Raw genomic sequence first — 138,864 nt, 5'->3', positions numbered from 1 at the left:
CTTCACATGCTGAGTTGCTGACTTGGATGTGGATATAAGATGAACCACATGGGACATGGGATGTCCTATTGAACCAGGCCGGAAATTGCAGATTAGATATCTTAAATCCTTGAAAGGTACAACGAATTGGGCCCGATTGGTGGGTTTGGTGAAAAATTAATCTCGTTTCAAATGCATGGGACCAACGGTTTACCATCAATTTAGATCAAACCATGGTATACAGCATTAAATTATTCCTGATGGGAACATCTCCTACGCGTACGCGTTTAATAGTAAATACTAAATTATTCTTGTCAGACCAGTTTGAACAAATTGGAACACAAGCTATCGCCCGAGTTCACATAGGGGCCCATAAACGTCCCACATCATATCTCAACCGTGTATTGAGAACATCTTCCAATGATGTGCATGTGAGATATAGATGTGAATTCTTATCATGCATGTTTTTGGTAAAATGGGCAGATCGTCCACTGTGTTGGTCATGGCTTCCGACGGGACGATCACCCTGTGGGTGGCATCTTGTTAGATACTTTTGTTGGAATATAGTTTTTTTGGGCCCAAGAAGTTAAATAGGGCCCAACAAGAAATAAAATCGAAAGAGATTGGTGGGCCCTTTAAGAGGAGAGATTTTTTTAGGTGGGATCCAGTGTTGGCTTATTAGTCCAAAGAGATACTAGTGGGGTCTAATAGAAGGGCTAATTAAAGGAAGTGATTTAATCACTTGATTTCCAAGTGCACCGGTTTTATACAAAGATCAAATTAGAAAGAAAATCACAAATTGGAACTTTTCACTAAATGACAGATTGACAAAATTTTAATTATGATTTGTTAGATCCCATTTAAAAGGCAACTAGAATTTGATATGGGATTCGATATGAGTTTAATTGACCGAATATGGAAGGAACTAATGGCTGGTTAATGGACTGAATTCTTCATGGGCCAGCCTACTTTGCCAAGTGTCACTTGGCTCTAAACAATTTGATCACCAATCTTAATGGGCCCGTATCATTTACACCAGCTAATTGAATTCAAATTCATGGCCGGATCTATCCATTATAAATAGATGGGGAAAGGACAACAAGCCTCCTCCCTTCGGCTGTTCCCATTCGGCTCCCCCCCTTCAACTACCGAATTCGTCTCCGACCGCTTTCGTTGCTTTTGAAAAAGAAAGAGAAGAAAAGGGCTGCATTAAGATTAAGAAAGATAGAATAAATACTCCAATTTTTCAATTATTGAAGCACCGAAATTGCTATAATTTCGTACCACATCAATCGGGAAAATTTTGATCTTCAAATTCCCGTGATCCAAAAAGCTTCTGTCAATTCTATAAGCAAGGATATTGCTTTCAGTTGTTCACGTTCTAATCATCGATTGACATGAATAAATTTTCGTTCACACAAGATTGGGCGTTACTTGCTTCTCATAATTGCAAGTTCCAGTCGTGGTTTTTGGATATTGTCCAAGACAAGAGAATCAGAGGATTTCCTTTGCAAAACAAAAAGATTTTGTATCCCACTTACATTTCTGCAAAAAATAAATAAATAAATAAATTTCTTTGAATTTGTCTGCATTTTTTTATGCCCCAAATTTAGCACGAAATTTGTGTCGACAACCCTATATTGTCCAATTGCTGGACCTAGTTGTCTAGCTTGTTCAGGACCAGCTCGAGCTGGTTGATCATGACTAACTTTTGAACATTATGAATGATGTATTGCTTGTCAGCAATTTCATAAACACTAGTTGATTAAGTTAAATTTGTTTTCTTAGGAGAAAGTCTTGAAGATGTTTTCCATAGACGGCACTAATTATTGTTGTCAAATACGGAGCTGAGGGCAACAACATAATTTCTCGTGTCTGAAGCCGACAGGTCCAACCTGCTGAGACAAAGAAGATATCAGAGGCCCTAGGAGTTATCCTAGGGGCGAAGACTCTGACGATCAAGTTAGTCAAGGACTGTGAGGGATCAAACCAAGCAAGTTAGGAGAGCTTAAGTTTATGTGTCTTTACCTCATTGTGGGAGCCCCTTTTATAGCCAGAGTTGCCTTAGAATTGTAGCAGTTGGGAGTGGTTGATAGTAGTTAATGATGGACGGCCAAGATGCATCCAACCGACGCCATGTGTCAAGATCTGCAAGTTTGCCAGATATTCCTACATCACTAGGTAATGAAGACAAGATTAGAAGATTGGTTCCTCTTATAGTATGGAAAATCATAAAGCCCATTTACATTCCAAAGGAGGATAAAGAGGACAATATTATTTGGAATCTATGCCCAAGTGGTGTTTTCTCAATCAAAACGGCATACTCCAAGTGTTGTTCAGTTTCTAATTCTTCCTATAGGTGAAATTCAAATGTTTGGAAACTTAAATGTCCCCAAAAAGTCAAAACCTTTCTTTGTCTCATTCTTTGCTAAGAAAGAAAGGGATTGATATAGATGGAGCATGTAGTCACTGTGAGGAGGATGAGAGTGTTGAGCATGTTTTCAAAAGTTGTGGCTTGGCTACTCAAACCTGGATCAGCTTTGTTGATAAATATATAGGGCCAAAAGAGAATGATGCCACTCTTAGGTTAAGTTTGGTTTGAAGTAAAATGCATGGAAAGGAAGGGAAAGTTAAGAAAACATTTACAAACCTTGTATATTCCTGTCTTTTCCTTCCTTTCCCTACCTTTTCCTTCAAATCAAACATGGCCTAAAAGATTAGTGGTCGAGAATTTGTGAGGAATGTAAGGGAAATGAAAGCTATGAGAAGGGAAAAAATTGCCCTAGTCCTATGGTTCTTGTGGAAGAGTAGAAATCACAAAGTTTTTAACAATGTGACATTTCCTCCTCCAACTATTATTGATAAGGCCATACAAACTTTAGAGGAGTTTAGGTTGCTTTCCTATACTGAAGACAACATGTTGACCAATAAAGTTTGGCGGCCTATTCAATGGGTGCCCCTTAGGGAAGGGAAGGAGAGATTAAAATCAACTTTGATGCTTTTATTGCAAGTATTGCAAGGAATCACCTTGCAAGTATAGCCTACAATCTGGTAACTTGGCTGAAGCATGGGCCGTTTGGGAAGCCTACAATCTGGCTTTAAATTTTAGTGGTTGCCTTGTTATCATTGAGGGGGACTCAATCTTGGTTATCCTTTGCTTACAACAGGTTATCGACCCTCCGTGGAAACCGAAGAGCATCATCAACGATTGTTTACAGATCAAGAGACTGTACAAGGTGGAAGTGAACTACCAGCATTCTTACCGTGAGGCCAACCAAGCTGCTAACTAGTTAGCTTGAGAACCGCAAAATGTCAGAGATACTCATCTCCCTTTCAACCCAAGAGCTGATGATTTTCAGGGACGTGCTACCCCGTCTTGCGTAACCCCAAAATGCAACACCACTGTACTAAATACCTCCTAAATGGAAGAAAATTGATCAAATCATTGACTCAATTATCAAGTAAGGACGTGGTTTTTATAACCATGAGTGCTTAGATTCAAACCTTTACATTCTCAAATTTTTTTTAGGATTTATTTCAAGACAAGTTTGATTTCAATGCTGGTTCTCCGAGTAAGTTTGGGTAGGGGTAAACCCCCTGACCCTAAAACCAACTTGGATGAGGGGCCAATTCCAACAATCTGGCACCAAACCCTACTCGGTACTAGATTGGATAGAGTCATTTCCATTTGGTTCCTACTAGAACCCATTAATTTTTGCCCACCTCCATGTTCCACTCTCATTCCTCTACAATGACAAAAACAACAAAACAGAGCACATCCTTGAAAAAAAAAAGGGACCGAAGATTGCCCAATTTAAGTTATACATCAAAACAAATGAATCAATCCGTACCACTTATTGTCTTCGCAATATAGTTTTCATTCGACCAAACCAACAAAGTCTAGGTGTTTTTCTTCTTTGAAAATGAATGATACCCAATGTTTTCAATCCACCGTTGACATAATTGGTTGAATCATTCAAACTATCATCCGGCCAAGATTCTAAGTCCAATTTTAGTAAAACCTAGACTAATTAAAAACCATTCAATCCAAACAGTTAGACCGTTGTCATTCAACCCAATGACTGAATCACAGGTTATAGATTAAATGAATATGCAAACTTAGGAAAACCATAGCTTTGCACTCTAATATTCAATTGATCTATACAGCGTCCCTAACGCCTTGCCCTGCTTAAAAGGCCCTTTAAGGCACATGGCCAAACCGATGCAAGTTTCACATTGTTACCAATTGTAACAAAAGAGCGAATTTCCATGACAAGGTTAACTTATGCTAGAATCATGGGTGCATTAACGCCCCGTCCCATCAACAATTCAGTGTCAGTGTCACATCCAAAACAGCAGCAATAAGAAAACTTGGTTAGGTCAAATATATGGTAAGTTCTTTGATTTTATACATTATGCAAGAGGTGCTCCAATTTTGAGTCAGACAGGTGAGAAAGAAGGTAACCCAAATAATGACAGAATCAGGAACCTACTTAAAAAATACACTTCTTTTTTGCACCTCCAAGTAACTTCCTAAACACGAATACTGCAAAAACGATGGCACAAAGCAGCAACTCAGCCAACATGATTTACACCAAGCTACAAACTCAACAAAACAACAGTTCAACCAAAATAAAAAGAGAGAAGAGGACAAAACTATAGAGCTCGTCCGGTTTAGGCCTAAACAAACAGTCTCAAGGCTATTGATCTTCTGCACGAGCGAGCATGCACTTCATGTCACATTTTCTTGTCAGGTGAGTCTAAGTCAGGGTCACGAAGAGTTCCAAAAAACCAATCCATCCATATTGTGTAATGGCCATAGTTATGTCGATATGTTGTATGGTGAATTGTGTGGTAGCCAGCACCCATGACAGGCCATAAGTTGCCGTGGATGCAGTCATGTATGTTTGCCGTCCATACAGCCTCCAAGAACAAGAGAATGATGTGAGTTGTGAAATGGGTTGGCACAAGAAAGAATGCTATTACATGTGGTACTGCCTGCAGTATCCCATCCAGTGGATGAAATGCCAAACCTGAAAAAGAAACAGAGAGCTGATTCTGACATAATGCGAGGATTATGGCTAGCTTATACTAGAAGAGAACTTTGAAATCTATACTTTCTTGTGATTTTATTCCCAGTCTACTGGTATTAATTTGTATTAAGTTTCAAACATAAACTTCTCATTTCATAAAGTGCATAAGCAAGAATGGTTAAACCATATGATAATTATAATAATGAAAGACCTACTAGCATTATATCTTGCAGAACTTGAATTTCCACTTTCAAGGAAGCGGCTTATACACCCTAGAGAAATGATATCCATTACAGCATATGTAAGATTTTGATGGGACTAAATTCAAATCTGCAAGTCTAAGAAAACCATGCATTCAGTTTCATCATTTTTACTGGATTTGTAAAATGGTTGGCTTACAGCATCCATGATCAATCATAGGGCCTAGGGCCAACAGATGATAAATGGTAATCTTGAAATCCTACTTCCATGTTTTAGAAAAGGTAGATAGATATCTTACAATATCAAATATCATTTAATTGTTCGGATCTTTAGCCATATGCACAGGCTAGAATTTGCATTGAGAATTTTAGTTCCATAGGCTCAGAACAGCATTATAAATGAAGAAAAGTCAACTTTCACATAAACAGACAACCAGCATATAAGGCAGAACAAAAGAGTGGAAATTGAATGAACGAGAAAGTTGGAACTTACCTGCAAATGGAGAGAGTGTGTTCTGCTTATTGTAGATGTGATGTGTTGCATGAAGATATTTGTATAATGGTTTTATGTCATGCAACTCTCTATGTGCCCAGTAAATCCCAAATTCGACAATGGCTAAATAAACCGCCAAATACAGAAGGTAGAGAGGCCAGCCAATATCACTTATTCTAGAGAAACACCTTGTCCAGCCATTCTCAACCATGTACTCTGAAAGTGTTGGAAGAAGACAATACCAAGGCATGGCCTTCATTGCAACAACTATTTGCAAAAACATGGCCTTTGTTGAAGGGATGGCATCTGTAACAATAGCATATTAAACAGAACCAAGAATAATGTTAACTTGAAATTAAATTAAAAAAAATATCTATGCTTCTTCAATAATCAATAAAACACAGCATGCTGAAGGGTGATTTAAAGCTTATTGTAATTGAATATATTTACTTTTTAGGTGGAAAATTTTTCACCCAAATAGAACGAAAAACAGTCTCAAGATAAAAATATAATGATACCCACTCACCAATGACATGACATTCTAGAGTGACTCCACTCTAACAGAAATTTTCAATTGACTATATATTACAAGTAAAGCTGAAAAAGAAAAGGAAGTCAAGTACATCAGCAGGGGATTTACAGCATCTCATCCACATGCTATAGATTGGGACCAGTGTGTTAAAAGCGCAAGGTGCAGGGGTCAATTTGCACCTGAGGCGCAAGGTGCAAGGCGAGGAACGCGACTTTTTAAGCAAGGCACAAGATAAAAAAAAAAAAAAGAGCTAAAAAATTAAAAAAAAATGCCAAAAAATTCAAAAAATACAAAATATCAAAAAAAATATTAAACATAATATTAATAAAAATATAAACTTTAATTTTAAAATAAATGTTTTAAAAAACCTATTATCTAATATTAAAATACATAAATATAACATGTAAAGCATATTCACTTGAGAATTTAAAAATAAAATCAAATATATAAAACATTTTCAAGCATATAAAACCCACAATCTCTTTTTTTCTCAATTGCATTACTTGAATTAGCTAATGTGATGTAAAACATATTACATTCCTAATTCTACGAGCTGCCTTTGTACCACGCCCCTCAATTCGAGAACCCCCTATTTGGTAATGTTCTTCATTCATTCATCCTAATAAAATGTATTCTTAAAAAGCAATTAAAACTATAAAATCATTATTTTTTGTGTGAGAACTAAGAATTTAAGACCTAACATGGACTAGTTTGGGCTTGCCTCGAGGGGCGTGGCACGGGGTCCAAGGACAGAGCCCCCGGCCCAACCGCTAGGCACAAAAAAGCAAAAAAGCGTCAAAGTTTCAAAAGGCGCATGCATGGGCTGAGGCGCAAGGTGCACCAGGCATGTGCCTTTTGAAAGGGCTGCGCCTAGGACCTAGGCGAGGTCCCTACCTTGAAATGCACCTCACCTGTGCATCTGAGACACGCCTTTTAAATCACTGATTGGGACAAGGTTCAATTGAGTTGTTCTGAGTATCCACATGCTATAAGTCTTTTTGAGATGATCACTTATAAGCTATCGAAGTCAACAACAAAGAAAAGGCCATAAATAGTAGCATATAGTTCATCAGTATATCAATATTTAATCGGATCAGACACTTGAAACTCAGAAATGCAAGTAGACAATTACATTGATCAGGCTTATTTGGTCAACCATATGATATTTGCTCCAGATGTCTATCGATATGTTAAATCATGGGTTAAACTTCTATGCTGAAGCACTGACATTCCCCCTCATCCATTGACCAAAAGTTGTCACATGCCATCTTGGTACTTCAACCTTAATTTTACCCAATTTAACTATGTCAATATGGGCATGGATTACGAGAAAGATAGCCAAGTCATACTTCATAAAGGACAAGTCCCAAGGCCCCATTATGGTAGATGTTAGTGCCCTTTTAGAAATATGCACAGCCACATGAAGATACCTAACGGAGAAAAGGCAAGTAAGTTGTGGCACATCAAAATAGGAAGGAAAGATGCACGCTAGATCAGGTGTTGTAAAAAACCCTGGACCCAATTCTCTCAACTTGCTGTAGTTTGCCCTCTTAAAATGAAACATCGAGGCATATATACAAGAAAGTCTAAAAAGAATGTTAAAGAAAGTAAAACCAAAAAAGCTACGATACTGCTGTGTTTTACCAGAATTTCTTTATCACTGCACAAGACCAGCAAAATGTTAAAACAGACATCTAGATGAAAGGACAAACAATGTGTATTAACTACTGTTCACAAGCTCCAGGTGAATCCTTCTTGAAAATGACGAGGATATTTATAAAAAGTATTAACCTCCTGCAAGATAAACAGTTTAATAAAGAAGAAGAGTTTCTTATCAGTTTTTGCAAGGAATTACGGCCAACCATGACTTTAGGGTATATACTTATTGTTTAGATCCTAAGGAAGCAAAGGAGATGCAAAGGTCATTCCTCAGAAACTAGTTCTACTGCATTGCCAACGCAAGACACAATGACAATTTCATAGCATTTGATTTATCACCCAATCTATGTCAAGTTATCTAGGCCACAGTCCATACTGCTCCGCTGTTAACTTAACTGCAAATGCCATCCCCAAAGATACCCAGCTATACAATGGAGTAACTTCTTCAGTATAAACAGGACTAAGAAAACATTAAAACATGTATTTTGTCACTAGTGTTGCATGGGCACATACACAGGAATCAGAACCTGACATGTGTGCAAGAGTCTGACTTGGCAAAACCAAAAGAAAAACAGAAAAAGGCTCACACATTTACATCTATAGAAAAAGCATAAACTATTAAAATATCCCATACTTGCATGGACATGTACATAGGAATCAGAATCTGACTTGGCAAAACAGAAAAGCAACATCTTACACTTATGAATCAATAGACAGCATAAACTATTAATTTTTTTTGGAATTCTAATATTTTATACCTATGGGAAAAGGTCCACAAGTCTATCTTTGTGATTTAATACCATTTTATGGGAAAGTAGCATCCATTATGTGCATTATCTGTTCTTTTATGTCAAACAAGCAAAGAGAAAAAGGAAAATGTTATGTATGTCACTCAGGAATCCTTTAAGTGTCAGAATCCAACACATGTCTGACATGGACACTTAATCCACAATGATATAGGTATGAGTACCTTGTACACATTCAAAAAGATGGGTTTCAAAGAACAATTAGACATGACCACAGAAGGCATATGTTGAAACCAATACAAATTGTTGTAACATAAAAACAATACAACATTGTTTCAAAAGTGAGGCTCACTTTGTTGGATGCACATACCTAAACCTAAGTGCATCTCACCTAACCTTTTGCTACTTTTTAATGAATTAACCCTGAATATGATGTTTGAATAGTTTATCTATATAGCACTTGAACCTACAACAATAAGCAGTGTTGGCATCTTGGACACAGACATGGAAATCAGAATTCCATGTATGTCAGGGACTCCAGGAGTCCAACTCAGCAAGAAGATTAAACAAGGACTCATAAAATCATCTACAAAATAGAATAAACTATTAAAATACACCATTTTTTTAATTGTAATAGTGCATCTATATAAAGAAGGTCTTAAAGTTTATCTTTGTCACTTAACAATATTGTTAAGAAACACAACATTTATCGTGCACATTAGATGTTCATTTATGTCCAATAATCAAGGAAAGGAAGGACAATGTTATGTTGAAGTGTCCCTAATCCATGCAGTGTCAAAATCGGATGCATGTCTAAAAAGTATTCTTCATTCATTTAGGATAGTCCATCTAACACAGCCTACAAGGCTATAACCTTCATGTTAGTAACATGATATTTTAAACAATTGAAATAACAAGGTCTTATTTTCTTTTACAATTTTGATTTGCATATTTCTATGCATTAAGCTTTTCTTTTATTTTTTTATCGGTGGCACATCATTCTGTTCAGGCATGGACCTCAGCCGCCTCACACTTCAAGCTCTAGGACCCACTAGTTTTTTAATTGGACTTCTCACGTTTTGAACACTGAAATCCTATAACCTTAGTCATCAGCAGCAATTGAGAGGGTAAGAATCCCCCAATCACCAATTCAACAGGCTGGCAAAACTGCATCATTCTGTTCTGGCATGGACCTCAGCCGCCTCACACTTCAAGCTCTAGGACCCACTAGTTCTTTAATTGGACTTCTCACGTTTTGAACACTGAAATCCTATAACCTTAGTCATCAACAGCAATTGAGAGGGTAGGAATCCCCCAATCACCAATTCAACAAGGCTGGCAAAGCTGCATCATCCTATCACATTAGTCCCAAGCAGAAATTCAAAGTCTCCGACTCCACAATAATTGATTTAACCAGGCCAGGCCGGCTGTTGAAAAAGGAGGTACCCGGTACTAGGAATGTGTCCCACAGTCCACGTGGGTATATAAGTTCTGCAGAGGTGTTTAACAGGTTATATGAAGTTTCAAAAGGCACTAAGCAACGAACTTTGAAGTGAACCCAAGGAAAAGCTTCCTGTTGACTTCTTAGAAGCCCGTATTGTGAATCATGAGATCAATACTCACGATGAAGTCAATCTGATGGATAAACTTCAAAAATTAAAAACGAAGAGAAAATAGCACCTATATCATTTGCCATCTTTTCCTTGATGGATGAACTCTAAAAGCGTAACTCTGAAACAGTGACCAAAAAGAAAGAAAAAAGAAAGCGAACAAAAAAAAGCAGGAATCAGAACCATTGATGTCAGACATCTAGAGGACAAATTCGATCAGAACTTAAAATACGGTAGAAGGAAGTAGCCAGCATACGATATATCCATCAATTTAAGGCAAGCAACACAAGATCGAATAAAACAACTAAACGAAAAGATTCAAGGGGGGCTATCATTTCCAAGACAACAAAGATTAGCAGAGACGACTAAGATCCAAGAAAGAAGATCAAAAGAAAAGGGAAGATAAAAATGAAGGGAAAAGAAAAGAAAAGATTATACCTTTAGGAAGATAAACGTTTCGTTTCCAGTAGTAGATGTAGAAACTCCATAAAAATCCAGAAATGAAATAAACGGCGGTCCCTCCAATGTAGTTCCGAATCCATGTCTGGATAAAGTGAGGGAGCGGTTTCCAAAGATTCTCTGGCAAAAGATTTCCGAGCACAATGCGATTGTAAAAGCTGGTTTCGTCCACGAAAAGCTGCAAATAGTCTTCCATTTTATTTTTCAGGAAAAGCGAGCAGATTCAGGCGATTTGGGCCGGGAAAATCGCCGGGATTACGATGGGAGAAAGTTTAGTATAGAGAGAGAGAACTGTGAAGTGGAATGAGGGGGAAGTGAGGAATGGAGAGACTCTAAGGTGAGAGTAATATTTATCAAGTGACATTTTAACTACTAGATCCGGCCCCGCACTATTTATAGACAGGTCGAATCGATAAAGACTGTGCGAATCGGTAACTGTCTTGGCGCTTTTTTTTCGTTCTCATATTTTGAAAGACCAAATTAGCCCCGCTTGTTGCCATAATTTATGATGAGAAAGACTTTCTTGTCTTTGTCGTTGTCTCAGTGTTGGCATCTTGTAGATTTGAAGATGCATGTCTCCAACTGTTGATCCAATGTTAGCCCGATGGTTGTTGGGGCCCACACTTTGTCCACGGACACTAGCTTGTTAATTTTTTATCGGTTACGTAGCGTACTGTATACAATTTGTTCGCAGCAGATCGGAAACAGTTAATAGTGTTTATTAAGTAATCATTAGATTTTGAAAATCGTGAAAAAAAAATATAAAGTTTTATATTGATAAAATGGATGTAGTATTTACACCGATTCTAAATGCAACTTAAAGTGAAAATCAATTTTGATAGAATTTGATTTATACATATCCGGTTCATTCAGTTTGACCCGGGTGTTCATCTTTCAAAAAAAATCAAGAGCAGTTTAGCTATTAAAATTTAAACAAAAACCCTAAAACCCCAATTGATTTTTCATCGAGTTTTACTAGTCCCCCCTAACGCAACAACTGACGACTCCACATGGTTCTAAGTTTTGACAAAACTTTTAGTGAAACATTAAACTGAATATTTTGTCCAAATTTGGACTGAAATTTTGAAATACGTTTTAGTTTGCGTTATAATATATATTTTGAAATGGGAAAACCTATTATACAGAAAAGACATGGTATTAATCAAAATTCTTTTGAAATAATACAAATTTTAGTAGATAAACTTTGATTTATAATGATTTTTAATGGCCACTTAGTATTCAATACTTTGGCAAGATCACATTTCTTTTAATAGCCATCTCAAAAGGTAATTCCATCAAAGAAATGTAGTAATCCAGATGAGTTAGGCGAAGAGGGTCTACCTTCTACCCTCTCATTTGTCTGCCTCTACTTACAAATATAAAGAAGAGAAACCCGTTATCTAATTTTCTTTTTCTTGTATGCAGAAACCTGGGCTGCATTTGGTATAAAGACTTATCTCCTTTTTTTTATTAAAATGTTTTAAAATTTTAATTATAAAAAAAATAAATAAATCCTTAAAATAAGAAATGCTAAATGCAGCATTAATCACATTGACATAGACATAGATCTCTTCGTAAAGGCTCGATTCTATCCCAGGGAAGGGTCCTGCTTTCTAATTAGAACAGCTGACTGAGAACCTAGTGTAACAGATGAGGAATAATGGACAAATGTAGATGACCTACTTTCTAATTAGAGCGGCTGATTTCAGTCAATGTTGTCGGACTTCGACCGGATATAAAAACCCGTTTTGAGTCGACTAGATGTGACGAACGGTCTGGCCATCTGATTTGGTCATTCAACTCTATTAAACCAAAATTGTAAGAAAATAAAATAAAATAATAAAACAATAGTAAATTATTCTAGATTAACTTTTAAAGCTATTATACATGAAAAATAAGGTTTAAGAAAATGAATGCTATATATTTGAGATAAATAACTTTCACCATCCGGTTCAGACGGCCCAAAGGCCAACCATCCGGTCTAATCCAAGACTGACAACAGCGGTTTTGGGTATAAGAAACTTTGGACTAAAGCCCACAGTTTTCGATAAAAATGCAAGTCCAAATTACATATTCATTTTTCTTTTCTTAATCAAATGAACCCGTGATGCTAACTTGCAGTAGAAAGAATCTTAAGCCCATGAAGGGACCACTCACATGGCAACGCAGGCTTCTTGGTTGGACTCAGATACACTTGGCAGTTGGCATCACTTTACTAATGATAAAGCTTATCTGAAATTTGTGGAAAGCAGATGCCATTAGACCCATCACCCGATTCCGGACCTCTTGTTCACGCATATCCATAATATACCACTCTCTCTCTCTGTAAATTGGGAACATCTTCCCCTACATAATGCTATACAGAGGGTGAGATGTTATTCATATATGACTGCGATAAAGATGAACAGAATTCTCCTGGACAAGAGATCCGGACTTTCATCACCCTGTAGAATATGGAGTGTGAATCCTCAATGAGATTTTGGGCTTCTGGAGTTGATGAAAATATCTTAAGCCATAGGCCCATCAAAGATTCACATCTGCGCCCCAAAATCACAAAGCGTATCCCACAGGCGCCCACAGCGGCGCACAGTCCAATCGTGTATTGGAATTTGGAAACATATCCTGATGACAATTTCGAGAAAAATTTCCAATACATAATGAGATACACATGTGGGTTAATTGTGAGGTGCGCTCAGTGAGGCACCAATGTGAACTCGTTCATCAAACCTATAATCTGTTCCACTGAAAGGTTTAAGAGATTCCTAATACAAACAATGGTTCCAATCCAACTAGTGCTCGGATTGACATTACTGGATTTGTATATACAAATTTAGTTATATAAAATCAACATAGATTTAGTTAGTGATGTCAGTTTAGATATTTAATTTGAACCAAGAAGCTGTAGGGTAGTTAAGTCTCATGTGAAGTCATTTTCAGTTGATTTTTTAAGAGTTTATGAAATCTAAATCTGATGACTTTATTTATATCCGAACGTCCAAAATATACAATGGAACTGAATTTGTATTTGTTTGTATTCTTTCCAAACTGAGCCAAAACTTGGATATTACTTACCCAAATAAGTGATACTGATCTTCTAGACAAGTAAGTAATTTTTTCATCTAGGGAAAAATTTACAAAAGGTAATATAACAATATTGCCCATTCTAATAATGACTTTTTATGGATGAAAATGTTATTGTATAATTTAATGGGAATAAAAAAATATGTTAAATGAATTTACCTAGGTAATGCATTCTTGAAAAACAAACACCGGGCCTAAGTCTCATGCTTCTCAAAAAATGCCAACTCCACCTTTCAAATTCATATAATCTTAATAAATAACCACTCTAAGGCTATGTTTGGTTTGAAGAAAAAGGTAGAGAAAGGAAGGAAAAGGTAAGTAGGGAGACCTATACAAGATTTGCAAAGGTTTTCCTATCTTTCCCTTCCTTTCTCTACCTTTTCCTTCAAACTAAACATAGCTTATGTGTTGGCAAATATAGAAATGAGCATTTATTTTATGTTAAAACAATACTCGATTTTGAGAGAATTCCATAGACTCAAAGCCGGGTAAGTAGAACTATATACATACCCGGTAAAAAGTGATCACATAATGACCAATTGGAAGTTTGGCTACTGGAACCAAATCTTGTTTGAATGTGTCCTAATTAGGTTCTAGGAGTGAGAGAGATATACAGATTTGTTAGTTGTTGCAAAGCTTTCCCTATTGGGCTATCAAAAATTTAGGAGACAGTATGGGTTTGGTAGTTATAAAAGTTTACAAAAGCTTAGTCTTTGAGACATTAAGAAAGATTTTAACGGGTAGTGACATGAAAAGTGTATTCTGATGAAGATTGCAACTTGGACTGGTTATAATTCTTTAAGTCAGGTTACAGCCCTAAATTCTTAAGTGGAACGTTGTTATTAATCATCCTCAATCATACTGATTGCCTAAGAAAAGCTCTTCAATTAGGGAGTTCGGATTCAGTCCTCACAGAACTGTTTTCACACTGTCTTCACAATTTTTTATATCTCCACATTCGAAACATCTCCATAGTTGTATATTTATTTTCATGGGGAGATATTTCCAATGCACAGTTGCAAGGGACTGTGTAAATGGTGTGAAAAGGGTGCTTGTGAAGACCAAATCCGACTTTTCAAGTAGGAAGCCAGGTCAACATAAATTTCAGGCCATATTTTATAATTTTTATTTTATTTAAAACACTCAGGAGACTTTTAAACTCTGACAGAAGAGAGAATGAGTTGATATGGACAATTTTGTCTCATTCATATAGATATCTGACCCATATTCAACATGTTTGGAGACCTCAGGCTGCGCTCTCTCTCTCTCTCTCTCTTGTTTACCAAAAATAATAATAAAAAAGAAAAACATTTCTGTGGTCATGAAGAACAATGGATGGTTTGAGAAATAGATGATTGGATGATTTATTAATTTTTAGTTGCTGCCTAGCATAAAAATAAGGGAAAATTATAGTTAGATCCAATTGTACATTTAAAATTAGATTGCAGGTTTGTCCAAAAACCAACAAAACTCTGACAATCGACTATACATTTCAAATTATAAAAGCTCCTGCCATGTTATCAGAAGTTTAAGTGGCTATTGCCAACATGGAACTCTTAAGCCATGTAGGGCACAACAAAAATCCTATACCAAAAATAGGTTTTCAACTTTTCTCCCACTCCTTCTTTTCTCAATCTCCCTCCAACTCTCTCACTCTCACAATCATCTCTTGATCTCCAAGTCTCTTACTCTCATAGTCATTTCTCGATCTCCCATTTTCTCAACTTCGATTGTAGCCAAATCAAGACCTCTCTCTCTCTCTCTCTCTCTCTCTCTCTCTCCTAATTCTCTTCTCGGTTAATCTTTCCTCCCACAACCTCTATCGTTCTCCCTTCATCTCTCTCCTGCTCCCTCTTTCATTCTTTTCTATTTTTCTTACAAATTTATACTGTATTAATCAGACTCTATAAAAGAATATGAGACCAACTTGATATAGTTCTAAAATCATTACAATCAAGTTATAAATTTCTATCAAATTGATGTAAATTTTATAGCCAAGAGATTGGTGTAATGATTTTAGAACCATACCAATTTGGTCCCATATTCTTGTATGTGGTTTGATTAATACTGTATAACTGTGTAAGAAAATAAAAAAGAATGAGATAGCGAGCGAGCACGAGAGAGAGAGAGAGAGAGAGAGTGAGTGAGGGAGAACAATAGAGATTGAGGGAAAAAGAGAGATCAGCCAACAAAGAGAATGAAAGATTGAGGGAGGACAATAGGGAGACAAACACATGCATAAAGAAAATGAGAGGCATTGATAGAAAGAATGTAAATATAGAAACCAAAAACCATTTTTATTTATTTTCAAATGACACAATTGTTGAGTATAGAAAGAGAGAGGAGGGGGATAGAAAATGAAAAAACTTTCTATTTTTAAATCACCCAGCATTAAAAGGCAATTTCAATATAAACGTTTTTGTTGTATCCAACATGGATTAAGAGTCTCATATTGACAATAATCACATCCACATAAGCCTTCGATGACATGATAGAGGCTTTTGTAAATTAAAATATAGAACCGATTATTAGAATTTTATTGATTTTTAGATCAACCTACAAATTAATTTTAAATATAGAGCCAACTCTACTATAATTTCCATAAAAATAAAAAGAAAATGTATGAAACATGATATCATAGGGCTTTAATCAATCAAAATTTTCTCGACATAAATTGTAAACCTTATATTTGTATTTACGCTCTTCCCAGATGTAACTTGATTGGATAAAATTATCCAATATAAAAGAAACCCCTCTCCTCGTAATTTATTTTATTTGTTGTGTATACTCCTCTCTCCTCAATCTCACCCTTCCCTTTTACTTGTCAAAATCGAGGAGGTGACAACACGTAATGCATAAATCATCCCTAAGACACGGACGCCTAGAAGTTATATTCCGTCATTTTATAGTCACGACGGAATAAGCAAAATCCATTGTAGTGGCATGTGAATTCAAGGAAACCAGTCGTGAAGAACAATTATGGGTCAATAAGGAAATGGGGTGGTGGGGCAGTTGGCTAGCGCGTAGGTCTCATAGCTTCTGAGTTATCTGAGGTTGAGAGTTCGAGCCTCTCTCACCCCATTTTCATTTTTCTCTCTTACCCTCTCAGAAAAAACAAAAGAAAAACTAGAAAGACGTTGGTTTCAATTAATAACCTAAATCAGATAAAAGGTTATGACCCTGCTGCACAAATTATGGCCAAAAACTAAAGCTTGAAATTGCCGCATCAGTTCTTTGTGGTTGTCGCCTTTAACTTGTCACTTCAACATCCGAACGCTTTACAGGTGTTTGTGTTATTGCTTGATAAGTGTTGCGCATGGATATAAGGGAGGCGTTTTGTCCTGTTGCCCAGTACTGATGCACATCATATATACTTGCAATCAATTTGGTTGAGGTTAGGAAACCACCACTTTTCTATCTTCATTCCTTGTATCGAAGAACTCTTTTCTTTCTTTATTTCTTTATATGTTTTGGACATCAGCAATTTTCGTTCAAACCAAAGAGACTTAATAAAAGAATAAAGAGAAAATTCCAAATAACACCAGAGAAACCACAGATACAGACACCCTCTCATCAACTGATCACAACTGACCCAAGAGAAAAATCAACAGCTCCATAGTCCCCGTGAGTCTAAAAATTAACAAACTCAATCCGCATGGAGCACACTAACCAGCCAATCTGGTGGTTTAATTAATTGGACAAAACCATTTGCCTTGAACTGTGAAACCTTTCACAGCTTCAAAATTAAAGCAGCAGTTAACTAAGTCATGAGAAGTACAGTGCTCCACCTTCTTAGCCAAAAGGATACTTTCCAAAACAAAAAAAAAAAAATATCCTCCACTTTCTGGGGCGTCTCAGCTGCTGAGCACAAGACTTCATTCATCTGGCTAAAAGGAAAACCAGCTTTGATGATAGGGCCCTGATCTGTTTGGAGGAACCAAATTTGTCTCTAACGATATTTGATTGGGACTCTTTAATCGTACAGTGGATTTGGAGGAACCAAAGTAGAGGATGCTGATCGGAAATTTTCCCTAAATTAAAAATTGGAAACAAAACTAACAACTGTGAATGGTTTGGAAGAGAAACCATGGGAGGTAGCCCGGCACTTGGGACTTGATTGTCGAGCTTGATCAGAAATAGGTTGGTGAATGAACACATGACTATGATGACCCTTTTAACGAGGAGAGAATATTTAATGTTCACGGACCAAAATCTACCTTGTCTCACTCACAATCAACAAATTATTAAATGGATGTCTGTCTCTACGATGTCACTGCGAGGAGTGGAATATTGGAACATGGTGAATACTGAATATGCTCTGGGTTGGGTTCTATCTTTCATTTCCACCATGACAAACCTAATCCTTTCAAAATCCATTGGATTGGAATATTCCCAAAACTGCCCACAACTCTTCCCACTAGATTTCACAATATTCCTCATTACATCACTAGTTATTATATTTTAATTAAAATTGATTGATTTTCCTAATATTTACCATACATTTTTATATATTGTTTAATGTATATTACCATCATCTAAAATTTCTAAATTCACTCAGTCCGAGTTGTTATATTCACATTTTTATTTATAGAATACTGACGAACAATTATATTTTAAGAATTTCGAATAGTTATTATGAAGCAATAAAATTTCGAGAAAAGAAAATAATATATGTCATTTATTAATGTATCATGTCTTTACATTTTGGTTACTCCAAATTTCTCTCACAATCCAACCCATATCCTATTTTGTTCTTGGATATTTATAAATTACCATTAACATTCTCTTATTTATGCTATCATTTAAGATATTTTTTATATTAATTACTTGAATTTTAGATATATCATAATTAAGTTAGGAATTGAAAATTAATAAAAGTAATAATATGATTAAAAATAAATTTAAATACTTGTAGTAGTGAAAATTTTAAATTACAATAACAATTATTATTATTATTATTATTATTATTATTATTATTATTATTATTATTATTATTATTATTATTATTATTATTATTATTATTATTATTATTATTATTATCATTATTAAGTTTTGCATTCCATTTCTATCATAAATAAAAACAATTTTTATTTTAACAATTATTTTAATTTAATATGACGAATATAAAACATTAGAAATGTTCCTAAATGTTTTTGACAAAATTCTATAATTTTCATTTTTTGTGTTCTATCTTTTTTAATATTTATTTTTTAATTATGGCATCATAAGTTTCTTTGAAAAGTTGGACAAGTAACCCACCATTTAAATAAGAAAATAGCTTTTCTTTCAGATCGATTTTAAATTATATACTCCATCTACATTGTATAAATATTTTTTACTTATCACACTTAATTTTTGTTTGACATAATTAATATATAAAAATCTATGATGCCGGAAAAAGACATGGTACCGGAAGAGTTTTGACCAATCAAACACACCCATGAATTTTGATAAATAACATTTGATTGGCTACCACATTTTTTATACCAGTTGATTGGTAAAAAATATATCTTAAATATAAGATTTAATAAGAGAATATAACTTACATATGAGATTCAATAAGATAGATTAGGAAAATAGTTTTATTTCTAATTGGTTTAAAATTTTATATTCCATTCCATCATTACTAAAAATATTTCTTATTTATCATCAGAGTTTTCAATCCGCTACTGACATGACCAATTGAACTGTTTGAATCGTCACTCAACCTTGGTTTTAGATCTAATTCTATTGAGGCTTTCCCTTTCGGTCAAAAACCATCTAACCCAGATGTCCAATTGGAGGTCATAACTTTGCACTCTGATGTCCAATTGGGGTGATCTTTTTTTATTTTAGGTAACTTTTCAAGATCTATACGCCCCAAGGGCATTAGGTGTCTTGCCTTGCTATTTTCACAAGAAAATCCATTTTTTGGCCCCAAATTGCAAATTTTAATATTTTTATAAATTAAAAAATAAAAACTGAATTAAAAAAATAAATAAATGTAACATAACACATATATTATATGTAAAACATAATTATACACTATTTATTGATAATTATACACTATATTATATGTAAAACATAATTATAAATGTAACATAATGCATATGGGACAGTTTGACACATTCGACCTTGATAGTTGAACCAATGACCTGTGACCCGAAGGCAAAAGCAAGTTCGCCTTTGGGTCGATTTTTAAAACATTATTTGTCATACTTATTATTGTTTAATATGTCAAACATATGATGTTAAAAATGTTTCCAATTTTTTAATTTCTATATTTTTTGCATTTTTTATATTTTAAAATTTTGCTATTTAATTGTGGTGACATGGATTGGCCCATTAGACCAAAAATGGTTTAATTTCTTACCACCACCTAGATAAAAATGATATTTTTTTCTAGGTAGATTTTAAAAGTTTAAGTTTTATGTTATTGGAATTATTAATTTATTATGTATGGATTTAATTATAGAATTTAATGATGAGAAAAAAAAAAACAAAAAAACCTTAAATGTATGATCCAATGAAGGTGAATGCAAATTAATACCTTAAATGTAGGATATAGTAAGAGAGAATTGAATGCATTAAGTATCTTCAAATTACCTCTTTTCAACTCATTTAATAGCAATATTAGATTACCTTATTTGCCCTAATTTTTTATCAATAAATTTAAATATAAAAGGGTAAATTTTGTCCTCAAAAAATTCCAAAAATATTCTTGAGGCTATTGGTACCTTTCAAAGTAATATAGATTATTAATTAAATGACAATATTAATAATAATTTTGATCTTAACTTATTATTTCTCTTTTAAAAAAAGTTCCATTCAAAAGACATTAGGTGGAGGCACATGCACACATAAACATATCTCTTCCAATTTATGAATAACAACTTCTACAAGATGTGCTTTTTCTTTTATTCTTTTTTTTTTCATTAAAGGTAGATATAATAAATACTTGAACTATTATTATTATTATTACTATTATGATGATTATTATTATGATCATTATTATTATTATGAAAGTAATGCAAAAATTACTTAAACCTTTTTTTTCTAAGAAACATCGTAAACACCCGTGAGGATAGTGAAGACATCCCTTTTCAGTTTTTAAAGCATTGGTATCATAAAAGTGGTAACCAATCAAGTGGTACATTAGTTATCACTCATCAAAATTTACAAAGGAGTCCAGGTCTGGTCCCAATGAGGTCCATTGCAGCACTACATTGCAAATATATCCTTTGTACTTCATGACAAGATGTTCCTGATGTATAACTATAATGGCTTCTTGAAATGTTGTTGCCAGATGGGAACTCTTCAGGGGTGTTGATTAATTAAAGCTCTTCCCATATCATGTCTTTCCAACATCATAGATTTACTCTTTACTTAGTCTCTTAGTGGCAATGACCCACAAAATGTTTTTTGTAATGTATAGAAACCAATGCGATGTATAGGATGGTGTATTTCAACTTTTTTATATGTAGAATAGTAGAAAAAACTTTTCTTTTCTTTTTTAGTTATTTAGCTTCAAACTTTCCTTTTTATATAGCTTATATATTATGAGAAACACATAAACCAACTGATGGTGGTTCAATTGATACCTTATCTAATTAGTTGCAGTAGTGACCTGGGTCGGGGCAATGGGCTATACCTCCCATTGTGTAGCCCTATAAAACCAAAAAATGTGCTTAGTATGAGATTAATAACCAAGTTAAAGAAAACAATTTCAAAATTGAATTGATGAAGATAACCAAAAATTCACATTAAGTTCTTTCTTACTAAGAGAACAATCCATTAAACAAAATTACATTAAATTAAAAAGAAAAAAAATAAAGGGAAAAACTTGAACCCAAGGAAAGGAACAAAATAGAGGGGAAGGGGAGCAATGATTTGTTTAGATTGGTTCACCACATGTTCTAGTGGGCAAATTTGGGTGTTTAGACATTAATTTGGGTCCAAGCTAAGGTTCATATTTAGGTTGACCCTTAACCTAACCCAAACTATCTAATTTACACCCTACTTAAAAGGGATTAAGAGATATTTCAGAGGAAAATAAGGATTTAATGGGAAGGGGAGATATTACAAACATTTGACTATTAAATTGTGTGTGTGTGAGAGAGAGAGAGAGAGAGTACCCATGAGGTTTTTAATGATTTAATATAAAAATAAATATGCACATACATAAAAAAGGAGAGAAGGAAGTAAATATGAGCTCTATGGTGAGAGGACCCTCACCTCCCCTATTTCCTCTTTCTATTATACTAGTAATTAAGCACATGTGTTGCATGTATGACATTTTTTTTTTCATATTAATTACTTGAATTTTAAATATATCATAGTTAAGATATCAATTGAAAATTAATAAAAGTAACAATATAACTAAAAATAAACTTAAATACTTGCACTAAATGTGTACATGCAAAATTTTAAATTACAATTACTATTACTACGACTAAATTTTGTGTTCCATTTCTGTATTAAATAAAAATAAATTTTATTTGAACAATCATTTTTATTTAATATGATGATTATATAACATTAGAAATGATTTGAAATGTCTTTGACAAAACTCTGTACTTTAATTTTATGTGTTCTATATTTTTTAAAATATTTACTATTCAATAACATCATGAATTTCTTTGAAAAGTTGGATCATTGACCCATCATTTAAATAAGAAAATACCTTTGCTTTTGAATCGTTTTTAAATTATATATTCCATCTACATTATATAAAATATTTTTTACTTATCACACTTTAATTTTTGTTCGATATAATTAATATACAATTTTTTTAAATATTCTTTTGATTACTTGTACTATTTCATTACTTTTTAAATATTTATTATTTAACTATTATGTCATCGATTAATCCATTCGACCTAAACCACTAACCCATGGCCCCCAAAAAAGTTTGATTTCTAGGTTGACATTAAAATTTGTATTACATTTCCATTATTAATAAAATTGTATCTCACGTATAATATTTATTTTTGTTCAATATAATGAATGTATAATATTATAGATGTACCCAATGTTTTATTTTTTCTAAAAATATATAACATTATATCTTTTGTATAACATTTATTTTTGTGATTCTTTGTATTTTATATTTTTTAAAATTTTATTATTTGACTAAGACATCATTTCATTTCAAGGTTGATTTTAATTTTGACATTTCATTTTCATCATTTATAAAAATACTTCTTACATTTCATACTTATTTTTTCATTATAATGAATGTGCAATATTAGTGACATGTCCAATTATTTTTTATTTTTTGTGTTATATGTTTTATTTATTTTATTTTTTATTATTTAATTCTAACATTATTTATTAAACCATTTGATCTCAAATGGTTGAATTGCTTACCCACCATTGAGAGGGAAGAAAAGTGGTTTTGTTTTCAAATTATTTTCCAAGATGTTTATTTTTATATTATTAAAATTATTGTAGTGGATTTAATTAGGTAGAATTTAATAATGAAAGAAATATATCTTAAATATAGGATTTAAAAATAGAATATAGCACAGAAATCAGATTTAATGAGAGATAATAGGAAAATAGTTCTACTTCCAATTGGTTTTAAATTTTACATTCCATTTCTATCATTAATAAAAAACATTTCTTATTTATCATCAAAGTTTTCAACCTATTGTTGACTTGGCCAATTGAACCGTTCAAACCATCACTTGGCCCTGATTCTGGGTTTGGTTCTGTTGAAACTCCCCCTTTTAGTTAAAAACCATCTAACCCGGGTGGTTCAACCATTGCTCCATTCAACTCAATAACTAAGTTATAGGTTGCACACTTAATTATGTGCAAACTTTTAGAAGCCATAACTTTGCACTTCGATGTCTGATTGGGGTTATCCTCTTTTTTTTTTTAATCACTTTTCAAGATCTATATGTCCCAAGGGCATTAGGTGCTTTGCCTTGCTATTTTCGCTAAAAAACCCTTTTTGGCCCCAAATTGAAATTTTAATATTTTTTATAAATAAAACAATTAAAATATGAATTAAAAAATATAAATAAATGTAACATAATACATATATTATATGTCGTAAAACATAATTATACTATTTTTTGATAAAATAGCATTGACGTAGAGTGGTTTGACTCGTTTGACCTTGATTGTCAAATTAGTGACCTGTACCTGTGACCCAAAGGCAAAAGCAAGTCAGCCTCCAGGTCATTTTTAAAACATTGTTTATCATGTTGATTATTGTTTAGTATGTCAAATATATGATGTTAAAAACGTTCCCATTTTTTTATTTTCTATATTTTTTGCATTATATGTATATATATTTATTTATTTTATTATTTAATTGTGGCAGCATAGATTGACCCACTTAAGCCAAATGGTTTAATTTCTTACCACCACCTAGATGAAAACACTATTTTTTCCAGGTAGATATTAAAAATATAAGTTTTTATGTTATTGAAATTATTAATTTATTATATATGGATTTAATTATAGAATTTAATGATGAGAAAAAAAAACCTTAAATATATGATCCAATGAAGATGAATGCAAATTAATACCATAAATGTTGGATTTCATAAGAGAGAATTGAATGCATTGAATATCCTAAAATTACCTCTATTCAACTCATTTAATATCAATAACCAATAACCCTAAATATATTTGCCCTCATTTTTAATCAATAAATTTAAATATAGAGGGGTATGTTTTGTCCTTAAAAAATTCCAAAAATATTCTTGAGGCTTTTTGTACTTTTTAAAGTAGTATAGATATATAGATATCTGACAGCATATATACACAACCTTGATTTGAAGAAACAAACTGGAAGATCAACAAGAATAACAATTAATTGGAAAGGTCGGAAGTATGATAAAATGCCTGCCTACAAACTGCACAACCTGCAGAGATGTCTCTTCTTTCCAAACTCTTGAGGAAGCACATTGGCCTAGATGACCAAATGAGTACTTGAAACTGGCCCATTGTAGAACGAATCTGAACCTAGTCTAAGCATAAATTTAAGCTTAGGAAATAAAAGCCCAACACCTTCCACTTAGTTAGTCCCTAAATTTCAAAATGTATCTACTGAGTGCCTTGAACTTTCAAAATATGTCTAATAGGTCATTGCCATTAATAGTCTATCACTTAATTTGAGAAATGTCAAAATTACTCTTTGATAGAAGAACTATTCGGTGTCTTCTACCTTGAGACTGAACAAAAAATGTCTTCTTTGTAACCCAAGCTGCATATTTACAATTTCAATTAGGCATGCGGGGCAACGAATCCCTTGTTTAGTCAATCAATTAGGCACTCCCAAGAAACTTGGATTAAACTTCTCAAGCTTCAATTGAATGAATATGCCAAAAGAAAAATCATCAGAAATAGAAAGGTGGTTGTTGATGATTGGATTAGCCAAGGGCAACAAAGTAATTTTGCTCCCAAGCTTCAAGGAAGGGGGCCAAAGGCTTCGAAGGTCCCCTACTCTCGAGGCTGAGGTGGGGGATCGGATGGGACCTCGGCTTCAGCCGAGGGGAGTGCCAATATCAGTAGGTGCCATTGAGCTTTGTTCAGCAGAGCGTACCTTGCAGTGGCGTCACCCTTGTTTTGCTTCTACCTCAGACTGATTTTTAATTCATTGATGAGAGGTGAAGTTGTTGGTGCCTCGGCTTCGTCTAGGATTCCTAAGGCAGGGGGGGGGGGGGGGACTCGGCAAAGCCGATCCCGTACTTACCACTTATGCGGTGATGGTTTGGGGCCGTGAGCAGCACGGGATCCGTAGGCTGACACATCAAGGTCGTGTTCGGTGTGGGTCTAGCATGGGGAAAGCCTCCCGTGATGGAAATAGGCATTCTGAGCGAATTGGTTCATGTATCCACCTGGTCCATGCGCCAAAACCAGCAAGTAGCGGTGAACGGACTTGTCGATTCGCTCGACGTCGTTTCCTCTCCTCAAGGTTGGGCATCAGGTGTCAGACGTCGTTTCTTTCCCCGAAGAAAAGCGTCATTTCGTCTCCTTGAGGTTGGACATTAGGTGTCAGATATCGTTTCATCTCCCCGAAGCTAAGTGTCATTTTGTCTCCTGAGGTCAAGTGACGGGTGTCACATCACAAATGGGTAGCGGAGGTGGGAGGCTTGTGGCCGTTGGATTTGGCAAGATTTGAGACGTTCGTTCTCCTATAAATAGAGGCCTTAGCCATGATCTTCCCTATCATTCACTTTCTCTGCATACCACTCCTTCTTCCTTTTTCTCTCCAACTTTTAGGTAATTCTTTGAACTATGTCTTTCTCTGATTTTGGCCCCGAGTGCTATGAACTTCCGAACGGTTCGGAGGGGAGCTATCTTTGGACCCCTGCCCCTCTTTCCTCTTTAGGTCCTCTCGTCGTTGTCCCCCCTCAACAGGAAGTGATGGTGTTGAGGGAAAGGATAGCCTCCACGGGTGCTGAGGGCAGGCCCCGAAGCGATGACTCTCCCCATGAAAGCGTCGCATCAATGACACCGAGGGAGCCTGAGGGGTCCCCCTAAGACGAGGGGGAGGGGGTCCCAGAGCTCATCCTAGGATCGGTGGCTGAGAGCACTGCTCGAAGGGTGACTGCAGCTGATCTCCCGCGCTCGGAGTTTGATAGCTCCCTAGATGTGGACCAAGTCAAGTCCTTAGCCAAGAGGTTCCACATACCTCGGTCATACAAACTTAGGGTTCTTGAGGTCGGTGAGCGGCCGTGGACCCCCGATGAGGGGGGAATTTGTGTACATCAATATTTTTTGGAGTCTGGCCTTAAGTTTCCCCTTCCTCCGTTGATTCCTGAGTTGCTGGAGTGGTATGGCATCACTATCAGTTAACTCATCCCCAACACCCTCAGGACCATAATAGCCATGTTGGTATGGGCTCAACTTAGAGATGTGGTGTAAACCCAAAAAGTGTTTCAGACCATGTTTGTGCTGAGGAAGCATGCTTCCGAGGCCAGCATGTACTACTTTCATCCACGGAGGGGAAAACCTGTCTATAACCCTTTTTTTTTTCACGGCTGGAAGGACAAGTTTTTCTTATGTCTCTTGCCCCAAAGGCTGGACATTTAGGTCGAGGTGAGGGGAGGCCATCATAACAATCGAGAGGTGCCCCCTTCCGCTTCAGGACGAGGAGGCCACTGATGTAGCTCACCTAATCATGCTGAGGACAGTCCAAGCCAAGCCGTTGATGGAGGAGGAGATTCCACTAGTGTTCGCAAGGCTCAGCCCTGCCTCCCTCGGTAAGAGAGGTCCCATAGTTCCTTAACATGTTTTCCTGGCCTTCACCCTACGATTCTAAATTGTTTCCGTTTGCTTGCAGACGTGCCGATGGACGTTAAGAAGCTGCTAATAAAGAGTGCCCGTGCCAAGTAGAAGGACTGAGCGAACCAAAAGACGGGCTCGTAGATGCCATAGAGGCCCACTGATACCATGCTCGCGAGGAATGAGCTAGTGTCTGCCCCTTCCAAGGGGGTAGCTCCGCCACAGGTCCCTACAAATGGGACAATTCAACAAGTCCCTACCAAGGAGACCACTCCAAACATCCCTGCCAAGGGGGCAACTCTGCAAGTCCCTACCAAGGGGACCACTCCACAACTTCCTGCCAAGGGGAAGGGGCCGACTGAGGCCACGAAGAAGCCCGCCGAGGGGGCCGAGGTGGGTAAAAAGTAGCGTGCCGAAGAGGCCTTGAAGGAACAGCCGCCAAAGAAGGCGGGTCACGATGAGCATTTTTCCAGAGACTCAACGACGAAGGGGCCTCCCACTAAGGAGCACCGCATGGTGCCCTCATCCGCCCCCACATCTGCATAAGAGCTCGTCGAGGGGGCCAAGCAATCTTCCAAGGTCTTCATCCCACAGTGGTCAGTTCGCGAGGGGGACTCCATCACTGAGGAAGGGGTTAGCCAGACCCTAGTGAACGGGGCTATTCTCTCGAGAGATTGCTACCGAATGATGCAGAGCTTGCCACAAGCCACCTACGACTAGGGGCTACACCACTTAGCCGAGGTACGTTTTTGTATTCATCATTGTGTTCTTTTGTTCTTTCTTTGTTGTAGCTTTCTCTAATGGTTATCGTTGCAGGCCTATGTCCATTTCGTCGGTCTGAGGGACCAGATGAGCCTAAGCTTGGACCACTTGGACAAGTTCAAGAAGGAGAAAGAGACGCTCTAAAAGATTGCCATCGAAGTCGAGGACAAGCTCGCCAAGTTCAAGAAGGGCCACAAGGACGAGCAGATGCTTTGGCTGAAGGCCAAGGAGAAGCTGAAGGAAATGGAGAAGCACCTCTCCAAGGAGCAAGAGGAAAGGGTTTGCGTTGAGAGCATCATTTCTGAGGCCCAGTGGCAGGTGACCCACATCAAAGGATGAGCTACTAAGGCCGAGAAGCAAGCGGCTGAGGCAGAGAAGAAGGCAACCAAGGCGGTGAGGCAGGCGGCTGAGGCTGAGAAGAAGGTAGCCAATGCAAAGAAGAGGGTAGCCGAAGAGGAGAAGAGGGCCGAGGGGTGGAGAAGCGGGTGGAGGAGGCAGTGGAAGCCTTCAAGAAGTCGCAGGAGTACCAACAGATCCTTGCTGACAATGCGTCTACGTCGTACCTGGACGGGATCGAGGACACCAAGAAAGTCCTTAAGGAGATGATTCTGGATTTCGACATTGAGACAGTGAAGGTTATTCTAGACTCTCCTAAGGAGGCTACTGAGGGTGACAAGGACTCCGCCCGTCCCCCGGCTGGCAACGAGGCCTAGTGGGGTTCTCTTCTTTTTTGTTTATTATTGCTGCTTTTTGATGTAAATGTGCTCGGCCTTAGAGGCTATAAAACTTTTTTGTAAAGGCTCAAAAGTGCAATGAGAAATCAAGCATCTTTTTCAATATTGCATATGTTTTGTTCATTGTGCTCTTTTCCCTTTCTCCTTTCTCTTATTTTTTTTACCGAGAGGTCCTTGCTCCCCCCCCCCCCAAGCGAAAAAGATCACAAGGCACAAAAAATAGCTTGTGTTGGCTTGTCATACACATGCCTTAGGTTGCTAGGAAGGAGAGGTCGAGGTAAAGTCACGTGACCAAAGTGTGGCTCACTTAGCCTAATTCCCTTTAAGTGTCCACTTAGGCAAGGCAAAGGTGGCCAACTGAAATATGGGGGAGAGGCCGAGGCAGAGCTGAAGCTTTCCTGGCTCCCTTCCTCCCGTGGTTGCTTAGGAAAAGCCGAGATGGCTTGTCAAACTATGGGGGAGGGGCCGAGGTAGAGCTGAAGCTCGCCTGGCTCCCGTCTCTCCAAGTGGTTATTTCGACGAAGCCGAGGTGACGCTTTAAGGAGATCGGGGTCTTGGTCCGAGGCAAATCGTCGAGTTAATCGGGGTTGTCGCTTTTAGTTAATCGCGCTAAGTGTAAAAGACAAAGAGGTCATCGGCCGCCGAGGCGAGCAGAGAGGCATGCAAGGCCTCGACCGTCCTAGGGTAATTTGGCGAGGTGTTGGGGTGTTCATTACTAGTAATATACCATGGAGAGGGTCTGGCACAAGTGCATGGTCCTCGAGAGAGGCTATGCACCTCAACCAGTCGCAAAGCCGAGAGGTCTTAGAGACTTAGTGAGAACACACGCTAAGCTTTGAACCGAAGAGGAAGTTTGCTTCATTCATTAATCACTTCATCAAAAAGTTACACTCATCTATAGTACATTCGGAGGTTCTCCGAGTTCGATGTCTGAGGAATGGGTCTTCCATCTACGTGTTCCATGCGAAAGGTGTCGGGGCTGACGACTTGCTTGATCCTGCAGGGGACTTCCCAATTGGGGCCCAACTTTCCTACTCTAGGTTCGGGGACCATCACTTTGTTGAGGACAAGGTCGCCCTCTCAGTAGTGTCTTTCTTTCACCTTCGAGTTATAGTAATGGGCCACTCATTGCTGGTAGGCAGCCACCCTGATCTCTGTCTGCTCCCAAGCTTCTTCTAGCAGATCTAGGTTTGCTTTAAGTGCTTCATTGTTCTCGGATTCGCTGTACGCTTCAATTCGTACAGTAGGTCGGGCCGTAAGGGGTCCCTCATGGTCGTCCGAGGTGTGGTTCAATATGCCCAGAGGACACTGTTTAGCTTATCACCCATAAGCATTTGGCTTGGTCTAGTCTGGTCTTCAGTCCATCCAAGATTGTCCTATTGGTGACCTCGTCTAGGCCATTTGTCTGGGGGTCGCTCAATGAGGTGTACTACTTCTTGATGTTGAGGGAGGCACACCACTCCCGAAACTTGGCATCGTCAAATTGCTTCTCATTGCTGGTGACTAGCATGTGGGGGAGGCCGAAGCGGCAGATTACATTCTTCCAAAAAAGCTCTGAACTATTCGAGATGTAATGGTGGCCAGGGGTTCGGCTTCTACCCACTTAGTGAAGTAGTCCATAGCGACGACGAGGTATTTCCTACCCCCGTTGCTTGAGGAAAGGGGCCGAGGAGGTCCATCCCCCATTTGGCGAAGGGTCAGGGCTGCTAAGATCCGAGAGGGTGGTGGCTAGCTGATGACACAAGTTGGCATGTCTCTAGCATTGATCGCACCTTCGCACTAGCTCAATTGCATCTTTGTGAAGAGTTGGCCAAAAGTACCCCTGCCTTAGTGTCTTTTGGGTTAGGGCTCAACCGCCGAGGTGGTTGCTGCAAATGCCTTCATGAATTTATCGAAGCACGTATTCGCCTTCCTCCTGACGGAGGCATCGAAGGTAGTGCAAGGTGAAGGATCTTCTATACAATTTCCCCTCAAGTAAGGTGTAGTATGCTGCCTAGCATCGGAGTCACCTAGCTTCGTTCCTATCGTCGGGCAATCGTTCGTAGGAAGTTAACGATGAGGTCCATCCAAGACGGTTTGACCTCTATAGAGAGTACTTGGGCTTCTTCTATAGAAGACCGAGGTAGCTTCTCCACGCAGACAGTGCAGCCGATGGCTGCGTCGGAGGTTCTTGCCAACTTAGAGAGGGTGTTGGCTCTTGTTTTCTCAGCTCGCGGGACCTGTTGCAGGGAGAAGTGATGGAAGTGGTGGGTTAGCTCTTAAACTTTGGCGAGGTACTTGGCCATGCTTTGTTCCTTGGGTTTGTACTCACCGTTAACTTGATTCACTACAAGTTGCGAATCACTAAAGAATTTGATTCACTACTAATTGTGAATCGCTAAAGACTTCGATATGCTTGGAACCAAGGTCCCTAGCGAGTTGTAGTCCCTCGGGAAGGGCCTCGTACTTGGTCTCATTGTTGAAGGATGAGAAGACGAATCTTAGTGCGTATTCTATGACAACACTCCTTGGGGTGAGGAGAATGAGGCCCGCTCCACTTTGGCATTGGACAAGCCATTGGCAAAGAGTCTCCATGCGGGATGGGCTTCCTCAACTGGACGCACTTCCTCTACTTCATCTTCGAGGGGTTGGTCGAGGGATCTGCTGAAGGTACATTCTGCTACAAAATCACCTCGTCCTCTGGGTTTATCTTTATTTGGTTGTATCCAGAGAAGGCATCCATGAATCTAAGTAGCTCATACCCTATAGCGGCGTCGACGAGTTGGTCCATCCTCGATAAAGGAAAATTGTCCTTCGAGTAGGCTCGGTTGAGGTCTGTGAAGTAAATACAAATCCACAATTTCCCATTAGCTTTCTTCACCAAAATCACATTTGACAACTACTTAGAGTAATGTACCTCTCGGATGAAACTGGCGTCGAGTAGCTTATCAACTTCCTCTCCTATGGCCTTTCATCGCTCTGGTGCAAAGTTTTTCTTCTTTTGCTGAATTGTCCTAAAGATCGAGTCCACGCTCAGCCTATGAGTAATGACCGAAGGGTCAATTATGGGCACATCAATGGTGGACCAAGCAAAGACGCCGGCATTAGTTCTGAGGAAACTTACCAATTAGGATAGGAATGAAGCTAGGCATGTCAAGGTAGCCTGGAAGGTTCAGCACGTCAAGGCGTCGGAATACCCATAGAGTATCATGAGCGCTCTAAAACTTTACAAGTGGTCATCGGGGTCGGAGCTCCCATTGTACGTCTCCAGCGTGGGAGCCTTGAAGTGTTGAGGAAGAGGCTCCGAAATGATGTCTAGGGTGAAGGCGTCCATTCTTCCCGTCTGACTGCTTTGGTCGGCCAAGGCTTCAACCCGACTCTCGCAAACTTGTCAAAGCTCATCCTTGATGGCCCCGAGCTCAGCTTGTAGCTTCGTAATCTGAGGGTTGGCTAGAGCCTGCGCCCCGCCTTTGCCTTCACGAGCACAGCGGGGTCAGCTCAGACTCTGGAGTGCTCCAAAGTGGGACTATGCGTCTCTCGACAGGCGCAACGGTCGTTCAGGATGTCGCGAAGGTCTAAAAATGGAGGGCGAGAGGCATGGCATTGACCCTTGGCCCTAGAGTGGGTGCTACAACGGTCGAAGCACCCATCTTCGTCCCAGGTGTTGTCCCTCCTGCGACGATGATGTTGCTCAAAGGGTTGGTGGCTGTCTTTGGACACCGTTGGTTCTTCCTCCCTTCTGCTAGGAGGCCTCTTATTCCTCTGAGGTGGCTGAGGGGCCGGCTGCTGCCAGACTCAGAAGGCTCGACCTACCAAGTATTGGCTTGACCAAGGGCTGGCAGTTCAGGTTGTTCGCGCTGACCTTGGTTATCAGACACTCCGGCGGGGAGGTCACCTCGGGGGGGACCTCCTGCCTAGGGGCAGACTTGCTCTATGTGCAGTGTAAGGTATTCTACACAATCAAGGATCGCCTGGAATTGCTCATTCGTAACCAGATTCGGAAGGTTCCTGGCTCTTCATACCATAGTGTTTGAAGCTAGGGAGGTTTTAAGCTTGTAATGTTTAGGGGATCGTCTTAGCAATGGTTCCCACAGAAGGCGCCAATTGTTGATGCTCAGATTAGTCGAGGGAAACAAAGTAATTTTGCTACCAAACTTCAAGGGAGGGGCCGAAGGCTTTGAAGGACCAAAGAGGGAGAGCCAAGGCCGAGGACTACGTCCGAGGAGGTAGGTACCCTCAGATACTGTAGAAGTCAAGGGTTAGTGAGGAGTGTGTTTTGCGAGGGGTCCGAAGGAGGCTTCGGTACGGATCCTACAAGGAGTAAAGTGTTAGAGGCCTCGACTGAGTACCTGAGGCAAAGACTCCGACGATCAAGTTAGTATGCACACAAGGTGAGCTTGAGGTCTAGAATTGAAGGGTCCAGACGAGCTCTCAAATAATGCTTAAATTCTCCAGAGAGGCAATGCTTAGAGATTGCTCCCATTTTCCAATCCCTTTACCTTGTGAGGGGTGCTTCTTATTTATAGTCGGAGCTGCCTAGGAGTAATTAGGCTCGGATGGTCCAGATGTGAGGCATACGAGCGTCTGGCGAGATCTTCTGCCGGGGCCACGCGGCGCCTTAATACTGAGTCCGTCCGGCTTGCACCTGATAACGTTGAGTGTCCTCCTATAAGCTCAGAATGGCACCCTCTGATCTGACATGCATCAGCCCCGTACAGGCCAGCCAAATGCGTCTACATCACTTGTCTTATCTCTGCAAATAAAAACAAGGAACAACAATAAGAGTTGAAGAAGAATAGCAAGAACTACTACAACATTAGAGCATCAAACGTGAGGACAATGTGATTCTTCTCCCCCTCTAGCTGAAAATTACAGCTGGACCCATTGCTTTCACCAACTTCCCAATAATAAAATGCTTAAACTTTCATTGATTACTTAATATATTTTGCTTGATTTCAGAAATCGATTTCTACTTGAAAGGGGAGGGAGTTGTTTGAATTCCTAGGATAGTGACTGAGAAAGAACGGGCATGCCGTGGTTGCGGTGGCAGAGGGGGCGGGACAGGATTTGATACCCAGAAGTGATGCACAGAAAGAGAAGAAAGATGAATCTGGCAACCCAGTGTTGTTGGATTTTGGGGGATGGGCAAGAGATCACGTAGGAGAATTGCGGATGGTGAAATACATGGGTAATGGCAAATGCATGATACTATATAGTGGGACAGTATCATCACCATCATCATAGCAACAACCGGTTTAGTCTCAAGTTAGAAGACAATGATCAATGTCTTTCTTTTTAAGGTAGAAGATAATGAATAGTGTCTTCTTTCAAAATGTAGTTTTGACATTTTAAAAGTTTTAAGTGGCACATGTCATCACGTAATATAGATAATTCACGGACTGTTAATAAAAGAGACCTACTAAACACATTCTAAAAGTTCAGGGGTACTACATAGACACGTTTAAAAGTTTGGGGACTAACTAGACACAACCCCCAAAGTTGAGGGTACTGATCAGGAAATTTCCCAAAAAAGAAAAGAAAATAAATGTCATATACCACAACCTACCAGGTGTGACATAATTTGTATAATATTTGGGCTTGGATCAAGGTTGTACATGACCAAGTCCAAATACGAGTATACAACACAAGGTCTAATCAAGGTTCAAAATTTCATAATGTATCGGACTGTATCGGTCGATACGTATTGTTTCGATACAAGTCCAATACATGAAACAGATAGAAATTATTTGTAGTGTTTCTTTTCGTATGTATCGGTCTATATCAAACTGTTTTGGGTCTATAGCAGCCGATATAGTTTCAAAACAGCCCGATAGAAGTCCCCTTCTCTCTCAATAATTTCATTAAATTATATTTAGGGCTGAATTATCACTCATTAATTTCGTATTTACTCCTATATTTAAGTGCAATTTCTCTCTCATTAATTAGTTGATTACTCCTATAATTAATATGGCTGCATTTGGAAGCGGTGTAAAATCCAATTGGATGTAATTTTACACTGGTTCAGTTTTAGAACTGTTTGGTTGGAGTGTAAAATAAAAACAAATATTGATGTAAACAAGCTTTTTGATAGATTTTTACATCGAGAACCTCTTCTTGTCTCTCCGTTTAAATCTCTCTCTCTCCAAGAACAACTGTTGCGGCAGCCACAATGACCTCAGACATCCGATTGCAACCACGATTATGACTTTAGTCAGTCGGCAACGTCGAGGATTCTAAGAGGGAATCAATAGTGAAAACCCAAACATGTCTTGGACAAGAGAGAAGCTTCTACAACTACATGGCTTGGAGTAGCGGCAAAGAAACTCCAACTTTCGATCCCAAAACTAGAGTTTCAATCTATAAGCCTAAATCTTAGGAAGCTCTTGTCACAGGTGTAGCATATTTCGATCCCAAATTAATTTTCCGTGGGTTTTCTTGTTACCAGATTTTGTCTAGAAATCCTACAAAGCTCTTGTTACCAGACATGGAAACAAGAAGCAGAAACACGCAGCCTACATAATTTTAAATTTGAATTTCAATTTTAGTGTCTAATTGGAATTCTCTTCTCATTAATTTTGTTAACTAATAATTCTCTTTCTCATTAAATTTGTTTTATTAGTATAAAAACCACAACCTTAGCAATAGCAAGATTTGAACCTTAGCCATTAAGTTTTAACAACAAGAGGTTCACCTCTAAGCCATCCCCATTTGCTTTATACAAGTTTATGCATTTTTATTTTTAAGAAAATGTTCTCTTTTTCTTAGTGTATGCTTCTAAATAAATGTTAGAATTAGTTATTAAAATTTATGTATTAATAAATATAAGATAAATTATATTGATTTTTCTAAAGCTAATGTATATCAATATACATTTTAGTTATTTTTTCACATTTTAGTTATTCTATCATTTGTCAATAGTTACTAAGTGTGTCCCAATATCTCGAATTTTATATAGACCATTAAATTACAATTTTTTTTTTACTTTTAAATAACTTATTTATAATAATATGGAACATGTAACTATTGTTATTAATATATATTTTTAGGATTTATTTAAATTTTTTAGCATATTTAATTTATGCATATCTTGATTTTTTATCCATATCCATACATATTCAAAGCATATTCCGATATATCTCTAAAAATTATCTTTTCGATGCATCTTACATTTTCAATACTTTAAACCTTAGATATTATGACAGATTTTTCATAAATCTAGATATCCTAGAACAAAATACGTCCCCGCACCCTACTAATATGATCTATACTGCATATGTCTACTTGTTTTTTTGCAATGTTACATCTCTCTCTAAGCCATGGTATAACGCTCCCAGACCAGGTGTAAGAATTTTGAAACTACAATTAATGTAGGTAATGGTGGCAAGAAGCAAAAATCCATTCCAAAAACTCCGATGCTTGGGTAGGCGATCCAATTTCAGTAGCAGGCTTCGGATCACCAAGCCAAACGGGATTTGCCGGAATTGCTTTTAAACAAGAATAACTAAAGATCGCAACATGCTAAGAAAAATAATGATTGGTGTCTTCATTCTACTCTCCAAGGTTGCATTTCTAGTTCAACCAAAAACAGAACGTTTCTAGTGTTCCGAGAACACAAGAAAAAACGGAAAACTGTTTTCTGCTCGCTGCTGGCACACCAAACACGTTCCTTTGAAACAATATTTTACAAATCGACCCAGAGGCTAAACCGTTTCTGCCTCCGGGTCACGGGTTCAGATCATGCCATGTTATTATATATATATATATTTTAGTAAAAATAATATATAAATATGTTTTAGATATGTATTATTTTATATTTAATTTATGTTTTTTAATTCAGTTTTTAATTTTTTATTATAAAAATATTAAAAGTTGTAATTTGAGGCCAGAAAAAGAGTTTTTTCCATAGTGGGGCAAAACGCCTACGAGTCACATAAATCTTGAAAGGTTACTCAAAATGAAAAAAAAAAAAGATCACACCACTTGAACATCGGAGTGTAAAGTTATGGGTTTTCGAAAGTTTATACGTATTGAGTATATAACCCATGACTCGATTAACGTGTTGAACAAGTCAGCGGTCAAACGATTCTTGACCAAATCAACAATTTTGACCATTTGACAGGTCTTAACTAAATCGAACCCAAAATATTGGTCAGGTGATAGTTGAAACGGTTCAACTGACTGAATCAACAATTGATTGAAAACATTGCTTTTGAATGTCACCAAGCCTTCCAACAAAGAAAAAAAATTAAAAATAAAATGTTATAAAAGAGAAAAGATGGTACATATGCAGCATTTTAGGGAAAGATGTAAGATACAATCCCCATTCCCCGATCAGTGGGTGTTGTCTTGGTTGGTGGACGTACTCATAGCGTTAATTTCACCAATAAACTATTTTTTAATGTTAAAAAAGTTTAAAATGTAAGGACTATGATACAGAGAAGAATCTCGTAGCCCATTTTTTCTATATAATCTGATGAGTGACAATTCATATTTTCTGATGGCCCATAGCCGCAGATTCGTGAACAGTGTCCACGAAGAAGAAAATGACTAAAACAGTGATATATTGTCTTCAACTTTCTTATTGAATGTGTTAATTATCATATAGATATGCATATTCTTTCATCGAAATGGGATTTGTTCCTCACAGGTCTTAATTGCTGCCATACATTAAGAACATCTCCTCATGAATAAAAATATGTAGATGATTTTTATGTACAACTTCGAAAGCTGTGAAATGGGTAAGGGTGTGAGGAGCAAATTCTTTCATCACATCAAATGTGGTTTAATTCATTTAGAAAATCAAATTCTGGATGGATTTATTAATTATTAGATGTTATTTGTTATAATAATTATTTACGTTAGAAATTTTGTTTCTTAGCTTTTCTTCCTGCAACTAACACTTCGGACAACATTTGTTTCAGGAAACAGCATATAAAACAAAATAATATTCAAAATAGAGTTTGAATTCCATCCTCACAAAATTGGTCTTTACAAAATTTAGGTACTTGTATGTTTTTATTCGTAGAGAAATGTAAAAATGTTTCCAATGAGCTTCAAACGCTGTGAATTGGGTGTAAGGATCACTTTTGTGAGAGAAAATCCAAGTTTTCCGAAATCAGGGTTAAAATAAAGAATAAAATAAAAGAAAAAAAAAATACAACAAGCATTCAATTGGCCTCTCGATTGTACAGAAACCTATGTTGATTGCAACAGAAGCGAAATTAAGGAATAAAGGGTAAGAATTTTACCAACAAAATGGATAAGAAGGTAAGGAATATGAAATGATGGAGAGGGTATCGGCGGAAGGAGATCTCACAAAACTGCCCCTCACAATGTCCCACAGCACATCCTCGCTGGCCGCTGTGTATTAGAAACATCTCCCAGTGAGGATATCATCATTTTAAATATTATCATCGGGAGATGTTCCCAATGTATGGTGAGAATATGCTCTATGAAGTTGTGGGGGGCAGTCTAATGCATGAAGTATATTGGAGAGATGGATTGTGCCTTTAACCATTTTTTTATTCTTTATAATGTATAATTCAAGAAGAAAAAAGTATAATTTGTTTATTATTTTATATAAAAAATAATTAATATTGTCTTCCTCAAAGAATTTCTTTAAACGTACTTCAACATTGTAGTTACTACTTATTAATTTCTCTCTCTCTCTCTCTCATACTGTATATGTATTACTGCTTTAGTTATGTGGGAGCTCCAATTAGAGGCCGAAGGCAATTTAGACAAGGGGATGATTATGTTGTCTTTCTTATTGATTGCAACAAGAAACCATAGTTAAATTGTCCAATAAAATACAACTTTATGTTACTACTGTAATACTACCACCACTACTACTGAACTACTCATACTATTATAATTTCTTTTGCTGCTTATAATTTTGTTCAGTCAATTCATATATAAGTATGTTATTTGATTTGTTATTATTTATTTGATTATAACAGTTTGCATGTGCAATGGACATGGATCTTTCCTATAACATAAAGTTCAAATATAAAAATTGCAATCTACTTTCCAGTTTTTAATATAAAATCATTAACAAATTATTGATGAGTAGATATTACAGAAAATTAACTGTAAACTGTTAAACCAACTTATTGGTAGTTGGTTCTTCCAAATTTTTATTAGATTATAAGAATTATTTATCAATACCTTCTTCAAATAAAAAAAGGAATTATTTGTTTATATTGACCAATATTAAATGCATTTGCTTTATATTATTATTAGAACTTGAATAAGGAAATTAGCCTATGACCAATAAAGGGTTGGCTTATGTGGTCGATAGGGACCAATAAATTCTAATTAAATTTATATATTTTTTAATTTAACAAAAATAATACAAACATTATATATAAATAATGTAACTATTAAGGCTGCATTTGAATGTGATGTAAATCAAGAATTGATGTAAAATTTACATCGGTTCGGTTTTGTATACGTTTGGAAAGAGGGTGTAATTATTATCGACGTAAAACTACACTTTGATTCTGTTTTGTGTGTGTTTGGATGGAGTGTAATTTTACGTCGATAATTGATGTAAGGTCTCATCAGTTCTAAAGTTTATTGATGTAAAACTTTATACTCTTCCACCCATCACTATTTTCAAAAAAGCAACGGTCACTTTCTGGTTCAGTGTAAACGTCATCAGTATATTTTTAAACTAATGACATTTTACGCCCATCCCAAACGCAGCCTAAATATCTTTCACATAAAGTCGACTTGATTAATTTATGGGTCTCCAAGTCCCATTTAAAATTGTGCATATTAATTAATTGCAATAGATTTACTACTGACATGTACAATATATTATTAAATTTTGGATGTATTATACATATTAATATATAAGGATTCATGTGTGTATTGCATATAAAATACAATCGGTTCATATTTGGTAAGTTGATTGCATTTTTTTTCTTGTTTGTCAATGCAAATTTTGTGTATTTGATTAACACAAAATACAGATATAAATTATAAAATAAATTTGTAATAAAAAAATATAGGAGATAAAACTCTTTTGATTTTGCTCGATGACATGAACAACCCCTAATTAAAGATTCAATTTAGTGAAGATGAGTTTGGTGTGTTTCTTATGCTTGTCAAGTATTGATATATGTTTCCTCGACTTTTGGTGCTTTTGAAGAGTTGATATAGATTTGCTTCACGCTTGATCAGCTGTAAGGAATACTTCTCTAAGATGGACTTTTTGCAGTAGCTTGATTTTCCTAGGAGAGTTTGAATACAAGTATAAAGTAGAGAACTAATAAATTTAATTCCTTCTTTCTTCTCTCTTGATGTTGAAGTAACATTGAAATTTGCAAGAGCTTATAGTTGCTTTGCAATTCTTAGATGTTGGTGTGAGTGATTAAGAGCTTCTCAAATATGTAAGTATGAAAAGAGGGAGAGCCTCTTCTATCTAGGCAAGGTTAGCTATTTATAGCCTAGTATCAGGTCACCCTTTTTGCTAATTAACTCAGTATAAGTGGGGTGTTAGGTAAGGATAAATCCAATACATGCATCATTATGTAAAAGGCATTGGTCTTGCCAATGAGACCACCCTATTACAATAAGACATGAGCCTAATTGGATTTTGATTCACTTGGATTCTTAGGCCATGGTCATGTTTATATTGACATGAGCTGAGGCCCATATTAACTTATGAGGCTACATATAAATTAAATTCTCTTATTTGACTTAAAAATTCACATATCTACACTATTCTATAAGATTTTACCTAATATATGTAGGCAATTAAGTTGTAAAATTGTTGTTATTGATGGGTGGGTTTTCAAATTGTGCTTTTCCAAGATTTGGCAATTCCAAACTTTGAACCATGGTATTGTGGTGAGAATGGATCCTTGGCACGAGATTTTTGTTTGTGGATCACAGGGCATTAGTTCGGCTGTCTAGATTGAACGGGACAATTCGTGACATATCAACCTCTATAAACTTAATAAAAATAATGTATAATTATATTTTATATATAATTTAATATATGTATATACATGCATTATTTAATATATTTGATATATCACCCTATGTTTTTAACTTTTTATTTCATTTATTATTAATCTATAAAAATATTAAAAATTGAAAATTGAATGAAAAGGGAATTTTTGATAAAAATAAACTTCGAAAAATTACTCAAAATCAACATATAAAATCACCCTAATAAAAAACCATCATAAAGATCACCATAATATATATTATGATTAGATCAAACGGATCAACACTTCAACATGTTGGATCATATATATTTTGACCAAATTAACAATTTCTCATAAAATCCTCAATTTTATGAAAACCGGACTCAGAATTAGGATCGGGTCACAGCTTAAACAGCCAGATCAATAGAGTTTTTTCACAAGAATCCTACCCACAGAACACAACAGCTGTACATTGAGAACATCATTCATATTCATATTAGTAAGATGTTGACAAAGTCCTGTGATAGGAGATCCGAGTTCGTTGAAAACACTGCTGTCAAGCAATGGAAGGCGATGGTCCATGCTGAGCTGTATTGGACGGCATGTGAGCATGTCCAATCCCGTTTGGTTTATTGCTTCCGTTTGCATGGTTCTGAGTGGACAGCCTTCACGATGCGCCCTTTTCGTTCCACGGGGAATGTTAGCAGTAATAACTAATAACCACTTAAGTGGTAGTGGTCGCTGTAGTCACTCTCGCCCCAGGAAGGTTACATTTGGTCGACGACCAGACCCTGGTTAACCTCTCTCTCTCTCTCTATATATATATTGCAATTGCTTCAAGCCTTCAACCAATAACTAGCTCTGTAACTATGCCGCCATACTCCTTGCCGGTCTGCCGCTCTGACCCGCCATCTTGACTCAGAGATGTCCTCTAACTGAGCAACATAGTTGGCTTTAAGCTTTTAATGGTTAATGCTTAATACCCGCCCCAATCATTTTGGTAAATAAGGATATATTATCAAGTATCAAGTATGAACAACCTTCCCCCATCGGATCCAACACTAGATTTGCAGCCATTGGTCCAATAATTAATTGTGGATCGAAAACAATTGGGCGCCTAGACTTCCGGATTCACAGTTAGGTTCACGGGGCGCATGAACCCTCGTGAATGTTGACTTTTAACATAACCGGTGTTTAAAATTATTTTTTACTCATCCGGCCGCTAAAAGACAAAAAATGAAAAAATATCTATGCGTTAATGTGCCAGATATGACGTTTTAGCATCTCGCCAATAAACTGGTTTTGGCACAACAAGCTAACGATAGAGACAGTTCAAATCTAATATATTAAAGGAATGATTTGAGGCCAAAACCTCCCTATAATCATACATGTGATCCATTTACATTTTCAGACATTTTATCATTTTAAAAATTTAATCAAAATAGACACATGTCAAATTCTTCATTCATGACCTAGACTTGATAAACTATGTAGCCAACAAGAACATCTCCAAGCGCCAATTTTATGAGCTCTATGCTTTGAGTAACCACTACGGTGGCATGGGAAGCGCCAATTCTATTGATTGTGCATACATGAGAGGCTGTAGACAAGTTAAAAACTTGCTAAAATAGTATTGACCTTCTAAAGGATGAATGCTTTTGAGGCTCACCAATTGATCGATCATTTCAAGCAGTGAGCATGTATAATTTGCACATATATGCAACTCTTGAGTCATAACCCATCGACGAAGCAGATTGGAACGCTAACCTAAAAATCTGCACTACTACACTTTTGGGTTGTACCTTATCAAGAAATGAGTCATTGAATGTTTTAGTCCTCTCTAGTTTCGTTATGTTAAAAGGTGGTCCAAGTGTGAGTTCTAACTTCTAAGTAGAGGTGGAGAGTGAACATATTATTATAGTAATCATATGGGAAGTTTTTGTTCCTGACATTGTGATTTTATCAACAATGTGAAACTTCTAGATGAGAATAGATGGTATTACTTTGACGACAGCCATATTTCGCCCATAAGTGAGAAGTATGTTAAGTCAGCTGCAGCGTATGTACTTTTCTATAGAAGTATGTTAAGTCAGCTGCACAATAATGTGAGCGACAAGACCCAAGATAATTGACCGAATTGCAATTACCAAACTTTAGGGGAGGGGAGGTTTCAACGATAGAAGATTTCAGCAATTTAATCCTCCTTAATTGGATATAATTTGTTGAATTGAAATTGGGACAATTAGATATCATTTTCATTTGCACAATACTATTCCTTCTCAATTTTTTCAAAATGTTGTTGACCCGGTTCCAATTATCACCTTTCTTGGTCCCATACCTATTCAATCCAGAAACTAATCTAATATCTGGGTCCATCCATCTCCAATCCATTATTTTATTTTGCAAACAACTATTCATTTATTCAATCATGTATATATTAGTTAACCTTTATTTTGGTTAATTTCAAAATGAGCTTGTTTGCCACAAAACATTATTGAATATCTCTCTCTTACTTCAACAATCGAACCTCCATATCTACTTTCTTTTAATCATTATCATTATAACCTCCCACATGCAATGCACATACACTTTTACTATTATATATTAAAGGAATAATTTCAGGTCAAAACCCCCTACAGTCAGACATGTGGCCCATCTACATTCAAACACTTGTCATTTCAAAGATTTAACCAAATTGGACACGTGTCAAATTCTAATTAAGTGTACTTCAAGAACAAAGTCCACTAGACATGTGTCAAATTTTGATTAGTGGTAGTTCAAGAAAAGACCCCACTAACATACAGAGTAGAGCCCACCACTATGTAGAGTTGCGAGAAGTGGGAAGCTCCCTATTTCAATCTTTTCCAAAAGGAAACCGTGCTATTAATTACTTTTTACATACAAAACTAATTAATCAATTCCAACTATTGATTACTAATAATAATTACTGTTAACTACTTCTAATTAATTAATTCTAGCTATTAATTACTAATAATAAATACTCACTATAAATAATTTCTAATAATAATTACTACTATTACTTGATTGATGATAATAATTAATTATGGAGTATTGCTTATTATTAATTCGAAATATTAATTAATAAATATTTTCATAATGGTAATTAATAATTCAGAAATTTATATTAACTCATATTAATTATTTGAAAATAAATATTTAATGTTAATTAAATATATTATAATTATTATTAGAAATTATAATTCATACATTTATATGAAATAATTAATTATATTTTTATAAGTAATTATAATTAATAATAGTATATTAATTAATATAATTATATTATTATTATTATTATCAATAATTATAATTAATTATTACTAATACTAATGATGATAATTATTACTTCGGAATGATAATTAATTATTGGTAAATAATAAACAGTTTAATAATGTTAACTATTAATTGGGATATGATCATTTTGTATTAATATTAATTCATATTAAGTATTTTATAAATATATAATTAGTGTTACTTATTTACATTATTATTATTACAAGTAATTATAATTAATACTATTATTATTCTCCAATAAATACTTCATTTAGTAAAAGTTAAATTATGAAATTTCAATCATTCAATACTGTTAAACTTAAAGAATTATAAAAGCAAATATTATTTTATGAATTAATTAAAAATCATAATTGTAACAAATTAATTTCTTAATAAAAATAAAAAATAATAATAATAATAATTTAATATTACTGATTTCAAAACCAATACCCACATAATAAGAATATATTATTGGTATTAATATATTATTAAGGGTAAATTACAAAGACCACCCTGTACTATGGGGTTTGTGATAAAGACCCCCTATACTTTGTTTTGCAACAAAGACCCCCTCTCTACTATGACCATGAGACAAAACCCCCCCTACGTTAGTTTTCGGTTGAAATCTACCGTTGCAATATTTTTTAATCCCTATATTACTCTTATACACAATTAGGAGAAAACACTCTTCATCTTCCCCGATCTCATGATACATGAACCATATAGGGAGTGTTTCAAAACCCAAATATATCAGATTCTACATAGTCCTATTCTTCCTTTCATTTCTTCTTTTTTTCCCCTTGCTTCATCTTATTTTCCTTTTTCTTTTCGTGGATTTGGGAGGTAGACTGTCGTGTACGTGATGGGGCAGCAGTGATTTGGTTTTGGGGAGAGTATCACACACTCTCATAGACTTTTCTTTTCTTTTCAATCCATGGTGCTGCTAATGTCGTTCCCTGGATGAGTTATGCTGTTGTACCAGATTACTTATCAGGAATTCAGCACTGTTGTGTCTATGAAAGCTGAAACACATTATCGTTGCAGAAATCGCTCGACTTTCGCCGCTTGATGTCTCTCTCCGCTGTTTTTATAGTAGGAGTGGCGATGGAGATGGTGGAGCGGGTCTTCTCGCTTTCCGAGCTCGAGTAGTACTGGTCAAGCACGTTGGCTGGCGTGTCCGAGCTCGAAACCATATCAAATACCGACTCGTAGCCGTCAATCACTATGTCTTGCATCGAACAGGTTCTCCTGTAACCAAGAGAAATTAACAAAATGGATTTTAAGAGGGGTTATAAAGAATACATCACATTTGTCCTTTTTTTCCAAAGGAGATGAATAAAATGGGAAAGTGCTTACTTCATTTACATAAACACAAGAGGAAATCTCGCAAGGGAATTGCAAGTGAAAGAACCAACTGCTGCTGGAGCAACTATTGGTGGCTTGAACGCTAAATGTTTGATCTCTGTATAAGCAACAAGAGAGATTATAATGATCCAATTGAGAATTACTTTGACGTACAATTACGAAAGAAATATTTCTACATGCAATAACGTTATTCAGATCATGTATCAGAGGCAGTTCTTTGATTTTGAATAGAGAAAGGAAGTAACAAATAAAGGAGAAGGACGTTATCGAGAGCATTCTCCACTTGAGAGCTCCGAGTATCAGGAGCTCCATTCGCTGTATTGTTTGCGTGTTGAAGATGATTCCTTCTTCCCTCTGTTTCAACAAATCGGTGACTTCTTTTAACACTGGTAGCGTTCAGTAAATATATATTCGATTAACGAACGGGAATAGAACGACGAATAATGACAAACATAGAAAGAAATAAGGAAAGAAAAAAAAAAGTGTATTCTTTTAACTGGAAATCAGTCAGGAGGAACTCTGTTTTGTTCATTCTCGCTGCAACATCAAGATCGCTTAGGTCTTCAGAGGATCGAACCGATGACGAGTGAAAATGCTTTAGGAGTGACCACAACATAAATAACAGAACAAGGAGAAAGATAAGATACACTAGAAACTTGGCGAACTTATCTTTTACTTACCGGCATTCCTTGTGTGGAGATGAATCGATCGAGATAATTGATAACGAGGTATGTTACGAACGGATCAAAATTTCTGGAGAATTGAGCCTGACAAAAAAACGAAGGATCTCGATTCGCACAGTAAGAAGTCTCCGGGGAAGGATTTGAAGGAATAACTGTTAAAACTTGGGGAAACGAGAGAACAGGACTTGTAGAATCTGCTGCATTTGGGTTTTGGAGCACTCCCTACAGAGGAAGAAGAGAGATCGGGGGAGAGAGAGAGAGGGAGAGAAAGAGGAATGTGGATCACTCCGCTTCTGTTCGTGTATCGGGAGGTCAGGGAAGATGTACAGTGTTTTTCTTCCAATTGTCTACAAGGATACTATGGGATTAAAAAATATTATTACGGCAGATTTTAACGGAAGATGAACAGGGGTTTTTGTCACAAAAGAATGTACAGGGGGTCTTTGTCAGAAACCCAATAATTTATCCTATTATTAATCTATTAATAATACTAATTATTATTAAAAAATGTTAATAGAAAATTTTAATTACTTAAAATTATTTGTTGAAATAACCCATTTTAATTTGGACAGATAATTAATTATTCATTTTAGTTTCTTAAAATTATTATTTACTGAATAATTTTAATTACTCTTTGATTTAACTACCTTATTTTTGAATAATTGGTTTTTTATGTTTAATAATTTCTTTTGCAAAAATCCAAATAATTTTTCATTTGCAATGCTAACCATTTTATTTTTCTCTTATTTAGTTTTCCAAAAGATAAAAAATTAAATTAAAAATATTTACCTATTTTATGAAACTATGTATTTATCAAGTTGTTGTCATTGATGATGACGATGATGATGAGTCAACTTTTTGAAAGAGAGGGGTAATAATAATCATTAATAACTTCTAATTAATTAATTTCAGCTATTAATTACAAATAATAATAACTCACTGATAATAATTTCTTAAAATAATTACTATCAATACTTAATTACTGATATATTACTGACATATTACTGATAATGTTTATCATTATTAATTCAAAATGATAATTAATAAAGATTTTCAAAATGGTAATTAATAATTCAGAAATAATCATTTTATATTTATATTAACTCATATTCATTCTTTTGATATTTAGTGGTAATTATTTATATTAGAATTCATACATTTATACGAAATAATTAATTATATTATTATTATCAATAATTATAATTAATTATTACTAATAATAATGATTTCTGATAAAAATTAATTACTGATTATAATTAAATACTAATAATTAATTCCTTAATTATAACAATGATAATTATTACTTCAAAATGTTAATTAATTAATGATAATTAATAAGTATTTTAATAATATTAATTATTAACTGGGGTATAATCATTTTATATTTATATTAATTCATATTAATTATCTTATAAATATATAATTAGTGTTACTTATTATTATTATTATTATTATTATTATTATTATTATTATTATTATATTATTTATTATTGATGGAGGATGATTTGGCTCGACCTACGAAATGGTGGCACGTGGATCTGACTCAGCACGAGCAACAACTCAACATCGTGACCTAATACGGCTAAGTAACGAGCCTGTAAAGCAGCTCGCTACATCATAGCTCGCAAAAGAAGGAGCTCGCCACAACACGAGCTCCAGGTTCCCCAAGCTACCCCGAAAGGGATATTCCGAAGTAACTTTAGCTCGCGAGCTAGGGAAACCAACTCGCCCGAGCCCCCAAGTAGATAAGTCATCCCAGGGACCAATTCTACTAAGGGTAACCATGAAGCATTCCGAGCTCACTACAAAGTAGCTCGCGAATGAGCGGCACGAGCGTTCCTCAGGAAGCTTCCATCTGATAGGCCGTACCAATCAGACTACGCCACATCCCTTAACCGACAGCGCAGTCCCTGTCCTTTCGACAGTCTGCACCCACGTCTCTCAGCAGGCGGAGGCGCGCCTACCCTTTGGAGATGTGTCACTCACCCGAGCAAGGAGTACGTCGCAATGGCCGCCTGCGCAACACTGGCAAGTAACGGCTGTAGTAGGGGCCAATGGCGTTTACGCCTGACCTGACAAGAACACCCCTATAAAAGCCCTCAGGGAAGAAAAGAAGCTTCTTCTGAAGACATCTAATATCTCAAGCATAGTTAAAAAGCGCGACCTACACTCTTAGCTACCACATACTTCTTTTCTCTTTCTCCTGCGTTCTAACTTAAGCATCGGAGTATTCCCACCGGGTAAAGATCCCCAGGAATCCTTCATTTTCGTCTTCTCAAATGCCGTTCGTCGCCAACAAGGAGCCAGTCAGCAGCCAGCTAGGAGTGACCGGATTGCGCACCATCATTTGACACCATCTGTGGGAAACGCTTCTAAAATCCTCCCTCTAAACTTTCACAGTTCCTTCTTTTCTGAAAACTTAGCACCCATGGCCTCTTCAAGTAATGTCGGACATAGCATGGAGATGGACATCGCCGGGGAACAACCCCAGGTACCCGTGGTCTATATTGGGCAATTCACTGTTCCCCTTTTGGTGGACGGAGCCCCTAGCCTGAACGTACCATGAGCAGCGGCGCCTGTGAGTGTTCCCCTTCCCCTCTCTGTTGAGACAACCATTACCGGCACTGTTATTGTCCCTCCGACGACAAGCTAGAGCCAATTTGACAACCTGGTGCAGCCCATGCGGGCCATACAAGCCCAGATGCAACAATTTTAGCAGTTCCAGCTCTATCAGCACCAAGTGCTGCACCAAGTCTCTCAGTATCACTATTAGCAGCAATTCCCTCAGCTGCCTCAGCTTCAACCTCAGCTCCCTCCCTGACACCCAGCCTCACGGCAAGCTAGGACTCCCCGCCAGGATGAATGCCCTTCTCGCTAAGGAGAGGCTTCTAAGAGCCAAGCCTCCTCTCGAGGTGGAAAATAAAGACCAGCCACTCCTGTCTCACTGCGGGCAGTCAGGTCGGGAGGACCCCAGCTCGCCAGGTCTACGTCACCTCAGTGATCGAATCTCGAAGCCCCACTTCTGGAGAACCGATTCAAGATCCTAGCTGCAGAATCTAAGCATAACCCCTCTGTCCGTAGCCATCACCAGCAACCTGAGCTGCTTCCTGCGCAAACTATTCTTGACAGCATAGAGGTGAGCAGCACCAATGCGGAGCCCGCCAAGAAGCAGAGAAGCCGTCGCCGAGCTTGCCGGTCTACCACCGACAACCTCCTCGAGCTCGGAGGAAGGGAAGAGGTAAGCTTGGGTGAAGTTAAAGCTCCCCTTCTTTCTGTTCCTAAGGACTTCAAACTCCCCCCTCTCGACAAGTATGATGGGTCGTTCGACCCAAATGATCATGTAGATGCCTTCCAGCCGCAGATGCACCTGGCAAGGGCCAGTGAGTCTTGCATGTGCGTGGCTTTCTCCACCACTTTTAGAGGAGTGGCCCGCACATGGTACCGAAACCTTGCACCTGGATCGATAAAAAGTTGGGCACAGTTCGCACAAGCCTTCACGTCCCACATCATCACTAGCAAGCGGTGCCCGCGAAATGAGGAAAGTCTTCTCAACATAGTCCAGAGAAAGGGAGAGTCCATCCGGGGCTATATCAAGCGATTCAACGATGCATGCATGTAGATACCGCGCCTGGACTCCGTGGCGCCTGGCAGCAGCCAAGAAGGGCATGACGCACAAAGAATTCAAGTGGCACATGGTTGTCAACCAACCGGCAACCATAACTGAATTTCTCAAGCTTGCGGATAGGTTCATAGCCATGGAAGAAGAGATCAACCAGAAGGGCGAGAGTGTGCCCGAGAAAAGAAAAAGAGAATGAGAACTTCCCAGCCAAGGAAATAGCCGAAAGAAGAAGGACGTAGCTCGGGGGGCAAAGCCGGGTTAGCCGTTCCGACCCCCAGTAGCGGACCGAGCTGATTACACCCCACTGAACGCGAAGTGGGCCAAAATCCTGATGGCAATCAAGGATGCCCTGTACGTGAAGAGCCCACCCCGCCTGAGGGGGGAATCCCAATGAAAGAAATAAAAACTTATATTGTAGTTTTCATAGAGATCACGGTCACAATACCGAAAATTGTAAGAACCTCCGTGACGAGATAGAGGAACTCATCCATCGCGGATATTTAAGGAATTTTGTACAAAATAATAACAATAATAATAATAAGGCAGGTCGGCAAGGGGAGCACGGTAAGGATGCTCCTAAGTCCAGCAACAGGCCGGCCGAACAGTCACAGAGGTAGCGTTCGGAAGAGAGGCTAGTTCGAGGCACCATCCACATGATAGTTGGAGGCTCGATCGCTGCAGGTTGTACCTCAGCAGTAGATCGGACGTCAGTTCGCAAAGCTGCCAGGGAAGAACAAAATCCTCCGAAGCGGCCGAAGATGGAAGAAATAATCTTCTTCATGGAGGACGATGCGCCAGGGGTCCACTACCCCCACAATGACGCGCTTGTCATAAAAATAAGGATCAATGACTTCGAGGTCAGGCGCGTCCTCGTTGACTCAGGTGTCTCGGCAGATATTCTCTTCAAAGCCGCGTTCGACCAGCTTCAGTTGCAAGGAAGTGACTTGAGGCCCACGAACACTCCTTTGGTGGGCTTCAACGGAGAAGAGGTTAGGCCCCTTGGGAAAGTGACAGTACCTGTGGAAGTCAGCACATGGCTCTGCGTAGTCAGACTCAACCATGACTTCCTGGTGGTCGCGCCCCCCTCCGCATACAACGCAATAATAGGTCGGCCGATCACCCATGTCCTATGGGCAGTGGTCTCCACTTATCATTTGGCAATGAAGTTCCCTACAGACTTCGGTGTGGGGGTAGCGCGGGGCGACCAGCTTGAGTCCCGCAAGTGCTATGTCGCCACCCTTAAGGGGAAGACCAAGGTGGCCGATGACCTCGAGCTGGAGCGGCCCACAAAGCAGAGCGAAGAGCGAGCTACACCCATGGAAGAAATAGTTGTTGTTCCAACTTCAGTAGAAGACCCAACTCGGACACTTCAGATCGGTGCTTCAGTCCAAGAACCCCTACGATCCGAACTAGTAAGTTTCCTACTTCAAAACTTAGATATTTTTGTATGGTCCACGACATAGATGCCCGGCATAGACCCTAGTCTTATAACTCACAAGCTCAATACTGACCATGTAGTTAGGCCCGTTAGATAGAAGAAACGCAACCTAGCCCCGGAACGATGGAAAGCAGTCGACGAAGAGGTCGCGAAGCTCCTTGCAGCCGACTTCATAAGAGAAGTCCATTACCCAAGCTAGGTAACCAACCCCGTTCTGGTAAAGAAGGCTAACAGCAAGTGGAGCATGTGCGTCGACTACACCAACCTAAACCGAGCCTACCAAAAAGACTGCTTTCCCCTTCCTAGAATCGACCACTTAATGGATGCGACCTCGGGGCACAAGTTGCTTAATTTCTTAGACGCCTATTCGGGCTACAACCAGATTAGGATGGACCCGACCGATGGAGAAAAGACTACCTTTATCATAGAGTTTGGTATATATTGTTACAAGGTTATGCCCTTCAGGTTGAAAAACGCTGGGGCAACCTTTCAAAGGCTTGTAAATAAATTATTTGAGCGATTAATTGGCAGAAAAATAGAGTGTTATGTAGACAACATGGTCATCAAAACTCAGTTCTCATACAAATTAATACTAGACTTACATTCTATCTTCCAAATTTTGAGACGATTTAACATGAAATTGAATCAAAACAAGTGTGTCTTCAGTGTTACCTCGGGCAAATTCCTAGGATACATCGTTAACCGGCATGGCATTGAGCCAACTCGGATAAGATTAAGGCCATTTTAGATATGAGATCACTTCAGAAGTTGAAGGAGGTTCAGAGGTTGAATGGTCGCTGTCTGGGCTGAGCCGCTTCATGTCCAAGTCGACGAACCACTGTTTGCCTTTCTTTAAGGCAATTAAGAGCAAAGGGTTTGAATGGAACCAAGACTGCCAGCTCGCATTTTACGAGCTCAAGAAATACCTCGCTAGTGTGCCAATCTTAACCCGGCCCAAAGAGGGCAATGTTTTAGAGTTGAATTCACTAGAAAGCCCAATGAACCCCCTGAGCCCATCACATGGATTCTATGGGCCTAATTCTTACATTAAGTGGTCCCTGGGCCAAGCCACCTTGTAACACCCAGGGATTGTGGGCAGATGCAAGATTATCCCATTAGGTATTACCCTCAGTAGTCTTACACTTAACCTCTCAGCTCATAATGATCATACATTGCCCAACAAGAGAGGACCTTTCCCTCGGCTGCAAGGAACAATGCTGCACTCTCTACTCACATGGATCTCGGGAATTAAAACCTTTTGCAAACAATTTGAAACCGTAACATATATACTTTTATATCTCATATAAAATATATTTTGCAAAATAAATCTCAAAGATTGAAATCAGCTGCTGGCAATCTTGGTTTCCATCAGATAGAGTACATCCCCGATCATTACCTTTGTCCGACAAAGGGGCTGATCCTGTCACTATGATCACCCACTCAGATGAATTCCCGGACTGTCCCAACATATCTAGGTTTTGACCATCTCTAAGGATCTCACTGATTGACATATCAAATACAACCCAATTCAACATCTAGTGCAGTATCATAATCGAGTTTAAGGGTCAGGTGTAACTTTCTAGTTTTACCCACCAATCTCCAAGGTCCAGGGCAATACTGGAAATCCGGTCCGATTCAAGGTTTCAAGTAATTTTACACTGCATGTGCTTTGGGTCTCACCCTGATAGGTGAGACAGGCTATTCCAACACTTGGCAGCACACCAGTGTCAGCCTTAGCCGGATAAATCTCCCCAGACTAATCCAATGGATGTGAACATTCTAAATTAACACTTGTCTCATTTAGTGTCCAGTTTAAGGGTCTTACACAGAAACACACCACAAGAACATGAATCAAATATACACTTTATTCATTTACAATAAATGTCATAAGTACATCAAACAGATTGGAACTAAGGGCATACAACTATCTAACACCATCAACTTGGCTAAGACAAGTTGCCAAAATAGTTTCGGGTGTCACCTGATTGTTCTTAGGTACCATGTGTCACAATATCAATGGAGGGCCAAATCTGCCCTCATCAGAGACTGCAATTAATCATCGAGGAGGAGCATTAGGAAGAGCAGCAACAATAAAATTAACAGCATCAACAAAAGTAACAATAATTCTTCGAGAACAACGGAGCAGCCGAAGAGTCGGGCATGAAAGGGAAGACATAAGAACTCGGATGCTCATTTCATGATCAATGAGAACGTGATTGTGGACTCGGATTATAGAGATACCAAAACCACAGTGATTATTAAGAATATACCCAATAAGTACAGGTGCTTTGCTCCCAAGTGCTCTATGATCTTTCCTTGTTTGGTTTTTCCATCTGGGTTATGTTTTTCTTTTTCGAGCCTTGGGGTTTGGGATATGGCGCAGACAAACACTGCATACACTGCAACGAGCAGATTGGCGACAACGATGATCAACCATTATCATCCTACGGTTTCGTTTATCTCTCTATTGATTTCAAGTAACTTTTTTAACCAAATCAAATATTTAATCTTAAATTTGAAAATTTTCATGTCTTTGTTAACATTGAGGATAAAAATGCCATGTCATCAGAAGTTGCCACATCACCAAAAAATGCCAAATCAATAGATATGCGATAAACCTTATCACAAATTTATCGCATATCCCTGTGATAGATCTCTACTAACTTGATAAACTCTATCATATAGAGTTCAATGTAACCTTGATAAACTCTATCTGATAAAATTCAGTGTAATTCGATCTCTTATCTTGAATGCTGTACATAAAGTCAAACAATTGTATCTATAATATTCGAACCATTTTTATTTAATACAAATTTTTGCTATTATTTTCAACTGTTAATCATTTAATTTACATTTCTGTAATAATTCTGTGTCTCCTCCGTTGTCTTTGCTGGTATCAGTAACAAGTGTAATGTTGGATATGGGTTCGTGAACCTAACGTCTCCCCAGGTGACTTGGAGCCATGGAGGCTCATGGCATTTGTGCTTTGTTTTTGGAACTTCTTTTGATAGGTTGAGGTACCGCTAGCTTAGATAGGTTAGAGGTTTGAGTTCAAGGAACCAAAATGAAAAAAAATAATAATAATAAAGAAAACTTAGTAATAATAAGCGATTGTGTAGGAAAACAGTGAAAGAGGGAAGAAGAAGAAGAAAAAGGAGCTTTATCACCGGTTGATTTATTTTTGGCTGTTGATAAAATCGCCGGTGGTCTTTTCGCTGGCCAAGTTTAGGCTCGGATATGGGAGAATGGGTAGGAGGGTTTAAAACGAAAATTTTCAATTTTTTGTCTTTTTAGCGTCCGGTTGAACCGGACAGATAGAAATTAACGTTAAGCACCCGTTGATTCAAAGGAATCGATGTATACACTTCCTATTGGAGGGTTCACGCACCCAGTAAACCTAGGGTCCACTGAATCCGGACTCCCTACAACTTTCCCCAATAGGTGTTCCACATCCTACCATGAGATTCCCAGGCGTAGAACCATAAAGTGGATCAGATAGATCCAATAAAAAATATTCTATTGCGTAGGGTCCTGGCCTTTGATTTGTATGCGACAACTTATTGGTAGCAGCGATCCTGGAAGCCGGATTTGCCCATATAGTTTGATTGATGTCCAATCCATCTTGTCAGGATCCAATATGGATCATCTTAAGGGTCTAGGGATGCTAATGCCATACGTTATGGTTGGGGTCAGTAAATAAAGATCCAATTGTGATTAAACAAGTCGTAACTTGAATCAAGATCCACTACCTTATATCAATTAAATAAGTTCTGAATTAACTCTGATCTAATCCACAACATTATATGAATTCTCTACAACCAGTACTATAAGTCTATAACATGTTGAAGATGGGACTGCAGCTCAGCTCGACGAATCTGCCGGGAAGGAAATATTGCTATTTGCTAGGTTGGGTAGTTGGGTATGGTAGCCAACCAAAACTCTCGGACACAGTTTGCTGGTGACGATTGGGTTGGATTACCGGGTATCCATAATAAAATGACTGAAGTTCCGTCACGCCCGCGCTGTCGTCTGGTCGGGTCCAGCTCTTCTTTGGCTACTAGACTAGTAGTTGTCACTTGTCACCGTTCCAAGTCAAACCCGATTCACACAGTTCGAGGTGTGTTTTCTTGTATCAAACCATATTTGCTACGATAGTGTTGGTACCGTATAGTTCTGCGCGGAAATAAAGAAATCGAAACATTCGATATATTATCATGGCCCCACCTTGAATTACATGAAGGCCAGGATTTTCGGGGAAGCGCTTTGGAATCTCTCCTCTTATAAATGATAACCCTCTGAGACATAGGAGACGGGGCAAAGGCGCAATGCAAAGTAAATGCTTGGGTTATGCCCGATTAACAACTCTTGCTCTTAATTATATTGGGTCTAAATTATTATCCACTATCTCAACAGGCCCAACTTGCAAACCTCAATTCCTCGTGCCCATGGAGGCGGAACCTCCGCCCTCCTGACTCCTGAGGTTGGGCCCACTAGGATTTTCATGACCGTCGGATCCAAGCCTTTGTTTAAAAGTATAAAACTCGAATAGGACAAAACAAATCCAATGATGGGCCCACTTATATTTACTGTTTTGCCATTATAAAATAGGAAGCGTGCACACTGCATACCCGGTTCTTGGGTCAAAAGTTGTTGACATTAACTCCGTATAATTAAAAAAACAAAGCGAATAATAATCAACACATAATCATCGAATTTATACAATCTGAACGCCACATCGTGGATTTCTATGCACGCAGATCGAACCCCGTAGGCCCGTATTCCTTTGCCTTCTTGCTGCAGCGCAGGCATGTAATTACTAATTACCTCGCTCCTTTCGGACCAAATTACGAAAATCACCATCTCCTTCTCATACGGTCATACCAGAGCAGAGATTAAAGACCTCGGATTAGCTTAGTCAATCCTATTTTAATCCTTAAGATTTATTTAATAATTACTGGCTTACCGCAGCTGTTAATGAGCGCATGCGTGGTCAGAAGATCACAACAGTACGGTAAATCGCTATAAATCGTCTCGTAAAATACAAGTCATTCCTTTGCACTAGATAAATCACGGTGGTACAGTAATTCATCCCCTCGATGAATTCCCGACCGTCCAAATCCTCTGATAGGCAACGTAAACAGCGTTAAGGACCGATCAAACTCCTCTCTTGATGGGTACAACCTCCGGTTGCGATGCGTGGAATCAGGGCGGTCCAATCTTTGGTATTGCCAAATGCCAATAGCCAGAGGCCCAGAGCAGTGGAGCACTACGTACCACGTCTACATTTTTCCCGCATCTTCAGACATCCTTGTTTCTGACATTTATGTCAAATTTTTCAAGTGTCTGTTAAAGCTGGAAAGGTTCGAATGATTTAACTTTTGTAGGACCACGTTTCCCTCTGATTAATGGCATCGAATTGGTGGCCCACCAACTGAATCGACGATCACCCACGTTCATTAGGGCTCGATTGGATTGTGGATTGATCAGTGAAGCATTTGTCAGAGAGGAGTGTTTCCTGTTTCGTGACTGTTTTTTCTTATCAATAATAATCTTTAACAAAAATAAAAAAGAAAGCACATGCTTATTATAAAAAATTTTAGTAAAATAAATCAAAATAATTCCCTAACCTGCTGATTCCCTGAACAAAATCCTGGTCAATTTGCGGGAAAACCAGGTAGAACGTAGAAGAAACAAATGCACCCGCCTTCATTCTTTACAGAAAGCCCAGGGCTTTCGCCCTAATTACATATTTACCCGGTCCCCAGGTCTCCCCGGTTCAAAAGACTAGAGAGCGACACTCACCTATCTCTTCTTCCTTGTTCACCATTGTAGTTGCTAGCTTGCTGCAAGCAAAAATGGCGAAGCCCACCCTTGCGTTTTTGCATTTCGTTCTGTGTATCTCGCTTCTTCGCTTACCATACGCGCAAGCATCTTCCAATCCCGATTTTCAGGCGTTAATGGCGTTCAAAACTGCTTCAGATCCCTCTAACAGGCTTAGTAGCTGGAACCAAACCGCCGATCCATGTACCTGGTACGGTGTTTCATGTGTTCAGAACCGCGTTTCTCGTTTAGTTCTCGAAGGACTGGATATCCATGGCAGCTTTGAACCCTTAACTAAACTGAACCAGCTTCGTGTTTTGAGTCTCAAGAGGAACCGCTTCTCTGGTTCCATTCCCGACCTTTCTAACCTCACCACACTAAAGCTTCTTTTCCTCTCCTACAATGACTTTACTGGAGACTTCCCCTCCTCCGTAACGTCGCTTTTCCGGCTTTATCGTCTTGATCTGTCTTATAACAACCTCTCCGGTCAGATTCCAGTTACAATCAACCGCCTTACGCACCTCCTCACTCTCCGGCTCGAAGAGAACCAGTTTTCGGGCGGTATTTCCAGTTTGGACATCCCGAACCTGCAGGACTTCAATGTGTCAGGAAACCGCCTCACCGGTGCCATACCCAAGTCCTTGTCTGGTTTCCCAGAGGCGGCTTTCTCTAGGAACCAGGTCCTGTGCGGGTCGCCATTGCCGAGTTGTAAGAACATTGTGAGCGACCCGAGCAGGCCCGGCTCCGAAGGGGCTGTGGCGTCGCCATTAAGTCCTCTCGACGAAAGACCGGGGGTGGTCTCGTCGTCGCCGAGTTCGAAACCGGAGGTCTTAGAGACAACAGGAAATAGTCACCACGGCGGAACCGGGAGGATGAGTATGCTCGCCGTCATAGCCATTATACTCGGCGATATTTTGGTGCTCGCACTTGTCTCGCTCGTCTTGTACTGCTACTTCTGGAGAAATTACGTGGAAAAAATGCGCGAGGGCAAAAATTCGAGATTAATGGAGGGAGAAAAAATCGTTTACTCGTCGAGTCCCTACCCTCCGCAAGGCGGGTTCGAGAGAGGAAAAATGGTTTTCTTCGAGGGGGCAAAGCGGTTTGAACTGGAAGATTTGCTGAGAGCTTCGGCCGAAATGTTGGGGAAAGGCGGGTTTGGAACGGCGTATAAGGCGATTCTCGATGACGGAAACGTCGTTGCCGTTAAACGGCTTAAAGAGATTCAAGTCGGGGGGAAACGTGAGTTCGAACAGCAAATGGAGATATTGGGACGGTTAAGGCACCAAAACGTCGTTAGTATGAAGGCTTATTATTACGCTAGAGACGAGAAGTTACTGGTCTACGAGTATATGCCAAACGGAAACCTATTCTGGCTCCTCCACGGTACGTCAAACTTCTTCAAAATCATTGTTTTCTCTGTTTCTCTTTTGTTTTAACTCTGTATCTGAGCTGGGACGGTTACCGGAACAGGGGAAGCCGTAGCCGGCCCACTTCGTCACTGTGTCGTGGGTTTTTCTTTTTCATATGTCTATTATCGTGTTACGTTTCCCGTTGATCGTTGCCTGTGGATTTACAAATCTTTCCGATTGGCAATTTCGTGATTTCGTCAATCGAAATCAATCTCGCCTAAGTGAATTCCTTGGGCGAGGGCATCGATCAATTGCGTTCAGGCATTTGATTGGGAAAGCAATTCATTGATATGACGAGTGGAGGATTATTGTTGGGATGTTGGTCGGATAGGTTGAACTGTTGATCATCTAACGGGTGAGAGTGTGAGCCGTGGCCTGTGGGCTGTAACCGGTCATTCTGAAATGATTAGAAGTTCGTATGCTCTCTGTAACGTGGAACTTGATGTTATGGATGGGAATAGATAATGGGGGATGTTTGGGCTTTTGGACCCACCACTTTAATGGCTTCCAACTTCCAACTAGCAGATTTCACCAGCCGTTTCACTTCCGCCCAATCAAGGAATGCTGTGGAACAGAACTGTTTGGTCACGATAACTTGTATTGCAGAGACTGCCAGTTGGTGTCGCTTCAATACTGTTGGACATCGCAACAATAAAACATCAGTAGTCACACTTCGCTTTTTTTTATGAAAAAAAAAAAAAGAAAAGAGGGTGAGGGGCCTCTCGCTGTTGTCGCGATGTTGCAGACTTCAGGCGGTAGGGTCTTCAGAAGGGTGTCTTTTTGGCTTTTCTTTCACTTCGTTACAGGAGTGTAGCTAAGTGGAACAGAGCTTATGGGTAGAAGCAAGGCACCAAGACTGTGCTGGTGGCGTTTGTGTAGTTTCGAAGGCTTGACTGCAATTTATTATGTCTCCATTGCAGGTAACAGGGGCCCCGGCCGAACCCCACTAGACTGGACGGCAAGGTTGAGGATCGCAGCCGGAGCTGCTCGTGGGCTTGCCTATATCCATCACTTCTGCCGATCGCCGAGAATCTCCCACGGTAACATTAAGTCTACAAACGTTCTCATCGACAAGGCCGGGAACGCACGAGTTTCTGACTTTGGTCTCTCTGTCTTCGCCTCTCCTGCGGCTCCTCCAAGAACAAACGGCTATCGTGCTCCAGAGACGTCAACCGACAGCCGGAAATGTTCGCAGAAGGCAGACGTGTATGCCTTTGGTGTGCTACTGCTGGAGTTGCTAACCGGGAAATGTCCGTCGGTTGTGGACAACGGAGAGATGGGTGTTGGTTGTGGGGTGGTAGTTGATCTTCCGAGGTGGGTCCAATCTGTGGTGAGGGAGGAATGGACGGCGGAGGTGTTTGATCTGGAGCTGATGAGATACAAGGATATAGAGGAGGAGATGGTGGGGTTGCTGCAAATCGCAATGGCTTGCACTTCGGTTTCACCTGATCAACGGCCCAAGATGGGTCATGTGGTGAAAATGATAGAGGAGATAAAGGGAGTGGAGGAGGGTTCACCCTCGCATGACTCATTTGACTCGGTATCTGAATCGCCTTCCATGTCAATGTCGGACGACACGGCGACGAGTCGATGATGACTGATGAGCTACTAGAGAAATTAGAAATATATGGAGTGATTATGTTGGGGATAATCATGTAAATAATTATCCCTAATAAGTTGGGATTTGGGAATTGGGAAGGCCTTTTCTTTGTTTGTAATTCTGTTGTAAAGTAAGAGCTTTAGTTGTGTGGGTATTGAGATTGATTTTTGTTTTGTTTTCGGAATGGTTCAAGTAGAGAGTAGAGAGTGTAAGTAGAGAGTAGAGAGTGTGAGTATTTGATTCTCTCAACCACATGAAAAGGAAATTAATGCATTTTTGGTTTTTGATTTGATGCACATAATTCTTTAATCCTCTGAATGTGATATATCCATTTACATATTAATTGATGCTTGAAAATTGAATTCTCCCTTCTTGCTAAAGCGGAGTTATCGCCACAAAGAAAAGGGAAGATTGCTTGGTTGAGGTTTGAGGAATGTTGATCAATCACAATTTGGTACTGGATGAATTGGCTACAGAGATATTGGTTTAAGAGGTACTTTTCCCCATTAAGAACGTTATTTGTTTACCTTGATTTTAAGATATCTCATGTCACTAGAAAAATACATCAGTGTATGTGTTTCTTTAGAGCAAGGTGACTAGCATTTTAAATTTGATTCAGAAAATAACCTTGTGAAACAATGAAACCAACAAAAAAGATGCTTTCAAAAAAAAAATGTTTTCACTTTTATGATGTTGATGCTGGCTATAAAAAGTAAAAATAAGATAATTTAGCTAATATTTATATAACTATAGTTTCTATTTGAATATTGTTTGCCTTATGAAATATAATATCAAGACATGCACCAGAGAAAAAAATGTATTTGAAATATAACTAGTTAATCAAGAACATGTTTCTAGTTTCAGTTTGTAATGATAAATATGGTACACAGCTAACAAAAATGTAGAATCTTTGTTTTTGAAACTCACAACTGGTCATACCCCCTTAAAAAAGATTACTAACAAAAATGTACCAATTACAAGGCAATTATGGGGTGGTTCTTCAATGTGAATTATTTTACTTGAAGAAGTTTTATAACAAATTAAAAGCATTTGATTTGAAAACAAATTACTTCTTAAAACAAAGGCATAAAAACATGTTCTTGATTGTATATTTTATTGTTTTTGGTTTTAAAACTATAACAAAAATCATGCTCTTGAATTTTTAATTTAAAGATAACGTTTTTATCTGGTTGGTTGTTCAATAACATGTTTTATAGATTATATAACCATGAAATTTGTTTTGTTTTAAAAACCATCAGTTTGATGGTTTCAAAAGCATTAATGGTTTTTTGAAACAATTATGCTGGAGAAAACAATGAAAAAACATTTATGTTTGAGTATTTGTATTGTTGGCTCCGATTCATCTATTATTTGTATTGTCGAATTGGATTCAAATATATCTTGATTTGAAAATGTAGTTCAGATCCCAGTGTTTGAGAGGAGAGTTCCTCGGGGCCGATAGTCCTAGCTTTGCTAGCCTATCAGCTGCTTCATTTCCTTCTCTCCATATGTGGGAGTACACGATCTGGAGCGACCTATCTTCTTTTGATGCTGCGGCACTCTTGAATGATCGACGAGCACTTCCATGACGGGAGGAACTGTTGAGGAGACTATCTCTGTCTCCTTCGATCCAAATCCTGCAAGTGGAAAGTTGTGTTGCAATCTTGTGGGCCTCTAGAGCGGCAAGGCCTTGTGCTACATCGATGGAGGTGGCTCCAATTGGGAGACTAATTGGAGAGTAATTAAGTTTCATTTGTAATTAAAGGACACACTATTATAAAAGGATGAAACCTAAATTAATATAATTTCTTACAAGCCTGTGTCGGGTTTTTATTTGAATCAGGAAACTACTTACCAAAAAAAAAAAACTTTTTAATTTGAAAAAGCAAAAGCAATGTTATTGTAGAGATGACGTGGGTCTCACACCACTGTTCGAAATGTTTGTTTTGCCCCTTTTCCTAAATGGAGGTGGCCTGACCATGTATAATTGATAATGCATTCTGCAATGAAAGTGATCTCATCATAACATCATTAAGCTGTTACACATGTAAGGCAAAAAAGATTGGCACCCAATGTTGCATAGGTTTTACTCTTAAAAATAGCAAGACAAAAATGAAAAATCAGCACAATCAAATGATTCATGATCATCATCATCACGAAGCTGTCCCATCTGTACGATGTTGGCTTTATGAATCCTGTTCTACCATTTCGTTCTATTAATACCATATCCATTGTTAACTTGTAGATTAAATCATTTTTCACTATTTCAGCCCATGTCTTTTTTTTTTCTTTGTCCATTCCTAGTTATTCTAGTCCCTTCAGTTCAATGTGTAATATATCACTTCTCAATGTGGTTAGAGTTCCAAAGTTATTTAACAAATTAAATTATGTAAACTTATCCTGTCCTTTTTATTGTTTAGAAAAAGTATTATTATTATTTATTTAATTTTTTGACGCCCAAGGGTAAGAAAACTGTTCAGTCACGGATCTGAGTGAAGGGCTTCAACGAGAAAAGCAGGCATGCTTGAACAAGTGTGGATACGATTCACTAGTAGAACTTACTGAGCAATCAAATGGGCAACATTGTTGTAGCACGCCAGCACCGAGGAGAGAAGTTAACTGAACAGTAAGGGAGAAGATGAAAAATAGGTCTACAATCTATAATAATATTAGAGATAGGCCAAGGAGGAGATTGGAGGATTCCTCCAACAGAGCATTGATCACAACTTTCGCGTCTCCCTCAATTTGGACATGCTGGAGCTGAAGAGGTGAAATGAATGTAAGTGCTTCTCACTTTCAATAACTGAGGATGGATTGAGCTTTATGGCACGAGCAATTACATAGGATCCATGGTGGTCCTTTCCTAATAATCAATCCTGCACCCGCGCTTGATCTGGAAAAGGGTACGTCTATCAAAGTTGAGTTTCAACTTTCAATTCAACCAATCTATAGGAGGCTTTATCCACTTATCATTAACAAATTCAAAAGGATGAGCGTCGTGTCCAATCTTGGTTGGTTTAGACTTTAGAGCATCAACCATCACATCTACCCCTCCCAAGTCCCAACTAAACATAAATTTCATTAATGATTTGCTTAATATCCAAAACTTCATTAGCCAAGACAAGAAGACAACGGGATTTGGAATAGGCGTCATCCAATGTACCCCAATAATAAAGCCAATCAGTAATCAACCAATTTGGGTGAGAATCCACATGTAGCTGCCACAAACACGCTTTGAGACCTCACAATAGAGTGAGTGAGAATCCACAATGAACGTTATATTTAATAAACTTACGGAAATAGAGCATAGAAAACCAAATGGTTGATTAACTCCCCTTTGTGCTTTCTGGGCAAAAGGAGTTTCCAAATTTCAAGTACTTGGCTGAAAGGATTTGGGCCCAACGCCCAAAGGCTTTGCGGCTGAGCGAGAAATCTCCACACCAGCTTCATTATAAGGATGATATTACTAATTCGAGCATCTCGGAAACCAAGACCTCCCTCTGCTTTCTCTTTGGAGACGGAGTTCCAATTCTTCGTGTAGATGTTATCTTTATCTAAACACCCCCGCCAAAGATCTCTACAAAGAGCATTGATTTTTTGAGCATCTTGTTGCATGTTGCGACACAAGGAATTTGTCAAAAAATATTTGGGAATGGTTTCTATGACACTCTTCAAAAGAACTATTGCAGTTCTTATGATGGTATTTAGGCAACTCATTGCATTTATGATGGCACCCTAATTGTAGTTCAGCTTAAAGAATATTGGCATGATTTCGTTGTATCCTACCTCAAAGAATCCCATCTGATTTGATTCCATTAAATTTGTTTCCACTATAAAATCCCATAAACATGCATACTTATGCATTCACAAATCCAACCGGGTTAAGCAGGGAAATGTCCCATAGGATCTGCTATAGAAATGTTATCAGACATTTATTAAGTAGGGAATCCTTTACATTGGCCACCCATGCAAACTTATTTGCCAATGTCCCACCTTTTAGTATTGAACTTAAAAGAAGGTATTTATTTTAATCTTATAGCAAGGGTTTTTGGCCTATAAAATTTGCCCCATTAACAAGACAATTAGAGGGGCGTGTGGAGGCCATTTTTTGGGCCACAACATATATCCATTTGGGTCACTTAGTGAGCATCCCTAAATGACTCGATGTTTTTCTGCATTGCACTTTTCTAGAAAACACTTGCCCTGTTTCCAATTATAAGCGTTTCCTTTTGGATAACATTTAAAACTTCAACTTGCTAATTTGTCTTGGGGAAATCACCCATATAAGTTGATCGGTTAAGACTGAGGTGAGTGTATGAAAAGGTCCACTAGTTAGGTCAGCAGCTAGGGATGCTTCCTAGACAGACCAGCTGATTTCTGCCATGTGCAGGGATCTTGGGGATAACCCAAACTGTCCATTGGATATAGGAGCCACACCATTCATAGCTTGTTTTAAATTTTATCAGAGAAGTGTATACCAGGCATATGCCTCATCTTGTATTTGTAATTTTCACAATTACTATTAGCCATTCAAAGCCTTAATCTTTAATTTGAGAATTATCTATAGTATGGGCTTAATTCTTATACATGGCAAAATAATTTCACCCAAAAGTTTCTATGAATGACAGATTAGAAGAGGAACAGGTAGAAAACTCCTTTTGAGCTCCAAACTAACTAGTTTTCCATGTTAAGAAGTCTTAGTCATTTAACAACCTTATTAGCAAAATTAGTTTAATTAGCTCCAAAGTTTTTTTTTCTTTTTAAGGAAGAAAAGTGTTAGTTTAATTTATAGAGTGACTTTAATTAATATGGTTTAGACTGAAAATATACTTGTATGACTAGTTGCATGCATCATTTGAGAGACAAATTTAGAGTTATCATCACTTATAGTTCACTGCTCTTTTTTATTGTTTCTTTATTCCATTCTCAGAAAGCTTTAAATTAGGTTTCAGTGAGTGGGGCTGACCTCTGACCCATATACATGTGAGCTGTATTGAAATTCGTGGTGTAAGCCTGTAAATGTTTTAGTACTGAGGCGCAATACAAGTGGTTAGTGGTTTCAATCTTCAACTTTGGCTCGTTGTTGGAGTTGCAGCGGTGCTTCTCCTTTTTTGTCCCCTAACCAGTAATTGAGCACGGCTAAAACTCTACCAAACATTTGGAGTATGAGTGAGTGATACAGTAGTAAGGTTTTCTGAATCAGTACTGATTCTTTGCTTCCTAAAACGGGCGTGACAAATGCGACTCGAGTCCACTCGAGTCCATCCAACTGCCCTCTCGTTGGCTTGTTACAGTAGATCTCATCAAGAAGATGATATAAGTTATCTAACGACCCTAACCACCTGATTAATTGCTCAGATTCTTTATTTGGATAGTAAGGACTCCCATCTATTCTCTGTGCTTTTTATCTGACAAGGGTCCTATACCTACTAGGGAGGTTTTCTGATGTCAGGCTGGAATCTAGTTGAGAGAGAGAGAGAGAGTAGTTATGGAACAAGGTATATATCAGTTAAAGGACATCCATGTATCAAATATAAGATGGAACATGAGCTCTGTTGAGTTAAGGCTGGGACCTGGGAGCCCACTCTGTCAGAGTGATAACTGCATTGGGCTAACATTAAGCGTAGGCCTGCTGTTCAAAGAGCTTGCGCAGAAGAAAAGTGAATGAGCTATGAATAGAGTAAAAACAGGTCGGTAAGTCTGGTCGATGACTTGAGGTGCTGCGCTATTGAGAGAGGCGTTTCGCGTTTGCATGCCTTGCCCACCGACCATAAATCAAAGGGACTTTACCGGTAGAAGTGACAGTGCCTACTCTTACCTCGAGAGTTAAAATAAAAAAGAGCCACAGAAAAACCAATTCTAGCTAATATCATTCTACTGTGATACAGTCATGTGGACACTCATTCATCCAAAAAACTGGAAGGAAAATTATGTCTAGCAACATCATGGTGATTTTCAATGGAATCAATATTTTAATTGTATGGGGTAGATTCTGGTCCCCCTCAAAACATGGAACATATGCCAAGTTATAGGGGCCTCAGAACCTTCTATTGTCTTGTTTACTCAGACTTGAGAAGATCCCTTTATTCATAGTAGAATGGCAAGCTTTAGGGGCCTCAGAACCTTCTATTGTCTTGTTTACTCAGACTTGAGAAGATCCCTTTATTCATAGTAGAATGGCAAGTTTTAGGGGCCTGGATTGATCTTTAACCCATCAACTCATTAAGCATCCATCTAGAAGACAGTGATATACTAAATGGGCAGGTTGGGTTAAGAATTGGCACTGTGTTTGATACCTTGGAAAATAAATAAAAATAAGGGAAATTTGTGAGAAAATTTTTGAGACATTTTCTACAATTATTAACGAATTTACCACAACCTTCTTTTTCTCACTTATTTGAGCAAAACACAATTCCCTATTAACTATGAAAATTGGGAGTCCTTGATGGGATGAAAGGCCTATAACATTTTGGGACGACTCAGTTTCAATCATCTTTAATTCTTATTTACCCAATAGATGAAGCATTAAGAAATATTGGAAAAACAAAATTGAAAATACTGACAAATGAAGAATCCGTTTATTATATTCCAAGAAATTACAAAACAGCTGGTTAACAATTAGGACCAGAAGGCACTCTTATTACAGAAAAAATGAAACAATTTGTATGGTCGCCATTCCTTTTATATTCACTGGTGGGATTGATCCACATATCATAATCGTCAGGACCCCTCAAAATTGTGAAGAACCCTGTTATTCAGTAGGGTTTAAATCCCTAGGGACTTACTTGAAGCCCTTAACAAATGAAATGAAAATTAAGAGAAAAAAAAAAGAAATTCAATGGCATTTGCTTTTCTTCTACCCTAATTAATAACTAAGGTCGAACCAGTGTCTATGTATGGTATATAGACTCTATTATGATCAGTTGAACTTCATTACTTTTGGTGCAAACCTCAATAGCCTATCCAAGGTATTAGGATAGAACTTTCTCGCAAACAGAGAGCAAACATTAGTAGTTTTGCCATTGTACTCGCAAGTTCTTCCACTCCTCATCCTCTCTAAAAGCTCTACAGTCACATCTGTTCTCATAAATCTGGTAGGGTGTGGTCCTCCTCTTGACCAGTCGACCCAAGTCAAACTTCGGTTCGAGTTCTTCTCCCAGAACTTCAAGCTCACAAATGTTGGTATGTAGTGTTCATCTGAGTAACACGAAGGCTTGCAGTATCTCCCAAATAGAGAGAAATATTTCCGGTCGGAGGCTATCTCGATGGCCAGGTCTCGGTCCATCTCAAACCACTGAGAACCCTTTCGCCATTGACTAAGCTTGAGATGTGGCTTCATGCGGGGGCTGTATCGGCCACGGCCGACTGGGCCTGGCTCATCGTAAGCCTCTACAAAGGATTTGGTAGAACCAATGAGGTAATTGTAGACTGTGGAGAAGTTGAAGAGGGGAATGCATGCATCTGATAGAAGCACAAATCTTTGGTTGGAGAAGTCAAGTAGGGCATTGGCTAATAGGCGTCGCTCAGCTTCTATCATACTGAACTTTCCCCATTGCACGTCCTGCATAATTAAGAGGACAACGACAGATGAAGAAATCAAAGTTATTTCAATGCAATGAACATATACCAGAGAGAGATTTGCATTTAAAGGGTTAAAGGGTTTGGAGTTATAAGTAGAGACCAGGCATTTATAACTCAATAAATGATACAATTCCTACAGACGTTTTCCTCTTCTTTGACTGGGATTCTGAAACAGTAGAACTTTGTTGTTCCTTTATTAGGCGATGACTGAGTATTGTTGTTTGATTCCCTTTCGGCACGTAATATATAAATTATTATATATAGTATCTGTGTCTATTATATTGGGTATGGCTTTGGAATTGATTCTTGTCTTGTTCGTTTTCTCCAGAAAAGAGATTCACGCATTCGTCTCATCTACAAAAGAAAATCGTAGAAAAGACGAGTACAAGTCACGAGAAGAAAAGAATTTTGTAAAATGATAATGAATGCTTTCGTTGTCGAAACCTTAAAAAGGAGTGGAATCCAAGCAATGAACACGAGGAAACCTCAGTCACTTGCTACTACTTGATTTACATCCCACCGACTGGATTGTACTTCTGAGTTCTAAGTCTCAACCCCCAAGGACCCACTTGGATCTATAGGGTTACATCCGAACTCTTCAAATCCACGCTCTCTCTCTCTCTCTCTCTCTCTCTCTCTCTCTCTCTCTCTCTAATTTGGAAAGAAATCAAAGATACAAAATGAAATCCATCTAACTAGATTTTGTCACTTAATTGGCTGGCTAAAGTAATTAATAGCATTTGAAAGTTGCTTGCGCCTCGCGAGTATGTTGTTCTCTGATTCCATTACAGCCAGGGTCACTTATGCTGGACATAACATGAGCTTGAGATGAACATTTATAATGAAAATAATATTGTGACAACAGGTTTTAATTTTCAAGCTGCTTGTTGCCTACACGTAATTTCCTCCATTTGGGCTTGGGAGTTGGCACCAGCATTTGTTTCCATCTAAGGTAGCTGAATTCTTAGTTAGCTAAGAGTCTAAGACAACATTTCTTTCCATTTTAGGTGGCAGAATAAATCCAAACATTGTTGTTTGCCGTAAAAGAAGGGGGGGGGGGGGGTGATAGATGAAATGTTTTACGCAATTTCTATGATGCATGAAGAACTTTGACCAATCGGAATCCCCATCCTGGAGTTTTTCCGCCGCTTTCAGCCTAAAGAAAATTCCAATTTTACTTTTTCTTCTCACCATTAATTTTAATTTATCTTGTATGTCTCGGTGCATTTTCTATTTGGTTTCTTGAACAATGAAAGAGCTTTAGCATTTGCAGGTTCCTTTTCCCAATTAGTTTTTGACTGTTAACAAATAACAATCCTATGGCTTAATCTTGAACTACGAATCCTACCCTGTTCTATCAACCATCTCCATGCATGTATAGCTAATATGGTGTGTTTGATTGTTTTTTTCTAATCTTTTTTATAGTATTAAGAAGTTTTTCCATTCGGCCTATATGAATTTACACATCTTTTTTTTTTCATCTTTGGGTTTTCTGCTCATCAGTATAAGCATTTTCTTAGAAGACGGCAATAAGTGAAAGCGAAAAGCATATATAAATTTGAATTGTGTATGAGGTTGTTGAAACTGACCTTACTGGGGATCCTCCGGCCTTGGAACACAGGACTCTCAGGTTCAGTGTCGTTGAAGGATGGACTGGAATGAACGTAAATTGAGTAGAGTCCTTCATGCCCTTTGAAAAATTTCTCCCAGAGAGGAGCCAACGCCAATCGTCCCCTCGTTAAGAACATGAAGGCTACCTTTGGAACGCGCTTGTAAGGGAATTCATGTATCCGAGGCACCATTGATGCCCTCCAGAGCAACTCATCATCGTTCATGTCGTGCATGACCGTAAGGGGCTTCAGATGTTCTTTCAATCCAATGCGATCAGTTTTGTTGCTCTCTTGTTGGTGAACAGAAGATGACACAGACAATGATGGCTGTGGTGGTAGAAGCAGCGGAGGTGGCGGAGGTGCTAATGGTGGTGAGGATGAAGAAGATATACAGAAGTGGGTGATTTGAAAATTGAACGAGAAGTTCTTGAGATAAGAATTAACTATGACTCCAAGAGCCAAACCCAGAGTAAAGAAAATGAAAATATTGAGAAGTGTAATCAAATTTAACTGGGCATTGAAGAGCTTGGCTATGGAGGTTGGTGGCCGTTGCTGTTGTTGTTGATTCTTCATTATTTTTAGAGAGAGGAGAGAGATGATTGCTCAGGGGTCTGAGTGGGGAGGGGGACTTATATGGTAGGCTTTTTAAAAGAGGGATACTTGTTAGCTACGACGAACTTGATGTTCCCTTCCTCAGAAGCTTCTTTCCTCAGTTGAATAAGAGAATAGCTGAAGGTCAAAAATAATATTAACTGGAAAACTTGTTAATTAATAGAGCGCATCATATTAACTAGTAATATGAAGTAATAATACGCCCAATTACTGATACAGACAACAGCAGGTATACAGAAATTTGAAAAACCAGAATCATCACTTTATGAAAAGTATTGCTTTCCAAAATTGGAACTAGTTGATCACAATTTTCAAAAGCCTCAGAACAGAAAGCAGACGGATAAAGAAGCTCCCCAGTCCCCGGGTCTCATATTAAAACATAGCAATACAAAATCGGCTGAAGAGATGAAGAGATAGAACAAGCTGAAACAGAAAAAGAAAAAGGTAATTACGGCCACGACAAAGAGATCAAAAGGATGAACAGGGAGCGAACCAGAAATTAATTAATGTCGGCAATAAATATAATCTTCGTCGTCTAAGATCTAAAGAGTGTCTTCTGCTTACAAAAAAAAAGAGTGTGTTCTGGGATTAGCAGTGCACGCTAGAGAGATTTATTCCGGGGAGACAGCCCCATTTGGAAAGTGAAGCAGATGACTTTACAATTCGCAAACCGTGGACTCTTCTCCGGCTGCTGCTCGAGATTTCAGAACACGTTGTTTCTTTCTTCTATCCTCGAAGACGCAGCCACGCTTGTGGGGTTTTGGTCTTTCTCTAGTACTAGTAGTTATTTTTAGACCAAACGCGGGCATCTGAGTTGGACTTTGACCTTTGCAACTTCAAAGCTCCCCCAGTAAGCACTTGATTGGTGCATGTGTACATCTTGTGTGATGTGTTGTATCTTCTTAACTAAATTGGAAATAATGGAGACCGTATGAACACAAGCTGTGGGCCGTAGACCATAAGAATACGGCTATGTACGCTTAGATTTGTTGAAATACGATCGGTGGCTGATTATCAGTCTACCGGTATTGGACTCGTACTCGCCCTCTCAGGGACATATTAAACTGGTTTGGGTTCCGATCTTCCGGTTTAATTTTCCAATTGGTTTTGATGTTGGCCTTGTAAAATTCCGGTTCATTAATTTCAATTTGCTTGCTTCCATGTATGCCCATATGTATTAGGTAGACGTTTACGCTGGCCCATCACTAGGTTTCAGTTTCAGGTTGGAAGGTGATAATTGGGTTGGCCTTGGTCCCAAGTAGGAGTGTCAATCGGATTGGATATGGACCAATCCGATCTAATTTAATGAATATTTTGGGCCATTTTGGATTGGTCCAATTCAATATTTGAACAGTCTAATTTGTTTAAATTTATTTTAATTTAGATTGATTCCAACCAAATTTGGTTTATTGACACTTAAATTCTTATCATTCTATTAATGGATCAGATATCGATCTATCCAATCCAATAAAATTCATTATGGATGAACCAGATTCAATCCAATCCAATATATACTTTGGATCACTAAGTCTGGCTTGGTCTAATTCATCAATATATCTTGTTGGTTCGTTTACAAGTTGATTTAGGTTTGGATGGGGTCTAACCCAAAACCGGTTCATTAACATCCCTACTCCCAACTACAAATGGCAATGGGGTGGGGCACGGTTGGGTTTTCCACACCCCGTTTTCCACGGACCCCACCCCCACCCTGTACCCAACGGTGCTACAAAATAAACTCCCAGCACACGAAGGAGGTAACCTACCATCACCTCCATTGATTTCTCATCACAAACAAGCAGTGCACGTGTTACTGGGGCAACCCCATGAACCATTAGGTGTCTCCGGCTGGTCATGGGCCAAGAAGCCTTATCCGTGTTAGTGTTACTGAGAAACTGTTGATTTTGGCCTTTAAGGCACGTTACATGGATATGGAGTTGAGGTGCACCCTCAACTCAAGGTCTCAATCTCAACCAACAAAACAAGATCGTAGTTGGTAGAAATAATAATATAACCCCAGTCAATGGCCTTCTGCACTACAACACAGATTCGGGTTTGTGGCTCCAAGCCTCCAAGCCCAAGCTTCGTTTAATTATTCCACCAGCCTTGCAGGCTGGATCGTTTTCAGGCCCATACCCCACTTGTTAAGTCTGAGCAGGGTGCCTTTCTGACTGCAAGAGGTTGCCCCCTTATTCTTGCGTGAATATGCCGGAAATGGCAAATACAAACAAACGGCTGAAATTTCTTAGAAGCTCAGAATAGAGTCTTCTAGAGGTTGCATCATTTTGAAATAAAAATATCTAGAAAAGAAAATCGTCTGTCTTTGAAGGTCATGGGGTTTCCTTGTCATCCTGTTTTCTTTTTCATATAATGACTAGCATCTATAGCCAAGTGTCCATCTATTATGCTCTTAACGTGAACCTCGTTCATTCTTCTCTATCTTTAAATGAGGGTGCAGGTGGGGCCAGGTCGGGTTGACTTCAATCCCAGCTCAACCTGAGTTACTGAATCTCACTCAATTCTAACTTTAGCCCAATCCAACCTTTTAATCCAATAAAACCATCTTGGCCCAATTTCTACACTTCTTTCTGCTTGAAAAAAAATATATATATATTCCCACTTCCTTATTACAGGATTTACGGATCAGATACAACTTTCATACATATACATACATATTTACATAATAATTTGCTTATGATAGTATGAATAGACATATAGGGTTTGACACAAGAACTCAATCCTAACACAATCCGAAATCGAATCATGTTATATTTTCCTAACCTAACTTTAATCCAACTTTAAACCCAACATGATGATTCCGGGTCTCATTTTTACCCTCAAGAGTGAATTGATTTTGTATGCTGAAGAAGGCTTTAAAATGTTAAATGCGTAATTAAGGCATAATGGTCCAAAAAAGTGAGGCATAACCTTTAAGTCATTTTTAGGTTTAAGCTTCAAAAAAAAAAATTAATTGAAATTTATAAATTGATGAAAATGACATATAATGTATCAAATTAAAATGATAGAAGGTATACATATTCATAAACTAAGTAACCATTGATACTTGAGGCTTATGCCTTTTTATGCCTCAGGCTATGCCTCATGCCTTGAGGCTTGAGGCTTGAGGTTTAAGTCTTATACCAAAGTTCTTAGCTTAAGCCCTCAGGCAAAATCTGTGTGCCTTGCCTCATGGTCTATACACCCCATACCTCAAGGCTTAAACCCTTTAAAATAATGATGTTCAATGGGTCAAACCGGCCGGGTGGAATTGTCACCCTTAGTGCCAACTTTTCTTTTTATGTTGGTGGAAGCTATAATTCTAAATGTCCAGATTGCCTTCCAAGTGTACATAAAATCTGTTTTCAAGTCTTTGGTGAAATATGGCATCAGTTACTCATTTTATTTATTATTAGTTTTTCTCTGTTAAAAAAACAAATAGCCCAATTTACACCAAACCCATCATTTTTCTTTTCTTTTTTCCTTTTTATGTCAAATAAGTGAAAATTGTTTATTACTAAACAACTCATGTGTAATTATCATCTCCCATGTTTTCGTGGAATATGATATAGGGCTATAGAATTTCCACCACTGAAAACAAAAGATAGTGACAAACTAATCGGTTTTTATACATGTATCTATTACATACTATATACCTTACATTTTACATGGAGCAATATTTTATTTTTCATATTTTATTTCATCTTATTGTTTTTTCTTGATATTCCTTAAAAAATGCAATTAATTACAAGAACACCCACATGATGATTTACATGTGAGACTTGTTCTCAGTTGGTAAGAAGAAGCAGCAGCAGCAGCAGCTTATCCTAAGGCTTAAGGGTCGATACCAAGCAGCAATGGAGTGATCCGTAACAAGGGTTCTAATGCACTGGGCAGAAATTTCCTGGCAAAAAGGAAGCATATTGATGTTGGGAGGCCATTATATGTACAGTTAGTTCCGTATCTGATCCGGTTCAGAAACTCGTCTGTCATATCATTCCATCCAAATTTCCCTGGGTGTGGGCCGGGCCTCGACCAATCGACCCATGTAACACTCCTGTTGGAGTTCAACTCTGGGGCTATCATATTCACCAATGTGGGCAGATAATGCTCGTCCATGTAACAAGAAGGGGTGCAGTAATTTTGGAAGACGGGGTAGTACTTCCGGTCTGCTATAATCTCAACGGCAAGGTCTCGGTGGACCTCAAACCACTGGCTTCCCTTACGCCACTCTGTAATATTCACTATGGGCCACATTAGGCGGTTGTAGCGGCCTCGGCCCACACTCCTTGGGTCATCAAATGAGTCCAGGAAGCTGACATTTGAATTGACGAGGTAATTGTAGACTGTTGTGAAGTTGAATAGTGGAATGCATGACTCAGAGAGCAAGACGAATCTCTCATTGGAGAAGTCAAGCAGGGCGTTGGCTAGAAGGCGCCTCTCAGCATCGATCATGGTTGATCTTCCCCATTCCACTGCCTGCAATACATGACAGGACGCACTCTGATGAGATTCTAACACAAATATGTATCAGAAATGAACTACTTTTGTTCACTGCATCGTCCCCTTTATAGAGTCCTCATATATAACTTTCTAATTATATAAAACTATTAGAATTTAAGCATAAGGGATAATGTAGTTAAAAAGACCAAAAACAATAATGTTTTATTAGGGGTGCAAGTTAGGCAGGCGCGGACAGTCAACCCAGGCACAACACTAAATATTATGACTAAGCCCGAGTCCAGACTGGGCCTGAGATCAAACCCAATCTTTCCAACATAGGCCCAGCCCAAACTGAAACTTAACATACTCAGGTCCTGGACCTGAGCTGGGCTCAGATTGGTCAATTGGGCTCAAGTTGGAATGTTAGGCTCAATTTACTGAAATGTTAAAACCTATTTATTATCATTAATTTAAACCTTTGAATAGAAATTTTGTATATTTCGCACAGTATGTAGGTATGTATGTATGCATGCATGCATGCATATTGTCAGGCCCGGCTCAGGTTAAATATGTTTTAGGCCCAAATCCAGCCTAAAAATTAAAAAAGCCCAGTATTTTGAGCCTAGGCCCAGCCCATATAAAAATGCAGGCAAAGTTGATATGGGACTGAGCTCGAGTTGGAATCGCCCAAGTTACACCCCTGGCTATGTTTGGTTTGAAAGAAAAGGTAGGGAAACCCATATAAGGTTTGTAAAGGTTTCCTCGAGAACGGAGCCAAGAAATTGTTATAAGAGGGGCCAAAACATAAATGAAGTATGGATGGGCCCATAAGGGGAGCAACCATTGAGATGGAGAGTGGGAAGAGGGGAAAATTTACATAGAAAACTGTATTACAGTGAGGATTTTTTGAACCATAGGGGAACTATGGCTCCCCTGGGTTTCCCTACCTTTTCTTTCCTTTCTTTACTTTTTCCTTAAAACCAAACATAACCTAAAGGTTTTAGAAAGAATTCTTTGTCAACAAGCTATTAAATGAATGTAGACACTTCTGCTTTTGTAAGACTAGTTGAATAGGATGGAGAACTGGTTAGCAAGGTTAGGTCCTTGCACTTCTGTCTCTGATGTATGTGTGCCTAAATCTTACTAGAGATTTTTCTATTTATGTCTTTGTGATGCTTGAGGATTGGCTACCCCCGTTGTGTATGTAGGGTTTCTTCTTCAAAAAATAAATAAATAAAATAAAATAAAAGAAGACTTAACCGAGTGGCAAGATAGAAGAGAGAGGAGTAAGAGATGAAAATACATGATCGAAATTTTGAGGTGGTGGTTGTTTTTTGACGTGAGAAGAAAGTAAATGTCGGTATTAAGAGTTGGATGTCTCACGAGGAGCGTAGAAGAGGTTGAAACAGCTGCAGATACAATTTTTTTTTTATTGCCATCACTTCATTTACAAATTAAAAATTAATAAATTTATTTTTGTTTTGAGTAAGACCAAAAGGTCAATAAATAAATTTCAATGAAGAATTAATGTACAGAGAACAAGTTGACCTTAAAATAAGATCTCTAAGGAATATATATAGCATAGGATTGAAATTGATGGGTCCACCATGCAAAAGGCAGCCTTCAACTCACAACTGAACTGGTCTCATGAGTCATGACAGCGATAGAGGCACTATATATGGCTAAGTATGCTCCAGTCCAGTGAACAAACAATTACCCAATAGAGAGGAGTCTCTTGTGGAATTAAAATCCTAGAATATGACCCAGCTGGAAAATCAAAAAATGTGCAAAATTACACCCTCTTCAGTTATTTTTCTAAACATAAACTGATAAAAGAAAGATATCTTAATTAATAGTGTGGTTAAAGATAGGAAAGGATGTAAAACGATTTGTAAAAATGAAAATGAAGATATGACAAAAATATCTCAATTAACATTCTTTTTGGGGTATTGCACTCTCCATAAGGTTATATTTGCTTGCATTGTAATTTCTTTTGCGCTAGTATAAATGCATGAGTGCAAATCAGAAGGATGCAAATTTTGGTTCACTTTTGCTTCAGTTTTTACTTTCTTTTGCTTTGGCTTCATTTACTTCATGTATAGCTGCATGCAAAATAAAGTCGAGCCCACATTTACACTCCCATATTTTTGCACCAGGGAAAATGAAATTGTGGTGCAAACAAATTAGGGCTAATGGGAAATTAGAGCAATGTACTTCCAAGAAAACAACCTAAAAGACTACTCTGCAACAGATTGAAGATGTATCAGACTACCAGGCGAAGATTTCTGAACTCTGAAACATCCGGATTGGTGAAGGGTATTACGTATTGAAGATAGATGATGAAGTTTAAGAAGTCGAGCCCATACCATATATATAGGTTATAGTATTAACGAGTGAAAGCAAACAAGTTGATGTGCAAGAAACAGACCTTGCTGGGGATCCTTCTTCTGTAGAAAACGGAATCCTCCGGCGTCGAATCTACAAAGCCAGGATGAGGATGCACGTATATGTTGTAAAATCCTTCATGGCCTCTGAAGAATTTCTCCCACAACAGCGCTAATGGCAATGGACCTTTCGTTAAGAACATGAAAGCAACCTTAGGTGTGAGACTGTAAGGAAATACGGTGATCCGCGGAACCATGGATGCCCTCCAAAAGAGCTCCTCGTCGTCCATACTGTGCATGAGAGATGACTTTTCCTCATTCACTGCAGCTATGCTCTCATTTTGTGTTCTGTTGGTCGGAGGAGGTAAAATTGGCAGCGACAGTGACGAGAGGGTGGCTGGTGGAGATGTTGATGGTGGGGGTGGGGGTTGCGGTGGTGATGACAATGGAGGACTAGTGGACAACAGGTTGACCTGAAAACTGAAATACAAATATTTGATGTATAAGCTAGCTATGGTTCCAAGAGACAGACCGATGACAAAGAAGAGGAAATGTAAAACATGGTATGGTTGTATGTGGGCATTCAGAAACTTGGGGAACAATGGAGGTAGATGCTGTTCATTCCTCATTGTTCTTAGTTATCACAGTCACAGATACACAGACAGACGGCTGAGAAAGCAGGGAAACAAGGAGGGTTTGGACTTTGGAGGATGAAGGGAGAGATAGCTCATAGCTTTGCTTAAATTAGCAGAGGTCACTTAAGGACGCCTTAGAACTAATTCAAGTTAACCTTGCATGTGCTGGCTCGCATCTCTCGAAGTGGACATGTGTTGTTCAAGTACATCAAAGATCTCAAGTCTATGGTACATTTTATTGAATTTATACAGTAACAGTAACAGTGAAGTAAGGAAAGTAGGTTGACAATTTGACATTGGAACTAGAAGTCTAGAACAGCCTACGGCTACAAAGATTTAATATTGATGTACCAAATTAAATCTAAGTTAACTTTCCACATTACATACACGTTCAAAGTTTGCAAGGGAGTCAATGAGACTAGGGCTACTTACACATAGTTTGGGCTGGTTCTTGGTTGCTTCACATCGCATAAACACGGACCCAACAGACCAAACACCCGTAGGTTCTACACAACAAGTGCGAAACACCAATATGAAAAGAGTAATTAAGCGTGGATTGTGGATTAATGCTAGTAACTATAAAATTTGGGTTAATTACAATGGGTGAATGGCTGAATGCTGATTTATAGCACACCAGATCTACGGTGGTTGGGCTTGGACCCAAATGCTCAAAACATTGGACAGGTAGCAATTAAAGGGCTCCCAGCCCATACATAGTCCCGTGTCCCAAGGACCAAGAAATAGGATTTTGGAAAAATAATGTCCAATTTGTAGAACAATCATCTCAATTGCAAGCTATGAACTTGCAAATTTCAATGATGTATGCTTATAGCAACCTATGGCATTTGCTTAGATCACCAGATTTGTGAGTAGTAGGCTAGTACCAACGGAAACCCTAATCGCACTTCTTAAAATATCAAGCCCAATTGGGCGGGTTGTGCTGGGTTTGGGTTGGGTTGAGTTTCAATCCAATTCATTTAACATGCCAATTCATTAATGATCCGGTTATATAAAATGAAATGGGTTGGGTTCAATTTAAACCCGTTTTAATTCAAATCTATTAATTTTATATTTATATACTTAAAACAAAAAATTAATTCCCTCTTAATAAATAAGTTGGTCATAACTTGATGGTAATAGTAGTTAGTATTTACACAAGTGATAAAGGTTCAAATCGCATTACATGCATATTAGTTTTACACAAGCAATGAAGCAATTTGACTATGTTTGGGTTTCAGATTTGACCGAACCACGTAGGTTCAAATCAGTCAAACCAACTTGAATTATCTAATTGGATTGTCTTTGAGCTAATCACATCAAAAGTGGTTGAACCGTTTAGATTTGGATCAGTCCAATCAAACCAGACTAGACCGATTTAATCAATGATGGATTGACTTGGACCAGCCCATATCAGGTTTGTGCATGGGTTTGGGACCGAATTGACTTGCCCAAAGCAGGTCAAGAAAAGTAAATCGGACCAGTCAGGAATCGGGTGGGGGTGTACAAATATGAGCTGGACCAAACGATCTAAACTGGGCAAAGCAAGCAGGAGGATTTAAGGTATTAACCCCATCCCATTTGACCCATTTCATATACGGGTCGACTCGGATTGGCATACCCTAAGTTGGGTCGGGTTCAAAATAGGACCCAAACAAACTGAACCAAGGTGATCCAGTCTGTTCATATTTAGACCAAGTTGAGTTGGTTTGGACTCGAGTCAAGTTGATTTGGATTTATATCGATTTGGGTGAAGTGTGTTGATTTGAGACAAAACTAATTTTAGTCAATGATTAATAGAAAATTAATGCATTAATTATAAATTATTTCATTCAAATGGAAAAAATTAAAAATAAATGGCTAAGAAATTAATACTTGTATCTTTAGTGGTTAACCCAATGGTTATCCACAACCCATCGCAACCCAATCCATTTAAATTGACCCAATGGGTGATCAAACCCATTTCCATCCCACCAAGTAATTGGGCGGGTTGGGTGAAAAATTGCCACCCGTACCAGCACCCCAAAGGCCAAGCACACATAGAATTAAGGATCCCAAGACAGCCAATAGAAGAAAGAACTATCTGTGAACAAAATGAGATTTTGCTTTCTCCAAGAAATTGTTTTGAGAATGGGCATTGTGACTCTAATCCAACATCCTCCCTCTTTAAGCTCAGCTTGGAAGGAGTACAAATGCAAATATGTACAGTGCAATACATACAAAATAATACAAAATATAAGGTTTTGCACTCTACATATTTGCATTTGTACTCCTTCCAAACTGAGCCTTAATGTTAAGGCCCTCTTCATTTTTGGGAAGTTATTTATTACGATAAGCATTTATTAGGAAACACTTAATTAAGTGCATTCATCTATGTTTTGTTTTTCTCAAGTAAATAAGATAATGACCATTTTAGTCCATTATTAAAAAGAGTAGTTTTGTCCCATCCATGTATTGTTATTTTCTCCCCCTCCCCCAGGTGGAAAATTTACTTATGGGTTTGGAAGATGGGTATTACTTATTCAGGTAGATTCCACATAAATCTAAAAAACAAGAATATACGTATCTTAGTCAATTAGAACTAAAATCCTATTAACCAACTCTCCTCACTCTCAAAATCTAAAAAGCAAACAGGCCCTAAATAATTTTCTCTCCGTATTGTACTATTGTTTTGTTAAGGGATACAGTAATTAAAGAAAAAAGATGTCATTTATTTCCTCATCGTTACTAGTTACTAAGCAATTAGATGTTTCAATTACAATAAGTTGGATTCGGGCCAGGTCCATGTAATACCCAAATCCAGACCCACCCTCCTATTAATTATGTTCATCGGCTCCAGGTCGTATTTGCTTCAGGCCTAGGTTTGAATTAAGTTGTTCTATAACCATACCAATAGATTTTGGACTAATCCTGTATGGTGGAATTAGCAAATAGAGAATAAAAACCTATTAAGTAATCTCACCTAAGCGCTTAAATTTTTAGGTTGAACGGTCTGTTGACATGGTATAGAGCTTGTCTGGTCAAGTGATTTAGTGTTTGGTCTTTTTTATTATAATTAATTAAATTTCAAGTGTGGATTTGTATTTTATTTATGTTTCAAATCCAACGGGCTTTCACATGAGAGAGGACATGAGAGAATAAAAATCTATTCAAGAACCTCACTTTACGGTTTAAGCTTTTAAATTGAATGGTTCTTTGAAAAGAGTACAAATACGTGCAAAATAATACAAAGAATACAAGGTTTTACACTACATATTTCTATTTTTACTCCTTCCAAAATAAAGGGATATTTGGAACTGTGGCCGTTTTTCAAAAAACTGGTGTTACGTCGGATCCACATAAGCATTTTAACAAACACCCATGTATCTCATTGGTTCATCCAATTATTAAAAAATCAGGCATGCCTTGAAAAACGGGACCCCACTGATTGGCGTTTCATGCATCGGTGAACCGTTTTCCCCAACAGTTGATTGATGTGTATCCTGCATAGTGCTTACCTGTCAGCACATACATGAAAAACAGTGATGAAAATCACCTTACCAAACAACATAGTGTTATTCACTGCCTACATGGCAGAAGTGTTTTTTTTGTGAAAAACGGGTCTTAAAAACATAGACATTTTTTCTTAAAAATCTATCCCAAAAAACACCCCCACTTCCAAACACCATATAAATCCAAGGCACCGTTATAAAAATAGAACAGATACAAATATGCACAATACCAATACCAATACATACAAAATAATACCATATACAAAATTAAGCACTCTACATATTTGTATTTGTCTTTGTAATCATCCCAAACAGAGCCTAAAATTTTCAAGGCAAGATTACATACTAAATTTCTTTTAGGTGCGTATCAAGAGAATGTCGTCCAATCAGAGCCCCAAAATATTCATACTAATGAAGTTTGTAAATCGTCGTTATTCAATGATGGGTCCCCCGCCATCAAGGGTTTTGAGATGGGTATAAAACGGACAAAGTAATCAATCTCAGACTGGAACCTGGAACCTGCTACACTTATCAGCCAGAGCCAGATATTTTACACTTTTGGTATTGTTGGACTGCATTCCCTTCAGAAATCTTTTTTGCAGCCCCTCTATTAATAGCCCTCCCCCCAATAAACCACATCCTACCAGGTGAATTTAGCATCAATCTACCGGTGGAATTCAATCCAAACTAGGATTTTCCAAGGGTGGACTGAATCATAAAAATCCCTTTATTTTTATTTATACTTTACTTTTTACAGACAGCATTTTAGTATTCAAGTTAATGTGGTCTTAATGTTTTTCCTTAAAAAATGCAAATTAATTACAAGAACATCCACGTAATGGTTTTGGTTTAAATGTGAGTTGTGAGGCTTGTTTTCAGTTGGGTTAACTCAAAACATTAAAAAAGAATAAAGAAGGTAGGCTAATTCAGAAGAATAGAAGAGGAAGCTTCAGCTTATCCTGACTCCCGAGGCTTAAACTCTCAAGGGTCAATACCAAGCAACAATGGAGTAATCCGTAACAGGGGTTCCAATGCACTGGGCAGAAATTTCCTGGCAAAAAGGAAGCATATTGATGTTGGGAGGCCATTATATGTACAGTTAGTTCCGTATCTGATCCGGTTCAGAAACTCGTCTGTCATATCATTCCATCCAAATTTCCCTGGGTGTGGGCCGGGCCTCGACCAATCGACCCATGTAACACTCCTGTTGGAGTTCAACTCCGGGGCTATCACATTCACCAATGTGGGCAGATAATGCTCGTCCATGTAACAAGAAGGGGTGCAGTAATTTTGGAAGACGGGGTAATACTTTCGGTCTGCTATAATCTCAACGGCCAGGTCTCGGTTGACCTCAAACCACTGACTCCCCTTACGCCACTCTGTAATATTCACTATGGGCCACATTAGACGGTTGTAGCGGCCTCGGCCTGCCTTCCTTGGGTCATCAAATGAGCCCAGGAAGCTGACATTTGAATTGATGAGATAATTGTAGACTGTTGTGATGTTGAATAGAGGAATGCATGATTCAGAGAGCAAGACGAATCTCTCATTTGAGAAATCAAGCAGGGCGTTGGCTAAAAGGCGCCTCTCAGCATCGATCATGGTTGATCTTCCCCATTCCACTGCCTGCAATACATGACAGGACGCACTCTGATGAGATTCAAACCCACGTTCGTATCAGAAATTAATGAACTTTTATTCTATTCAAAGTTGAAACAATCTACAAGTAGTGGATATTATATTATATTATATATGTGAACTGCATCTGGTGATAATTTGTCTCAGTAGGACACGTTGCTAGATTCATAGATCACAGAGCTTTATTAATGAAGCGCATCCCTATGTTTCGTTTGATTGAAAATAAGAGAGAAAAATACAAAATCTGAGGAAAAGTTCTTGACATCATATATGAAATTAGTTTTAAGAAAATTTCCTCTACATTCTATTTCTCACTTACTTTCTATCAAACCAAGCAAGGTATAATGGTTTGCTAAAAAGTTATCTTCTATAAGGGAAAAGATAAATAGTAACCCGTTACACTGTTGAAATGGGATGTACCCAGATTATCATCAGTCCGTTTTATAAATTGAAAAGATAACCATGTCATCAGTCTTAAAATATAACTTTCTTGAATCTATAAAGTTATTAAAATTTAAACTTAACTTAAAGGGCTGATGTAGTTAAAATGAGAGAAAAAAATATTAAAAGGAGAAAAGTTATCAAGTTTTAGAACACGAGTCATTTGGCAAGAAGTTTGTATATTGAATGAATGTAGGTACTTTTGCTTTTATAAAAACTAGCTGAATGGCACGTGCAAGAGGAGAGAGAGTGGAAATTTTGAAACGGTGATTGTACTGTCGTGAATCCAAGGCAGCAACCTTTCAGGAAGAGACTATAAGAGGTTGGGAAAGTTGCAATTACAAATTTACAATTACTACTTATTAGTAGTGAGGACTCTACGTTATTTATAAGCAAAATTGAGGATGGAGCTTTATGATATTTTTAATTAATTGTGTTTTGACTTTAATTAACAATGGCCTTTCCCTATAGTTTTGAGAGAAAAAGTGCAAATACTTCCTTTCCCTTGGCTTTTCAGCAACAAAGACATTGAAGTTACCAAAATACCATTATCATTGTTAATGCATTATCATATACAATTTAAATCTTCAACTTTACCCATCATTAATTTATTTTGTCAAATAGCTTTCAAAGAATAATTCTCCTTATTCTTTTTGGACAAAGTAAGGCAAAAAATTTAATGCATTACATAGACATTTTTTATTTGGAATGATGATGAAACGAAGGTATTTGCACATTTTTTTAAAACAATAGAGAAGGTTATTGTTAAGGTCAAAACATTGGGGAGTTTCATAGGATTGTTAGAAAATCCAAGGAGGTTTTTTTTTAATTTTCTTATTTTAAATGGAATTTAAATTGATTTTAACATTTTAATTTAATTAAGTATATCAAGTTTTATTAAATTTAAATTCCTTATGAAATTAAGTTAACTATATTAAGTTTTTATAAAACTAATAATTGTTAGATAATCTTGTATTAGTTTTATATTCATTTTAAATTGATACAGTTTTTAATTTATCTTATTCATTTTTATTAATAAAAATATTTTTATCAATAAAAATAATTATTTTTATTTATATTTTATTTAAGTAACTTACTAAATTATTTTTGAATGGAATGTAAATGGATTATAATTTTAAATGGTAATAGATTATATGCATAATAATATATCATTGAATATCTTAGTTTCAATATGATTAATCTTTACTAACAATTATAATTTAATGTAAATATATATATATATATAACAATTATATATATATAGTTAAATTGAAATGGATATACATATAGATTAAGTTAATGAATTTTGTGAAATTTGATGGAGTAATGGAGATGAGAGAGAATTAGTGGCATTTGTTATTGACGGAGAGAGTTAAAGACATAATTAATGAGGAGACATTTAATGTGTGTGTGTGTGTGAGAGAGAGAGAGAGTTAATGGCGAGTTAACGAGGCCTGTTAAAAGTTTTCAACGTGATTGGTCATTTGAGGCATTTTATTTAATTTTAAAATTCAAAAATTCAATAAAACCAAAAAAAAAGTATTTTTGAGACGAAACCAGATAGAAGATAAATGATTTTGAGAATTAACCAGAAAGGTGCCAAGATTGCCATTAATTACTGTATTTATAAATATAATATTAAATATTTAAATATATTATAATATATATTTTATGCATATGTTAGATGTTATATAATATAAAACATTATATATTAGAATTAATGTATTTAATGACAGAGCCAAAGCCCGGCCCGGGCCATGATCACCCCTAGTTCTTAGCAAGGAATATAGCACAGGTTTGACAAGTCATGAATTAATGATGGATCGGTCCCCCATGGCCCATGCGAAAGGCAGCCTTTCAACTCAATTGTTTTCAGACAAGAATTCAGGCCAGAAGGGGAAAAATCAGAAAAAGGCACCCAATAGAGAGGAGCTTCCTAATTCTTATGGAATGAAAATCGTGGAACATGACCCAATTCCAACGAAGCAAGAAGTAAAAATCAATTTTGATGCAGCTAGATATTGTTGCATAGTCCTAAATAGATACGGAACGGAATCCTCTGGGGATTCCAAAGAAGCCGAATCCATGAATCATAGATAGTATTGACAAATGAAAGCAGACAATTAATTAAGTTGATGAGCAAGAAGAAATGAAACAGACCTTGCTGGGGATCCTTCTTCTGTAGAAAACGGAATCCTCTGGCGTCGAATCTACAAAGTCAGGATGAGGATGCACGTATATGTTGTAGAATCCTTGGTGGCCTTTGAAGAATTTCTCCCACAACGGCGCTAATGGCAAATGACCTTTCGTTAAGAACATGAAAGCAACCTTAGGTGTGAGACTGTATGGGAATACTGGGATCCGCGGAACCATGGATGCCCTCCAAAAGAGCTCCTCGTCATCCATACCGTGCATGAGAGATGGCTTTTCCTGATCATTCACTGCAACGATACTCTCGTTCTGTGTTCTGTTGGTCGGAGGAGGTAAAATTGGCAGCGACAATGACGAGAGGGTCCCCGGTGGACATTTTGGAGGTAGGGTTGGTGGTTGTGATGAATGCAACGAAGGACTAGTGGACAACAACAGGTTGGCCTGTAAACTGAAATACAAATTTTTGATGTACAAACTGGCTATGGTTCCAATAGAAAGACCGATGACAAAGAAGAAGAAATGTAAAACATGGTATGGTTGTACGTGGGTATTCAGAAATTTGGGGATCAGTGGAGGTGAATGTTGTTCATTCCCCATCGTTCTGTTCGTTCCTTCGCTATCAGCCTATCACAGATACAGACAGACAAACACAGAGAAACAAGAGGAGGGTTTGAAGGATGAAGGTATATATATATATATATATATATATATATATATATATATTAGATAGCTTTGCTTAAAATAGGACTCAAGTACATGAAATCAAAGATGTAAAGTCTATGGTTTTATTGAATCTGCTAAGCAGTACATGAAGAACGTTCAAAGTTTGGAAGAAGGGAGCACATGGAACGGAATGATTTTTGGATTGATTGCGTCACATCGCATTAACTCGGAGTCTATATCCGTAGATCCTACACAACCACAACCAGTGCGAAACGCCAAACCCAAAACCCACCGCCACCGGAATTTAAACCGATACAGGACTTAAAAAAGCGTTGATTGTGGATTAATGCCAGTGAAGTACTATAAAATATTTTTGCAATTGGATGGATATGAGAACAACCTAGCACTGATTTGTAGCCCAGCATATCTGTGGTGGGTGGGCTCCCGGCCCATCTATAGTCCTGTGCCCCAAGAGGCCAAGACATAAGAATTAGGGTTTTGGAAAATAATTTCCAAACTATAGAACAATGAACAATCATCTCCATTGCTAGTGCTGCCAATGGGTCGAGCCTATCTCATCAAACCAATTATAATGGTTCTGATTTCATGGTTTTATTCCGATTAATAATTCGGTTAGTTTCCATTCTTATCTGTCCTGAACCAATTATTTTGTTTTAATGTTTTTATAATTTTTATTATATTTTATGTTTAAAATGATAAATTTGATAGGAAATAAATGATATATGTTGCTGCCCGGAATGGGCTAAGGGCAACAATGTCAATTTACTTCCGAGGTGAGGGCTGGTTGAAGAGTCCGAGGGCTGAAAGAGTCAAGAGCCTATAAATCCAACCTATGAAGGAAGAAACACATAAGAGGCCCGGGTGTCATCCCAAGGGCGGAGACTCCGACGGTCAAGTTAGCAAGGGCACGATAAGCAAGGCAGAACGAGGCCTGAATGCAAGGGCTCAAAGAAAGTCACTAGAAAAGGAAGGTAGAGAGTTGAGAGAAGTAAATGCCAAGATAAATTACCTAGGGAATGATGCCATTTATTTATTGCACCTGCCTAGAGTTAGTTATAGGAAGATGGCTAGGATACACTTTCACTTGTGCTGCACATCACCATCTAAGGATGCCATGTGTCCTCATTCCATTGGGCCTGTATAAATAATTTAATATTTTCTATCATTTTTATTAAGATTATATTATCAAATTTTAAATTTTGAATTATTATTATTATTATTATTTAAATAAACAAATATAATTTCCAGTATAATCTAAGCTATTGAAATGGTTTTGAGTCTATGATTTTGACCCAATTAATAATCGGTTTGAAAGTAGTTCAATTGAACCAAACCCAACTCCAACCGATTGACAGTCCTATCCATTGCACGCTATGAAGTTGCAATAAGGTATACTCAGCTAGCAAGTAGTAGCAACGTATGGCGTTTGCTTAGATGAGCAGCTTTGTGGCTGTGGGTGATGGGCTAGTATCATAGGAATCTAATGTTTAAAAAAGGGATCTAAACTCAAGACCTGTTGAGAAATTATAGCATTAGTAGAGGTCACAAGGTACCATAACGAGGCACTTAGACCCAGAATTAAAAAATAAAAATAATAATGTAGGTAACCTTAACAAAACACAAAACCCTAATCACACTGCTTAAATCTAAGGGAGCTGAGCTTTGTTTACTTAAGACTCTTTCTTCTGCAAATATGCGCGAGTACGTTGCTTCAGACCTTGTCTGATCGCCCAACACAAACAAATTCTTCTTTTCCCCTTATAGGAAAAAGGTTATTGTCCTTTTCATTTACCATAACACACAGACTGGACAAACACAGTAACTGGAATACTGGATGCATGTCAAGGGTTCAACACTTCAACTAGTTCTTGTTGTTTTCAACTAAAAAGTCTTCCAAAAGTGGAGAAGAATTCTGCCAACCCCACTTACTAGATGGGAGTGGTGATGGAAAGTGGAAACACTCTTTTTAGGCCAAAATCAGTTGAGTATTATTATTCTAATAGCTGAGTCTGTGGGTTGTGCTCAATCTGGTACAACGGCAATAATCTCACTCTTGAGCAAGCATAGATTTATTTGGTAACCATGCTGGATACTTGTAATATGAAACTGATTTTTTATTCAAGAAACCTTCAGAAATTAATGAATCCATTGGCACAAACTAAAAATGATTTTGATGGTGTTTCATTCATCAAATACTTGGTGTCAGTTCAGCGCCAAATAGGCATTTACTTTTTTGTTTGGTTAAGCTTTTTATTAGGAAAACGTTTTTCTTGAGTTATGTGAGAGCAAGCCATCCGTTACATTTTATCAATAAAACGTTTTTACCGGATTAATGAAAGCCATGAGTTGGGAGAAAACGTTATTTATATATTTCCCCTAACGGTAACGCATATCTTTTTACTGTTTATCACATGTGGCAGTTAATGACACCAAACTGTCCAAAAATCCTAATAAATATTTCTCAACAATTCTCTCATTTGAAAAAAAAAAAAAAAAGAGTACCATACAAAATGATCATTAAATATACTACAATAGAACTAGACATCCCCAAAATTATAAACTTCAAAAGGCGAGGTTTTAAAAGGATCCGATAGGAACCCTTATGACGTCCAGTTTCAAGGTTGATGGTCTTAGTGTCTAATTCAAACAGACAATTCGTTTTAACAAAAGAATTAAAAATTAAAAAAAAAATAAAAAAGCAGTTAAAAACCATTGTCTAGGTCGATGGTTTGACTGCCTAGATTAATGGTTTACTGAACAAATTAATGGTTTTAGCCTAAAAGCGATTTTGGGGTAAAACAGAACTGGTCAGGTGATTGGGTCCCGGTTTTTCCAGACCAATCTAGTTTTGAAAACACTGGTTCAAGGTTTTATATATCATCACTCTCTCCTCTGGATCTCTCAATATTTTTTTCTTTCTTTTCCTTTCTCTTTCTTTTTCAAGCAAAATAAAAAATAAAAAAAAAATCTTATCAGTGAGAAGATCCAAGATTAACCCTTCTTTTGTTTTCAAATTTATCTTAGTTAATTAACCTCCTCCTGTCTGGCCTGATTCGCGGTAGCATACAACTTAGACAATCAGATGTGAATTGGCCATCCTAGGAATATGTGTACTCCAAGCAAGTTTGACCTCATTCCATACTGAATTGGACCAGTACAGATTTAATGGTCTAAAGTATTTATTGGATCGGACCTGGTCCATCTATAATATATTATATTGGATCTGGATTGGATGGGGAATGAACTAGTATCCGATCCATTGATAGAAAATAAGGATATAGGTGTCAATGGACCAGGTTTAGGTTAAAACCAATTTATTATTTGAACAGATGGGATGGTTCATACATTAAATTAGACTAATCCAAAATGATTCAAAGTATTCATAACACTATATTCCCTCCATTTCTAGTTAGAGGGGAATTAATATTAAATTATTAATATCATGGCCGATACGAATTGCTTGCTTGTGTTTGGGAATTGGGGGTGAAATTCCCGCCGTGATGGTAGGAATGACCAACGACTATAAGGATTGTACATTTTAGCATCCGTGTACGTGTACGGAGTATGGAGACTATATTAAACAAATTGACTTCCCCTTTTATTAAAGAGTAAAATTAAAATAAGGTAAAACTAAAATCTTCTTTCGCTCAGAGATCTACGTTCTGCAAATTTTAATCAGAAACAATAATACCAAGCAACTATAACGTTGGAGCTAATTTTGGTATTCCAGCAAAGTAAACTTAATTTGGTCTTTGGCTATTTGGGAAAAAAAAAGAATTAAGCTGGATGTTTTTTTTTTCAAACAGCCAAAGCTTTCCCATTTCAGCTGGGTATTAATCCATTTCAGCTGGATGATGAAGTCATTTCCGGCAAATGGAAACAACTTAGTCAAAACTGAATATTCTTCGTTACAACACAGGGTTTGAGTCCCATCAAATATACTGACCAATTCAAAGGTACTAAATTCATTGCTTGAGTCACACCAAAAAATATTAATAATAATAGAAAAAATCATTGCTTGAGATTGGAAATTAAGATCAGAATCTGGTCAAAACGAAAAGAAGCTGCCAAAAAACTTAACGTGGAAAAAGTGATCAAAACGAAGATCAACACTCTATTTGGATTTTAAAATCATTTTTGTGATGTTTAGTAGGTTTATGCATTTTTTCTAAAAAAACAAAAAAAAAAACGTCTAAAATTTACAAAAAACATTTTTTTTATATATCTTAAATGAATTCTATTAATGGTTTATCGAACTCATTGATCAAACAATAATTTATGTCAATAATGATATTTTTTTCTTAATGCTTGATAATTTACATAAATAAAATAATCAAATAATTATATTAGTGTTTAGTGAATGCTAATTGAAAATTTTGATTTACATATTATATGCATCTTAGAAGTTCCAATGGACCTTATGTATTTTAACTAAAATTATAAGTTTCTTTAAGTTATTAATTAATAATTTAGTCCACAATAAAACATATATATTGATTATTTGAAAAAATAAAATTTATTATCTATATAGAAAATCTTATATAAGTAACAATTTACCCAATATTGTTGATTGGAATGTATCTCTTTATTCTTTTTTGTAAGCAATCTTCATATAAAGAATTAAAGTATGCATTTCTTATTTGTTTATACCTTATTCATACTCATTTAAACCTTAGATTTAATTTTATTGATGTATTTATAGAATTTCAAAGAATTTTCCTCATTTATCCAAGCATATTCATATCTATCCACCATTCCATACATATCCAGAGTGTATCACAGTATACTATAAAAAAAAATGCGCATCCACACTCAGTCTTACAGATACAATGCACAATAAGAATATTTTGAGCCTTGGACAGGGAATATAATCACTTCTTTCACATATCAAATAGAATGCATGTTCAGATCATCCTCTTGCAAATGGCACACAGACTAAAAATTCAAAAATGCAAGCTGTTGGTGTTGGTTATAATATTGCTCACATGTATTTATTCTTTGCTTAATTAGGTGTCACATAAACATGCACCAGGAGAAGTATGGCATACAAGAGAATGTATTTATTAGCTTAAAAGCGCTTTTTTTTTTTCTTTTCTCTTCTGGGCAACGTGAGACTCTAGCGAAAAGTTGAAAACAAGAGGTATTAGTTTCAAAGCTGCTTTTGAAAGCAAGAAGAGGTCAGGAATATTTAAATTCACGGCATGCCGATCAAATCTTTAGGCTGTGTTTGGTTTGAGTACAAATTTATTTGTACTAGTATAAATGCATAAGAGTGCAAATAAAAAAAAATGCAAATTCTCATTTAATTCTATTTTGGGTTTTACTTTATTTTGCTCTATGTCTTAATTTACTTCATTTGTACTGTAATAAAACAAAATAAACTAAAATTTGAAATAAAAATAGGTCAAATTTTACATACACTCAAATTATTTGTGGTGCCATAGTTTTGCGACAGTTAACCGATTATTTTCAGTTTTTTGTTAAATCGGTTTGGTTATTTCGGTTTTTGGAATTAAAATTTTAGTTAACCAAATTAATCATTTTTTTATTATATACAATATATAATATATTATATATTATATATTTTTATATTAATATATAAATATACTGAAATTTGATTTCATAATATATATTTTATAATATATAATAAAGTATATATTATTAAAATTTGGTTTTAACCGAAATAATTGAAAACCAAACCAAAAATTTTGGTTTTGATTCAGTTTTATTTTTTTAAATTTTGATTTATTCCATTCGATTTTAAACCGAATAAACCAAATACTCACCCCTGGTCTAGGCCCATAAGAGGTGCAAGTACCCACTTATGCACTAAACTGAACTATGAGCCTACTTTGTTCCAACTATATGATGAAAATGAAAATGTAGAGTCCGGATCACCCGCCAAGAAAGCATGTGCCAACTCTCTATCAATAATATCATCTCACACTGCACATCTCATATATAACGAGTCCAACATCTATGGTGGATCCCAGTTTCATAGTAAGATGTGCGGTGTTAGATCAAATTAATTGTTGAAACGTATTTTATTAGTAGATCTCAACTCGCTAGGAAATGTAGCTGGCCGGGATCCAACTCCAGCCAAAGCTGAATCCACTTTGGCTAAATAGAAGCACATGGTCCAAGGTGAGAACGTCACAAGGGAGTTAAATCCATGGAAACCAATTGATGATGAAACAGCACAAGCTTTCAGGTATAGATGCTTTAGATCGAGGGGCTGTCCTCTTCTTTCCTGTTGCTGATGGAAAAGCCAGAATGGAAATGTGTATAACCTGTCATATATATATCTCGATCGGCACAGATGAAAAGCATCATCTGTTTTAGAAAACCTGCTCAAAGGTGGATTGGCACATTCGATGATAAATGGCAAGAAGTAAACATATTCCAAGGAACTACTGATTTGTCAAAAATTTCTTGCAACGAAGGGTACATGATGATTCACAGAGTCCCAATTTTGAGTAATAAACGTGCAACAAATAAATCTAAAGTCAAAATAAAAATGTTCAAGTGTTTTGTAAAACAGAAGACAATTTAATATTTGATAAACAATGAACTGTCACCACAAGAAACTTGTGCCAACAATATTGGTTAATAGGATTAACCATCATTTGTTTAGGACTTATGTTTTCAATTAGGGCTTCTATGGGATGGAATCATATGGGATGGGGCTATATGGGTATTTTGTTTTATAATGTATATTTAAATATTTAAGTTTGATTCTGAACCTAACGAATCATAAATGCCTAAAATCAGATATTCAAACTCAATTTAATTAATAAAAAAGAAGTAATTAGAAAAGATATGTTTAGTCATAGAACAATTTTTTAACTATCAAATAAAGGTTCCATAGTACAGTAGAAAATATAAGAAGTGAATTTACATGTAATCACTGGCTGAAAATGAGATTTCGAAGGGGACCCTTTAGATTTAGGACTCCAATGCCCTCATGCCAAATAGATGTTGGAGAAGATACATTACATTAGTAGAAATGAGTGTGAAAAGATAAACAACAGATAAACATTTCAGCCAAAAAGCTTCCCCTAAGTTTGTGTTAAAATGGGTTTGTCAATAATAATAACAACAGATAAACAATTCAGCCAAATAACAGAAAATACAAATAGCAATCACCACACAATAGTACACCATAATTTTTACGTGGAAAACCTCAAAATTGGAAAAAAAAAATCCACGGGACCTATGGTCCATAAAAGATTTCCACTAATTTAGAAATTAATGGGTACAACAATCTTTTTTAGTAGATTCAACAAAAACGAATATTTGGATCTCACCAAGTTGCTATAAATATGAAACTAAGAAGAAAAGAAGAAACAACCGATCTAAACTGAAGTGAGATTCTTGATTCTTTGAACAATACTTAATCACCTCGAGAATGAAGTTGAAAACCCATCCAAACTTGGCCTTGAATGAAATAGAAACCAGCTCTTTCTTCTCTTATTCACAAAATTCAAAACCTAGAAAAATCCTCAGTTCCCTCTATTTTTATTTTCTCTTCTTCACTTCGGTGGTTACGAATGTTAGCTAAACCAAAAAGGTGGAAGCCAACAATACAACTCCTTTTTGGGAGCATGAAAAGGTGGGGTGGGCCCTCATATGGGCTAGACCCACACCCAATAATTCTCTCTCTCCAACTCATATGGGGGGCTTCACCAAGCCTGCAACTTCTTTTCAAAACTCAAACTTGTCTCTAGGCAAGGACTTTGTTAACATATCTGCATCATTTTCATTAGTATGGATCTTTTCAATATTTAACAAATTTATATCCAACACATCCCGAATCCAGTGGTACCTTACATCAATGTGTTTGGATCTTGAGTGGAAAGTTGAATTTTTAGAAAGATGGATAACACTCTAATTATCACAATAAAGAATATATCTTTTATGCTTCATGCCTAATTCTTGTAAGAACTTCTTCAACCATAGGATCTCCTTACATGCTTCATGTCTAGTGTACCCATGATCAACCATAAAGGAGTCAAATTTATTGTACCGGTGCCTTGGTGCTTGTTTCAACCTATACAAGCTTTTCTTTAACCTGCACACCAAATGTTATTTGCCTTTTTCTTTGAATCCCTCCAGTTGCTCCATATAAATTTTTCTTCCAAATCATCATGAAAGAAGGCAATCGTCACATTAAATTGTTCAACTTCCAAATTTAGACTTGTAACTAGTACAAGTACAACTTGAAAAGAAGACATTCTCACCACAGGAGAAAATACCTCTTCAAAGTCGACACCCATTTTCTGACTAAAACCCTTCACAACCAACATTGCCTTGTATTTTAGTTGTGAGCCACCCTCATCAGATTTCAATTTGAAAACACATCTATTTTTGAGTGCCCTTTTCCCCTTTGGTAATTTCACCAAGTCATAGGTGTGATTTTTATCTAAAGATTTTAATTCCTCTTGCATTGCTTTAATCCATTCATCTTTCTTGTCATGTGACATAGAATCTTGATAAGTCCTTAGCTCTCCCCCATCTGTCAACAACACATACTCATGTGGAGGATACCTAGTGGAAGGTTTTCTCTCTCTAGTGGATCTTCTAGGCTGAACTCGTGGTGAAGAGGCTCGAGGTACCTGTTCATTCTATACTTCCTCTGTGTTTTCATTTATAAGAATTCATCACTAACTACATCATCCTATTCCCCGTGATCACTATCAACTTGTTTCTTAATTTTTTATATATCTTCAATTGTTTGATCCTCAAAAAATACATCTTTATTTCTGATCACTTTCTTATTTATTGGATCTCATAACCTGTACCTAAACTCTTCATGCCCATAGTCTAAGAAAATGCACTATTTAGCCTTGTCATCAAATTTGGATTTTTCATCTCTAGGAATATAAACAAATGCCTTACATTTGAACACTTTCAAATGACTATGTTATATGACTTTCCCTGTCCAAACTCTCTCTTTTTATCAATATTTTGAAAAATTTTATTGATTAAAATGCTTTAGGATACAACAAGAAGTTGCAAAAGAAATCAACGTACTAAGCTGACCTATTACAGAATTAGAAATGTGCCCAAAACATATATGTTCTTTGAACCCCTTACTTTACTAAGCTATCTGTTAAACTGTTGACAGATATCCTTACCCATCCCACCTGAATTGACAAGTTCCTTGACATCCATTTAAATCTTCTAAAATCATTCTTCAACTGCCATGTCACCACTTCCCCTTTCTGTAACCATTTTATCATAGTTTTTGAGTCTCTCTCGATGATCAATCTATTAATCCCCAAATCTTTAGCCTTCTCAACCCCATATGCTTCATCTAAAAACTCTACCCTTGCCACATCACCCACTTCCACAGGACCAGAGTACAAGACAATAATGAAACCATTTTCGTCTCTAATGCCCCCCCCCAATACCTGAAAGACTTGGGTTATCCACACAACTCCCATAAAATTTAGCTTTTTCTAACCATCTATTGGAGGGGATGAAGTCTCAACAAATTGTCGTTTTGTAGATGATGGAGCAATAATAAGTCCCCAAACCTTGAAAGTCTTTGATAAGGTGACTATGGGCCGGGCTTTTCACTTATGATAAGGGTTATAGCTTAAGCTCAGGCCTGAAACATAAGCCCTAGCCTATGTCTATACGGGCCCGAGTCGGGCCTGATTTCGGGCCAATGTCACTTACATATAAAACATTACATATCTATATATTAAATGACATAACATGCATATAAACTTATTTTATACATTATATAATACAAAATATTACATATAATATAAATTATACATGTCATGTTATAATAATATATATATATAATGTAAAATATCATGTATACATATGTATATATTATACACCAAATGTGTAAGTTTAAATATATGTGGGTCGGGCTTGAAGTATTAAGCCCAAGCCCAGCCCTAAAATTTACGGGCCTGATGTGGGCCTAGGCTCAGGCCAGGCCTGAACACAAAACCTAGGCCCAAGCCCAGAATTTCTGAGCCGAGCTTGTGCAAGCCGGGTCGAGCCAAGCTGAAATGATCACCCCTAGTCTTTGACCTTAAAGGCTGAAAATAGCTTCAAACTTTTTACCAATGTGCCACCCTCAATGTTATTGTTTCAACTAAAGCTTCCTTGCATTTTTCTTTACTTTCAAATATTCTATTATTTCTTTCCTTCTAGATGGTCCAAAGTATTACTTCTCTAGTACACCTCCAAAGAATCCTTCCCCTCCTTGTCTTACCACTGATACCATTAGGGTTGAATAAGCCTTCCGCCCTATTAGGAGAAGACCACTTGCACCCAAAAAGGGAAGTAAATCAGTTTCAAATAAAACTAACAGAAGGGCAAGATATAAGAAGGTGGAAAACAGTCTCACCACTTAATTTACACAGGACACACCAATTAGGGGAGAAGCACCAATTTGGTCTTATCCTTTGAAGTACATCAAAGGCATTAATACAACCATGAAAAAGTTCCCGACAAAAAGCACTGATTTTAGGGGAAATAGTAGGGCACCAAATTTCTTTGATTGGAAAATGAAGAGAAGATTGTGTGGCAACCATCAAGTGTATAAAAAAGGATTTACAAGAAAAAGACCCTTCGGAATTAAAACCTCAAATTCTAGAATCTAACCCACCTTCCCCCAAGAAAACTGAATCCAACAATCCTAATAGTTCAAACACTGCAAGAAGTTCAGACTCTCTAAGGTTCCTACTAAATCCAAAGTTCCCATTCAACCCTGGAAGGTGAGATTGTTGACGTAGGAAATTTGAAACGGGCTTACCTTTGAACCTGGGCAGATCACAAAGAAAAGGAAATTTCTCACCTAAAGGAATATCCCTGATGGCCTTCCGAGGAGCAACCAAGTTATCCCTATGGAGACATCCAACATCCCATCCGTTGCTCAACATGCCATGAATGCTTGTAACCTCTCTATGCCGTAATTTTTCATTTTCATTTGGAAACTTCCAAAGCCATTTGCTAACCAAAACTTGATTTTTCAATCTAACATTCCCTAATCCCAAACCCCCTTCCTATTTTAATTTCCTCACCTTTTCCCATCTAACCAAATGATTCTTCTTTTTTTCCCCAACTCCCAGAGAAAATCCCTAATGATTTTTTCAATTTTCCTCACTGTCCCTTGTGGCATCCTAAACACCGACATGTAGTACACTGGGAGGTTTGCTAAAATGGATTTAATTAGGGTTATTCCCCCCCCCCCCCGATGAGATATAGTTCCTTTTCCATGCCACCAAACTTTTCTCTATCATTTCCACTACCAGAGACCAAAAACTAGCAGATTTAGGGTTATCTCCAAGGGGTAAACCCAAGTATTTCATTGGCCACTCACCTTTCTCTAGAGTATTTCCATTCAAATGAACTGAAAGGGAAAGATTGATGAGATCAATTGCAATTCTCATAGCCTCACCCCAAAAGAATTTGGGTAACTTAGCATGAGAGATGATGCATCTAATTCTATCAGTAATTGTTCTATTCATTCTCTCTGCTACTCCATTGTGTTGAGAAGTCTTAGGAACACTTTTCTCAAGTCTAATACCATGAATCCTTAAATATTCTTCAAAAGGACCCCTATATTCACCATTATTATTAACTTAGATGCATTTCAAAATTTTCCCTATTTCTCTTTCAACTTTTACATGAAAATACTAAAAAACATATAATGCTTGATCCTTAGATTTCAAGGCAAAAGTCCACACTTTTCTAGAGTGGTCATCTGTGAATGTCATAACCACCAAGTGATCTATCTTTCATATAACAAACATTAGTGTGAACTAAATCTAAAACATGAGACTTTGTAGATTGAGGAAATTTAAGAAATACAATTCTACTCTATTTGTTAGCTAAGCAATGTACACAAGTTTCAAGAGGCATACTTTTCACATCGAAAATAAGATTTTCTCTATAAAGTATCTAAAGCCCTGTTTCACTCCAATGTCCAAGCCTCCGGTGCCAAAGCTCAATAGATGAATCATGAACTACATTCTCCTCTCATTTGCTCAACTTTGCTTATATCACATAAAGGGTATTGTGCTTCTTTCTCTTTGCCACAATGAGTGAGCCCCAATTGAGCTTCCATTTTCCATCACTAAAAGTGTTTGCAACCGGTATGTCTAACATGTTTAAGTAGAACCACAATGAGTGAACCCCAATTGAGCTTCCTGCCAATGGAAATGTCTAACAATTTTCAAAATTAATTTGCAACCGGTATTGCTATCTAGACAAATATCTCCCATACCAATAATCTTGGATGCACCAGCATTCCCCATACGAACATGTCCAAAATCACTTACAGTATAAAATGTGAAAATTTCACAATGGGGAGTAACATAAAAGGAAGCACCCGAATCTATAACACAATCACTGTATGGGCATGCAAAGTTGACATAGTTATCATCACAAACAATAATGACATCACCCTTGGCTGCAACTGTTGTAGTATCTCTTTCTTCTTTCTTGCCTTCACCTTTTTCCTTTGGCTTGTTCTCTTTTCCAAATCCTACATTCATTCTTGTAATGTCCTGGTTTATTACAATGATGACAAATAATATTTTTCTTGGACTTGAATCTTCCTCTAAAATTTTCATATTTGTTACAGGGACCTCTACTCTTACTTTTTTAGTTCTTCCATATCTTTCTTTCTTTTTTGTCACAAGAGCTTGAGATTTTGAGTAAGTTTCTTGTTCTTTCCTCCTGGACTCTTTATTCAACAAGGCATCTTGATTGTGTCCATGGTTTTTGCCATTAGGGGTTGAGTTACTGACTGAAACCATCAAGATTTCTCAACTATTAAGCAAGGAACTAGGTAATAACAAGGTATACACTTCATCATCCAAATTCAATTTCATAGTAGTCAATTAATTTATCAAAGCTTGAAATAAACATATTACTCTCATCTTTATATCTCAAGTGTGCAAATTTTTCTAATCAAGGCAGTCTTATTTAAACCCATTTTCCTTTCATACATAGACTCTAATTTTTTCCATATAACATCAACCCTATTTTCTTGTGCAACATGGTGAAAAATACTATGGTTCGATCCATTGTCGAATTTGGCCTATAGTTTTCCTATGCATAATTCCCCATTCATCACTTGACCTATCACTTGGCTTTGCTTCATCACCTCTTATTGTAGATACAATTATTTGTAATAAAGAATATCCTCCATTCTGGGTTTTCAAATGGCATAGTTCGATGTGGTCAATTTTATCATAACACCTGAGGATTCTTCCATTTATATCAACACAAATAATTAATTTAAGCCAATCAACTCTTATACCACTATTGGTAAAGATACACTACAGTAGTAGAAATGAGTATGAAAAGCAATCCTAGGGCAAAAGGAAATTTTCCCCTAAGTTTGTGTATTAAAATGAATTTATCAACAATAATGACAATAGATAAGCAATTCAGCCAAGTAACAGAAAATATAAATAACAACCACCACACAATAGCACGCTAGAATTTTTATGTGAAAAACCCCAAAATTGGGGGAAAACCATAGGAACTATATGGTCTGTAAAAGTCTTCCACTAATTTAGAAATTAATGAATACAACAATCCTCTCTAATAGAAAATAAAGTCTTACAGATATCAAGGAAATAATCCTTAGCTCGCAAGTGCAACATTAACATCACCAAATGTAAGGTGGATTCAACAAAAACAAAGGTTTGAATATTAACAAGTTGCAGTAAATATGAAACTGAGAAGAAAAGAAGAGATAACCAATCTGAAATGGAATGAGATTCTTGACTCCTTGAACAACACTAAATCACATAAAAAACATGCTTGAAAACACATCCAAACTTGACCTTGAATGAAATAGAAACTAGATCTTTCTTCTCTTCTTCACAAAACACAAAACTTAAAAAAACCCTCGGTTCCCTCTGTTTTTCTTCTCTTTTCTTTACTTGGATGGTTAAGAATGTTAGCTAAACCAAAAAGGTGGAAGCCTTTTTGGCTTACACGATACAGCTCCTTTTTGGGAGCATGAAAAGATGGGGTGGGCCCCTCATATGGACTGGACCCACACCCAACAATAGATTGGCTGCAAGTACAAATATTAATTAGGATAGGGGAAGGATGATATTAAAGAAATTGAATAACTAAAGAATGAAGATGAAGAAATACAAAATCATAAACCATTTATTTACTAGAAGGATGGATCAAATGATCCATAAGATTTCATTTCATGATAGAAATCACTTTTCATTTTTCATTCCTTACCTTTTCTAATTTCTGAATGTATACTTCCTTAAGTTTCTTAACAGGGTATTTTAATTTGGTAGTTAGTATAGTGTTTTAGCATCTGTAGATATGATCCTCTTTAAATTTCAAAGGATCTGGTGACGGTTTTCTGTATACGGAACTAGATTATATATATCAAATGAAGGTTGCTTGTAGAGTTACTAATTTTATTTATGGGAAAGAATCTGTACATTCAATTATTTGTTAGCATGTTGTATATTAATTGGCTCGACGAGTATTGAAGTGTCAAGAGGAGATTGTGGAGCTAATATATAATCAAGACCAAGATTAAGTGATGTAACTATAATATAGAAATACATCACCATACCATATGAACAACTTACTTTAGACTTTGGAGTGCTAATAATTCACAAATCTTCTCACCTGATCTTCATTGCAGATTCATATATAGTCAATCAAACTAGTGTCCGCAATTCGAATGCACTCGAACATTAGTGATTTAGCCCCACTTCTTCTCATATGCTCCCACATTGGATCAACAACCCTCTTTTCTTTGCCAATCCAACTCTTCTTACAATCAACCAAACTCCTACCAAACTCTGGCGCTAGCAGGAGATACAACCTCTTCAACTACTGCGGGCATCACATGATTACCTGTATTCTCCAAATTCTCAACCAAACGCTTAATAGAGATTGTTGAGGTGATGTCAGTCCCACCAACCGACCCACCAAAATAGTCTTTAAGCTGTAAAAACCATTTTTCACCACATGAATTTACAAACCATCAAAAAATGCATCTCCAATTCAGTGGATTGATATGCAGATTAAATCCTAACCAATTTATATGGGCTGTAGACCATAAGCTGCAGATAATTTTTTGACATTCTCATCATAACTCTCTCATAAGCAGTAGTATCTCAGAGCATTTGAAATTTTCATCTTTATCAATCATCTAAACATTGACAATAAAATAAACAATTTCAAATTTTAGATTCTTCTAAACAATTACCAACTTTTTTGAATAGAAGATTATGGGATTTGGGACTGTTTAATTTTTTGTCGTTGTTTGGATGGTTGATAAAGAGAATTAGATGGCACTCAAAAGGCATTTTTTACTTTTCAAATGTCACTTAACGGCTAATTAACGGACTGATTAATGGTAGATACTAGATTGTCAAATTTTGAAAATTTGGGTACTGAATCATCACACTTTGAAGATTCGGATACTTAATTGTTGCATTTTAAAGTTCGGGGATTAAATTATCACTTGAGCCAATGCACAGGGTACTGATCGAGAATTTTCCCTAAGGCTGTATTTGGTAGAGGTGTAAATACAAAATTACATTGATGTATTTGAAAAATGGCCCATCAGATAAGTATAAAAGATGAACCAGTCATGTAAAAGTTTTACACTGATATTTGTTTGGAAGACCACCAATTCAAGGCTTTAAATTTCGTATCAGCCAATACGTATCATTTTGGAAGAGTTCCGATACACGGAACATGTCTAATTACATACCCGAAATGGCCCGATACAAAGCTAATACGGACCGATATTCTCTCTCATTAATATCAAATTTAAGTTTAAATTTAATTTATCTCTTCTCTCTCATTAATATTAATTTTAATTAAGTCTTAAAGTTTGGGACGTCACTAAATGCTAATATAATTTAATTAAATGCTCATTTAAATTACCTTTGATTACATCATTTAATAATGTCATTAAATGTTATTTAAGTGAAATAACTTGTTATAAACCACAAACCAAATGTAACAAGTTTCCAACCCAAGTCATTTGCTTATAACAATAATTAATTAACAATTATGCCAACATTAATTACTTATTAGAATGACATGTTTTTTTATACTTAAAGTAATCTTTCTTGCCTTGGTGGATGTTTCCCAACAAATGCTATAAATTTGATTATTAATATTTATATAATAATAAGATGAATACAAGTTATATTGATTTATTAAAAGTTAATGTATATATTAATTTGTAAACATAATAAATATTATCTAATTCTATATATAATAAATATTAACTAATAAATGGTTTCAAAAAAAGTATTAACTAATAAATATTAATATATATACAAACGTTTTGGTTCTTCTATTATTTTTCAATGATTATTAATTATATCCGGATACTTTATATAAATCATTAAAGAATGGTTTTTATGTTTAAATAAATTAGTTATACTCACATAAAACTCATTTTTATTATTGTTCATATTTTTAAGGATTTTTTTATTTTCTAATATATATATGCATATCTTGATTTTTTGTCTATATCTATACGTTTTTAAAGTATATCTCGATACATCTCTCAAAATTACCCTTCTGATACAGCTTGGATTTCCGATACTTTAAACTTGCACCAATTATCTGAAAAGGGGAAGAGAGAGGGGGGATGGTGCTGTGAACGGAACTACAATGAATACAAGGAAACCGAGGTAAAAGTCCACTGCAACCGAGAGATTGCAGTCTGTTCTCGTTCTCGTCGCAGGTCATGTTCTTGTCGGAAGAAGAGAGAAGGAGGAGAGAGAGAAAGCTTCCAGAGATGGCCGCCTCTCTGTTCTTGTCGAAGGAAGAGAGAAGGTGAGAGAGAAAGCTTATAGCCTCTCTAGCTTCTCTGTTCTCGTCGGAGGAAGAGAGAGAGAGCACGAGCGATGTAATTAATACATCAAAAATTTTGATGTATTTATTACATCAAATATTGATGTAATTAAAAGATAAAATGTAATTACATGTTTATCAAATGTATGCAAACTCGAACCGGGTGCAAAGTTTTCCCCGGTTCGATTTTACACCTCTACCAAACGCAGCCTAAAGAATATTTCGTGCGTGAACAGTGTTGCCATCTCCGCCATGATTCTTTGAGTCTGAGGCATGATACAGGCTATCGGGGCAAATTTGGGAGGAACTAGTACATTTACGCCGCGCAACCTCCATTGTTAGTATATTTACAAGAAGGGTGGGAATTTTGTAAGGGTAATATTTAAAAATTCCAGAACAACTAGGGCATAGGTGTAAAAAGCGAATTTAAAACAAACAAAGATTTATATATTTTCTACTACCCATCGAGTGAACGAGGTGTTACTGTGTTAGGGCCGGAAAACAGAGGAGATGGAGGCGGAGGAGGAGGAGGAGGAGGAGGAAGGAGGGAAGCAGCAATAGCAGTAACGCCGGCTTTGCAACCTAATTTCCAGTCTGCAAGCCTCAAGAAAGAGCAGCTTGATAAGTTCAAAGTACGCTTCTGTTCTCTACTCTCACCCCTTAACTATTGAAAGACTGTTCAAAGTTAGATAAATTATTTGGTTAATTTGGGATTTGTAAGGAGGAAGACATGAAGGTTCGCTGCTTCTTCTATGTTTTGTTGAATGGGTTAGAGTTTTGTTTCTTCTGGGCCGAAGGTTGTATCATGAATTAAATGGTTATAATGATTTTTGAACGAATTTCTGTACCTGACGAGGGTCGAGGGGTAACAAATCAAGAAATTAGAAAGCTCCTTTTATGGCTATTCTTTCGCTATGATGATTTATAAGCTTTATGATAGAGGGCAGCTGTGCACAAGGATTTCAGAAATTTATACTACAGTAGTTTTTTGATAAACACATACTATTTTCTAGTTAGTATCTTGCTAAAAGAATTCTGTATAGTCTGACACACAAGTTGGGTGTATACAAGACCAATAGTTGCAATACAATAAACTGTAGCGGAGGTATTATTTTTTTCTTATGGGAAAAGAGAAATTTGATGGTTGTTCCCTTGATAATCTGAAACCAGGAATCGTGAGAGGTTCTAGGGGATATCTTTCCAGGGAGGATGGCATGGGAAATGTTGTCAGAGCTAAGGACCTAGCACTCATTCAAGGGCTCAAAATCTTTGTATCTCCAGATTATGAAACCCTTCTTGTGGATGGCAACTACTAGGTACTAGTTGATTGGATGTCTGGCAATTCTTGAGGTTTATGTGTTTATATAGCTTTTTTTCATAGAGGTCCAATCATTGGGAGATAGATTGAATATCTCATTCAAATGGATGCCAAATTGGCCATTTCTATGGTTGATCTTTAATTTGATAGAGGTGGTGTGTCTTTAGTGGATTTGTACAGGAGTCCCTTTTTCATGTATTAGGGAAGAGTCTTCCCATTTTTTATTGGCAGTCAATGGGGTTGTAGGGTCTGCCTTTCTTTCTTTATTCCAATAACGTTCTTTATATCAATAAAAAACGCACATGACTGAAGGGGGGGTGAAGATGGTCTAATTGAAAAATATGATTATGATCTAAATAATAAAATACCATAATAACCAATTCTGTTGCAAGCCAGGTCTTCAAGTTACAAAGCTCCCTATCAACCAATTGTAGATCAATCTTAGATCGTTCAATGTGTTCTCCAGTTAGTACTTCTTTCTTCCAAGTTCTTGCTAGCCTTTTTGACTACACCATCCTCTGAGTAACAATACATATATGTTCTTCATCACATGTTCTTGACAACTACAGACCATCCAAGTGTGTCAATTAAACTCCAACATCATGTCCAACACTTAGTTATGCTATAAGATCAACATGTGCATAACCAATAAGAAAAAAAGCATGTGCCTGGTCTAAACATGTTTGCTTGTGAAACAATTAATGTCCCACTCATATTAACTACGTTGTTCATGGCAGAACCAGAAATTTTGTCTTAGGGGTTGGGGGTTGGAGAGTGGTAATAGCCATTTAGTTATGCTATAAGATCAACATGTGTCTGCATTCATCAAAAATAAACAAATAAATAAGAGATCAAAATGTGCCTGACCAATCAAAAAAAGAATAGCACGTGCCTGGTCTAAACATGTTAGCTTGTGAAAAAATTAATGCTTCGCTCATATTAACTACATTGGTCATGACAGAACCAGAAATTTTGTCTTAGAGGTTAGGGGTTGGAGAGTGGTGACAACAATTTAGGCTGGAACTTCTCTCATGAAGAAAAGATGACATATTGACGTATGTAAGCATAGGCTGTGCTTTTAGACCATGGCCAAAATGGAGACTGTTGTGTCAGATACTTAGACAGTTGACACATCTAGCAAAAGTACAGAATTATGGAAAAGGTCTTCTAAATGATTAATTGGATTACAAGTGACTTCTATTTTAGCAATGCAGAAGGTAATACATTCAATCTTGTTCATATTATCAAATGAGAGACACTTTGAATTGACGCTGTCATGTTCCTGATCTATGCCAACTCAACTATATATTGGACCTTTTCCTACTTTATGTTGGTAATTGAAGTTTTAGGTTTATAATCTTGAAAACACCCCAAAAAGAGGTATAGTACATATTTAATTATGATTCGTTCATAAGGCATTCTACAGTATGGTGTTCATCTTTTTTTTTTTTTTTTTTTTGGGGGGGGGGGGGAGGAGGAGGGGATGCACTCTTGAGGGTTTTTAGTGGATATATAATGGAAAACCTTAGGGGGTCATTCCCTTCACTTCAAGCCCCTGCTAGTGATGCTGAATTCAATATCTGTTCATGGACGGGCTGTTCACCAATATGAATCGTTTCCTTATTGTAGTTTCAAGAAAACTCAGTGCCTTAATGGTTCAAGAAAACATTATTTTTTTATCAGTTAAGAAGGATAAATTTTATTAATTTGAGGAAAAATGAAAAACTGATTACATCCAGCAGGAAATCAGAGTCAGAGCTACAAAAAGATTTACAAAACTTCACAGAAAAGATGTCTGTAAACTCCTTGTTTTTCTAGCGAGTCAGCCATCCCATTTGCAGTCCTTCTGATCCAAGTGAAAGTGGACCTGAGCTCCCTTGCTAAACTTTCAATCTCTCATAAGAAATGTCTATAAATCCAGGGAGCATTACCTCTGAAGTTGGATCAAGAAATCACCAGTTTTGAGTCCCCTTCAACCTCCAAGTTTTTAAAATCTGCTTGTTTGACAAGTTTTAACCCCTGCATAAGTGCAAGTAGCTCAGCCTTTATTGCGTTTCCAACCTCTATGGGCCCTGAATACATAGCCAGCGCTTTGTTTGCTGAATCTCTGAACACAGTCACACACCCCCTATTCCCGTCAATCCCGGATTCCCCATGGAGCTCCCATCAAAATTCAGCTTTAACTTATTTGAAGCTGGGGGCTTCCATTCCATCCCCATCTTTTCTTTCTTCTTAGATGAAAAGGCCACTTCTTTCCAACCCACAATATATCAGCCACTGAGAAGCTATGAAACAGCTCAAGTGTTTTTACCCAATTAGCAACCTTTATCTTTATGGTTTCCACCAACTCTTCTTTTGATCTGCACTTTCCATTGAATATTCTTGCATTTCTTTCCTCCAAAATTGTCCACATCATAGCTGCCCTCACCGATTTCCACATTGTCCTTCGCTTCTTTGTCTGCTGCCTTAGGAAATTTGGGTTGAAGAGTCCCACTACATCTTGTGGGGAGCTCCACCTGCAACCAAAAAGAGAGCAAAAAGACTCCCGAACAAAGAGCACGTAAGGACAACGAATCAGTAAATGAGAAAGGGATTCACCATTTGCATAACAAAGACAACACACATGAGGGGAAAGGCAAATATGTGGCCTCCTCTTGTGAAGCATTTCACAAGTGTTCACCTTTGCAAGTGTTAGAGTCGGCTGTACAAGGGTAATACAGTCCTTTTATGTTTAGTTATATATGTACTGCTCTGCTGATGTGGCTCTCACTTAAGTGAGGGCACAATGGTAATCCTTGTATATCTTAGAAGAGTATAAATAAAGGAAGGGCCGACTAGAGGTTTTGAGATTTTCTATCTAGTTCGGCTGTGACTTTTCTCCTTCTTTTTCTTCTCTTTCTCCTTCTCCTTCTCTCTCTCTCTTTTCCTTCTCTTTCTTCTGATCTGAACATATTACAAACATCTAATATGAGTTTTATCATGGTATCAAAGCCATGATAATCAGTTCAAATCAGTTGTCTCCTTTTCTCTCTGTTCTGTGCATTCCTCTCTAGGGTTTTGCAGAATTCTCATTGATATTTAGGGAGTTTTCCAGAAAGGAAGAAAATGACTAGTTGTTTTCTCCTTTTGAGGGTGTTGGAGGACGAGACTCAAGGGAAGCCCGTGGTAGGGGACGTGGTAATACTCAGAGAAGGTGTACTCATTGTGGTATAGAGGGACATACTGTCAACTTTTGCTACGATCTCCATGGCCCACTTTCAAACTGGGCAAATCATGCAGCTGTAAATGGTGGTAGCTCAAGACAAGAATCTCAAGTCACTGATCAAATCTCCACTACATCTACAAATACTTCCAGAAAGGAGATGGTGAGTGTTTCACGAGATGAGTATGAGCGGTTCATTCAGGGTACATCTCAATAGAACGCAGCTACCCTTGCACACACAGGTACGACTTGTCTGGCATCCACATCTTCCCGTTGGATTATAGATTCTGGAGCTTCTAATCATATGACTGGAACTCCATGTATGTTTTCATCCATTTCTCCGTACTCCACTTCCCAATTTGTTACTCTTGCCAATGGCTCTACATCAGCCATATGTGGTGTTGGTAATGTTGACACTGACTCATTATCCCTCTCCTCAGTTTTATATCTTCACAAGTTTCCCTTTAACTTGATGCCTGTTAGTAAATTGACTCAGTCTCTTAATTGCTCAATAACTTTTTACCCTCTTGTGTGTTTCAGGATCTCAAGACGGGGATGAAGATTGGTGGAGGGCATGAAGCTGGTGGACTGTATTATCTTGATGGAGGTGGTTCGGCAACAACTCTTCAGTCATCTCTCTCCCCTTATCAGTGACACTGTAGACTTGGCCATCCGTCTCTTAGAGCTCTTCAGTTACTTGTTCCGTCGTTGCGTCGTCTTTCTAATTTAAATTATGAGTCGTGTCAGTTTGGGAAACATCATTATGTCTCCCTTAGTCCTAGAGTTGATAGTCATACATCGAGTCCTTTTTCTTTAGTCCATTCGGACATCTGGGGTCCAAACAAAGTAGTGTCTTATAATGGTTACAAGTACTTTGTAATTTTTGTTGATGATTATTCAATGATGACATGGCTTTATCTTATAAAAGAAAAGAGTAATTGTTTTTTTTCTTCCAGAAATTTTATGCTGAAATTCGCAATCAATTTGGTGTACATATTAAAATTCTTCATTCTGATAATGGCCACGAGTATTTTTCCACACACTTTCAATAATATTTGGAACAACATGGCATTATCCATCAAACCTCATGTACCTACACCCCTCAACAAAATGGGGTGACTGTAATAAAAAATTGTCACCTTTTGGAAACTACTCGGTCCCTCTTACATCAGATGAATGTCCCTAAACCCTTTTGAAGTGATATTGTACTCACATCTTGCATTTTTATTAATTGCATGCCCATGTCTATCCTTGAAGGTCAGTCCCCTTTCTCTGTTATGTTTCCCACGTTGTCTCCTTTTCCCCTTAATCCCAGAGTTTTTGGATGCGTGTGTTTTGTTCATAATCTTGGGCCTGGAATGGACAAGTTAGATGCTAGATCCACTAAGTGTGTCTTTCTTGGCTATTCTAGGACTCAAAAAGGGTATAAGTGTTATAACCCTCATTCTCGGCGTTATTTTGTGTGTTCTGATGTTACATTTTTTAGTTTGTTCCTTCCTTCTCTAGGTCGGATACTTATTCTCCTCTGTTGCCATCACCCCCTCTTCCAGTTCTTGTTGAGGATCCCGTTCCTCTTGTTCCAGTTGTGACCCAGTCTTCGCCTCCAGTGCAACTACCTGAGAGGACCACCTATCTAGCAAGTGTATACACATCGTCAGGCATCGGCTCCTCCCCTAGCTTCGTCACTGTAGACAGATCCGACAGCACCCCAGCCCCAACTCCAAGTTCTGACATTGATCTTCCTATTGCTTTGCGGAAAGGTAAACGCAGTTGCACTCTCCATCCCATTTCCAATTATGTTTCTATATCTCACCTTTCGGCTTCCCATCAACAATTTGTTTCTATGTTATCCTCTGTCTCTGTTCCCAAGGATGTCCAGGAAGCCCTCAATTCTCCAGGGTGGTGCCAAGCAATGGAAGAACTCTCGGCCCTGACTCGTACTCATACGTGAGACCTCACTACTCTTCCTCCTGGTAAGCATGTGGTCGGCTGTAAGTGTTTGCACACGGTTAAATACTTACCTGATGGAAGTGTTGAACGGTTGAAAGTGCGGTTAGTTGCCAAGGGTTATTCACAGCAGTATGGTATTGATTACACAGACACTTTTTCTCCGGTTGCCAAAATTGGGTCAGTTTGTGTTCTGATTTCTCTTGCTGCTATGTTTGATTGGCCTTTGTTTCAGCTTGACATCAAGAATGCCTTTTTACATGGTGATCTTCTTGAGGAGGTGTACATGGAGCAACCACCAGGGTTTGTTGCTCAGGGGGAGGGTAAGAAAGTCTGTAGACTTGAGAAGGCTATTTATGGACTTAAACAATCTCCTCGTGCATGGTTTGGGAGATTTAGTGAAGTGGTGAAGAAGTTTGGAATGAAATAGTGTCAGATTGACCATTCCATATTCAGCTATGAATCAAATCCTGGAAAGATTCTCTTGGTGGTATATGTAGATGACATTGTTATCACAGGAGTGACAAACCAGGAATTGATAGGTTGAAGACTTACTTGCATGATCACTTCCAGACAAAGGATCTTGGCAAATTAAGATACTTCCTAGGGATAGAGGTTGCAAGGTCCAAGAATGGTATTAATCTGTGCCAGAGGAAATATGTTCTTGATTTGCTAGAAGAAACAGGGTTGTTGGGTGCCAGACCAGCTAAAACACCTATGGAACTGAATGCTAGATTGGATAGTGATACAGGTGAGGAGTTTGAGGATCCGGGAAGGTATAGAAGACTGGTGGGTAAGCTTAATTACCTAACCATCACTCGACCTGATATCTCATTTGCGGTCAGTGTAGTGAGTCAATTTATGCAGAATCCGAGAATCCCACATTGGGAGGCAGTCCTAAGGATTGTGAGGTATTTGAAGGGTGCTTTAGGTCGTGGTTTGTTGTATAAGAGTGGAGGAAGTCTTGAGATAGAGGGATACATGAATGCTAATTGGGCCAGGTCCATATCTGACAGAAGGTCCACTACAGGGTATTGCACTTTTCTTGGTGGAAACTTAGTGACATGGAAGAGTAAGAAGCAGATAGTGGTAGCAAGAAGTAATGCAAAGGCTGAATATAGGGCTATGGCTCACACAACATGCGGACTGGTGTGGTTGAAGCATCTACTAGAGGAGATGGGATACTTGATTGACACTCCTATGAAGCTATACTGTGATAATCAAGTTGCAGTTCATATCTCCTCTAATCTAGTGTTTCACGAAAGGACGAAGCACATAGAAGTGGATTGCCACTTTGTACGTGAGAAGGTGCTTAGTGGAGTGATAAGTACAGCGTATGTGAACACAGGAAATCAATGGGTAGATCTGTTTACCAAAGGGTTGAATCAGGGAAGAGTGGACTACACATGTAACAAGCTGGGACTATATGACATATACTCACCAGCTTGAGGGGGAGTGTTAGAGTCGGCTGTACAAGGGTAGTACAATCCTTTTATGTTTAGTTATATATGTACTGCTCTGCTGATGTGGCTCTCACTTAAGTGAGGGCACAATGGTAATCCTTGTATATCTTAGAAGAGTATAAATAAAAGAAGGGCCGACTAGAGGTTTTGAGATTTTCTCTCTAGTTCGGCTGTGACTTTTCTCCTTTTTCTTCTCTTTCTCCTTCTCTCTCTTTTCCTTTTCTTTCTTCTGATCTGAATATATACGAACATCTAATCTGAGTTTTATCAGCAAGGAACACCTCCCAACAAAGAGCTTGAATTTTGGGTGGAATGGGCTTACTCTAAATCTCTTTCACTAGACTCCCCCCCACAAAAAATAAATAAATAGATAAATAAATAAATAAATATTGCACAAGGGAATTGAAAAAGGAAGTACAGGAAAAGGAACCATCAGAAGAGGTGGACCAAACTCTAGTGTCCTCCAAAGGTAGAACTAGAAATGCTGAATTGTCAAACAATTGTAGTAAGCTTTCACACTCGTTATCCCTAAAACCAAAGTCCCAACTCACACTTGATTGAGAGAAGGTGATGAAACTTGAGATAGGTCTCTGCTTATAATTAGAAATCAAGTAAAGATCGAAGAAAAGGGAACAAAAAGGAGAGTCACCCAGCCAAAGATCTTCCCAAAACAGAACCCTAGAACCACAACCCACATCAAATCTAATGAAGTTGAAAAAATTTGGATATACCTCTTGAATGTTTTCAAAAATCTTGTGCCACAACCTGTCCCTTTTCAATGAAAACCTCCAAAACCATTTTCCTAGCAATGAAGTATTTCTTTGAATTAAATCCCCCAGCCCTAGACCTCCCTTTTCTTTTGTCCTGCAAACATGTTCCCACTTTACTAAATGGTCTCTCTTTTCATTCCCCAAGCTCCCAACGAAAGTCGCTCATAAGTTTCTCTAACTCTCTTGCTACCCTCACTGGAACTCTAAAGGAAGGTGGACAAGAAATAAACTAGAAGGTTTGCTAATGTTGCTCTTATTAAAGTTTTCCTTCCACCAATGGATAAGTAATTTCTCTTCCACACAGCCAATTTCTTTGTGAATCTCTCCACCACTGGTTTCTAGAAAGCCTCTGATCTAGGGTTTCCTCCCAAGGGTAATCCTAAGTACTCTAAAGGCAAATGCTTGATCTCACACCCTAAAGTCTCCGCTATCACCCTCAGATTTTCATCTTCCAAATTTATTCTTGCTACATAACTCTTTCCCGAATTTATCTTCAAAGTGGAGATTGATTCAAAGGAATTGATTATTTCTCACAGATTTCAAATAGAAACTTGGTTGCCTCCTTCACAAAATAAAATGGTATCATCTGTGAATTACAAATGTGTTACTACAACCTCCAATCTTCCTACCCTCCAACCTCTAAACAAATTATTGTGATCTGCCTTTAAAATCATCCTACTTAGGACATCTACAATTAATGTGAAAAGGAATGGAGATAGGGGGTCCCCCTGTCTCAACCCCCTTGTTGCTAGAAAGTAATCTCTTGCCACACCATTAATCAACATCGAATATTATACAGACCTTAAGCATCCCTTCATCCACTTCCTCCACCTCTCCCCTAACCCAATTTTCTCCATGACTTACAGGAGGAAGGACCAACCCACAAAGTCATAGGCCTTCTCTTTGTCAAGCTTACACACCAAACCCTTCCCTTTTCTCCTCTTTTCTGCAACACATTAATTAGCCACCAAGATCTGGTCTACAATCTGTCTCCCTACAAAGACTCCTTGTTGTTGTGAGACTACCAAGGGCAAAACCTTCTTTAGTCTCCCTGCTAGAACTTTTGCTATGATTTTATAGAGACTACCCACTAAGCTTATGGGTTTGAAATCCTTTGGGATTTTTGCTTCCTTCTTCTTAGGGATTAGGGCAATGAAAGTTGGGTTTATTCCTTGGGAGTTTTCCCCTTCTAGAATCTTGGCTTGACAAGCATGAGAACATGGGTCCAAGTATAAGAGAAGCCACTTTGTGTTAAAAAATGTCATGCCTCTGTATCTAGTCAACCCCTCCTAAGACGCCAAATAGTTGGAAACCAACACTAGGTAATGGCATTTTTATATTTTGGACCCAAGTCCATTTAAATGTGGATTGATATGATCCATAGGAACTTTAAAGCAATGCCTATAAGAGGATCTATAATCTATGTGATATTTCAATGCATGCACAACATACCCACATTAGCCTTCTAGAAATGAAAGCATGTTTTTTGTTTTTGAAAGGATCTCTTTTGAAACACACATCCAAGAAAGCATTTCTATTTGTTTTCTGTTGAGCAAGAGCAAGTGAAGAGAGGAGAGGAGAAGAGAGAAGAGAGGTGAGTTGAATGACTGAAAGCCCTCCAGAACTTAGGGGCGAAAGAATGATTTTATTATTTATACTAGTACAGTCGAACAATATAAACAGAGGAGAAATTACAACAATACTCTTATGGTACTAAACCTGAATACACAAACAACTGTCAACACTCCCCCTCAAGTTGGAGCATAGATATCAATCATGCCCAACTTGTCACAAAGATCATGATGTCTGGAAAGGTTTAAACCCTTTGTAAAGATGTCCGCAAGCTGGTTCTCAGAAGTGACATAGGGGGTACACACTTCGCCTATGATAACTTTCTCTCTGATAAAATGCTTGTCAACTTCGATTGGCTTTGTTCTATCATGTAGCACCGGATTGGCAGCAATGCTTATAGCTGCTTTGTTATCACAAAATAGAGTTATAGGTTTGGTCACTGGGAAATCCAGCTCCCCCAATAAATTCTTTATCCAAATGCCTTCAGCAACCCCGTGGGCCATAGCATGATATTCAGCTTCAACACTAGATCTAGCTACCGCATTTTGCTTTTTACTCCTATAAAGGTGCAGTAGCCACTGGTAGACTTTCTGTCACTTTGGGATCTAGCCCAATCTGCATCTGTATGAACTTCAACTTTCAAATGTCCCTGCTTTTGAAATAACAAACCAATACCTGGATACTTCTTTAAATATCGGAGGATTCTCTCTGCTGCTTCAAGATGAGAAGACCTAGGAGCATGCATGAACTGACTGAGGACACCAACAACATATGCAATGTCTGGGCGAGTCATAGAAAGGTATAACAATCTCCCTACAAGCCTCTAAAACCGTTTCACACCCTTGAGCGATTCACCACAGTTGTCACCTAATTTATGGTTGGGGTCAATGGGAGAGTCAACTGGCTTCACCCCCATCTTTCCAGTGTCCTGAAGTAAATCTAGGACATATTTCCTTTTAGAAATGAAGATACCCTTCTTTGATCGGGCAACTTCAATTCCAATGAAGTATCTGGTAGGTCCTAGATCCTTCACTTCAAACTGAGTGGCAAGAAAAAGTTTCAATTTTTGAATTTCATCCTCCCAATCACCAGTAACAATTATGTCATCCACATATACAATTAGAGCAGCAATTTTACCTTCTCCTTTTTTCACAAACAGTGTGTGATCTGATTGACATTGCCTATATCCTTTCTACTGAACTGCCACATGGAATCTGCTGAACCAAGCTCTTGGTGATTGTTTCAACCCGTATAAGGACTTCTTCAACTTGCACACTTTTTGTTCATTGCCTTGGACTAGAAAACCAAGAGGTTGAATCATGTACACTTCCTCTTCAAGGTCACCATTCAAGAATGCATTCTTGATGTCCAGCTGGTGTAAAACCCAATCCAGATTAGCTGCAAGAGAGAAAATGACTCTAATGGAATTCATCTTGGCAACGGGGGCAAAAGTCTTTGCATAATCAACTTCATACACTTGAGTAAATCCCTTTGCCACTAAGCGAGCTTTATACCTTTCCACTGTTCCATCAGCCTTATGCTTGACTGTGAACACTCATTTACATCCAACTGGAACCTTTCCCTTAGGAAGATCAACAAGTTCCCATGTGCCATTTTTGTGAAGGGCATTAATTTCTTCCCTCATGGCATTTGTCCATTCAGGAACTGAAAGAGCTTCTACCACATTCTTAGGGATAGGGACACTGTCAATAGAGGTAAGGAAGGCATTGAATGAGGATGAAATGTTCTCATAGGAGACAAAGTTGGAAATGGGATGTTTAGTGGTGCACAATCTAACACCCTTCCTGTGAGCAATAGGACGGTCAAGATCATTAGCAGTAGAGGAATCATTTTCAATAGATTCAAGGACATCATTGGGATTCAAAATACCTGAGTGAGTATGATCCTCCCCCGAGGAGTCTGGTGACACTGGAGGTACAGCTTCTGGATTCTCTACAACTCTTGAATTTGGTTGGCCTTTGCGACGACGAGAAAAAACACGAAAAGGTGGAGGGTCAGGGAGAGAGGGAAGCTGAACCAGTTTCTCCTCATTCTTACACTCCCCCTGAGGAGAAACAGGATAGAAAGGCTCATCTTCAAAGAAATAAACATCCATGGAGATATAGAATTTACGAGAAACAGGATCAAAACAACGGTATCCCTTTTGAGTAAAGGAGTACCCAAGAAATATGCAAAGGATAGCATGAGAATCCAATTTCCCACGGGTGGGAGACAAATTTTGAACAAAACACCGGCAATCAAAGACACAAGGAGGAATAGAAAGAAGGGGAGCCTTAGGAAAGAGAAGTTGATGTTGGGCTTTGTACTCTAACCGACGAGAGGGCATACGGTTTATAAGGTAAGTGGAACAAAGAACAACTTCAAGCCAAAACCGTTTGGGAACATTCATATGAAGTAGTAAACCTCGAGCCAATTCAAGGAGATGTCGATTCTTCCGTTCGGCCACACCATTTTGTTGTGTTGTGCGGGCACAAGAGCTACGGTGAAGGGAACCATGCGAAGCAAAAAATTCCGTGAGGTCACTATGAAAAAATTCTTTTGCATTGTTTGATTGGAAAATTTGGATTTCAGTTTGAAATTGAGTGAAGACCATCCACTGGAAATCTTGAATGATTTTCGGTACTTCTTCCCTGGTTCGCATCGGGTATACTCAAGTATATCTAGAATAATCATCAATGAAGGTAACAAAATACTTGTAGCCACTCTCAGATGGTAAAGTAACAGGGCCCCACACATCAGAATGAACAATGTGAAACGGAGATTCAGATTTACTATTTCTTTGAAGAAAATGAGTTCTACAATGCTTACTCAACTGACACGTTTGACAAGAAAAATCAGAAACAGACATTGACTTAAACAGTTCTGGGAATACAACTTTCGAAGACTCAAAAGACAAATGACCAAGACGACAATGCCATAAATAGACTTTTTTCTTACAGGACTGACTCATAGACTCTATAACATGAAGATCAGCCTTATTCTCCAACATGTAAAGGCCATCAGCCATACGACCCCTACCAATCGTCCTCCCCGAGGCCAGATCCTAAATCACACAATGAGAAGGGAAAAAAGTCACTGAGCAATTCAAGGAATTAGTAACACTACTAACAGAAAACAAATTAATGGGAAATTTTGGAACATGAAGAACATCAGAAAGGGTAAGGCCAAGAGGAAGAGAGAGAGTTCCTTGACCAGCTATGGAAGAGTATGATCCATCGGCTCATCTCACCTTGTCTCTTCCAAAAAGAGGGTGATAGGTTTGAAAGTAAGAGGACGTACCAGTCATATGTTTTGATGCTCCAGAATCAATGATCCATGGAGAGTCAGGGGTGTGAGAAGCAACATGGAAAGCAGTGGCAGGGTTACCTGACGTAGATGCAAATGAGGTTGAGGGAGGAGTATCCATCTGACGAATGGCTCTACCATAGAGCTCTAAATGGTCACGGAAGGAATTCACAATGTCCTCCCTCGGGTCAAGTTCAGTGAGATGTGTCTGAATCATAGTGGAAATGGGGGGTTGATTCTCCCGAGTAGCCATGTTGGCCATGTGATGTTTCTTTGTACTTTGCTATCCGTACTTCTTATTCACCTCTGAACCTTGCTTCTTAGTCAGATCTTGAGCCCATTTTGGTTTCCCATGAAGATCCCAACAGGTATCTTTGGTGCGTCGGGGTTTCTGGCAATGAGTGCACCACAATTTTTCCTTATCTTTTGTTTTTTTTTCTGGAGATCTCCTTTTCGGGAAGAAGATCCCACACCAATAGATGTACCCCCTTTTGCAACTAACACAACAGCATCCCCACCAAGGTTGTTCATCAAATTTCTCCTACTTTCTTCAGATTGTACAAGAGCATAGACTTCCTGAACAGAAGGGAGATCCTTAGAGCTGAGAATCTGAACCCTGATAGATTCATACATAGGATTCAGACCATGTAAGAATGCAAACACCCTTTGCTGGGAGACAAGCTGTTTGTACTTCTTAGCATCCTCGTCACACTTCCAATCCACACTCTGGTAGTGATCCAACTCCTTCCAAACAGATGTTAAGTCAGAGTAATAGACCGATAAACACTTCTCCCCTTGTCTACAAGTAGAAGATGATGCCTGCAGTTGATAAATTTTGGCATAGTGTCGCAATTCTGAATATGTAGACTTTGCTTGTTCCCAGATTTCATTCACAGTTTCAGCCCACATGAAATTCTTTCTGATTTGAGGTTGCATGGAAACCAAGAGCCAGGACATAACAATATTGTTCTCCTGATTCCATCTATCATATTCAGCACTCCCGGAGGATGGTTCTTTTATCCTCCCATTAATATAGCCTATCTTCCCCTTGCAGTAATGTATAATTTGATCCCTCTTGACCACTCTAGGTAATTTAAACCATCAAGAGGGACAACAGCCATGGGAAAGGATAGGTCACCCCCACCCATTCTATTCAGCATCGAGGAAACTCCAGATGTGGTTGAATCTTCACTGCCCATGATATCTGAATAAAAAGTTGAAACAGCAACCAAAAAGGTACAGTCGTACAAGACTATCAGAGATAGGTCCTTCTGACCACCAGTTTCACTGAGAACAAAATAACAAATTGAACACTGCTGTTGCAGTACTGAAACAGGTCCTTCTGACCTACGGTTTCACTAAAACAAGTCTGCACACTACTGTTGCAGTACAAGAACAGGTCTGAATGACCTACTTAGTAGGGCTGATAGCTAATCAGTCAAGGAGATCAATAGGGTAGCCGAACAGTCAATTAATAAGATTAATGTTGAGCAGACAATTAGTCGGCTAAAACAAACCATCAATAGTCCACAATACCAACAAAAAAAGGTTTGAATACAGTTACTGTGTTAAGGAATACAGTCGCATAACAGTAGGGCAGCCGAACAGTTAAACCAAAACTCCTTGACTGTAAACCAAAGCTCCTTCTACGAATCCTCAAACAATAGGCAGCCGAACAGAAGATGAGCAATACTTCTTTTTGTTTCAGATGCTAGCCTTTCTGAAGACAGAACACCCTCTACGAACTGCAAACAATAGTCTCTCTACAGTCGAGCAGACAAGAGGGGCAATTTCTGGGCTGGAAGACGAAAAGACTCTGTAACTTCTGGGTCGAACTGACTTCACCAGATCAGGAGTTCGATTGGAGATAGCACTGGATACAACAGTAGTTAGCTTGACACCACCCTTCAGGCCTGGACGACTTGCTCTGATACCATGTTGAGCAAGAGCAAGTGAAGAGAGGAGAGAAGAGAGAAGAGAGGTGAGTCGAGTGACTCAAAGCCCTCCAAAACTTAGGGGGCGAAAGAATGATTTTATTATTTATACTAGTACAGTCGAACAATATAAACAGAGGAGAAATTACAACAGTACCCTTATGGTACTAAACCCGAATACATAAACAACTGTCAACATTTTCATTCTGACCAAGGATCAAAGTTTCAATATGATACGTATCTGTGGGGTCCCGATACACCTGTTTAAAGGTGTTTCGGGAACCCCCTTTTAATAAAAAATGTACTTAAAAATCCCCAAAACCAATTTTTGAAAAAAAAAAACTAAAAAAGTATTAACGTGCATGGTTTTTAGTACTGATACGCCTCTGCCGATACACGGGTGTATCGATACTTTGAACCATGCCTCTGACATGGTGTTTTAAAAAGAGGAAAATAAAAACATTCATGTTGGGGCAAACCTATCATGATTAATTCTAATTACAACATTGTCCAACTCTTATATGCTTATCCATGGTCTATATAAGGATTTAATTTTTACTGAAGCATGACATTTCCCCATGCATATAAAATGGGGCTCTGACATGATAATTGGGAAGCTCAGCTGTATAAAGAATCTTATGGTCACTCTCTTGACCCTTCCGTGCCCCCCCCACTCACCCTCACCCACCCACTACTAATTGGTTATGATTAACCCATCTGTACAGCTCTGGATCCTTAGCTATTTCCCAAATACTGGCAACAGGCAGACTCAGAAGGAAAGAGTCAATAATTTACTGATAAGTGATGTCATTGACTTACTGTAGGACCTCTGGTTGAGACTGTGTGGCCTGTTTGTCCGAGGTATCACCAACTTACAAGATGAAAGAACCATGGGAGTAGTTGAATACCACTTCAATAAATGACAAAACTACCACTGCACATGTCTTGGGGGAAAAACACTTCTAGAGACATACTACATTTTCCGTTTTGAATTCTGAAAACGCTTCCATAAGGCCTTTTTTTCTTTCTTTTCTTCCCCTTGTTTTAGATATTTTTTTCTCCTTAGAGAATTACTGTCTTAGTTTTTATTACTGTTGCCTTGTATTTTGTAGGAGCTACATAGGAGACGTTTACAAATAAAAGCAAGATCAAAATTTCATAACAATTCAAAAGGTTCCTTCTTGCCTCTTCTTTCCCATCATTGTGTATTATGTTTTAATTCATTGGCGGTTTATTTACCTTGTGGAAGATTGTTTCAGGACACTCAAGTGGGGCTGCAAAAGCCTATGAACAGGAGCTTGACTCCAAAGATAGTAGAGATGAAGATATAGCAATAACACTTGAAGATTCCAGTGTTTCCATGTCAGAGGGCAATAAGAAAATTTCTTCACTCAAGAAAGGCAAAGTAGAAGCATCTTCAACACCAAAGAAGCGCCAGAAATTGCATTGGGGGTATCAATTTCTCATACAACCCCTTTATGTAGAGGGATTCTTGTGTTTTCTACGGGTAGCATCTTTACATGCGTTCATTAAATCATGGATGTTTGCACTAATATGTCAGGACACGTCCTATATTGGATATATGCTTTATGGATGGAAATCATCTCAATTTTTTGCATATGTTACCTTTGTACTATATATTCATGGTTTCACTGCATGAGGTAACTAGATCGCATTAGCTTCTAATTTTTTTCCTGCTTTATGTTGCCAGGCTTGACACCAAGGAAAGATGGGAAAGGAAAGCTAACATGTAAGTAATTACAACCATACGAGTGCAACTCGACACTTGAAATTTTTCGGCTTTAGAAAGATGTATCCGACAAGCACTGAGAGCTGAAAGCCTTGGCATTCCTTTGTGATTTTATTGGAAATTATGATTAGAGTAAACAGAACTTTACATACAAGAAAACTAGTTCCTAGATGAACAAGGTCATCTCATCCATCACAAGCATGAGTTCCAGCATTGCAACAATGGAGATCACTTCTATCTGTGAGTCTTGAACCCTCAACTTTTGCAGTTAACTAGTGTTCATCCTACTGAAGAAGATTTGGGTACTCTTTGTATTCTTGGTATGATATTCAACATTGAAGATGGCAAACTTTGATTGGCTCGTTGGTATGTTACTGATGTAGTCTTTGCGGGTTCTCTTCTTAGCCAACTTCGGAAAACAGTGTGAGCTTCCATTTGTCAGTCATCGTGCCTACTTTGTGCAATGTATAGAGTTCTTGTATGTCAAAGATATGAAACTCACGCACTGAAGGGCATTCTCTAAACCAACTGTAGAAGTTGATTACGTTGACGCTATTGGATTTTATTTTGTTAATTGAATTTCATTCATACAATGTGTACTCGATTTCTCATTGCTGATGTCAACTTCCATCTGTTGGTGATATCTTGTGCAAAAAATGAAGAATAACTGCTCTATCTCTTGTACCGAAAGAGAGAAGCGAAAATTTCAGAGAACAACCAATGTTGAGGCGGATCATGTTGTAGGTCAAGCAATTGCTTTTAATACAAGAAGTTGCCGTTATGAGGATTTACTGGAGTCTAAACTTGATCTTAGCCAAAAGGCCGAGAAAGGTTTGCTAGTCATTACAGTGGATCATCCGTGTACAACAACAGCCAGCAACCGCGTCGAGTAGTATTCCATTGCAGGTGAAAGATCCAAAAGATGGGGAGTAAATGGCCAAAGATGGATGTGGATGATATGATCGGAGTGCTTGCCAGTTACAAGCACGTCGGTCCCTTCTCCCTATGGAAGTATAGAGATGTGCTTGGCACTGGCACAGATGACAGAACTTAAACGTCCTAAAATCCCAGCGGCCAGCGGATTTGCATGCGACCCAATGTCAGTGTGAAGTGTGAACTACGGGGGATACTTGACCCAGGGTGTATGATTGCCACATCCCAAGGTTGGTCTCTACTTTAAAGGATATTTCGACATTTTCAATTCCAAAATTAACATAAAATTACAACCATAGGTTGATGCTGTTGGGAGCTTTTTCTAGCCATGAAACCATGATAACCTGGGAAATCTGACACTTTTCATTTCTATTTTCCTGTGCAACCTTTTTTCAATGAATACATCTAAAAAGACGTGAGAAAAGCTTCCACATTGTAAGAGGTGGCAATATGCCAACCCAGCCACTGTCGTTAGGTTCGGGTTGGGCAACTTAAACGGTTAAACCTACGGGCAAGGTTCAAAATATCGATACACCCAATACATCAATTCAAAATATCGGTAAGGGTATATCAGACATTTCGATACTTTTTTTTTTTCAAAACTGATCCAGGGGCCTGTCTAAGACCCCTCCATCCCCTGAACTAATCAGACCCCGATACAACCACTGTAGGGGTGCATCAGAAGGGTCACGATACGCATCAACCGATAACGATACTTTGAACCTTGCCTACAGGGTCAATTCTTATATCCTAGTGGGTCCTATGCTGCTACGCAGTACTCTTACCATGATCCCCCTGAATGAACAAAATAGGTCAGAGACTCGAGACTTAATAACAAGCCCGTTATTAACGAGGTTTTATGTTACTTCGATTGAAATTCTAAAAGATAAATCAGGAACCAAGTGACCAAATACTGCACCTTATGCGAAAACTGTTTACTAGTGACAAGTACCATTTCTCCGTTTTTACATACACTTTACCAACACATGGATATTCGAAAAACTGAACATGGAAGCTGCTAATCAAGTCCCATGCAAGGACATGGACTTCTCTCCACCAGAGAATTCAAAATTTCACATCCCGTAGAAATGGTACCCACAAGCCTCGTTGATTCCTATTACCACCAGCACTTACAACCACGATACTAATCAAACTGCAGAGTTCAGAGCACGCTCTATTTCCTCCAGTGATCTCCCCTTGGTTTCCACGACATTGGCAGCTATGTACAAAACAGCTAGAGTACAGATAGTTGCAAATCCTAAATACACACCGCTGATTCCATATTTGTTTACAACGCTCAAGAAATACAGACCGATGACAAAGTTGGAGATCTGCTAAATTGACATTGAGGTTTCTCATTAATGCAAGAATCATAAGTAAATTAAGCAAAACAAAAGAAGTTAAATACTTGCCCAGTGCATGCCCAACGACATGGCAACTGCTTTTGCTCTGATTCTAGAGGGAAATATCTCTGGAAGAAGAAGAGCTGGCACAGGCCCGGCACCCAGTGAAAAGGACAATACATATCTGTTTCAATTGAATTAAAGAAAAATCAGATTTGTTAGTCAAGGTGAAAAAATATGTTTAATATAATAGGTAAAAAACTTAGTTAACAGTCAGGAAAAAAGATAGTGAAGTGGCTTTGACTTACAGGACTGTACCAAGAACAGCAAGTGTTCCAGAGTATGGTGCCAGCACATTCCAATTTAAGGACAATGAAAGTAGCAACATGGATAAACCCTTGAGAAGATGCACATATCACAGAACAAAGTCAGTGATTAATCAAGATGATGCCCTCTTGTCCTACATCTTTGATCAAATATTCCAAAGGAAAATATACCCGAAGGACTAGGCAGTTAGATATAGCTAGGGCCCTTAACGCTATAGTAAATACCATAGAGGTTTATAATACACCTTGGAAAGAAGAAAGAAGTTGCTATTTGACAACAGCTACATTGTTACAAGAAGATTTTGACCGTCATTTTTGGTATCTCATTTACCAAACTAGAATTTAAAAGCATCAACATGGATCATCAGTCCAACAAATCCCTTGAGGAAGAATCCAGGTGAATGTAGTAAAACAAGTAGAAGCATGTTGGTCATTTGCTGTCTCAAGTTAATAGAAATATTTTTATAGGCCAAAGTTTTCACTTGTCATGTTGTGTGCTTCCCTAGCTGAGCCTGATAATTCAAGCATTAGTATGTGATGAGGGCGGATTTGGCCCTCCAGTGAAATTATGACACCTAGCACCTCATGCCAACTAAGTGCAGCCTCTTGACAACTAGACAACTCGAGCTACCTACAAGCAGCTCGCCACTTACAGGCAGCTCACCACCTATAGACAGCTCGCCACTTATAGGCAACTCGTCACTTACAGGCAACTTGCCACTTACAGACAGCTCGCCACTTATAGGCAGTTCGTCACCTACAGGCAGCTTGCCACTTACAGACAGTTCGCCACCTATAGGCAACTCGCCACTTACAGGCAGCCCGCCACTTACAGGCAGCTCGGCATAGGCAGCTGGCCACTCCATAGGCAGCCTGGCGTCTTACGAACAGCTCGCCTCCTAGTAGGCCACCTCGAAGACTTGCCTTGGGTAAAAGCACCTCGGCACATTACCGACAGCTCGATGAAAAGCAGCTCGGTGAAAAGTAGCTCGGTGCAAGGTAGCTCGTTGTAGAGCAGCTCAGCGTATCACAGGAAGATTTCCTACCTGACAACCGTACCTGCCAAATCTAGAGACCTATGCCCACATCTCTTGCCAGGTGGCGTCGTGCCTGCCGACCCTGAGAGGTGTCCCTTGTCTGGTAGGGCCGTACTCTGCAATGGTTACCTGCGCCCACCAGCTCAGCCCTGGCAAGTAACGGTTGCGGCAGAGAATCAGAGGCAATTACGCCATATCTGTCAAGACACCGCTATATAAGAGCTCCGACCCCCAAGGGGGGGGGGGGGATGAAAAATAGAGGTAACCCCTACTCTCTAGCTCTCTAATATCATCTTCAGGCTCTCTACTGTCAGAGTGCTAAGTTAGCCATCGGAGTGGCCCCGCCGGGTAAACACCCCAGGATCCTCTAATTCAGTTCTCGCAGGTTCCTCGGCTCCCGCCATCTACAAAGAGGAGCAGATCATCTCATGCAAAGGGCAGTCGGGTTGCACTACACCAGGGAGCTCGCCTCCAAGGCAGCGCACTCAGCAGCTCATCAAGGTGGCTCACTACCAGGGAGCTCGCCAAGTAGCTCACCACCAGGGAGTTCGCCACCAAGTAGCTCACCACCAGGCAGTTCGCCACCAGGGATCTCCACCATCCTCTGAGTCACAGGCCACCTGGGAGCAGGTCAAATGACGAGGTACTTAGCCAAAAAATTGATACATCACTAAAAAATTGGTACGTGACTAGAAACGGTTACATCAATTGGCGCCGTCTGTGGGAATACGCCACAAACGATCACATCAATTGGCGTCGTCTGTGGGAATACATCACAAATGGTTACATCAATATGAAAGCAATATAAGAAAAGAAACCATGTGTAGCATGTACAAGTTCCACCCTCAAAAACAGTGGTTAGTATTTGAATGCAATATTAAGAACCCAGCATCAATAGTTCTTTCAATTTCTTTTTTTTTTTCTGAAGACCAAAAGAAAAGGGAGAAGATCCCATCAATCAAGATGGAAAGTAAACCATTATATAGTAGTAGCATTCCCTTTGGAATGTTTCTGTTGTTTTTGTGGAACAAAAAGGCAACCTTTTTTTTATGAATAAAGAACAACAGAATGGAGCATTACCCAATGTCACCTCAGCTACCAAATTTGAGCTTGTGTAGTTTGTGTTGGTTTACATACTTTGATCAGAGCTCAAGTGCTTCCCTGCCTGAATGGGCAGATTAACCGCCATCATCTAATTATTTATAATTTTGATCACCGTTGATCACTTTGGAATGTATAATATAATGCAGAGACTAGAGAGGTTTAGCATCACTAAGATTAACTTAATGTTATATTTCCTGCAGTTCAACTGGAATAATCAACTACTGGCAAGCTTTGTTCACACAAGTCCACCCCATCCAATCAAGGCAGGTTGAATGGAACAGAGAAACCAAAAGAAGGTGGGTAGAAGATCAATGGAAGAGATTCCAGTATGGAGGAAAGCATCTTAATGTGTGATTTTCCAGAAGTCAAAATTATAGATCATGGTTCCCAACATAAAACAAGCAATGCAGTATTTACTCAACTATGTTTAGAATCAATAAATGCAAGGAAGATTTGTCTCACCATTCCAGAAAAGCTAGCCATCAAAAGACCTTTCCTTCCTTGTCTGTCCATCAAGGAAGATGCAATAGCTGTGCCTGCAAATAATTCCGGTAATATAAAAAATCACATACAGTGTCTGCTTCAATAAACTTGGAATCAAATGCCAAGTTTCCACATCAAGGGGGAAAGCAGTGTAAAAGAAAACACTAACCAAAAACATTTGCTGCCCCAACTAGAGCACTCGCTGCAACATCAGATGCAATTCCAACGCTGCGGAACACAGAAGTGGAATAGTACACAACAGCATTTATTCCTGCTAATTGTTGGAAGAAGAAAAGTGCTAAACCCACGCTGACAACTGCAATAGGACACAATTGGTACAAATAGCTTCATTTTCTTTAAATGTTCCAGAACAAAACATTAATGACAATAGGGAAAAAATCATGATGAGATAATCAAAAAAGTTTCAGTCAGCATAGAAAAATTGTATGGAAAAGTAGTTATTTATGTTTTATTATAATTAAAATGCTAGAAGCATAAGGGCTCCAGACAATTAGAAAGTAATTCTTATTTTCACACTTATAAACAACCCTATATTGGACATGTTAACTCTATAAAACATACTTTCAAAAATATAATGGAAATAGGAATTGTCATCAACCAAATTGTAAAGGGAAAATGAATGATAACAAGTCCATGTGGTGATGAAACCATATAAGTACTTTTCTTTGCTTTTACTTTTGACAGTATTAATTACATATTCCAATAAAAATCCAAGATCAATACAAAGTCCTTAGATATTGTATACTAAATTAAGTTATTAAACATTTACCAGCATTAAAATTATAATATAGTTCAATAGGCATGACTATATCAAAGACTATGAACGTATGAAAAAACCATACTCCATAGTATTCTTTAATATACTATTCAATTAAGAAATTACATATATATATAAGCTGGTAGACCCACAGAAAGGCATGCTTGTTCCTGCTGAATGAAACAGCTAAGGACTATCATTATTGAATCAGACAGCATAAAGTCTTGTTATATTCCTTCATTATGAATATTACCCGATTGAAAAACAAAAGACAGAAATTTACCCTTCCAATAGCGACTGCTAAAGAGGTCAAACCACCCAGCCTCTGGTTCTGTGGAGCCACGACCACTTTCTCTTAGGTCATGCATAACCTCAGCAACATTTTCTTTTCCAAAGAGTGTCCTTATGGACATCTCAGCTTGAGAAGTTTTCCCTTGCTGTTGAATGATAATGTTAGGTTCAAATTCTTAAGAAATACTGGTAACAATCTATTCACGAAAATCCTAAACTTTCATAGCTGAATATGTGAACAAAACCTGAAAAAGCCACCGGGGACTTTCTGGAGAAAAAGCCATCCCCAGAGCCATTAGAACAGAAGGAACAATTGCCATCCCAAACATTGTCCTCCACCTAATCAAAGAACAATAGAACAAGAGGAGACAGAAAAAAGATGATAGAGATGGAATTTTTCATGGTCATAGTAATTAGCAATATTCTTTAAACTACCATGGTAAAGAAAAATAATAGGTCTTCACACATATTATACAAAACAGAGTGTTTTAATAAATTCAACCTCATCGGTAAAATATGATTATTAATGACCACACAGAATTTATTTTCACCCATTTAAAATTTTGACTTAGTTGCTATCTACCAAAAAGCAAGTCAGCTTCAGAACCCATTCCTTTCATTTAACCATTTTTAGTATGCTCTATATCTTCAGCAATTTCATAATGTTAATATGTGATAGTTGTAAAGGGTATGCTGGTCATTTATGTACCCACTGTTCTATATGGTAAAGAAAAGCATCAAACTTAACAGTGGAAAGAAATCTGTAGCAGGAATACTCCCTGTTCCAACTTGTTACAAGTGTGGATAAATTTTGTCCTTCAGATAGACAAGCACCTTAATAGTGAATTGGTAAGTACCAATCAGGAAAAAATAGTGGTGAGTTAGGTTAAAACTAGGTTTCCATGTAAATACACTGCAAATTTGTCAAACCAGCTGGTGCCCTCTATCAAGCATTCTTCAATCAGAAACATTGCTATTCTTGGCCCTTAGCTTGAAACCTCAGTTAACTGACTCATCAAAATAATTATGTGTTGTATTTCTTTTCAAGGCACATTATAGATGCAACAAGGACAAACCCAATAAATATGCATCTTGTTGGGGAATGCCATGGAATTTCTTTCCATTTTGTGAATTCTTCATTCACCAACTTGTCATTTTGGATTTTATGATCAAGAAATTCTTTCACAATTGTGGAATATCAAACATTCAAAGTTACATTGATCTCATTATTTGTAGCACTTAGCTATTAATTAATGTTTCAAAAATGAACCTCAACAAATGATCATGATTATAATGAATTTGCCCTATAAGTTTCAGAAATTGGTTATTTGAGTAGACAGCTCTCCAGAACGCCTCTTCTTATGATGAGATCTCACATATTTTCAGTTCCCTATCAACCTTAATCCATTCAGCTTCAACTGTTAGAGCCTTCAATCAAATATGAGTCAAATGACCAATTGTCAGGGATATCCTTCTGAAGGAGCTCGCATTGTACCAAAAACACAACTTTTTGGCTGGACCAACATTGTCATTAAATTCTGTTGATTTTTGGCACCTTAGTAGTAGATATATCAAAATTGTGCCTTATAAGCAGTATAGCAATGTGAAATCTTTATTTATTTTTTATTATGCATTTTTTAAGTTTCTGTAGTTGATGTGAATTTGGATCAAGTACTAATTCTATCAGTTGTTTAGGAGACTAGGAGTGTCAAAATACAACAATATGAGAGATCATACCATATGGGATTCCCTGCTAAGGGCAATCCAGCCAGCAATGCTGCAAGAATTCCAACACAAATGAAAAGCTGGTTGACAGATCCAAGAGCACCACGAATTTCGGTTGGTGAAATCTGGCCATAATTGAAAGAAAAATATTATAGCTACAGTTAAGTATTAAACAGAAAAAGCAATTCTAATGACTACCTAAACATGTGACGTTTACTACCTCCGATATGTAAAGTGGCACTAAAGCAGATGAGATACCAATTCCAATGCCAGCAAGTAAGCGACCAATAATCATTGTCTGTACACTCTGGGCTGTTGCACTGAGTTTATATTTCAAAAAGGTGCAGAAACATTAGTTTGACACTCATGAATCCAAATATCACAGCTTATAGTCAACATAAAAGAACAAACCAGAGAAATGCTCCAACTGCAAGTGGGATAGCATCTAGCTGAAAAGTTCTTGTTCTACCAAACTTGTCGGCCAATGATCCTCCAGTGAATGAACCAACAGTAGCACCAGCCAAGAGTGTACTGACAACCCATCCTAGAAGAAATGCCATATTGTATAAACTTGTAAGTGCCATCTAATGAATTTAAAAGATCACATTCTTGATGTTCTGAAATTTAATGAAAAGCAAAAAGAATGACCACAAAGAAGGAATCAAAATGGAGTCTTTAATTGTCATCTGACAAAACCTTGGAATTTCACGTAGATATGTAGAGGGAAAAATCAATGTTGCAGAAAAGTGTCCATTCCATAGTCAAGCATTGAAATCATATCAACAGTAAGAAAGTTTACCTCAAAACATTTATTTGATTTTCCAGGAGTACTTAGATACATGTTGCCTATATTATTTCATTCATGTCAGGTTGTCAGCTACCTAATTAAATATGTCCTTCCAGTATTACCTAATAAAGATTATTTGGAAACATATTTTCTAATATGTAGAGTAATATGTACAGAGATTTTGACATGTCAGTTGGTTTCTTTCTGCCTAACTCGTTATATTCTTGTCTGACACCAAGATGTGCCCAGTCTACGTTACACAGAATAGGAGAGGCTTTAATTTTCATAAATAGAAAAAAAAAACAAAGAAAATGGTTATTGGCATACTGATTTAGGAACTTTGTAGCAGAAATTTAAACAAGCATGTCAAAAAACATACCTTGTAAGACGGTGTTCTCAGTAATACCGAGGTCCTTAGATAGGTATTCAAGTGCCCCATTCACAACACTGCCGCAGAAAGGAGGAAACAAAATACTGGGGTTAGCCTCATAATCATGCTTATTAAATAATGAGAAAGCAGAGTAAACCAATAAAGACCTTGATATGAACTTAGCTGGAAATGCAATGTGGAAGGAAATTTCCTGAATTTGTGGGTGCAGAAGCAAAACAAAAGAGAGTATGCTCTTTTCCATAGTTAAACTACCACTTACCCTAGATGATATCCAAACAAAATAGCACCTAAGCAAGCAAAACCAACATAGGGTAAAACTGATCCAGAATATTTTCCCAGGGGCTTGGTGGGGACAACATCCTCAAGGCCTCCATCTGCAAAAGAACACCCATACTTTCACATATTACTACTTGCAAGAAATTAGTCAGTGGACCAAAAAAACAATTCCCATGCTTATATGTCTAAGCTTCTTTAAAGCCATAATATTAAGCCCCATGGTTAAACTCGTTATAACTATAGGAAACTTTGACAAGAAACTTAAAAACGCAAACCCTTTACAAAAATTCACAGAGGTATCAAAATGAAGGAAAAGGAATGGATATGCTGCTATGGAAGTGGGTCCTTGGTTCATCCAATATCACCAACAAATTTTGCCAAAAGTAATTCAGCAAAATTCTATTTCACTCTCTGCATATTTTTTGAGTTTTCCAGGGCAATTTCTTGAAAATTTGCATCCATGTATGAGATGCAACATCAAGCCAACTCTAAAGCAATAGAGGGTCAAATAGCTTGACGAAATTCTTGTCTGCAGGCAATAAATAAGAGACCAGCTCCTCTAATAGGGTGGCTATGACAGACCATCAATAAAAGTGTCAAATTCCCCTTAAAGAACAGGGATGATCACACCAAAATAAAAATACGGGACTGAAGAATAAGTGTTATTACAAATTATCTGAGACAAAAGAGATGATCAGGGTTTTACAAGAAATTAAAGACGACCAACTAGTAGATCAAGACAAGCCAGTATCAGCCAAAATAGATAGCTAGAACAATGAACAATATAAGAAATGATGCAATGATATCATACAATTAGTGATAGCAACATCCAGGCAAGAACATTCAAGGACTGCAAGTCACCCTAGATAAGATAATCATTTGTACATGCATGCATGAACACACACAGCAGAGGCACATGCTCATGCACAGAACCAAATTTGGTACACATGAAACAATTATACCCTTTCATGTCATATCTTGGACCTCAGACAACGCAGGCCTTCAAAAAAGCTGCAACTAGAGAAACTCCAGATACGGAATTGACAAAGATGTAAACATGAGCAGTCAAAACAACAAATTGATTGCAGACTTCAACCTAAAAGAAGTTGTTATAGTTAGATGAAGGAAGCAAATGAATTGGTGAGACATATTTGGTGAGAAAACACCTGCTGTTCCAGAAGTAATTAAGACTAGTCGGCCTATCCTTCAAGATCATCAAAATGCGCGCAGCAAAGCATGCAAATAATAAAAAGCGAATGGAATAATGCATCCAAACAAGCAACTTTTACCAATTCACTAAATTAGACTAAACTGATGATTAACGAACCAGATGCTTGAGCCTTGACTGATCTAGCCTTCGCTGATGACCTTGAAATTGTTAGTACTTTCGTTCTTGCACGACTAAGTTCTGCTCCCACGGAGACAGAAGCAAGGGGTGATCCACAGTAAAATCCTCTATCTGGAAAGCGGAGAATCCTCCTAGATGAACGTCTTTCACCAAAACCACCAAAAGTAGACAAGACCCTACGCTGTTGAAACTCGGATCCTAGACTCCCCTTAAATGCATAAGCTGAAGCCTGCATTTTTACCTGCTAGAGAATCTGATTAGCAAAAGAAAAACTCAAATTCCTGAAAACACTACTGAACAAAGCCGGAATAGAACAACTTATCAACTCTGCCTTAAACAAAACACAAATTCGAGAAATTTTGTAGCAATCTTACTGAATATCAACTTCAAGAGAATTCAGCATTAATAACCAAAAAAAATCAAATTACCTTAAAATTAAAAATGCAATTTGAACACAACGACTTTAAGAAACAACTATAAACACGTCCAATATGAGCATTTAAACTTCAAAGCTAGGAGTTCCAACAGAATAGCCCGGATTGCAGAAATAGGAACAGGAAACGAACACGAAGAAACAGAAACCAGTCAGACTGGAATTACAGACAATGCTCTTAACAGTTAACACAGAAGATCACATCGATCTTCAAATCTATACCGTAATGCAAGGAAAAAAAAAGAAATTAACATAAAAACTCAAAGCTCTAAACCAGAAAATTCACCGGTTGAACAAAACAGAATTCACCAAAAACAGAAAATAGTAGCAAACCTGTAACGAGATCCGAACAAGAAAATAACAATCCGATATTTGCTGCAATTTTCTCTCTTCGCTACGTCTCGGTTCTCTTACTCTATAAAGAGGAAGCAATAATAAGAACAGAGAAGACAGTTCCGCTGTGGAGGAAAAATCGAGAGCCTGCCTACCTGCCTAATGGACTCTGCTGGTTACTACCATCCAACACATCAGCAGCAAACTCAACTCCAGTGTTCTCTTCCTTTTGTTTTTCTCTTGTCGTTTTAATCTCTGATTAAACAGAACGTCGCCTATAGAGAGGTCTGTACTAGTTGGATCCAGACCGTCAGTTTAGAACCCTTGAAACGTTTTATAACCATTTTGTTGTTCTTTCCAGTTTCCATTATCCTATTCGAAATTGTGTGAAGAAGATATCCGAATATGTTGTGGCGATCTACAGCACTAGATGTAGATATTAGTAGGTAGTACCTACTAGATCATATCCCTGAGATTTATAAGATAAGTGAGGAAAGAGCTAACCAGTTGGATTTGGATGAGATTCGGAAGCATAGAACTAGAAGATGTCACACTCCGCGTGAGCGGGAACCGTGAATGGACGATGTTCGTGTGTGATTTAAATAAGCACCCTTCCGATTTGCAATATTTGCGAAAGAAACCTTAATTGATTTTTTATTATAATAAATATCCCCTTTTGTTTTGCCATTTGTTTTGGTTTGATAAGAAGCCAATCAGGTTCGGATTCAGAAATGTCGACCAGTCCCAGGTTCGGGTTCAGCTTGGGTTATGATGTCCGCACCAAAATTGACATGTCACGTGTAGTTTCTCTTATCTCGAGCCTATCAAGTCGGATCAGGCTTAGGTTAATATTGTCCCAAGCCCAACAAGTTGGATCCATTCAGATGCTCAACCCAACTTGCAACAGTTGGTGGGGTGGATTAGATCAAGTTGGATCAGGCTTAGGTTAGGCCCACCTGTATCAAACCCAAACCATCGATATCCCTGGGTCAAATCCGACTTCCAAATCCAAGTACTACATCTGGGAGACTGTGACATAGGGATAGTTAAGAGTTTTTTTGAGAGAAGTAAACTACACTTTTCCTCATAAATCTGAAATTGCAGCCACTTCTTAGTCTACTAGCTAGTAGTCCCCCTACATCTTCTTCGTGGATTTGACATCAATCTATCGTTATGATTCATTCTACCCTTAGAGTGGAGTTAAATATTAATTTTTATATTCTTAAAATTAATGTTGTGGATTTAATTAGTAAAATTTAATAATAAGAAAAATATATCTTAAATATAGGATTTAATAAGAAAATATACTTTAGATATGAGATTTAATGAGAGATAATAGAAAAATAATTTTACTTTCAATTGGTTTTATATTTTATATTCCATTTCCATCATTAATAAAAAAAAAATATTTCTTATTTATCATCAATGTTTTCAACCTGTTGTTGACCTGCTGATTGAACCATTCAAACCGTCACTCGGCCTTGGTCCTAATTTTGGTTTTGTTGAAACTCCCCCTTTTAGTTAAAAACCATCTAATTCGGGTGATTCAACCATTGACCCATTCGACCCAATAAATAGGTTATAGGTTGCACATTTAATCATGTACAAACTTTTGGAAGCCATAATCTTGCACTTCGATGTCTAAGTGGGGTTATCTTTTTTTTTTTTTTAGTAACTTTTCAAGATCTATACGTCCCAAAAGCCTTAGGTGCCTTGCCTTGCTATTTTCCCGAAAACCCCTTTTTTGGCCCCAAACTAAAATTTTAATATTTTATATATAAAAAAATTAAAAACATAAATAAATGTAACATAATACATATATATTATGTAATATGTAAAACATAATTATACTATTTATTGATAAAATATGTATTTTTACATATACACATATAGTATTGACGTAGAGCACTTTAACTTGTTTGACTTTGATGGTAAAACTAGTGACCTGTGACTCGAAGGAAAAAGTTGGTCGGCTTCTAAGTCAATTTATAAAACATTGTTTATCATACTGATTATTGTTTAATATGTCAAATATATGATGTTAAAAACATTCCCATTTTTTTATTTCTATATTTTGCATTTTATATCATTTTGAATTTTATTATTTAATTGTGGCAACATGGATTGGCTATTTGACCCAAATGGTTTAATTTTTTACCACCACCTAGATGAAAAAACTATTTTTTTTTCACGTAGATATTAAAAGTATAAGTTTTTATGTTATTGAATATTATGTATGGGTTTAATTATAGAATTTAATGATGAGAAAAAACAAAAAGCCTTAAATATATGATTCAATGAAGGTGAATGCAATTTAATACATTAAATGTTGATTTAATGAGAGAGAATTGAATGCATTGAATATCTTAAAATTAGTTCTTTTCAACCCATTTAATATCAATAACCAACTACCCTATTTGCCCTCATTCTTTATCAATAAATTTAAATATAAAAGGGTAAGTTTTGTCCAAAAATATTTTTGAGGTCACTCGTACTTTTTAAAGTAGTACTAATAATTAAGCACACGCTTACGTGATAAATTTTTTCCATATTAATTACTTGAATTTTAGATATATCAAAATTAAGATAAAATTTGAAAATTAACAAACGTAACAATATGAATAAAAATAAACTAAAATGCTTGTAGTAAATGTGCACGTGCATTGCATGTGGAAATTTTAAATTACAACAACAACTATTATTATTATTATTATTATTATTATTATTATTATTATTATTATTATTATATTATTATTTGTATTTCATTTTTGCATAAATAAAACTAAATTTTATTTTAACAATTATTTTAATTTGTTATGATGAATATATAACATTATAAATGTTCCCAAATGTGATAATTTTTTACTTTTTCATTGTTTGTGTTCTATCTATTTTTTTTTAATATCTATTATTCAATTATGACATCATGAGTTTATTTGAAAAATCGGATCATTAATCCACCATTTATATAAGAAAATAGCTTTACTTTCGGATTTGTTTTACATTATGTATCATCTACATTATACAAATAATTTGTACTTATCATGCTTAATTTTTGTTTGATATAATTAATATATAATTTTTTATATATTCTTTTGATTACTTATACTTCTTTTATTTTTTTAAAGGTTTATTATTTAACTATCATATCATCAATTAATGCATTTGACACAAACCACTAATCTACAACCCAAAAAGGAAAATAATTTGTTTTCTATGTTGACAAAAAATTTTATATTACATTTTCATCATTGATAATAAGTGTATATTATTAGAGATGTACCCAATATTTATTTTTATAAATTTATAACATTAGATATGTTCCTAAATTCTTTCTATTTTTAAATTTTTTTATTATTTGACTATGACATCATTTTATTTATAAGTTGATTTTAACTTTGGCATTCCATTTTCATCATTAATAAAATTACTTCTTACATTTCATATGCATTTTTGTTTAGCATAATGGATATGCAATATTAGATATATGTCCAATCCTTTTTATTTTTGTATTATATATTTTAATTTGTTATTATTTAATTATGATATTATTTATTAACCCATTTGACCCAAAATGGTTGAATTGCTTACCCACAATTGGGAGGCAAGAAAATAGTTTTTTTTCTAATTGGTTTTAAATTTTACATTCCATTTCCATCATTAATAAAAACTTCTTATTTATCATACTTATTATTGTTTAATATGTCGAATATATAATGTTAAAAATGTTCCCAATATTTTTAATTTCTATATTTTTTGCATTTTATCTATTTTTAACTTAATTATTTAATTGTGACAACATGAATTGGCCCATTTGGCCCAAAATGGTTTAATTTCTTAGCACTGCCTAGATGAAAACACTATTTTTTTTTCAGATAGATATTAAAAGTATGTTTTTATGTTATTGGAATTATTAATTTACTATGTATGGATTTAATTAATAGTGTTTAATGATGAGAATAAATAAAAATTCCTTAAATATATGATTCAATGAAGGTGAATGCAAATTAATACCTTAAGTGTTGGATTTAATGAGAGGAAATTGAATGCATTGAGTATCTTATAATTGTCTATTTTCAACTCATTTAACATTAATAGTTGATTACCCTTTTGCCCTCATTTTTTATCAATAAATTTAAACATAGAAGGGTAAATTTTGTCCTCAAAAATTCCAAAAATATTACTGAGGCTATTCATGCTTTTTAAAGTAGTATAGATAGATATATAGGGTGTCACTTCGGTAGATGAGGGAGACTTGCAATAAGAGGCAGTCGAGCTGAGCTCAAATTTCCAAGCTTTTAACTCAAGCCGAGTTCGAACTTGATTGTTTATTAGTCAATCAAGCTCAAATAACCAAATATTCGGCTTAGCTCAGCTTGGCTCTAATCCACCCCTAGTTAAGGAGTTTACTAGATAAGGAAAGATGATATTCTTATAAATGGTGGCATAGTAGACTAATAGATTAATGTTGCATACCACTAGGGGTGCAACTCTTTGGCCTGAATTAACATTTTACACTACTTCAAGCTTAAACTTTGGGTTGAATCATTCAAATTTGGCCTCTTCATTTTTTGGGATCCGGATCTCCTGCACATTCATCCTCGTAGATTTTCTTGTACAACAAATTAGAGGGTGCCATGTCAATACCCTCTCATTTGTGAATCTGGCATGTGCGAGTGATATTAACATGTTCACATTAGTGCCCCACAATACATCCCAACCGTGTATTTGGATCATCTCCCATACTTGTAATCAAAAGATGTTCCCAGTACATAGTTGGGATGTGTTGTGGGGCACCCCTCTTGTGCGGTGCTGATGTGAACTCCATTAACAGATGTTTCAAAGTTCAAATGCCCTCCCATTCCATTTTTTATATATTACAAATTACATTAAATTTTAAATCAAATAAAAAAAAGGGGTTAAGGGTTTATTCTTTTCCTCTTTCATTAAATCTTTCTCCATCTAATTGAATAATCCTACCAAAAAGAAAAATAGGGGATAAGGGTCCAAAAAAAGTCATTAAGAGGATCATCTATAGCTTATTTGAGTTGTTATTCTTCTTTATTGTGAAAATCATTGGTTGTTGAGCATGGTTAACAAAAAAACTATAAGCGGTGATAGATGCCCTATATCAAATTTTTATTGCTTATCTACTTATCGAAATCGATAGAAAAGATTAGTTCAATACTTGATTGTTGATCCAGGTGGTGTTTCGTTGATATTTAACAATCAAGCAAAAGATGTGATCATCATCGTCTAAAGTGTTTGGTTCTTTGAAGTCTAAAGCTTTATCCCTTGTTTTTCTTTCTGCTAGGGTTATTCAATTAGTTGAATAAAGATTTTGCCAAAAAAAGAAACAAAAAACAAAAACAAAAGAGAAGAATAAACCCTTAACCCATGTTTTTTATTTGATTTAAAATTTACTATAATGTTTAATATATATATAAATGGGATGGATCGATGGGAGGAGGTTTGAAACGTCTGTTAATAGCACTCGCACATGTTAGATTCACACATGAAAGAGTGTTGACATGGTACCTTCTAATTTAATATACAAGAAAATTTGTAGGGATGAATGTGCAGGAGATCCAAACTCTGTTTTTCGAGGGAAACTTTTGTTCTTTATCCATTCTCTTCAAGAACCGGCTTATAACAACTCTATTAGGCAATCATACATCTTTGGTAGATGAAGAGATGTCAGATATCAACAATACTCATGCGTTTCATAATGAACATAACATTTAGTCGAGCAACATTGAACCCCAACCAGTGTGGGTGTGTCATCTTGACAACCAATTGATCTGTAATGTTTCTTTTTCCTTATTTTTATTCTCTTGGATTTTCAGTCTTTTTTTTTGGTGGTGGATTTTCATAATCCTCTGTTCCTACTTCTTACACAAATATTTGTTTGATGGAGGGTAGCAACAAGGTTCAAAATTTCGTTATGTATTGACTTGTATTAGCTTATACGTATAATATCTTTGAGGTTCTGACATGGGGAATGGTACCAAATCCTTAGTACCATTCCTTTTCGTCATGCCAAAAGTGTATCGTGTCCGTATCGGTAACGTTTTGGTGAGTATCGACCTATTTCAGTGTTGTATCGACCGATATGCTACCGTACCGTAACAGCCCATACAATGCGATTTTACTGTTGCAAGAAACAAAAAAAAAAAAAAAAACTTCACTTGAAAGAGGGCTTCTAAACCCATTTCAAAAGCCCTCTTTCTTCTCCAAACCCTCTAGAAACCTTCATACCATTCCTAGAAATTGAAATCTAGCCAAAATCCACCAAAACATCCACACATTTGAAAGACCCAACAAGTTTTTCAAGATTATTAAGAAATGAGCAAAAATATGTATGTTTTTTTAATTTTTTTTACAATCTTAGCCAATGCTTTGTGTGTGTGTGTGTTTAGTTTGGATGCTTAGAAACACCTGTTGATGTGCTATTCTCGTGCAAAAAATCCCACCTATTTTGCTCCTATATGTAGATCTTTGTGAATATTTGAAAAAATTCCAGAATATTAAAAAATCTAAAAGAAATGAAATTTTTTTGTTTTTCTTGTGATCTACCTCTATAAATTGATATGTTGTAGATCTATGGATGATCTACCATGTCCCTAGATCAATTGAAACTTCTTCTAAATAATTTATTTATTTTAATTTTTGGAATAGTATATAATATATAGACAATTTCTTCAATTTTATGTGATCTAACCCTATAGGTTGAGTATGCTATAGAGCTAAGACTGACATCAATATATTGAAATATCATGTGCTTTGTTTTTATTTTTTTTATTTTTAGATTATAAATAGTTATTTATTTCTCTAAATTTTTGCAATGATTTAAATTCTAATAATAAATATTTACAGTAAATATATGGATGATCTATTATGTCCATAAACCCATTCAGTCTTTCTGTTACATATTTAATTTTTTAAATTTTAGTTTAATTTTTAGAATAAAACATGCAAAATAATTATTTGAATAAAAATAAATAATTATTTAATTTTTAGAACGAAACATGCAAAATAAGTATTTCATCTATTATGTCCATAAATCCATTCAATTTTTCTGTTACATATTTACTTTTTTTAATTTTAATTTAAATTTTAGAATAAAACATGAAAAATAATTATTTGAATAGAAATAAATAATTATTTAGTTTTTAGAATGAAACATGCAAAATAATTATTTAATTTTTTTAAATGTTTAAAAAATACAAAATAAAAGGCATTGATATATTTCACATGATAATCTATAATTTGAATGTGAATATAATTTTGGCCTCAAAATATGAAAATAATTATTATTTTTTAATTGGATATTTGTATTAGATAATAATTGAAAAAATATTTTAAAAAATTAAAAATTTCATAATAACAATTAAAAATTAGTTTACTAACACATCAACACTTAAAATTGGATAATTTATATAATAATTGAATTTTTATGTGATTCATGTAAAGTTGTAAACATCATATTGAGATTTAAATGTTAAATTTGTATATTATAATAGATTTAAAATTTGAAGTTGGAACTGAATGAAATACTTTATTAGATGGTATGTTTTTGTTCCCATTTGTTGATTATAATATGTTTTTTCATAAAACCCATTAAAATGCGTGATATTTATGTATAAATATCTCATTTGAGTCTTATATTTAATGATATTGATGTTTATTTATGACTTATTAGAGTATTTATAGTATTTTCATGTGTATCTTAATTTTTCATCTGTATCCATGCATATGCAAGGTGTATCCCAATACATCTCCTAACTTTGCTTTTCTGATTCTTTGAACCTTGGGTAGCAAAGATAGGCTCTGCCCACTAGGTAAATTGTCTA

The 138,864-nt window shown here is 37.2% G+C and overlaps 8 protein-coding genes across 15 annotated transcripts; 2 read left to right on the top strand and 6 right to left on the bottom strand.

Annotated features, from left to right (window-relative positions):
• Positions 1 to 4,366: 4,366 nt before the first annotated feature.
• LOC148854896 (delta(7)-sterol-C5(6)-desaturase-like) lies at positions 4,367 to 11,132 on the bottom strand. The gene is made up of 3 exons (XM_088941821.1): positions 10,691 to 11,132; positions 5,706 to 6,011; positions 4,367 to 5,012 (listed from the first exon to the last, which is right to left on the bottom strand). Exons 1-3 carry the CDS (start codon positions 10,905 to 10,907, stop codon positions 4,717 to 4,719), a joined length of 819 nt encoding a protein of 272 aa, XP_088797947.1. The 5' UTR covers positions 10,908 to 11,132; the 3' UTR covers positions 4,367 to 4,716.
• Positions 11,133 to 44,454: 33,322 nt separating this feature from the next.
• On the bottom strand, positions 44,455 to 50,172 carry LOC148854895 (putative cyclin-D6-1). The gene is made up of 6 exons (XM_088984866.1): positions 50,038 to 50,172; positions 48,466 to 48,612; positions 45,770 to 45,994; positions 45,233 to 45,443; positions 45,090 to 45,186; positions 44,455 to 44,972 (listed from the first exon to the last, which is right to left on the bottom strand). Exons 1-6 carry the CDS (start codon positions 50,170 to 50,172, stop codon positions 44,738 to 44,740), a joined length of 1,050 nt encoding a protein of 349 aa, XP_088840992.1. The 3' UTR covers positions 44,455 to 44,737.
• A 6,256-nt stretch (positions 50,173 to 56,428) lies between these two features.
• LOC148854894 (putative leucine-rich repeat receptor-like protein kinase At1g68400) lies at positions 56,429 to 59,954 on the top strand. The gene is made up of 2 exons (XM_088982211.1): positions 56,429 to 58,032; positions 58,979 to 59,954. Exons 1-2 carry the CDS (start codon positions 56,685 to 56,687, stop codon positions 59,650 to 59,652), a joined length of 2,022 nt encoding a protein of 673 aa, XP_088838337.1. The 5' UTR covers positions 56,429 to 56,684; the 3' UTR covers positions 59,653 to 59,954.
• A 6,270-nt stretch (positions 59,955 to 66,224) lies between these two features.
• On the bottom strand, positions 66,225 to 69,555 carry LOC148854893 (glycosyltransferase BC10-like). Its single transcript, XM_088986591.1, has 2 exons — positions 68,829 to 69,555; positions 66,225 to 67,219 (listed from the first exon to the last, which is right to left on the bottom strand). The coding sequence occupies exons 1-2, from the start codon at positions 69,420 to 69,422 to the stop codon at positions 66,578 to 66,580; spliced, it is 1,236 nt and encodes a 411-aa protein (XP_088842717.1). The 5' UTR covers positions 69,423 to 69,555; the 3' UTR covers positions 66,225 to 66,577.
• A 3,734-nt stretch (positions 69,556 to 73,289) lies between these two features.
• On the bottom strand, positions 73,290 to 76,911 carry LOC148854892 (glycosyltransferase BC10-like). Its single transcript, XM_088984865.1, has 2 exons — positions 76,327 to 76,911; positions 73,290 to 73,934 (listed from the first exon to the last, which is right to left on the bottom strand). Exons 1-2 carry the CDS (start codon positions 76,909 to 76,911, stop codon positions 73,290 to 73,292), a joined length of 1,230 nt encoding a protein of 409 aa, XP_088840991.1.
• Positions 76,912 to 81,152: 4,241 nt separating this feature from the next.
• Positions 81,153 to 85,239, bottom strand: LOC148854891 (glycosyltransferase BC10-like). The gene is made up of 2 exons (XM_088941283.1): positions 84,645 to 85,239; positions 81,153 to 82,031 (listed from the first exon to the last, which is right to left on the bottom strand). Exons 1-2 carry the CDS (start codon positions 85,230 to 85,232, stop codon positions 81,387 to 81,389), a joined length of 1,233 nt encoding a protein of 410 aa, XP_088797409.1. The 5' UTR covers positions 85,233 to 85,239; the 3' UTR covers positions 81,153 to 81,386.
• A 16,699-nt stretch (positions 85,240 to 101,938) lies between these two features.
• On the top strand, positions 101,939 to 120,016 carry LOC148854890 (uncharacterized). 2 transcript variants are annotated; one of them, XM_088983289.1, is made up of 6 exons: positions 101,939 to 102,143; positions 102,398 to 102,498; positions 102,654 to 102,793; positions 118,786 to 118,846; positions 118,933 to 119,125; positions 119,385 to 120,016. In XM_088983289.1, exons 2-6 carry the CDS (start codon positions 102,435 to 102,437, stop codon positions 119,425 to 119,427), a joined length of 501 nt encoding a protein of 166 aa, XP_088839415.1. In that variant the 5' UTR covers positions 101,939 to 102,143; positions 102,398 to 102,434; the 3' UTR covers positions 119,428 to 120,016. The 2 variants fall into 2 exon arrangements, 1 of the variants encoding a protein (XP_088839415.1); XR_016112656.1 differs by lacking the exon at positions 101,939 to 102,143 and having other exon boundaries at positions 102,479 to 102,536.
• A 1,243-nt stretch (positions 120,017 to 121,259) lies between these two features.
• On the bottom strand, positions 121,260 to 131,493 carry PGLCT (plastidic GLC translocator). 7 transcript variants are annotated; one of them, XM_088983285.1, is made up of 16 exons: positions 131,167 to 131,419; positions 131,012 to 131,093; positions 130,674 to 130,757; positions 130,225 to 130,486; positions 128,881 to 128,995; positions 128,610 to 128,677; positions 127,855 to 127,987; positions 127,664 to 127,763; positions 127,456 to 127,568; positions 125,964 to 126,057; positions 125,711 to 125,864; positions 124,819 to 124,965; positions 124,629 to 124,702; positions 122,008 to 122,096; positions 121,769 to 121,883; positions 121,260 to 121,687 (listed from the first exon to the last, which is right to left on the bottom strand). In XM_088983285.1, the coding sequence occupies exons 4-16, from the start codon at positions 130,478 to 130,480 to the stop codon at positions 121,505 to 121,507; spliced, it is 1,641 nt and encodes a 546-aa protein (XP_088839411.1). In that variant the 5' UTR covers positions 130,481 to 130,486; positions 130,674 to 130,757; positions 131,012 to 131,093; positions 131,167 to 131,419; the 3' UTR covers positions 121,260 to 121,504. The 7 variants fall into 7 exon arrangements, with proteins under 7 accessions (XP_088839411.1, XP_088839413.1, XP_088839408.1 ...); XM_088983287.1 differs by having other exon boundaries at positions 130,225 to 130,498; positions 131,167 to 131,278; XM_088983282.1 differs by lacking the exon at positions 130,674 to 130,757 and having other exon boundaries at positions 131,167 to 131,493.
• Positions 131,494 to 138,864: the final 7,371 nt, after the last annotated feature.

The sequence above is a fragment of the Nelumbo lutea genome, chromosome 4 (genome assembly GCF_056320005.1).
Source record: "Nelumbo lutea isolate HS-2025 chromosome 4, American lotus-T2T, whole genome shotgun sequence".
Taxonomy (NCBI): domain Eukaryota; kingdom Viridiplantae; phylum Streptophyta; class Magnoliopsida; order Proteales; family Nelumbonaceae; genus Nelumbo; species Nelumbo lutea.
The sequence above is the reverse complement of the archived record's forward strand: the minus strand, read 5'-3'. Positions and strand labels throughout refer to the sequence as shown.

What these genes read in the sequence shown, in the direction of transcription:
- LOC148854896 (XM_088941821.1), bottom strand. Translation starts at nt 10,907, where the DNA reads ATGGAAGACTATTTGCAGCTTTTCGTGGACGAAACCAGCTTTTACAAT. An exon ending in AAACGTTTATCTTCCTAAAG is followed by an intron (nt 6,012 to 10,690) that starts GTATAATCTTTT and finishes CTATTGTTACAG; the next exon opens with ATGCCATCCCTTCAACAAAG. An exon ending in CACACTCTCTCCATTTGCAG is followed by an intron (nt 5,013 to 5,705) that starts GTAAGTTCCAAC and finishes TTTCTTTTTCAG; the next exon opens with GTTTGGCATTTCATCCACTG.
- LOC148854895 (XM_088984866.1), bottom strand. Translation starts at nt 50,172, where the DNA reads ATGAAGAAGATTATTTCTTCCATCTTCGGCCGCTTCGGAGGATTTTGT. An exon ending in CTCCAACTATCATGTGGATG is followed by an intron (nt 48,613 to 50,037) that starts GTGCCTCGAACT and finishes GGGGAGTCCTAG; the next exon opens with CTTGCCGTGAGGCTGGGTGT. An exon ending in AAATTGTTGCATCTGGGCTT is followed by an intron (nt 45,995 to 48,465) that starts GTATGGCCCGCA and finishes CTTCCTCTGTAG; the next exon opens with GGAGTGCTCCAAAACCCAAA.
- LOC148854894 (XM_088982211.1), top strand. Translation starts at nt 56,685, where the DNA reads ATGGCGAAGCCCACCCTTGCGTTTTTGCATTTCGTTCTGTGTATCTCG. An exon ending in CCTATTCTGGCTCCTCCACG is followed by an intron (nt 58,033 to 58,978) that starts GTACGTCAAACT and finishes TCTCCATTGCAG; the next exon opens with GTAACAGGGGCCCCGGCCGA.
- LOC148854893 (XM_088986591.1), bottom strand. Translation starts at nt 69,422, where the DNA reads ATGAAGAATCAACAACAACAGCAACGGCCACCAACCTCCATAGCCAAG. An exon ending in GCCGGAGGATCCCCAGTAAG is followed by an intron (nt 67,220 to 68,828) that starts GTCAGTTTCAAC and finishes TTAATTATGCAG; the next exon opens with GACGTGCAATGGGGAAAGTT.
- LOC148854892 (XM_088984865.1), bottom strand. Translation starts at nt 76,911, where the DNA reads ATGAGGAATGAACAGCATCTACCTCCATTGTTCCCCAAGTTTCTGAAT. An exon ending in GAAGAAGGATCCCCAGCAAG is followed by an intron (nt 73,935 to 76,326) that starts GTCTGTTTCTTG and finishes CATGTATTGCAG; the next exon opens with GCAGTGGAATGGGGAAGATC.
- LOC148854891 (XM_088941283.1), bottom strand. Translation starts at nt 85,232, where the DNA reads ATGGGGAATGAACAACATTCACCTCCACTGATCCCCAAATTTCTGAAT. An exon ending in GAAGAAGGATCCCCAGCAAG is followed by an intron (nt 82,032 to 84,644) that starts GTCTGTTTCATT and finishes CATGTATTGCAG; the next exon opens with GCAGTGGAATGGGGAAGATC.
- LOC148854890 (XM_088983289.1), top strand. Translation starts at nt 102,435, where the DNA reads ATGATACAGGCTATCGGGGCAAATTTGGGAGGAACTAGTACATTTACG. An exon ending in TACGCCGCGCAACCTCCATT is followed by an intron (nt 102,499 to 102,653) that starts GTTAGTATATTT and finishes TTACTGTGTTAG; the next exon opens with GGCCGGAAAACAGAGGAGAT. An exon ending in AGCAGCTTGATAAGTTCAAA is followed by an intron (nt 102,794 to 118,785) that starts GTACGCTTCTGT and finishes TGTATTTTGTAG; the next exon opens with GAGCTACATAGGAGACGTTT.
- PGLCT (XM_088983282.1), bottom strand. Translation starts at nt 130,480, where the DNA reads ATGCAGGCTTCAGCTTATGCATTTAAGGGGAGTCTAGGATCCGAGTTT. An exon ending in TTGTTTGGATATCATCTAGG is followed by an intron (nt 128,678 to 128,880) that starts GTAAGTGGTAGT and finishes TTTCTGCGGCAG; the next exon opens with TGTTGTGAATGGGGCACTTG. An exon ending in TGGGGCAGCAAATGTTTTTG is followed by an intron (nt 124,703 to 124,818) that starts GTTAGTGTTTTC and finishes AATTATTTGCAG; the next exon opens with GCACAGCTATTGCATCTTCC.